Source organism: Telopea speciosissima, chromosome 6, assembly GCF_018873765.1.
Source record: "Telopea speciosissima isolate NSW1024214 ecotype Mountain lineage chromosome 6, Tspe_v1, whole genome shotgun sequence".
In the NCBI taxonomy this organism is placed as follows: domain Eukaryota; kingdom Viridiplantae; phylum Streptophyta; class Magnoliopsida; order Proteales; family Proteaceae; genus Telopea; species Telopea speciosissima.
Genome location: NC_057921.1, coordinates 59374398 through 59518174, shown reverse-complemented (window position 1 = coordinate 59518174; position 143777 = coordinate 59374398). Strand labels below are relative to the sequence as shown.

At 38.8% G+C, this 143777-nt stretch overlaps 8 protein-coding genes and 2 long non-coding RNA genes across 16 annotated transcripts in view; 3 read left to right on the top strand and 7 right to left on the bottom strand.

Annotated features, from left to right (window-relative positions):
- Positions 1-2194, bottom strand: part of LOC122666001 — a 4879-nt gene extending 2685 nt beyond the window's left edge. Inside the window, exons 1-3 of the mRNA XM_043862117.1 lie at positions 2007-2194; positions 1789-1875; positions 1476-1679 (exon numbers count right to left, since the gene is read on the bottom strand). Coding sequence (XP_043718052.1) covers positions 1476-1679; positions 1789-1875; positions 2007-2174 — 459 coding nt within the window. The 5' untranslated portion in view covers positions 2175-2194. The remainder of the gene's footprint in view (positions 1-1475; positions 1680-1788; positions 1876-2006) is intronic.
- A 6079-nt stretch (positions 2195-8273) lies between these two features.
- Positions 8274-8742, bottom strand: LOC122665230. Its single transcript, XR_006333458.1, has 3 exons — positions 8704-8742; positions 8447-8533; positions 8274-8336 (listed from the first exon to the last, which is right to left on the bottom strand). It is a non-coding gene; the product is annotated as an uncharacterized LOC122665230 (long non-coding RNA).
- A 19268-nt stretch (positions 8743-28010) lies between these two features.
- On the top strand, positions 28011-56599 carry LOC122664589 (NAD-dependent malic enzyme 59 kDa isoform, mitochondrial-like). The gene is made up of 19 exons (XM_043860468.1): positions 28011-28203; positions 29907-30003; positions 30658-30776; positions 30869-31036; positions 32316-32444; positions 45217-45277; positions 46512-46615; positions 46701-46784; positions 46927-47033; positions 47177-47276; positions 47849-47962; positions 48140-48205; positions 51748-51820; positions 51931-52017; positions 52243-52297; positions 52585-52656; positions 54709-54771; positions 56033-56147; positions 56402-56599. Exons 1-19 carry the CDS (start codon positions 28075-28077, stop codon positions 56471-56473), a joined length of 1815 nt encoding a protein of 604 aa, XP_043716403.1. The 5' UTR covers positions 28011-28074; the 3' UTR covers positions 56474-56599.
- A 9204-nt stretch (positions 56600-65803) lies between these two features.
- LOC122663650 lies at positions 65804-66532 on the bottom strand. Its single transcript, XM_043859258.1, has 2 exons — positions 66229-66532; positions 65804-66083 (listed from the first exon to the last, which is right to left on the bottom strand). The coding sequence occupies exons 1-2, from the start codon at positions 66475-66477 to the stop codon at positions 65994-65996; spliced, it is 339 nt and encodes a 112-aa protein (XP_043715193.1). The 5' UTR covers positions 66478-66532; the 3' UTR covers positions 65804-65993.
- A 6070-nt stretch (positions 66533-72602) lies between these two features.
- On the top strand, positions 72603-74547 carry LOC122663649 ((+)-neomenthol dehydrogenase-like). 2 transcript variants are annotated; one of them, XM_043859257.1, is made up of 5 exons: positions 72603-72709; positions 72807-72978; positions 73233-73307; positions 73847-74026; positions 74145-74547. In XM_043859257.1, exons 1-5 carry the CDS (start codon positions 72675-72677, stop codon positions 74523-74525), a joined length of 843 nt encoding a protein of 280 aa, XP_043715192.1. In that variant the 5' UTR covers positions 72603-72674; the 3' UTR covers positions 74526-74547. The 2 variants fall into 2 exon arrangements, with proteins under 2 accessions (XP_043715192.1, XP_043715191.1); XM_043859256.1 differs by having other exon boundaries at positions 72807-73050.
- Positions 74548-84640: 10093 nt separating this feature from the next.
- LOC122665083 lies at positions 84641-84839 on the bottom strand. The gene is made up of 2 exons (XR_006333428.1): positions 84749-84839; positions 84641-84707 (listed from the first exon to the last, which is right to left on the bottom strand). It is a non-coding gene; the product is annotated as an uncharacterized LOC122665083 (long non-coding RNA).
- Positions 84840-85048: 209 nt separating this feature from the next.
- LOC122663663 (phosphomannomutase) lies at positions 85049-91164 on the top strand. Its single transcript, XM_043859280.1, has 11 exons — positions 85049-85188; positions 85656-85700; positions 85849-85915; positions 87037-87113; positions 88106-88141; positions 88636-88691; positions 88783-88882; positions 89298-89393; positions 89485-89574; positions 89837-89888; positions 91066-91164. Exons 1-11 carry the CDS (start codon positions 85117-85119, stop codon positions 91134-91136), a joined length of 762 nt encoding a protein of 253 aa, XP_043715215.1. The 5' UTR covers positions 85049-85116; the 3' UTR covers positions 91137-91164.
- A 4251-nt stretch (positions 91165-95415) lies between these two features.
- Positions 95416-104842, bottom strand: LOC122663584 (splicing factor-like protein 1). 2 transcript variants are annotated; one of them, XM_043859173.1, is made up of 4 exons: positions 104786-104842; positions 97549-97759; positions 96903-97464; positions 95416-96854 (listed from the first exon to the last, which is right to left on the bottom strand). In XM_043859173.1, the coding sequence occupies exons 2-4, from the start codon at positions 97696-97698 to the stop codon at positions 95635-95637; spliced, it is 1932 nt and encodes a 643-aa protein (XP_043715108.1). In that variant the 5' UTR covers positions 97699-97759; positions 104786-104842; the 3' UTR covers positions 95416-95634. The 2 variants fall into 2 exon arrangements, with proteins under 2 accessions (XP_043715108.1, XP_043715109.1); XM_043859174.1 differs by lacking the exon at positions 104786-104842 and having other exon boundaries at positions 96903-97467; positions 97552-97868.
- Positions 104843-106626: 1784 nt separating this feature from the next.
- Positions 106627-118011, bottom strand: LOC122664682. 4 transcript variants are annotated; one of them, XM_043860619.1, is made up of 14 exons: positions 117743-118011; positions 117010-117639; positions 116797-116903; positions 116591-116711; positions 116263-116361; positions 115875-116171; positions 115676-115783; positions 114228-114299; positions 114050-114136; positions 113646-113717; positions 113462-113551; positions 109558-109665; positions 107710-107778; positions 106627-106824 (listed from the first exon to the last, which is right to left on the bottom strand). In XM_043860619.1, exons 1-14 carry the CDS (start codon positions 117962-117964, stop codon positions 106750-106752), a joined length of 2157 nt encoding a protein of 718 aa, XP_043716554.1. In that variant the 5' UTR covers positions 117965-118011; the 3' UTR covers positions 106627-106749. The 4 variants fall into 4 exon arrangements, with proteins under 4 accessions (XP_043716554.1, XP_043716552.1, XP_043716555.1 ...); XM_043860617.1 differs by having other exon boundaries at positions 116797-116908; positions 117015-117639; XM_043860620.1 differs by having other exon boundaries at positions 116263-116358; positions 116797-116908; positions 117015-117639.
- Positions 118012-120356: 2345 nt separating this feature from the next.
- LOC122664201 (K(+) efflux antiporter 2, chloroplastic-like) lies at positions 120357-139922 on the bottom strand. 2 transcript variants are annotated; one of them, XM_043859920.1, is made up of 21 exons: positions 139877-139922; positions 137855-139593; positions 137019-137190; positions 136756-136846; positions 134681-134817; positions 134506-134565; positions 134288-134407; positions 133556-133624; positions 132323-132388; positions 130781-130870; positions 128987-129091; positions 128786-128914; positions 127246-127455; positions 125850-125999; positions 124152-124205; positions 123943-124001; positions 123641-123707; positions 123056-123232; positions 122819-122875; positions 120822-120896; positions 120357-120654 (listed from the first exon to the last, which is right to left on the bottom strand). In XM_043859920.1, the coding sequence occupies exons 2-21, from the start codon at positions 139537-139539 to the stop codon at positions 120532-120534; spliced, it is 3696 nt and encodes a 1231-aa protein (XP_043715855.1). In that variant the 5' UTR covers positions 139540-139593; positions 139877-139922; the 3' UTR covers positions 120357-120531. The 2 variants fall into 2 exon arrangements, with proteins under 2 accessions (XP_043715855.1, XP_043715854.1); XM_043859919.1 differs by lacking the exon at positions 139877-139922 and having other exon boundaries at positions 137855-139640.
- Between the last annotated feature and the right edge of the window lie 3855 nt (positions 139923-143777).

The window sequence follows — 143777 nt, the reverse complement described above, 5'->3', positions numbered from 1 at the left end:
TTTGGGGTCTAAATCAAGGGGTGATTTGAGTTTTTTTGAAAATCAGGGGGCGATCTATAATTTACCCTATTTATTATTATTTGGGTTAATTTCATGGACACCCCCTGTAAGTATACAATATATCACGGACATCCCAAACTTTGGAAAAATATCATAAACTACCTTACTTTATGTTTTTATTTCAACTTAGTTCACTCCATTAGGTCTGTGCAATTAAGTTGCCTTTAATTCTTTTATAATGGCGAAATTACCCTTACCACAGGTGAACTTCCCATAATACCCTTAATGTATTAAACAATGGGTTCTCTTGTCAAACCAACACGGACTGGTTCGATCAAACCAAAAGGACTGAACCGATCTTGAATCCCAACACATCGTCTTCTTCCTCTCAGATCTCTCCTTTGCTCTACTTCCATCTCTCGTCTCCTTGAAAGGCCGTTGTTGCAACCAAACCCTAAATCAAGATATGTAGATGAGTAGATCTTCGATCGTAGATGGCGATCTGAAGGCGAGAACGGTGTTTGTAGATCGCACGAGGCTTCATTCGATAACGAATGATATTAGGGTTTTAAGAAGATTTGAGGGTGGGAAATTTAGGGGAAAACGAAGCACTTTTTCTGGCCATAAGACTTGCAAACCTCTCACACTGCATTTGTAAAACTGTTAGCCAGCGTTGTGCCCCAAATGCCATTCAACTAGTTACATATTGATTGAAAACTGGATGAATTGGTTTATTCTCTATCTCTACATGTTCTACCCATTTAGCCTGTGTTGAAATGGTTCCATTAAATCATCAACTTGAAACTAAGAAGAAATGCCATTTAAAAAACCAATTAAATTAAGCACATTTCAATCCATACCCTCGAATATCCATTAGACATATCTTCAATGATGCAACCAGATGGCCTTCTTTTGTATATGGGGAATGAAAATTAGTGATTGTCATGTAAGATATCAATTGGTAAATCAACAATTGTCCAAGTTCCTTCTTCTTCAATGATGCAACAAAGTTTTTTTTCGTTGCAGAGGAGTGAAGATTAAGAGGAAGAAGAGTTCAGGAGTTCCAAACAGTAAAACAAGTCTGAAATTTCAGGGTTTGAAATTCTTCATTCAATGACTCTGTTTTAGTCAACCAAAACATCGGTGGTGGTGGAAGTGGTGGTGGTTTGAGTTTGGAGTAGGATTAACTTTAATAAGGCACCTCAAACGTCAATTTTCAAAGTTAAGATACCTCAAATGTTACTTGTCCAAACTTAAGTCACCTTAGATGTAATTTATCTATTTTTTACTTAAATAACTAAGGGGGTAAAATGGACATTTAAACTTTGAGTGCTAACTGGGCTTAACGTCAAGGGGAAGGTTGATATTTTGACAAGGTTTGGCATGTTCGTGATATATTGTATTCTTACAGGGGATGTCTGTGAAATTTTCCTTATTATTTTTGTGGGTCGAGGGAGAGGTTAGGGGAGACTTACTTTGTAACCAGGGGCCATATTTAAGAATTGATGAAAATTTCCGGAAGGTTTTGAGTAGGATTTCCACCTTATTAGATCTTCTTTTGTCGTCCTCCTAATTGGAACTGTTCCTAATGGGCAACCCCCTCCATCGAGTCGGAGATCAGGCTGTTCTGCTCCAGAAAAAACTTCTTTAGGAGTCTCTCTTTGAACCGAAGAACTCATCTGCAATTTGGATCCAATCATATCAAGTTAAGTCCTCTCATCAAGTATATGATTGAAAAACAAAAAGGACACATAAGTTGAATGTGATCATGACACAGATCAAGAATACCTCGGGTATGTGGTTCTTGAGTAATGGGTTGTCGAAGGCTGGTTGTTTGTAGAAATCAACACAATCATATGTTTCGCCATTATCCGTCTGTATAAATTAACAAATCATCTTCCATTGATCATTCAATGTATGTTTTCAATAATAATAGGAATAATGAAACATTTCATCATCTATAAATCAAGAGAAGGAATAGTTGTGAGTGATCTATATATACATACCTTGATACTCTTGACTGCAGGCTTGTTCATACGTTTGAGTTGTCTCTCCAACTCAACATCTTCTTCTTCCATGGTGAGGGTAGTTCTTCCTCCGTAAACTCCATTGTAACTTAGAATGATTGAAGAAGTTGCTAACAAAGCTACAAGCGTGACCACCCTTAACGCCATTATAATAAGCAAATGATCTGAAATCTATATGATTTCCTTGGTAGCATGTAAATGGTCTCTACTATATATATATTGGCTATCTATCATCAGATCTTGAACTGTCTCTCTTTAAGAACATACCATATCTGTTGCATTGGACAATAAATATTTGGTTGTCTCCCAAAATTTAAGGCATATTTCAATTACTCAATCTTAATTACCAATTAAGTTCAGTTTTCTCAGTCCTTGGAACTTCTAAACAAATGGGTATCATGCCATGACCATGGCTCATTCTAAAGAACGTTACTTTGGTTGGTTACTGGTGCATTTTTCATGCAGGTGGTAACCACCAGTAACGACATTATAAGTTACTATTAGGAGATTCGGCTCTTCCACAGCCTGGCTTTGACCGGCCAACCTGCTGTGTAGAGCCCACCACGTGGCATAATGGCAATTCAATGCTAGTTTTAACATTAAATTCAAATTTGAATTTTAAAAGCGGTTAAGGGAGAGAACCAAATTGAATCACACCCATCCAACCGGTTTGACTAACTAAGGGCCTTTTTGGTATAATTTTCTGACAATTTTTTATTTTTTTCATGTGTTTGGTATCATTTTTGAAACTTTATTTTATTTTAAATAAATGAAAAAAACCCCCAAAATCATAATAGACTTTTGAGTCTATTATGGATTATGGCCAAAAAAATATTTTCCTTCATTTTTTCGCTGGTTTAATGAGCACGTTGTCACCGACTTAGACGTCTCTAAGCAACCACATCAACACTTAGCACTCACGCTAGCACTAAGTCAGCCTTTCCACAACTCTAGCAAGGGACTTGGGAAGAGAACTTAGAGAATACAAGAAAGAGTTTCAGAGAATGAACTTGTATTACTCAAAAGCATTGATTACAATACTTGATAGCTGACTTACTTGGTTGGGAGTTTGGTTGGTTGGTTGGGTGGTTCCTTGGCCAAATGAGGCCACCTCTATTTATAGGCAACCAAGAACCCAAAGAATACCTGAGATATTTACAAGTATCTTCCATCCAATGGTGGAGAACGTTCTAGTCTAAGAGGCTAAAACCTTCCCACCTCCTTTGTGGAGAATTCTAACTACTTGAAGAACTCTAGAAGTCTCCTCCTTCCTTAGCTATTTACAAGGTTTTTCTAGAAGCTTCTCTAGAAACTTCCTTGACCATCCCTGCTTCTAGAGGTTCTAGAACATATCTAGAGTCCCTTCAAGTATAGAGAGTTCTAGGTCATGGACTTGGTCTTAACCCAATGTTCAAGTCCATGGACTTGCAAGTTAGGCCCATGGGCCTTTGTTGGGCGGGCAGTGACAACGTGCTCTTAAGCCCTCAAACATCATCTCTCTCTCATCTTTGTTGTTCTCCATCTCCTCTCCTACTTTCCTGAATGGGGGCATGTGTTAAACTTGAAAGAATCCCAAGGGGGCACGCAAAATTTCCTAAAATTAAGAGGAGTTTTTGTAATTAGGTAATACCTTAGGGAAGGTACCTGAAAATTTCCCTTTAATATTTTCCAAAAGATCCTTTCGGATTCCAAGTGCACGTTTATGAATGGGGCAGCAGGAACGTGGCCGCAACCGAGTCAGCAACCAAGTTTTGTCCGTATTTTCCTCTCTAAAAAAATATAGGATATGTATTCTGTATTTAAATAGAAATCATGAGAGAGAGAGAGAGAAAGAGTAAATACAGAAAGGACTATGAAAGAGAGTTTAATTACTCGGTAATTAAACTTAATTAGAAGTTGAAAATTGTGCTTAACATGGATATGTCCAATTACAATAGTATTAATGATGAAACATTAACAATCTGGACCGCCATAGAAGAAAGTATGCCTAAAAAAGTCATCAATGTAAGGAAAATCATGCACAATGTAGCAATTGATACCATCTCTGACGACTTGAAGACTCTTATCATTAGGACCTCTTCTAATGTAATCCTCTCCGCTAACTCGGACTGCTCTGAAATACGCTGTAGTTCTGTGATCTGGATAACGCTAAATGGACCTTTAAATCTATACCGTCCAGTCCCCATTGGGGGAGTTTTTTTCACCTTTGGGAGCATAAACCTCCGCTCTCCAACCAACCACAGGAGCGGATTCTGTTATAGTATTGAATAATTCTCTCGGCCAATACCCAACATTACTCATATTTTCTCCAATTGATACCCACCAATTTCCAATTTTATCATCCTATTTAAGAAAATGCAACAAAGAAATATAAAGTTAATCACCGACCGATAATTCATTCACCAATTAGAGCAAATTTAATAACCATTCATAATAATAATAATAATAATAATAAACGAACTTTCTCTCACCTGGAAAAGAAAGGTTGGCAAGTCAACTAGTCCACCATCATAAGTAGAAAATATGGAAAAAGCTAGACCAAGTGGTATTTTTCTGTTAACTTGGATAAAACCATTGCATATAGCATTGAAGCAGCCAGTCTTTTGAGAGTCATCTGCCTGTTTCATTGAAATATATACATATATATTAAGTAATAATATTAAATATATATATTCTATAACTCTACTCCCCCCCCCCCCCCCCACCCCTCCCCCAAAAAAAAAAAAAAAAAAAAACAAAAAATAAATTTAGAATGAATGCTGAGGCAAACTGGCAATAGAACATCTCTTGACTTACAGTCCAATATCCAAAAAAATGGGTCTTGTAGTCACCATATAACTTAGGATTCACCTGATGATGGCAAAATTTATTTTCGCCAGTTTAGATGCTAGAGATTGCCAAATAATTAGAACTCAAATAAAAATGTTTGAGATCATTTATTTATTATCTGAAGAATGTAGAAACAAAAGATAAACAAACAAGGGTATAGAGATAGAACTGACATGCCATCCAACTTGTACTTGGTTTTGTCCACCTTGAACCCACATCAAAGCTCCACTGTATTGATTAGCGGAGACTGGGGGATTGTGTATACTCATGCACGTTGAACCTCCATGGTACTTCAAGTTTTCATTTTTCAGTGCAAAACCAACATACTGAATAAAGTGTGTTAATACCAATTTTTATAATCTTTCATGTATGCAATTTTGCTTGTGAAATCATCCATACATGGATAGTGTGTGAATCTTTACCCCTATTGTTATTTATTAAGTTAAATTTCAGATCCCCCTGGTTTTCAATCCAAACTCAGATCACCCCCTGGTTTTTAAAAAAACTCAAATCAGCCCCTCTACAGTAATGGTGTTAGTTTACTATTAGTTATTGGTGTGAAAGGAATATTTTATCCTTGTACTAAAACATTAGAATTAAATTTACAATACTACCCTTCCTTCATCTTCAACCTAAATGGACAGCTTCTTTTGGGTTAAAATCAAAGCTTTCCGCCATCTGTAATGGTAGTTCTTTAAAATCAAATAAAAAATTTCTGTAAGATGCAAGTTTAAAACGTGATGGAATGGACGGAGAAGGGACGAAGTGATTTGTGAAACCCTAAGATGTAGCAAGAAGGTTGGGGTTAGTGGGAATTCCACATAACTTTTGCAGAAGATAAGATTTTTAATAGTTGGATCCGTGGAGGAAATTAGAAACAAAAACAGGAAATAAAACATAGAGAAATTTAAAGCATAAATAGAAAAAATTGAAGTGGGAAAAAAAGGTAAGGAAAGAGACCTCCGGCGACTCCCTAAAATATGCAAGCACAAGCACAAATCATGGGAGGAGAAGGAAGTAATAGAGATGTTCACGCTGTGAGTTTATTCTTAAGAACGATGAACTACATTTACAGGCCTCAACCACCCCCTCGCCCCCCGCAGAGTGAGAGTGTTGATGGATAGGTATAGATATACCGAATGCATAATCTAAGATAACTGAAAACAACTGATGAGGCAGAAGAACGTACAAAAAATAGGTTTTGACTCTTGAGTGTTTACTCCAACAAGGAAAAGAAAAATTAAATCAGACACAGTCCCTGGGAATTGAGCAGTAACATGAGATCAGACACAATCTCCCCATTATTGGCCGAGAACAATGACATTTTTTTTTTAAACCCCTATAACGCGCAAGGGTTTTCAGATTACAGCGATAGCGGTTATTTTTTCCGGTATCCTTCACCAGCATACTAGTCGCCGTATGAGTTTTTCTCTTCGTCGGGAGTTGTAGAGCAGGTGGGCACTCCGATAACCGCGATTTGTAGGTTTCTACCTACAATTTTGAAACCCTATATCGATTCTTATTTTTTGCACCTGGGCATGGAGTTTTTGAGGGCGGAGATGGTGGTGGAGTTGGAGGAAGAAGCACATCCTTGTAATTTCTTCTCTTTCTTCTCTATCTGGTGAAAGCTTGAGATTGAGTTGCAAGTATGAGGAAGAGGATGGAATTTGGGGGTTTTAGCTTTAAGGGTAAATTTGTAAATCAACACTGATCAAAGGTAGTCTATGGATTTAAATTTATTTAACTGGCTGACATCATCACTTAACAACATAAAACTAACGGTAGGGACTAATTTATCAATTTGGGTCTAAACTAGGGGGTGATTTGAGTTTTTTCAAAAATCAGGGGGTGATCTATAATTTACCCTATTTATTATTATTTGGGTTAATTTCACGGACACCCCCTGTTAGTATACAATATATCACGAACATCCCAAACTTTGGAAAAATATCATAGACTACCTTTACTTTATGTTTTTATTTCAACTTAGTCCACTCTGTTAGGTCTGTACAGTTAAGTTGCTGCTAATTCTTTTATAATGGCAAAGTTACCCTTACCACAGGTGAACTTCCCATAATACCTTTAATGTATTAAACAATGGATTCTCCTATCAATCCAACACGAACCGGTTCGATCAGACCAAAAGGACTGAACCGATCTTGAATCCCAACACATCGTCTTCTTCCTCTCAGATCTCCCCTTTGCTCTGCTTCCATCTCTCGTCTCCGTGAAAGGCCGTTGCTGCAACCAAACCCTAAATCGAGATATGTAGATGAGTAGATCTTCGATCATAGATGGCGATCCGAAGGCGGGAACGATGTCTGTAGATCTCACGAGGCTTGATTCGATACTGAATGAAATTAGGGTTTTGAGAAGATCTGAGGGTGGGAAATTTAGGGAAAAATGAAGCTCTTTTTCTGGTCATAACACTTGTAAACCTCTCACACTGCATTTGTAAAACTGTTAGCCAGCGTTGTGCCCCAAATGCCATTCCACTAGTTACATATTGATTGAAAACCTGATGAACTGGTTTATTCTCTATCTCTACATGTTCTACCCATTTAACCTGTGTTGAAATGGTTCCATTAAATCATCAACTTGAAACTAAGAAGAAATGCCATTTAAAAAGCCAAATAAATTAAATACATTTCAATCCATACCCTCGAATATCCATTAGGCATATCTTCAATGATGCAACCAGATGGCCTTCTTCTGTATATAGGGAATGAAAATTGGTGATTGTCATGTAAGATATCAATTGGTAAATCAACAATTGTCCAAGTTCCTTCTTCTTCAATGATGCAATGAAGCTTTTTTTCGTTGCAGAGGAGTGAAGATTAAGAGGAAGAAGAGCTCAGGAGTTCCAAACAGTAAAACAAGTTTGAAATTTCAGGGTTTCAAATCCTTCGTTCAATGACTCTGTTTGAGAAAACCAAAACGGCGGTGGTGGTGGAAGTGGTGGTGGTTTGAGTTTGGAGTAGGACTAACCTTAATAAGGCACCTCAAACGTCAATTTTCAAAGTTAGGATAACTCAAATGTTACTTTTCCAAACTTCAGGCACCTTAGATTTAATTTATCTATTTTTTATTTAAATAACTAAGGGGGTAAAATACACATTTAAACTTTGAGTGGTAACTGTGCTTAACGTCAGGGGGAAGGTTGATATTTTGACAAGGTTTGGCATGTCCGTGATATATTGTATACTTACAGGAGCTGTACGTGAAATTTTCCCTAATTATTTTTGTGGGTCGAGGGAGAGGTTAGGGGAGACTTACTTTGGTACCGGGGGCCATATTTAAGAATTGATGAAAATTTCCGAAAGGTTTTGAGTAGGATTTCCACCTTATTAAATCTTCTTTTGTTGTCCTCCTAATTGGAACAGTTCCTAATGAGCAACGCCCTCCCTCGAGTTGGAGATCCAGCTGTTCTGCTCCAGAAAAAGCTTCTTTAGGAGTCTCTCTTTGAATCGAAGAACTCATCTGCAATTTTGATCCAATCATATCATGTTAAGTCCTCTCGTCAAGTATATGATTGGAAAAAGACAAAGGACACATAAGTTGAATGTAATTATGACACAGATCAAGAATACCTCGGGTATGTGGTTCTTGAGTAATGGGTTGTCGAAGGCTGGTTGTTTGTAGAAATCAACACAATCATATGTTTCGCCATTATCCATCTGTATAAATTAACAAATCAACTTCTATTGATCATTCAATGTATGTTTTCAATAATAATAGGAATAATGAAACATTTCATCATCTATAAATCAGGAGAAGGAATAGTAGTGAGTGATCTATATATACATACCTCATTACCAAAAAAAAAAAAAATTCTATATATACATACCTTGATACTCTTGACTATGGGCTTGTTCATACGTTTGAGTTGTCTCTCCAACTCAACATCTTCTTCTTCCATGGTGAGGGTAGTTCCTCCTCTGTAAACTCCATTGTAACTTAGAATGATTGAAGAAGTTGCTAACAAAGCTACAAGCATGACCATCATTACCGCCATTATAATAAGCAAAGGATCTGAAATCTCTATGATTTCCTTGGTAGCATGTAAATGGTCTCTCTTATATATTGGCTATCTATCATCAGATCTTGAGTTGTCTCCCTTTAAGAATGTACCATATCTGTTGCATTGGACAATAAATATTTGGTTGTCTCCCAAAATTTAAGGCATATTTCAATTACTCAATCTTAATGACCAATTAAGTTCAGTTTTCTCAATCCTTGGAACTTCTAAACAAATGGGTATAACGCCATGACCACAGCTCATTCTAAAGAAAGTTACTTTGGTTGCTTATTGGTGCATTTTTCATGTAGGTAGTAACCACCAGTAACGCCATTATAAGTTACTATTAGGATTCAGCTCGTCCACATCCTAGCTTTGACTGGCCAACCTGTTGTGCAGAACCCACCACGTGGCATAATGGCAATTCAATGGTAGTTTTAACATTAAATTCAAATTTGAATTTTAAAACCAGTTAAGGGAGAGAACCAAAATTGAATCACACCCATCCAACCGGTTTGACTAACTAAGGGTCTTTTTGGTATCATTTTCTGATAATTTTTTATTTTTTCCATGTGTTTGGTATCATTTTTGAAACTTGTTTTTATTTTAAATAAATGAAAACACCCCCAAAATGATAATAGACTTTTGAGTCTATTATGGATTATGGCCAAAAAAAAAATTTCCTTCATTTTTTCGCTGGTTTAATGAGCACGTTGTCATGGACTTAGACCTCTCTAAGCAACCAAGCCGGCCCTTAGCACTCACGCTAGCACTAAGTCAACCTTTCCACAACTCTAGCAAGGGACTTGGGAAGAAAACTTAGAGAATACAAGAAAGAGTTTGAAAGAATGAACTTGTATTACTCAAAAGCTTTGATTACAATACTTGATAGCTCACTTGCTTGGTTGGGTGGTTCCTTGGCCAAATGAGGCCACCTATATGTATAGGCAACTAAGAACCTAAACAATACCTAAGATATTTACAAGTGTCCTCCATCTAATGGTAGAGAACTTTCTAGTCTAAGAGGTTAGAACCTTCCCACCTCCTTTGTGGAGGATTCTAAGTACTTAGAACTCTAGAAGTCTCCTCCTTCCATAGCAATTTACAAGGCTTTTTTAGAAGCTTCTCTAGAAACTTCCTTGACCATCCTTACTTCTAGAGGTTCTAGAGCATATCTAGAGTCCCTTCAAGTGTAGAGAGTTCTAGGTCATGGACTTAGTCTTAGCCCAATGTTCAAGTCCATGGACTTGCAAGTTAGGCCCATGGGCCTTTGTTGGGCGAGCCGTGACAACAAGCTCTTAAGCCCTTAAAGTCGAAGGTAAAAACATCATTTGTTTTATTATTAGAAAAGAATGCTTCCATCCCTCTTTTCTTCTTTTTCTACATGCAAAGCCCTATGACCTCCCTCTCTCATCTTTGTTGTTCTCCATCTCCTCTCCTACTTTCCTGAGCGGCCGGTCCCCATCTGCAAAACATATCCCTCTATCCCATTTTATTTTCTCCCTGAAAATCATAGTCTATTGCCGCTTCATCAATCCTCCATTTTCACCGTCATTTCCTATTTCTTTTTGATTTGAAATGTTTATTTAATGTAGTTATCAGCAAGTAAATGTTTGTATCCATTTGATTTGGTTTTGAACTTCCTGTTCATGACTTTGTATTAGCAAGCATATTTGGCTGGGGAGAAATTTATAATTCTATGGTTAGGTTTTATTTTTATCATTAGATTTTGGGTTTGGCGATGTACATGTTTGATATTAGCTATCAGATAAGCTTAATTAAAAGAGCTCCTAGTGAAATTCTATATTGATTGTGGTTTCTCTATGCTTCTGTAAACACCGGATCAAACTGTGAGGGTGGGGGTGAATCAGTTCCCTTACTTTTTGATATTTTTTGTAGACAACATGGTCGCTTATAGTCTCACCTTGCACCACCAGAATGTGGTCAGGTCTACCAAGACTGTGAACCCACTCTTCAAAATAGTGATTAGTCTCCAACAAATAACAATAAGCAACGAGACACGATATACATGGTTCACCTCATAGTATGTGAAGGCTACGTCCACGGAGCAATACCCCTTGGGGTTTTGTATATGCCCATGTTGCAGAGCTGATGGTGACAGGCTTTATATCTATTATTCTTGCTACTACCCAAAAGTTGATTTCAACTATTTGTATACGAAGAAGATTCTATGGTAGCCAGATCTATCCTTGCTTACCTGAGGAGTCAACACATGGTTGTCATTTGGTTAGTTACTGTTTCCCTTACATCTGGTTCCATTTCTAAGGACATTGGGATTTGCATATAAATATATCAGCCAATCTCATTTCTTAATACTATCATTTTATCAATCTTTCCCAAACCAAAAACCTTATCCTATTAATGGATATATTAAGTTTGTGGAATGCTTATATGAAACTTTATCTGTCATGTAGGATCATGTGCCATTTGTCTCGTATGAAGGTTTGGAGCATCTGCATCGCCTCATCTTCATGATGGCCATAACTCACGTTGCGTACGGCTGCTCAGCACTGCTTCTAGCAATTGTAAAGCAGTAAAGGTTAGTGGTAGTTGCATACTTGCAATCATGGTTTTAAATTTCCCAAACATTCCTTTCTTTATCCTTCCTAGTTTTTCCATTCATTCATCTCAACATCCTCAAATCTCTTATAAAAATATGAAAATCCATGCTTCATTTTCCCCTGTTTTTGAAATATCCGCAATACTTGAATGTTTTTGTTTTACCACCAGCATTGATTTTCTTGTTCAGATATTGATTTCATGGTTTTATTGTAATGAGACAAATTTGGTGGTGTTTCTATGAAAACTCTCTAAGAAATTTAGAATGAATAAGTGAAAAGCTTTGTTATTCTCAAATCTCAGTTCTTTGTGGATTGATTTGTTACGCTTAGATTGTTCTAACTTCTCAGTAAATGACTCAATACATGAAAACTAAGGGTGCAATTTGGGCAATTTGGTTTTCTTTTCCCAATTAAATGGTTTATGTGTTTCTTGACTGCCTGATCAATTATGATAGTGAAGGAACAAGCAGATAGTGTCTGGGTTAGAGAGAAGTTGATAGAATAAATAAGGGAAGAAAAAGATTACAGCAATGATGGTAAGAAATAAAGAAGAATACTATGAAGAAGAGAAGTAGTAGAGTGATATAAAGATTTTGAGAAGGAAAAGAGAGAAATCCCTAGACCTCCTCAACAGTTTCACACAGCTATGGCTACAAACTTGTCAACTCAATTTATTCAGTGTTGAAGGCATAAAAATATCAAGCCCTACATTAGGCTGTAACGATTCACTTAAAGCAACATGCTTATAGAGTTGGGTTTTAGGTTAGAGATGTAAGTAAGAGAAGGAGAAGTTGAAGGAGAAAGAGGTGAGGAAGAGAGGAAGAAGAGAATGGAGAGAGATATTTCGGTTTCGGCTGTGAATGACTTGAGTTGAAGAGACTTCTCCACTCAGCTATATTACTTCATTACTAATGATAAATGTATTAAATCAACCTCCTAGGGGGAGGTAAAAGGTAAAAAATGGGAAAAGGAAGAAAATACATAATAGTACAATTGGAACTAAACCAGTTTCTAAAATACCCTTAGACCAAAATATCTAATAACTCTAACATATAGTTCCAAGTTTGACTCATACTTTACTGGCTGAATATTTACATTAGAGGTGTTGAGGGCATACTCTGGATCAATCGGAGTTGGGAAATGGGAATTCCATTGGAGCTGAAATGCTATCTTTGAGGATGGGTTGGAGCTGGCACTGAGGGAAGGTTTCCTCAAATAGGTAGTGGAAGGTTATTCTGCTAGGTGATTACTTTGCCCATTCTTGAGACACATCAAGTGTTTGGCTTCTTGGATGAACTGCTCTGCTCATTCAAACAACTAGAAACCAAGATCAGCAAATGGTATGGCTGGCCAATTGGCCCAAGGAGTGACAGAAATGGATGACTGTTGGGAGCTCTTTTCCTTTTTTGAGCATGGAGATGATCGTGGAGTATAATTCCTTGTATCTTTACCTATATTGTTTTGGTCTATGCAAATGTATCTCTGTACCTCTTTGTTCTGCTTATTGTATATTAATAAAAGTCACATTGCTCCTTGTAAAAAAATATATAAAAACAAAACATAAAATGAAATCAGTAATCAAATCATCTGATCCTTGATAACTTCTTTCACTCATTATAGGATTCAATACAATTCTAAAATACAGCAATCACGGAGACCTATTGGGTGGGGTCAGCAAGGGGCAAAAGAATGGCTGATGCCTGATGGTGGACGCCTAATTATGATATCTCCTTAATGCAGAAATAAAAAAAGCCTAACCCTAATATTAGGAATTAACAGAAACAGATTGGAGGTAACAAGGAAAACAGTTGCAGAAACTTAGAAAAAAACTGAGAACTGGCACTTACGGTTTTAGGAGATCTGGAACTTTAAAATCCAATTTCTGTTGGACCAGAAAATCAGGTCAAGTGGTCTTATGGGGCCCCTTAACCTTTTTTTTTTTTTAACCCGAACTTTACCTAGGACCCGGGGCAGCCCCTGAGATTTTATTAAAGCCAACTGCTAAAGCAGAAGTACAAAGGGGGGGAGGGGAGGGGAGGGGGGGGGGGGAGGGGACATAACCCGCCTTACCCTTGCCCAGGACAACCTCGCACTCTCATCTCCCTCTTAGAAGTAAATCCCTCCCAAGAACAAATTAAAACACATTACAATCGAAACACAGGGAGACCTGCTTTATCTTCCCTAATAATCCTACGAAGGTCGTGTGGAATATCATCCCCATAGTGAAAAACAGTGTTCTCAGACCTTGTGCATGCTAGGTTTGCCAAAAAATCCGTTGTTCGATTACTTTCCCTATATGAGAAACAAATATTAATTCCAAGAGAACCAGCCTTAACCAGGACTTTTTGGAATAAGAACCAACAGCTCCACAAATTACATGATTTGTGAGTGACAAATTGCACAGTGGTTGCCGAGTCAGAGCTAACGTGACATTCATAGAAACCCATTTCTACGCATAACCTAAGGCCATCACGAAGCGCCCTCATCTCAGCCACTGCATTAGAGCAGGAACCATAAAAGTTCGAGTATGCAATCAACAGGTTCCCTTCAAAATCCCGAATGATTCCCCCCCCCCCCTCCACTCACCCCTGGGTTTCCCTTACTTGCACCATCAGTATTTAATTTCACCCTATTAAAAGGGGGACACCAGTACACTGGAAGGGGCACTCTGACTTTGCAGGTGGGGGGAGCAATCAATAGGTTCCCTAAATACCTGTTTCGGCATAACCAGTCATCAAAAACCCCCTGCTGCAACCAAACCTTCCCCCTAGCTCCTCTAACACTTGACCAAAAGCCCTACTCCAATCTCCAACGACAAACCCTAAATTCAACCTATTTTCTAAAACCTAAAACCCGAAACCCAAACCCTAAAATTTCAGAATTTTAAATTCTTTTTTTGAACCTATTCAAAACCTATCTCATTAGCTTCCTTTTGACCTGCACACCATTACTAAATAAAACCCTAGCTCAACTCCCTAATCCTAATCCTAATTCTGCCCATTCAAACCAGCAGCCCCCATTGAGATCTTATTGCTTGGCTTCTAATAGAATCCTTCTCCTATTTAGAGCTACATTAGGTTGGGAAGGGTTGATGGGAAAGAAGGGGATTGTGATTGTGAAGCTATTCTTGCCATTGCCAAGTGTGGAGAAAGAGAACAATGGATGTAAATGATTGTGCTAATCAAAACGAACTAATATGGAATTGCAGTGCTTTTGTGTTTCTTAATATCAATAAACAATACGGGCTGATTACATCCTCTTGAGTTGTACGATCGTGATACCATGGCCGAACATGGTTTGATGAATGGTATCGGATCGTATCACCATTATCGCTTCTTGACCAATCCTGGATCGATGGATCGGTACGGACCAAAGGTAAAAAAGAAAAAAAAATCTGATTTTTGAAGAAAAAATAAATAAGGATAGATCATTCTAATTCAGACCATTACGGGCTAATCTTGCTCCAAATCAGAGCAATATCAAAAAAAACTTCAATAATTATTTTATTGGAAAGTACTAGGAGGGAAATTGCTGCCAATCTACGGCCTACGTGGCCCCTATATCATCACGGAGCCAACGACAATACATGCAGGGCATCCAAAATGGATGGGATTTTTCATTTCATGAGAGTGAGTCAATTATTTCACCCTTCCTGTGTGGAGCTCCACAGGCGGATTGAATCATGTAGTTCTTAAACTTTGCTTTGCTCTTTACCGTAGTTCGAAGAAGTACGAAACATCCTTTAGCAAGAGTAGTTGGAATAAGTTTGACATATCATTAAAGTTGAGAAATAGTTGTTGGTGGAATAGATCATTCTCTTCCTCTTGGACGGTAGAATCAAACTCTTCTTCTTTTTCCTTAAAATAAGTAAATAAAAAACCTTAGTAGAAATGAAAGGTATTATATTCTTTCACCAAAACAAAAAAGAAGGGCATCATATACGACATTGTGGGTTGCAAGGAAATAGATTAGCCCATGGTTTGAGGTATCGGATTGAATCGGCCTATATTGGTCGGATTTGATAGGTATCGGTTGAGGCCGATCCTGAGATTTGACTAATACAACAAAATTTGACTAGATCGTTGATTGTATCACCCAACTCGGTTGGATTGGACGACCCGATTTGATCCTTGACTGATCCAACTAAATATTTTTTTATTTTTTCAAAGTTTTAAAGTTTTTTTTTTTTGTTTTTTATATTATCTTGACCGATACCAACCAATACTGACCGATACCAACCGATTTTGATTGATCCGATCCAGATAAAATCGACCGATCCGATCCCGAGATCACAACACCCACCAACTCTGACCGATACATGACCCGATCCATAAAAAACGATTTTGATGGATTTTTTGACCGATCCGATCCAGAACCAGAAAGGTTTCGGCTATGACCCATCCCGAGTCCGATACCTGGATTTTGATACCTGGATTTTGAACCTTGGATTAGCCTTAATGGCAATATTAAATGAAACATACTCTTTCTCCTATTCCCAGTAATAGTTTAGTAGTAGTAGTAGTAGTAATAGGTTGTCTTTCCTTCTACAGAGTTCAGATTATGACGTACATTTAATTCCCGTGACTTTAAGAGTTAATGGTAGTTTTTGTGAGGGATTTTTGAATTGATTGAGAATTCATTTCAGAAATCATGGTTGGGCAGTTGAAAGTCCATTCCTGAGCTCCATTAACAGCAAGATGATGCATTGAAGTGCTTTTATGTGAAGAAATAATACAAGAGGAAGAAGAAGAAAAGAAAAACCCCTTCCCACCCCCAACCCCCTTCTTGTGTGCATCAAGACCATCGCCAAGCTCATTCTTGCTTCGTTGGGTTCCATTGAAGTTGCCAAAATGTAGAGAATGCATAGTGGTCGAAACCCACTTGTTTGGGCGTTCGCCCAGCCTTGTCTCCCTGCTTCTGCAAGGTAAGGCTCAGGAACTTCTCCAAAATGGAAAGATGTCACACAATATAGTCACATTATCAATTTTGTTAACCATAGTCCTCCAAAATTTGTTTCATCCATAGGATTTGGAAAAAAAAAACCCTGATGTTACAAGTTTTGAGCATTGCTGTAATTTCTGCAGCCTTTTCTTGCAGTTCACTTGATTGTACATGAAATTCTGCAGCTTAATTCACTTGATTGTACATGAAATTGCTTGAGGAAATTATGTTTAAACTTGATCAGATCTCCTGCTGTAATATTGCTATTTTTCATTCAAGTTGAGAGATAATTCTACAGCTTAATTCACTTGGTTGTACATTAAATTCTTGTGGAAATTATGCTTAAACTTGACTCTATCTGCTGCTGTAATTCTGCTGTTGTATTCTCTTTATGTAGTTTCTTTGTCCATTCTCTTGTTTGTTTATTTTTTTTGTTCCCAACTTTAGCATCTACTGTGCTAAGTTGCAAGAGAAAGTGAATGTCAAATGTTGGAAGTTACAAAAAGCTTAGATGATTTGAGCTCTACTGGGAAAAGCCCATACACAGACTAATTAATTTTATCTTAACAAAATCTTGTCTCAGCTTCTAATTGGGGGTTTGTGTTGTTGGGGGGGGGGGGGGGGAATATACTACCATCCAACATTGATTTCTCATATGGCAAATATGGAATCAAGGGAGGGTCTACAGGAAAGAAGTGTGTTGAAACAAATATAAGCTGAAACAGAGATGAAAACCAATGACTTAATTCACTTGATTTCTATAATCAAGTAGGCACATGTCTACAAAGGCCTAACTGTAGAACATCTAAGAACACTAGATTCTTGGATTTAGTGCCAGATTCCAGAGTTGAAAAAAAAACAAACTTCATATAGATGCTGATAAATTAAAGTAGATATTTTTTAAGGTAATATAACCATTGGATAACTAATGAAAGCTCCAGTATTCTATCCTCAACTTGATGGGTTGTCTGTGAGGACCACAAATCTGTACAGTATGGAGAATAATCCATCCAACATTGACCATAGGTTGCTTTCCTTTGTCACAAAGCCAAAAAGGCTATAGTGAGCTATATTAGTTATGTTGGACAAGTGTGAGTCCATCAAACCCGATTCGGTTCGGTTCAACCCGGTTCACCTTTGTATTGAACATTTATACATTTTAGTTTAATATTGTCACATGCGATATAAACTTTTTGAGCATTATGTGTCCGTAAGTTATACTTAAAATGGTAGTCACGACTAGGGTTTGGGCTGGGCACCCTTATCATATGGTCTTCGCATTGTGTATGCCTAGACATGTGATGTCAGGGTATGAATGCGAGTGCTCACATGTTTGATGTGTGCATTGACGAAGAATCTACTTTGTTGATTCCCTCATGTATTCGCGGATGTAGGAAGGGATAGACATGTGTCACCGACACTCGCACTGAGGGAACCCTCCACGCAAAGTGTGATCGCATTCTTTGGTTCATCAATGACCGAGACTCAAGCGAGTCAAAGCCGTGTTCGGGAATGCGTGAACACTTTGTGAGTGAAGGAGTTATCCAACACGGTCACCACGCCCGATTGGGGAACACCAAGATAGAGACTGCTCAGTGCATGGTCGGATCGAATGGATCCGATCGCTTTTGGAAATGGTTTTGCAAAATTTATTTTACATAAAATGATACATTATTTATAGTTATTTCAAATAAAGTGTTTTATCGAGTTTTGCGGGACCCGATCGGATGCACAGATGCTCTTATATGGACATGTACTATGGATTGGGGTTTGACAGTACATGTGTACATGCCCTGGATTCTATAATGATGGTGTTGATTAGTGGGGGGGGGTTGTATATGATAAATTGTTATCATATAGGGAGTTATTTGGAATTTGCTAATTTAATTGGCTCTTTATTTAATTAATGGATTTGGTGCTAATTGTAATTATCCATTAATAATTAAATAAAGAATCTAATTAATACTTTCCCTATTAGATTCTCGCTTCTTCACGTGTAGCACTTTGAGTTTAAACAGAATCGCCAGATCGAGAGAGAGAGAGTCGACTCTCACTAAGGCTCTATTAAATCTATTTAGGATTTAATTAAACCCTATTATTATAAATAGAGGATCAAAAAACGCAGAAGAATGATCTCTCCACGTTTTTGGAGCAGACACTCTCTCTCCTGCATTTTTGGTTTCTCTCTCTCCCTCTTGTGATCTCCCTTCTTCTTCTTGCTTCTCTCACCTGTGTTTGAGAGTTAGGGTTTGTGAAACCCTAGATCTGTGCTGAGGAGTTTGAGGGCATCTGGGACTGGCGTGTAGAACCTTGGTAACACCATTGGAGGTTCAGATCTGTTTGCTTGGAGCGCTTGCTGGAGGAAGAACCACTGTCTATTGGAGGAGCAACACTTGAGGCTCACCAGGTTAGCAGTTCTTCATTAATTCCTTCAGTTTATTAATTATTAATATTTATGGGATGCGAAAGAAACTCGAATCGACCTTTTCCGCTGCGCATTCGAGTTAGGGATGGATCCCCCTTGCCATGTGATGGACTAGGGATGAGTTTCTTCGTTCCTACTGTGATAATAAATTTTATGGGACACATGAGGGAAGGAGAAACCCTAACAGGGATGCACCAGGGTTCCCATGGACGACCATGGGAAGCCCTAAAAATTAAAATGGGGCACCCATGGGACACCATGGGCTAACCCAGGGCGTGCAAAACCCTAAGAATAAATATCTTGGTTTCCCTAGAGAACCATGGTTTAATCCCTGAACCGTTGTTTGGCCAACAAGTTAAAATTGCATAATTTGCTGCCTTTAGTTCAAATTCCATCTTCATTGAAATGACTTCAACTTTGGCAATCAGACAGATAAATTCCTGTCATTACAGTTGATTAAATCTACTTCAGAGAAGCTTAATAATCAGAACTTGACCATTGTTAACAACAGAAAAGTAGTTGCAGGCTACGGACAAGGGCTCTCTCCTCTCCGGCTAAATTTCTGTCAGTCTCCTTAGGTACGGTAAATGCAAGCCTTCCCAACGCGCCATCGTTGCTAATCGATTTCCTTTCTTCCTTCACCACAACTCAAACAACCCAAACCCAACAACCCTTTGTTCTCACATTGTGGAAATACTACCACTTCAACTCCAAGATACCCTCTTCTTTTTCACTCCATCTGGATAAGAACTACTCCTTGGGAAAATCTCTCACCAGCAAGCAACTCCTTCAGCTCGCAGCCAGAGTTGACCACAGGAACGTCGGCCATTAACATCGTCTCTCTCTCCTCTCCACCCCTATCAGAGAACTCTCTCCAAAGATTGCTTCCAATAGACAACTCAACATGCTCCTTTTTTTTAATGGAAAACTCAACATCCCCTTGGTTTAAAAAAAAGGACAAACATCCTAGTGCACAAGCTCCCGCCACTACAAGGTCTGGGGAGGGTCATAATGTATACAGCCTTACCCTGCTTTCGCAGCTGAACTGACCCTTAGTAATTGTATAAATATTATTATTATTATTTATTTATTATGTGTGTATCTATATAACACTTTTATACTCAATCATTTCTAATCCTTTTTATTCTTTTCTTGCATTTCTTGATTGTGGTTTTATATATATATTAGCCCCTTTTCTTAGAGAATTTATCATCCAACTAATTTTTTTGACAATATCCATTTTTCAAATACATGTTGGAGCTTATGAGAGAATCAAGGCTTTTCTGGATTAATATTTAATTTCCTTGGAATGGGTAGTCTCGGAAATTTGGTAAGCACATACAATTTAATTACACATTTGATATTATCTGCACGTAGTTTTATTATATTTCTCGACATCTTTATTGTTTTAGATACCATAATTAGATGAGCATGGAAAAAGACACATTTGCAAGACAACCTAAAGGAAAACATTATGTTGGGTAATTGTATTACAATTCCTTACAAATAATTGAAACAACATGAATTGTAATACAATAGATTAAGCAGCAGAAATTAGGCTTGACCTTTGGCTGAAATGAGAAGACCAAAGCTTGGATTTGATATAGAACCACACCCGCAACAACTTGAACAAGCTTGAGGTTGAGTCACACTTGTGGTGCTGCTTTTAAGGTAATTGATGCCTCCTACTGCCAAGGAGTGTTCTGCACCATTACCCCAAGATAAAACAACCTCCAACTAGAAGATGAAGCAGTCATTCTAGTCCCTTGAAGGAGCCAAGAGTTTCAACACAGCAACCCTCTAACACACTTAGAAGAAAAGAGAGAGAGAGAGAGAGACAATAATACTCTTAGTGATTGCTAAGTATGGGCATGAACATGTATCCAAAGAAGTCTCTTACAAAGCAATTGGTTGGGTTTATATAGGTCCAAGACCAATCCTTGCACTCCCTTGGAATTCCCAAGAATAATCATCCACTTATGACCAAATTGAAGAATAAGATTTATGGACATGAATATGGACATGAATTGGAGGTTAATTCCAAATTCATGGTCATTCCCCACTAAGGGTCATGAATGGCCTTAAAATTCATTCATTCTCCACTAAGACCATAAATGCCTTAAAACCCCATAAAGGGTCATTCTCCACTAAGGACCATAAATGCATTAATACCCCATAAAGGGAGAGACACCACCTATGGCCATGAATTGAGAAATTAATCTCATTCAATATCCTTGACCCACCTTCCCACTCATGATAGTGATCATGAATAGACTTTAGGGTACCCATAGAATGTTACAATCTTTGAAATTACTTTTTTGATCACATGGGTCCCACACCATAATAAAACAATCAAAATATTTTGAAACTTAAAATAAAATAAAATATATATTAAATATATTTTAAATCTAGCACATTAATGCTAAGGGAACAATCATTTAATTTTGTAGACAAAAAAACCAATAGGATTTTTTGATGGATTAAGAAAACATAAATGTTTTGGATGAGTGTACCAAATAAAGCTTTTGGATGTAATCATGAACAAGACCATGGACCACAGTTTCAATTTCATTTTCACCTGAAACGATTGAAGACTTGAACCACAAGGAAAAGAAGGAAATGGTACCAAACGATTGATTCAAGCTTTTATTTTATTCTTGTATCCTGACTCTTGTTTCCATTGTGTAGGAACGGTGGATGCCTCATTTAGGCGCACTTCTGCTGCATCTACCACTATCACTACCTCGGCTATGCCTATGGCTGGAGGGATTGGTGCTCAGAGCGTACCATCTGGGTCGGACTGCTTTACCTTAGTAATTCACTTCTAGGATTCCCTAGTAGGGTATTTTGGGATGATTGAAAATAGGGTTGTTCCTGACCCTCGTGGTTCTCTCATCGGAGTTCCTACTCCTTTGGCTTATGTAAGTAACCATTTCTTCCTTTTGTCTCGATTTTTCTATTCTAAAATGAACCTCTTTATTTATTAAAATATGCTCATGCATTTGCAGATTCCTGGACATCGTTCGACCATAGGTCGATCCTCGATGGGTATGAGCAGATGTTGAGAGATGAGCTGGTAAGTCTTTTAAAACCATGTGGTCCTCTACGGTTAATTAAGGTGTATACTAATGCCTAGTCTATGCATTCAACATAGTTGGATTCCCTATGGGCTTCTCCAAGCCAAGACATCGTGGGCTTTAAGATGACCATTGAGACGTTGAGGGGCCTTCTAGATGAGATGGTAGGCTTGGATGTTGCTACCCTAGCAGTTGAGGGCTTAGTGGATGGTGATGCAGCTGAAGGCAATAGTGGTGATTGGCGGCGGCAGTGGGTCTTCTTTTGGCTATGATGGGGATTACGAGGAGGACAATGATGATGGGAGTTCCTCGGGTGATGGTGGAGCCGAGCGTAGGACCAAGGCAATTGATCACCTACAACCTTAGATTCTAGGTTTTTCATTTGTCTGATGTACATACGACCTTTGGTTGTTCTGAGGATGGAAAAGGATCCTGTCTAGCCGTAGCAGCAGCTGAACGGTCCAATCCCGTTAAACGATAGAAAAAATAGGGGTGGGGTGGTCATTTCACATGTGAGACCTAAGTGAGACCCACATGTAAAATGACCACTCTACACCTCTTTTCCCTGTCATTTAGTGGCACTAGACCGTCCAGCTCCCGCCGCGGCTGGATAGGAGCCAGGTCCTTCTCAGGACCTCAGATTTTTCTTATTAAAATTACAGTCTCTCAACACCCTATCCTCTCTCTCTCTCTCTCTCTCTCTCTCTCTCTCTCTCTCAAGTTCCTTAAGGATGTCCTTGTTAGCAGTTCTGTGTTGGTCTCTTTTTTTTTTTTTCTTCTCTTTAAACAGCCTAATCCCAAATCTATGACTGTCTCTTTTCTTTTGTTTTAATATGATTTTTATCTTTTAGTGAGATATTTGTCCATGAAATTTTATATTATAGCACCCATAATTTGAAGCGATCGTGTAAATTTGTAGATTCTCACATATAGCTGACTATGTACAATCATGAAAACATAGTCACAACTACGTATCAAATCTAATTACACACTCAATTCGGTACTAATCAGTATTGATCTTTGTATCTTCACTTCCTGTGCTGCTTTTTTTATTTTTTATTTTTTTTTAATCTTTCTATGTACTTTGATATCGAGTGTATCAGCACTTTGACTAGAAAGCTTTCTATGTGCCTGAAAATCACATGTAAACTGCACTTCCATTATGTGGGACTTTTTTAAAGTTTTTATGGCATGCTTGGAAACTTAATTATCAGAGTATATACGTTAATTGCTCTATGTGATTGCAATAAGTTCTTGACTTCACTTTTTGAATGTTTTAGAAGTTGATTTTGGAACTAATCAGTTGGCATTCAACTTTCTCTGCCAATTTAATTAGTATTGTTGTATTGAGCAGCCCCTGAACGTATCTTTATAAGTCATGCACACTGAACTTTCAAGAGATTGTATTTTTTGGTGTTACATCAATATGTTAATTAGAGTTTTTGTTTCAATTCAGTTTGGCAGGATCAGCTACTCTGGTGGTTGGTTTCTATATTGTGCTTTGGAGTAAAACTAATTAAAGATATCATGGTTTTAGTGCATGGCATCCCACCTTGGGTGAACCACGTAAAGTTGTGTGTGTGTGTGTGTATGTGTGATTTTCTGATGTTCTACTACATTTATAATTCCTAACAAGGAGGAGGTGGGGAAAAAAAAAAGATTTTGAAAATTTGATTTTATTTTCCTTAGGTTGTATCAGTCATGGTTTGAGATATCGATATCGTATCGCCCATATCAGGCAATTTGTATTGGTTTGAGGGTGACAAGTCGTAATAAAGTGCCAATACCGTATCAATGAAATGGTACAGACGAGGTAAAATAGTAAAAACAACTCATTTTTTAGGGAAACTCAAGAACAAACTTTTCCGATACAATCGATCCATGCCAATACCGTATTAGTATTGTATCGATTTTAAAGGTGACCGAAACTCATTCCGATACAGTGCACTAAAACCATGATACCAGTATGATATCCTAGAAGTCATTGGGGGTGGGTCTCCAAGGGCTTGCAGCTATTTCTTGTGGGTGGGAAAAAAAAGTACGGATTGTCCTATAATGTTTAATAGGTTGGGTTTGCCATAATTGATGGACAACAGCATCCATGCAATAAATATAGCTTCTAAGGGTGGCCACTCATCTCTGTTTTCTGCATCAGTTTTGCTATATACCACCGCAAGGCGCAAGGGAATACATTTCACGCTTTTTCGTTTGTGTGTAATATAATAAAAGTAAGAAGTTATTCTCAATAAATAATGTAGCTTAAGAATAGAATTAGTTTCCATTTGAAACTGGAAAGTGGAATTCCTACTTGACTGTCGTCGTCTCTTATTAAAAGCAGTCGTTTTCCTTTGCCTATAATTTTCTCCATCAGTTGATGTAGGGAACCATATTTAATGTCCATTAGCCCCTACTAGTTTATCTTTATCCGGATAAAGTGGTTTTTAACTTCAATGATCCTTGTTCTTCCACCCATTGTTTTGCAAAACCAGAATTGAAATGGTCCATGGTGGACCGGTCGTAGACAGGGGTGGGGGATGTTTGGAAGCAACATTTTAAAAGAAGGAATCAGGGACCAAATTGGTCCCAAGACCCCTAGAATTGGCTTTAAGATTTGAAAACTCAATGATTCTAGAGTTTCTTGACATGGATCAGCCATATCGGAATAGACGGAATCGGGATTGGTCATGGCCAATTCCAATCTGATATCTAATTACTGAAAAAACTTAAGATGGTTTCACTTGAAAGGTTCAAGTGGGACCTAAAATTTGTGAACAAATACATCCCAAAATCCCATAATCACTTATTAAGTTTCATCTCAAACAGATTTTGTCAAGCATGCATGGACATACATATGAATGCATGCCAATACATGGTGGTTTTTTATTGAATTTGAAAAATCCTTAATCTGGATTATCTTCTTAGTGTCATCTATCTGCATGGCATAACGAGAGAGGGCCAGAACGGGTTCAACCTACGACCTTAACCTTGGTCCAGCCCGACCCTAACTCATGACCAGAGATTTCCACCTCTGACCCGTCCTCAAGGCCAGAGTAAGCAATCACGGGTATGTCTGAAAAGAGAATGAAACCAGAACTAATGGAACTCCACTCCCTTTTGAATATGTAGAAATTTGAAGGTGGAAATTTATGATGGATTTTCTTTAAAAATATATATATTTTTTTATTTTTCAGTTGAAGAATTTTTAATAATGTACGAGTGTCAAGAACATAGTGTTAGGTGAGAGAAGCCATAAATTGGTGTGCAACAGTGCAAGACCATAATCCATTGGTTTCCTTGGGAAATCCTTTAAAATGGATAAATGGGAGAACGCCACCCGGATGTGGAACATATGCTGGCCCTGCGCCCAAACACAAAGGTGTACAAAATGACCGCCGCATCCCTTGTCATTTCTATCTTTTCAAGGGGTGCGATGATCATTACGTGTGTTCCTGTGTCTGGGCACAGGGTCAGCATGCGCTGCACGACCATGTGGCGTTCTTTCTCCCTAAATACATGTTATTTTGATGTTTTCTATAAAAATGTCTTGTTCCTAGTTCCTACATGTTTTACTATAGTAAAACCAGATATTAGTAAAGGGGAAAAGAATGTGCTACCTGGTCACGTGTGACGCACGGTTAAGGGTGTCAAAATCAAACTGAAAATTGTTTACCAAAATCATGAAACCGTTTAATAGATGGTTTGATTTTGTTTTCAAATTGAGACCGTTAATTAAACGGTTTAAACCAAATCGAACCGTTTAACACCCTTCGATGCACATATTGGTGCCGAAATCGAACCTATTAAACCAAAGCCGTGAAAGATGTTTAATAAATGGTTTAGTTATGGTTTTAAAATTGAGACAGTTTAATTAAACGGTTTAACCGAAACTGAACCATTTAACACCTTACGTGCAGTTCCTACGTGTAGACATAGGGCTGTGCAAAATGACCGTTGCGCCCCCATGGAAAGGCATAAATCCTTGAGGACACGATGATCATTTCATACGGCCCTATATTTAGGCACAGGAGCCGCGCGCTACACGCAACCAGATAATATTCTCTTACCCATAAGTAAATTTATCTGAGGTTTACCATTTTTTAAGCTTTTTCTATGGTGTTCATTTTAATTACAAATTTTACATTTATAATATTTTTTTTAGGGAAAAGGTTTACTGAGCTACTAGAAATGGGTACACTAGTACCTCTATGTCTCTCTCTCCTCTTCGCATGAAATGACTTCATTTCCTTAATGTATGGTACCATTTTGTTGCACTTTATTAGTGTTCAAAGAACACTTACCATTTTTTAAGTGAAAAATCAATACAAATAATTTAGGGAGAATGTTCTCTATGCAAGCTGCGCCTAGGCACATGGGCCTCCCACTCAGGAGGGCAGGATGATCATTGCACCCACCCCTATGTGCCTGGGCGCAGCCTATGCTGCGGCACAAAGAACAACACCCCAATAATTTATTAAGTATATATGCTTTTTAAAAGTTTTTTTTTTTTTTTGTTTTTGATAGAAAGTTCTTAAAAATTAAAAGTTAAAACGAGTGGTAAACAGCACATTCCCAACAAAACCATAGCTTAATGCGTGCACGATCAAATTAACAAGGAGGATCGTTGGGTGGCATTCATATCATCACATGGAAATGGTTAGAAAATTGCAAATGGCAACAAACCACGGTTGGATACTTGGATCGCATCTCTTACGAGTCTAGGACCCATTTCTGCCGTGGAACTGGGACTCATTGGGGTGCAAGTTTAGCCCTCTCGGCCCAAACCCGCCCTAAGCCCGAACAGGTCTTGGGCAGAGATACCTAGCCCTGAGGGCAGTTCAGGGCTAAAATTTTTCGACTCTGAGTTAGGGTCGGGTCGGGTTGGGTTAAGATTGACGCCTCAGGCTGAGCCTGGCCCAGCCCAGCCCGACCTGTTTTAATTTATACTATAAATATATAGTGATATACTATATATATTATAAACTTTAAATGTCACACATATTTTGTTATATAATATATTATATATGAAAATAATAAGTGATATTATATTTTATTGTAATATTATTTTATGTAAAATTGATAATTTTCTCTTCGGCCTAGCCCAACTCAGTTCAATCCATGCATCTCTCTCTTCCCCCACTCCATGATCAGGACCAATCAAGGTCAGCCCTGCCCGACCTTGAGGACATGTCTGGTTTGGATTTTCCACATCCTGAGTCAAGATCGGGCCGGGCCGGGCCTAAGCCCAGCTAAGGACTCAGGGTTGGGTTGGGGTTTTAAAAAGCCCAACTCAACACCCTTTGGTTCATTGAGAAGAGTAGGTAAGCATTTGATTCTAATTCGTGTCGAATTGAAATCAGGCGGATTTACCCAGAATCAGATTGAAGATCCGTAACCATTGTGTCTAGAAACTGCATCAGATCGAATAATCAGATGAAATCGGATCGATTCTGTCCATCCGATCCGATTTTTTAATCAATTGGGAGAATGGGTTAAGGCCTTAACGAGTTAAGGGGTTAAATGTCCATTTGAGAACGTCAAAGACATTCTTCGATAGAAATGCCCGCTGGATTGAACACAATATTTATTCCAATCTAACGATTTTGTCAAAGTCGCTCTCAAGTTGAAAGCGACAAAACTGATCAAAGAAGTTTTTTTTTTGGTTTTTTGAACAGAAAAGTCTCCAGGCCAATGGGAGCTTCAGCTTCCCCAAATCTGACCCAGTCCCACCTGTTCAGACTTGAAAACGCTATTCAATTTGTATCTCTGTAATGTCAAGACTCAAGACTGCCCGTTCAAACTTGGGCAGCTTAATCATCTCGTCAGCGACAGCCATCCATCAAGCATTTCGTACGTTTTACAGCTCTTTTTTAGTTTTGGTACTCTCTCTAGGTACTCCAATCTCCATTAACTTCAGCTCTAGAAACCTGCCCGTGATTTCCATTGGGCAGTACGAATCTGTTTCCGGCTTCTACTGTCTGCGCAGACACAAAGAGGGTGGGGAGACGATGGACCAAAGATGACTATAAATTTGACTAAACACAAATGAAGAGCATCAGTGAATTTTTCACTTTTCTCTCTCAAATTTGATGATAAATGCCGAGTACATAAAAGACGTCATTGATCTTGAGTTCGTTGTTTCGTTCATCTGGGAACTGGATTTATAGCGCATAAGAAGATGTGGAAACTAGCTAGATCTGCAACGTCAAATCTCCGCCAGACACGGCGGTTCTCGGCAGCGATTCCGGATCCTTGCATCGTCCATAAGCGCGGGACCGATATTCTTCATGATCCATGGTTTAATAAGGTTAAGCTTGTAATCTCTATTAATTGATTTTAATTTTTTTTTTGTTATGTATGATAAATCATTTGTTAATCTATTTGGATCGAGGCACGGATTTTCTGTGTATCCTGCTGCAGAAAATTTGGTGCTTTATGAGTCAAGATATTACGTGCCTTCTAAGCACAGACCTGCTTGCTGGTCCCTAAAATAAAACAGAACGGAGGAATATGGACAGTAAATTTGAGTTAAAGAATCAGTAAACCTGCAAAATAGTCCAATTTTTATAATGAATTTTAACCTTAAATATGGTAAATGGTTCCCTAGCTTCAGTGAGAAACATAATCCGCAACACTCAACCTTGTAGCAGTCCGCATCAACACTTGACGCAAATGGAAGCTAGCATAAGCATTTGATTAGAAGGCAATCACTTATTACTATTATTATTTGGATTGGTACTGAGAACGCATAAGAAAAAAATTCATGATTTAAAAAAAAAAGAAAAAAAAAAGAACTCTAATTTCACCATCACTAGTAAGCAAAGCATATTAAACCAAAAACGATTTATTTATTCATTTAAAAAATTTACGTAGGTACTTACATGAACTTTCTGCTAAGGACACTCTTGATGTTTTATGATCTCTCTCTGGAGCTACTAACTCTCCTGTGTCTAAATCTCCTTTTATGAAATTGGTCACGAGTCAACAGAGAGATTAACTGGATTAAATTCATGTAAAAGCTCATAATTTATTTGCGAAATGGACTTAGAGTGAAATGGGGTCAATACACCACTTTATGAAATCATGTCTTTCCTTAGATTTATATACTTTAGTATGTGCCTGTTAACTAACATATTATTGACACCAACATATATGTGGCTGTTTACATTCACTTTTTCATTAGGATGTTTGATGATTTATGATATCCATCCGTTTTTCAATTGAACTTTCAAGTTTACGTGAAACAAGTTAATGAATGTCTTCAGGAATTAATGAGAACTGCAAAACCAAAGATTTACTTCCACATTTATGTCTGTCATAAGAAATTGTGCAGTCTCCTTCTGATGGCTAAATAGGGTATGGACATTGCACTTTGCATACCTTTGTTATAATTGTTGCCATACTGGAGGGAAAATCCAGTTGGATGATTAATTTGAATTTATGCAACTTTTGTTTGAACGGTCAACATATTGTTGTACATATATAAGTAGACTAATCTATAATTTGATCAATTAAGTTTGTGGTTATCAATGTTCTGGATGTCTACTTTTAGTTTTTCAGTTACATGCATTGCACAAATTCCCCCCCCCCCCCTCTTCCAATTTGGGGGAAGAGTAGGGCAAGCAAATCGATGGTTAGTTGTTAGTTAGTGAAGATGGCTGTTGAGCTCTGATCTGTGCCTTGTGATATGAAACCCTACATATTTTCATTTAACAAGATTGCTGCTTATGTTTATCAGTATAAATTCATTCATGTAAGTGATGATGAAAAACAAATGTATCATACACATGTAATAGAACCTAGTAAGATTCTCACTGAATTATGATATATTTGGTATTCACAAGTCAAAAATTATTTGGAAAGGCTGGTGTGGTTATAATTCTTTCCACATTATTAGTTCTTGTTAATTTGAATAGTATCTTCTATAATGGTGACTCTGGAAAAAACATTAAGTGGCTTTTTAACTGGATTATGTGATTCTTCCTTATTTTTTGATTTTGTTGAGAGTAGGATACTGGTTTCCCTTTGACAGAAAGAGATAGACTTGGGCTCCGTGGTCTCCTTCCACCTCGTGTCATATCTTTTGAGCAGCAATATGAACGTTTCAGTGAGTGTGATGGACCTGAGCATCCTTTCAAATTTTATTAGTAGGCTTGTATTCATGATCATTCATGTTATTTTCATTCTTTTGATGATTAGTGTAATTTGACTCTGGATTGGATTTTGGAGCCATATATGTACTCAGTGATAGAGTATGCTAAATAACAACCCTGATCTACATAACCTACACTTGGTATTTCAGTAAGTTCTCATATCTCTCATAGACATGAAAGTGGAGATGATGAGAAGAAAATTTGTTATTTGAGAAATCCCTGAGCCTAAAAATTTTGTGGCACAATTTTTTTGGATTTATGTTCTAATTTATGTGCACATAGGGGGGGGGGACTGGGGAGAAAGAAATAAAAGTAAGGAGGAGAAAGGGGAAAATAGAAGAATGAGAGTAACTACACAGACCTTCAAAACATGTAGTTGTATGATGCAGCCTGCAATAAGCAAACTAACTTTCTAACTTGCTGGCTCAAGCTTTGTTTGAGGGGAAAGAGAAAGAAATGGAAAAGTAATATTTGTAAATAAGGTTCATCATCATATGACTATCTCTATGCAGTTCACTTATCCATATCTCATTTGTTCATGGTTGTTGGCATCTATTCACTGAAATATGGTAGAGTTGATTACATTATTTTGTTGTTTTTAATGTCAGTGGAGTCATATAGATCGCTGGAGAAAAATACCTGTGGTCAACCACCAGACACTGTATCTTTGGCTAAATGGAGGATCCTGAACAGACTGCATGACAGGAATGAGACACTATACTATAGAGTAAGTTTGATCAACAATATAAGCTTGCAATTATTTACAGGTTTTTAAGAATTATGTTAGTCTAAGTAATACTGTCACTGGCTCCTCTCCAGGTTCTAATTGATAATATTGAACATTTTGCTCCGATCATATACACTCCAACAGTGGGATTGGTTTGCCAAAGTTATTCAGGCTTGTTTAGACGTCCACGCGGGATGTATTTCAGTGCAAAAGATAAAGGAGAGATGATGTCCATGATTTATAATTGGCCAGCCGAACAGGTATCCTCTCAATATCTGAAAAATGGTAATAGATGAGTCATTCTATAACTTCGTGATGACATACCTGTTTCAGATTAGTTGAAACCTATATTTTGTGAGCAACATATGCTTGGTGAGCTTTGTTTGCATTGGAGGGTTTATTATACCTGGATACTTAATAGGATCTGTGCCCATGTTTGAGATGTGTGGACATGGTTTCCAACATCAACATGGCATTGACACGCCTACTACTACCACCACTTCTATGCTTGCAAGTGCACCCACCTCTATACTCATTGTAACGGAATATTCAAATCTTCAAAATTTGAAATCCAAACAGAATGGGTCAAGAGACGTTGAAACCGTTCCGTCAGATATGGATGGGGTTATCCCTACAAGATAGGAGAGTTTAAGCAAACTCAAACTCTATCACTTGTAACTGAATTATTGTAATGTTTCAAGTTATAACGCTCATGATAATTTTATTTCTTCTTGTACCAGCTAAAATCATTCCTAGACTAACCATAAGTTTATACCTTTTTATGGTAGCTGTGGAACTATTTACATGATCCAAGAATAATTCTAAACAAGCCTTAGACTACACATAATATGTTAAGGTAATACAAATGATGTAATTGCAGAAATATAGATAATTCATCAATTTATTTTGTTATATATGTAGTTGCTTTATATCTCCGAGTCCTTGACTCCTATTTTTAAATAGGAGCTTTCATCAATTGCTTCTTTTTTTTTCCTGGTTTTTTAAGTTTGTAAAGAATTTCATTTTCATCAAAGCATTTCTACACGACTGGTTATGTGTGCTTTTGATGATAGTTTTGGATTTGTTTTCATGCTTAAAATGTTTCAAGCTGCTCGGTTGTGTACTTTTCAACTTATCTTCTGTTGTGTTCACTGATACTAATAAGGTTTAGCATCTAGTTTAGATTTTGTAAATTCAATCAAAAACTGTATTTATCTGAAAACAAAAGAAGGCATAATCAGGAAGCAGCCAGGATGAAATCCAGGATGGTTCATATTTGGCTCAAGCAGTGTGCCTTCAAAGGGTGTTCTGATCCAAAATATGCAGGCCAATGATCCAAACTTTCATTATTCTCACATAGTTATCTGCCAACTTTAATTGGCCAACCTTGTGTTTGGAGTTTTATTTTATTTTAGATGAAGATGGCTATATTTTTTTATAGTACCTTTTAAACATACTTGGAGTGGCCAAATTTGTGTCTGGAGGTTATGTGCATCATTGGATTTGTTATATCATGGAGTTTCTATGTATTTTACACAGGTGGATATGATAGTGCTGACAGATGGCAGCCGTATTCTTGGCCTGGGGGATCTTGGAGTTCAGGGAATTGGAATAACCGTCGGGAAACTTGATATTTATGTTGCTGCTGCTGGTATCAACCCACGGAGAGTATGTACTGTGCCTTTTACTAATCTCTTTCTCTCCTTCCACTCCCTCCTAGTGAGGGGTGAGCTGGTGTGGATGTGTCTCTCTCTTGCACACACACAAACACGCAGGTTGATTTATTTATAAATTGAGTGATGCTGTGTACGTGGTGCATACCCATGCCTGTGAGCTGCAACAATGTTAATGCTTTAAACTTTAGTCCTCCTTCAGCATGTGGAGGATGTTTCTACCCTCATGTGATAAGAGAGTGTTAGATATGGGCCAGAATACCGTGGGGGGTATTCTGGACTTTTTTCCTCTTTTATTTTTTAGTTGTTTGTATGTGGTTTAGTCCCACATTTTTTTTTTTTTTTGGATGAATAAAAATTTAATTACGAAGAAAAAGAGGGAATATACAAGCCCAAGGGCAGCAAGCCGAAACTAGGGGCTAGTTAGGGCGCAAAATGGATGTAGTGAGGCCCCAGGAGACAACAATGAGCCTGTTCCTTGGGGAATCCTTCACATCACGGAGGGGGAGGGATCTAGCTTTAGATGAAACATAAAAAAAGATGGCCTTCCAAATCATGTCGAAAGAGCGGGAGTTGGATGTCCATCTTCTAAGGTTGCGCTCCATCCAAATGTGAGAGATAGTGGCACAAAAGGCAATCTTGCCAACCGAGTCGTAGATCAACTCCCCTCCGAATGTCATGTCAATCCAAATCCATTCCCTACTGAGAGGAAGCGGAGTGCGACGACCGGGCCAACAATGGCGGAGAACACGGGTCCAAATGGAGGCAGCAAAGGGGCAAGAGAAGAAAAGGTGATCGACATCTTCAGTCCCATTCCAACAGAGACAGCAGTTGGGAGGGACCTGAATATGTCGATAAATAAGGAAGGCTTGTGTAGGAAGGCAGGTAGTAAGGGCGCGCCAAGCAGTGAAGCTGTGACGAGGTATGTGACCACGGAACCAAACAACTCTATACCAAGGACAAGGGGTCCCTCTGTGTCTAATCAAATCCCAAGCGGAGTGAGAGCTGAATCTGTCCGATTGGGAGGGGAGCCATAAGATGGTGTCACCTCTACCTCGATGCCCTGGGGGGATGGGGGGAAGGGATCTCCAAAGGTCAGCGAGAGGGGGAGGGGAGGTGGGAGGGGACCAAGAGCCTTTGGAGATGATAGCAGCAACATGGGCAAATCTGTCCAATCCGGAGGAGTAGATATCTCTGGGGCTCACAATAGAAGAGAGTACACCAGAAGGGTGCCACTTGTCCAGCCAAAGAAAGGTGGACGTACCATCATCTATTGAGCACGAAATGGCGTCCCTGGCTAAATGTCTCATCTGCAGAATTTTGCGCCAAACCCAGGAGGAGTCAGCCCTTGGACTAACGGTCCAGATGGAATCTCTACGGAGGGGCCCAGCATACAACCAAGAAGTCTAGATGGAGGTTTTGTTGGTGAGGATCTTCCAAATAAGTTTGATGGACCCAACAATGTTGACATCTTTTATTCTCCTTAGCCCCAGGCCTCCTTCAGATTTGGGAACACAGAGGAGGCCCACTCAAAGGATGAAGGAATCGCGAGTCCACATCTTTCCCAAGGAAGGCACACATAATAGATTCAGCCGCCTTGATGGTAGCCTTTGGGAGGCCAAAAACTCCACTCCAATAAATGTAGCAAGACTGAAGCACCGATCTGATAAGCTCAAGGCGACTTGCATAAGATAAAAGCTTGGCTTTCCAAAGCTGCAACCTCTTGCGAAGAAGATCCAGGATGGGGGAGCAATGGTGGGCTGAAAGCCTGGCAGGGATGAGGGGGAGGCCTAGGTAGCGGACAGGGAGGGTGCCAATGGTAAAGCCGGTGAGGGAGGAGAGGGAGGCTTTGGTGGTGTCCGAGACTCCGGCCAAGAAAATCTGAGACTTTAAAAGGTTAATGCGGAGACCTGAGAGGCCCTGAAACAGGTTGAGGGAGGACATGATGGAAGCAATGGAGAGAGGGTCAGCCTTAGAGAAGATCATGAGATCATCAGCGAAGGCAAGGTGGGTCAGGTTGGTAGGCTTACACTTAGGGATAGGGGAGATGAGGTGGAGGTCAGTTTTGGACTGGATACTTCGAGAGAGAACCTCAAGGGACAGGCAAAAGAGGAAAGGAGAGAGGGGGCAACCTTGGCGAATACCAACTGAGGAGGGGAAAAAACCAGCAGGACTGCCATTCAGGAGAACAGAGAAGCGAGGAGTGGAGATGCAGGAGTGGATCCAGTTGACAAAAATGGGGGGGAAGGACATCCTGAGGAGGACTTGGGAGATGAAATCCCAACGGATGGAGTCAAAAGCCTTGTGGATGTCGATCTTTAAGAGAGCGGCAGGAGAGTGGGACTTGCGGTCAAAGCCTCGGACAATTTCTTGGCAGAGGATGATGTTGTCCGAGATGCTTCTCCCAGCAATGAAGGCAGATTGGTTGGGGCTGACAAGGGAATCAATGACAAGGCTTAGCTAGTTGGCAAGGATTTTAGCAATGAACTTGTAGAGGAGGTTACAAAGGGAGATGGGTCTGAAGTCAGACATGGAAGAAGCTTCAGAGGATTTGGGGATGAGACAGAGGAAGGTATGGTTGATATTTTGGATCTGCTGAGGGTTGAAGAAGAAGCTCTTAATGGCACTGATAAGCTCAACACCGATGATGTCCCAGCAAGTGGTAAAAAATCCCATGTTGAATCCATCGGGGCCAGGAGCTTTACTAGCTTTGTGGGAGCGAACAGCGGAGGTGATCTCAGAGTCGGAGGGGATGGAGCTGAGGGAGTTGAGGAGGTGGGGGGGGATGAATTTGTTGATAAGGTTTGCAGGGAGGGGGGTATGGGAGGTGGGGGTGCAAAAGATATCAGTGAAGTAGCTCACAGCTTCGGCTTTGATGGCATCCACAGAGGAGAGGACAGTGCCATTAGAGGAAGTAAGAGAGAGGATGGAGTTGGAGTTGGAGCGGGCTTTGAGAGAGCGGTGGAAGAAGGCGGTGTTAGAGTCGCCGAGGTCAAGCCATTTGATTCTGGATTTCTGTTTAAGGAAGCTTTCCTCAAGGGAGAGAGAAGAGGAAAGGTCAGAAGTAGCAAGGATCTCCTCCTCTGCAAGGGAGGAGTTGAGGGGGTCAGCCTGAAGCCGGAGCTAGATGGAGGAGAGGGTGTCTCGACAAGAGGAGACATGAGAAGAAATGTTGCCAAAAGTGGAGGAATTCCAGACTTTGAGAGCCACCTTGACATTCTTGAGCTTTTTGGAGAAGGCAAGAAGAGGGGAGGAGAAGGAATGCACAGGGATGTTCCAAGCCGTTTGGACAATGTCCAAAAAACCCGAGTGGGAGGACCACATGTCAAAGTACTTGAAAGGTTTGGGGCCAAAAGAAAGGTAAGGAAGGACAAAAAGGGAGATGGGGGAATGGTCGGAGAGGCCAGGAAGGTCAAAGAAGGCATAAGAGGAAGGGAGTAGAGCCAAGAATCATTTACAAGGACTCTGTCTAACTTGCAAGCAACTCTGTCAGAGCCAGAGCGCTTATTGTGCCAAGAGAGATCAGCACCCGACCATCTGAGGTCGTGTAGCCCAGAGTCCTCCAGACAAGAGTTAAAGGCTGCAACTGCTTGATGGTCGATAGGAGAACCACCCAATTTTTTATGACAAAAGCGAACGACATTGAAGTCACCTCCAATGCCCCAGGGGGAGGAACCAACAGAAGAAGAGATGGATCGGATATTCTCCCAGAGAGGGGTCCTATCGGGATGGCGGTTGAGGGCATAGACCATGGTGAAGAAGAAGAGATGGTTATGAAGGTGATCAGAAATGTTGAGATGGAGGAATTGGGAGGATGAAGAGGTGGCCGAGATATGGAATTTTGTGGGATCCCACAGAACCCAGATGCGGCCAAGAGGGGAGTGGTCATAATTGGAAAGGAAGGACCAAGAGGGGGCTAGAGAATTTGCAATGCGGGACGAGTTGTGCTCAAGCACTCTGGTTTCAAGGAGGCAGCAAAGGGGGGATTTGGAGGTCTTAAGGCGGACATGGATTTCAGCTTGTTTGGCCGGAGCATTAAGCCCACGGACGTTCCAGATGGTCCAAGGGATCATGGGAGGGGTGGTGGAGGGGGCAGCCAACCAGTGAATGGACTAACTCTAGACCCCGGAGGGACACTACGGGGCCGGAGACGGTAATCCCGTAAGGGGGGGAAGCAAACCAGGGGAGAGGAGGGACCCGTTGAACCGGTAAGGGGGGCTGGGACTGGTTCGGTTGGGTTCAAATTTGTTGGGTTGAAGGGGAGAAAAGGGGATAAAAGGGTTGGGGAGGTGGGTAATTAGGTCGGGTCAGCAGGATATGATTTTAATTGGAATGGGACAAGGGGAGGGCCACGTGGAAAGGTCAACTGGGTATTTTGGGGAGCAGGGTCCAACGTTGGAGGTTGGTAAGAGCTAAAAGTGGGGGGGGGGTTTAAAAGTGTATCAGTGGGGGGCTTCGGGGCTGTATTAGCGAAAGGGGTAAGGGAGCGAAGCAGGGGCGGAAGGTGTTTCTCAGAGGGGTTTGCAGAGGGAGGTTGCAGGTCTTCGTGTAGGATCTCTCTAGGCTCCTGAAGAACCGGAGAGATAGCGACGTCACATACGGCCTCAGGATCGAGGTCCATGAGCGCAGCGAACCTGTTGTGGCCAGTGTCAGGCGAGCAACTGGGTAGGTGAGCCTCGGGGTCTCGTCCAGCTGAGTCTTGTCTGTTCCCGGCTCCTCCGTGGCGGTTCCTTTTATTTTTCCGGCCACGAGAGGTGTCTCCAGAGTGCCAGCGTTGCGAAAAGCAATGGAATCGATCGACTTGGGGTTCATCGAGATGCCTTGAAGCGGTAGAACCAACAAGATCGAAGCAAGAATGGGGTCCATCAAGATGCCTTTAGAAGCGGCTGTAGATCCAACAACGACAAGAGAATCAGCAAGCAGCAATCGTAGCAGAGGACGTAGCAAGCTCATGAGCCAAAGACGGAGCAAATCTGTGTTCTTCTACGTAGGTCTCGGCCTCGACCTGATCCTCAGGAGCAAGTAGGGAAGTCGAGAGACTCTTGGAAGAAGGAGGACCTGATACACAGCTCTTGGAGGTGTGACCGAAGATCTTGCAGACAGAGCAGTGGTAGGGAAGGCCTTCATAGAGAACTCGCTGAGTGAAGGAGTGTCCATCTTCTTCCTGGATGGTGACGTAGTCCGGTGGAGGGTCTTCAGTAGAGAGTTCAACGCAAATACGAGCGAAGGAGAGTCGATCCATTCTCTTGGTGCGCTCGTCGGAGAAGAGGGGGTTGCCGATGGTCGATCCGACGATGCTAAGTCCAGAGGGGTACCAATAGTGGAAGGGGAGCCCAGGTAAGTTAATCCAAACTGGTATGAGCTTGAGGTCGATCCTGTTGAGTGAGGAACGATGATCCCACTGCCGGAGGTAGATCTGCTTCTTCCCAATCTGCCAGGGACCACCTTCCAGCGCACGAGCTTTGTCGGAATCGTCGGAGAACCTGAAGATGAACAGCCCACTTGAAAGCAAGTGAATGAAGACTGCACCCGCGGCTCTCCATTGTTTCAGGAGGGAGGACTTGACAACATGGTAAGGAGGTCTGCTACCCAGGAAATTCCCAACAAGGCAGCATTGCCATTTTGAGATTTCATCGTCAAGTAATCCTTTGGGGCAGAACCCAATCTTGGAGGCATCAAGGGAGGTAGGGGGGACGAAATGAAGAGGATGTCCAGCAGGTTTTGAAGAGGTGTTGCCGGAGAAAAGGGAGGACCAAGGTTGTTCAACAGGGTTAGATTGGTCTACAACAAGGGTGGATGGGTCAAGGTGGGAAGTAGAGGGGGGGGTCTGGAGGAGAAGCAGAGGAGCAGGCAGTGGTTGGGGCTGCCGGAGAAGGGGAGGTCATGGTGTTTCTCCTGAGACAGAAATTTGAGTCTTCCTTCAACCCAGATTTTTCGGTTTAGTCCCACATTGCTCATGTACATATGATTATTCTTTTATTACTCTTATAAATAAAGAGGTGCTTGGGGTGACTCTAATCATCCAAGCATTGAGTTCAATTCTGATCCTCTTAACATGGTATCAGAGCTGGTTATGAATTAGGACTCTCATTGCCATCCACGATCCCCTTCCCTCTCTAATTCTCGATCTCTCTTCCCTTCTTTTCTCTTCTCTTCTCTTCTTTTCTTTCCTTTGTTTTGTTTTGTTTTGTTCTTCTCTGTCCCATAGGGCAGCACTGATGAGGTGATCGATTGATCCAGCTGCTGCCCTCCTTTGTTACCTCATCCCATGATATGAAGATTTGATCGATAGGGTGCTTGGCCTCTTTGCTGCGAATATTGAAGACTTCAGCCTTCGTTGGACAGATCCACTCTAGACTACCATGGATTTGTTCACCATATTGGAGCTCCAGACCTGCAGCAGATTAGTATTCCAGCACCTGCATCAAGTTATATCAAGTTACAGCCTCTCAAGATCGATATCTCTTCACTTTCATGACAATAGTCGACCTTGGGGTTCCACTTATCAGTTGATTCTGACTTTTTGAGGAGTGCTTCTCCACTGTTCAAGACTAATTCGACTGCAATTTCAGCCTCATCCAGTCACTTTTCAGGCCTCAATTCATCTTATCGATTTCAACACTTTCAGGGTTTTTTTCAAAACCCTGAAAAAATCGATCTCAAGGTTCTCTCTGTCTGGTGTTGCTGATTTTTGGAGACATTTATTCCTTCATTATTAGAGGGCTTCCATCCTTGTTACAGCCCTTAACTTGGAGGTTTTCTTGGGTTTCTCTTCACAACAGCCCCCTTCTGCGATTTGGGATTCTTCACTATCTTCACGGGTGACTCTGTGGATTCGACTGCTACTTCTGTTGGTGATGGAAACAGCAAACCAGATTATCATACTTTTTCCCCAAATCCAATCATGTTGGATGGCACAAATTACTTGCTTTGGTCGAGGTCTGCCTCCTTTGCCATTGCTGGCCGTGGCCTTACTGGTCATATTAGGGGAACCACTGCTATGCCTACTGAGGTTGGAGCTGCTCAAGACAAGTGGCTTGCCAACAATGGAGTTCTTATGTCCTACCTGATCGGTTCTATGACTACAGATCTGCAGCACAATTTTCTTCTCCTTGACACAGCCTTGGAAATTTGGGATGCCCAGGTATATGAACTCAGGAAGAAGGTCCTTGACACTACTCAGGGAGAGATGACAGTCTCCAAATACTATGCTACCTTGCGCAGCCTTTGGCAGCAGCTGGACCATTTTTCTGACTTTCACCCAAGTACAACTGCCGATATTACTTCTTATAAGCAACATGTGGACAAGATCAGAGTTTATGATTTTTTGGCAGGCTTAAATGTGGAGTATGATCAGATTCGGGTTCAAGTGTTGGGTCACAAGCCTTTTCCCACACTTGAACAGTCCTATGCCCTGGTCTCCTCTGAAGAAAACCGTAGGGCTGCCATGTTGCACCCTCCTATTACTGATAGGTCAGCTCTCCAGGCCGCTGCCCCTGCCACTCCTGCACCTAGTGGCACTGCTTCTCTTGGTGATTCTACTACAGGGTCTGTTATTTGTGAGTACTGTTACAAACCTTACCACACCAAGGAGAAGTGTTGGAAACTTTATGGGAAACCGACTGACTTTGAAGCAAAACAGGCTGCCAAGACCAAGACAAAGACAAAGCCCAAGGCCCATCAGATTGAGACTGTTACTGCAGCCCCTGCTACTGACCCCGGTCTATCCCAGGATGATCTACAGGCACTCCTACGTATGCTCAGGTCTTCTGCTGCTGCTGCCTCTACTACATCAGCTACTGCCAATCATAGTTGTCATGGCGTCCTGGCGCTGGAGAAGGTTGCATGGCGACCTACGCCATGGCGTCCCTCTTTGATTTCTTCTTCGTGTCTCTCTTTCCCTCTTCGATTTCTTCTTCCCTCTTTGATTTCTTCTTTCCCTCTTCGATTTCTTCTTCCTGTCTTCTTTCCCTCTTCGATTTCTTTCGATTTCTTCCTTCCCTCTTCGATTTCTTCTTCGATTTTTGAATTTTCTTCTTAAAACTTGAGAAACAATAGAGAAAAAATAAAACATGGCTTGAGTATACATCTATTAAAACATTAAAAATAGAGAAAATAAAAAATAAAACATGGTCGAAATGCTCGTTGCCATGTCGATATATCGATGTGACACCCCTCAACCGACTTGGATCGCCGTGACGCCGTGACAACTATGCTGCCAATTCCCCTGCTCCTTTAGGTTCACACTTTGCCCGGTCGGGTATTGCATTTGGGGGTCATTGTGCTTCTATAGCTTCCCATCCTTGGATCATAGATTCTGGCGCTACAGATCATATGACCGGTTCCTCTAGTTTGTTTCATAGATACTCTCCCACTTCTGGGAAAGACAAGGTCAAGGTGGCTGATGGTTCTCTTTCTTCCATCTCTGGAAAAGGGATCATCAACTGCACTTCCTCTCTTCCCTTGTCTTTTGTTTTGCACATTCCTAACTTTACTACTAACCTTCTTTCCATTAGTAGTATTACTCGTGATCTTAACTGCAAAGTCACTTTCTTTCCTTCTCATTGTGTGTTTCAGGATCTGGAGTCTGGGAAGACGATTGGATTGGGTAAAGTGCACGGTGGGCTGTACCTGCTTGATGACGGTCGCTTCTCTCCACCACCATTACATTCTCCACCACACCAGAACTCCATGGTCTCTTCTGAACTTTACCAATGGCACTCTAGGTTAGGTCACCCCCCTTTAAGAATTTTAGCTCATTTATTTCCTAGTTTGGTTACCCTTCGTACTAAAGATGACTTTTTTTGTGAGGCTTGTGTTCTGGCCAAACAGACACGTTCAAACTATCCTATTTCAAATAAAAAGAGTTCTTTTTGTTTTAATTTGGTGCATTCTGATGTTTGGGGTCCTAGTCGTAAACCTTCTATTTCTGGCCATCGTTGGTTTGTCTCTTTCATTGATTGTCATTCTCGGCATACCTGGGTGTATCTTTTGCACACAAAAAATCAAGTCTTTTCATGTTTTCAGCATTTTCATAAAATGATACAAACTCAGTTTCAGGCTACTCTCAAGGTTTTGAGAAGTGATAATGGAACAGAGTATACAGAGTCACAATTTCAAAAATATTTGGCTGACCATGGCATACTTCATCAAACTAGTTGTGTTGATACCCCTGCCTAGAATGGTGTGGCAGAACGAAAGAATTGCCACTTGTTAGAGATGGCCAGGGCCTTGATGTTTACGAGGAATGTCCCATCTCAATATTGGGGGGATGCAGTACTCACTGCGGCCTATCTCATCAATAGGCTGCCTTCTAGGGTTCTTACCTCTCGCAGCCCCTCTGATGTTTTAATGGGAAATTCCTCCTTTATTGTGCCCCCTAAGGTGTTTGGTTGTGTGTGTTATGCTAGCGATACTAGATCTCCTGGCAAACTTGAACGTCGGGGACTTCGTTGTATTTTCTTGGGTTATTCTCTGACCCAGAAAGGTTAAGTGTTACCATCCCCCTTCTCGCCGTACCATGGTTAGTATGGATGTTATTTGCCTTGAGTCCCTTTCTTACTATTCTTCGCCACCTCTTCAGGGGGAGAGTTCTAGTGAAGATGTGCCTTTTGAGATTCCTATACCAGAGGTTCCTCAGGCTGCTGTCCAGCCTACTTTGGATGTCCAACTTCCTCTGGCTGTCCCTCCCTCATCTGATGGGAATCCTTTACAGGGGGAGACCATAGAAAATAGTGTTGTTAATGTTCCTATCCAGGGGGAGCTGAATCTAGTCCAGAGGACTATTGGTGAATTTCAGAAGAGAATCGACAACTCCAACATCATCACCTATACAAGGGGCAGATCCAACAGAGGGCAGTTGCAACCTACTGTAGCACCAATACCCATCCAATTGCTGGCTCCAGACCCGGATCCTTCATCTCCTAGTAATCCCTCTCCTTCCGACCTACCTATTGCTCATCGCAAGGGTACTAGGACTTGCACTTTACATACCATATCTCGCTTTGTTTCGTATAGTTCTCTTTCTCCTTCTTTCCGTGCTTTTGTATCCTCTCTTTCTTCTGTCTCTATTCCTAACAATTGGCAGGAAGCATATACAAATGGACAGTGGAAGGCTGCAATGTTGGAAGAAATGAGAGCACTGCACAAAAATAGCACGTGGGATCTTGTGGCTCTTCCTCCAGGGAAAAAACCGATGGGATGTAAATGGGTCTTCGTGGTCAAACAGAAGGCTGATGGTTCAGTGGATCGGTATAAGGCACGTCTGGTTGCAAAGGAGTTCACTCAGACTTATGGAGTTGACTACCAGGAGACCTTTGCACCAGTGGCAAAGCTCAACCCTATCAGGGTGTTATTATCTTGTGCTGCAAATCTTGGGTGGGATTTTCAGCAGTTAGATGTAAAGAATGCCTTCCTCCATGGGGAGCTTGAGGAGGAGGTATATATGGACATTCCACCAGGCTTCTCTGGTGACAGGACTAGAGGCAAAGTCTGTAAGTTGAAACGTACTCTCTATGGGTTGAAGCAGTCACCTAGGGCCTGGTTCAGCAGATTTCATAAGGCTATGATTTCAGCAGGTTATAAGCAGAGCAATGCTGATCACACCTTGTTCATCAGACGAGTGGATGACAAGGTTACTACTCATAGTCTATGTGGATGATATCGTGGTGACTGGTAATGATGATGCTGCTATCAGGGATTTGAAGCTTCTCCTTGGCCGTGAGTTTGAGGTCAAAGATCTAGGCTCTCTAAAATATTTTCTAAGGATAGAAGTTGCTTGCTTTTCACAGGGCATCTTTCTTTCTCAAAGAATATATGTCCTTGATCTATTGACTGAGACAGGGCTGCTAGGTTGTCATCCTTCAGATACTCCTATGGATGCTACTACAAAACTGAGGGAGAAAGAGGGTGAACCTGTTGACAAGGGTGGTTATCAGCGGTTAGTGGGCAAACTAATCTATCTTTCTCACACCAGACTTGACATAGCAGTTGCTGTAAGTATGGTGAGCCAATTCATGCACGATCCCTATTCCTCTCATATGGATGCAGTCCGTCGTATTTTGAGGTATTTGAAGTCTGCTCCAGGAAAGGGAATTCTCTTATCTCCCAATGGTCACCGCAAGGTTGAAGCTTATACTGATGCCGACTGGGCTGGTTCTTCCGACAGAAAATCTATGTCTAGCTATTGTTCCTTTGTGGGTGGGAACCATGGTACTAAATCTCGTTTCGTTTTGGTGTTTCGGTCTGACCGAAATTTTCGAGATACCAAAATTTCGTCGAAATCTCGGTCGAAATATGGTATTTTTCTGTGGGTGTAAAATGCCAAAAATGTCCGAGATTTCCGAAATTTCCGAAACGAGATGACCGAAATTTCCGAAGTATTGCATTTTTTCATTTCGGACTTGCGTTTCGTTTCGGACAAGTCGAGATACTCGAAATATTCGATATCTCGACCGAAATTTCGCGAGTTTTAGTACTATGGGGGGAACCTTGTCACATAGCATAGCAAAAAGTAGAATGTTGTGGCAAGGTCTAGAGCTGAAGCCGAGTTTCGTGCGATGGCCCAAGGCATTTGTGAACTTCTATGGCTTAAAGGATTATTACAGGATATTGGTGTTGCTGTCCATCTTCCCATGATGCTTTATTATGACAATAAAGTTGCCATCAACATTGCTCATAATCCTGTCCAGCATGATCGCACTAAGCATGTAGAGGTTGACCGACATTTCATCAAAGAAAAGCTTGAAGCCGGCCTCATTTGTGTTCCCTTTGTGAAGACTACTGATCAACTTGCTGATGTGTTCACTAAAGGACTGAGTAGCAAGCTGTTTCATCCTATCTTAGTCAAGTTGGGCATGCATGATATATATGCTCCAACTTGAGGGGGAGTGTTGGATATGGGCCAGAATACCGTGGGGGGTATTCTGGACTTTTTTCCTCTCTTATTTTTTAGTTGTTTGTATGCGGTTTAGTCCCACATTGCTCATGTACATATGATTATTCTTTTATTACTCTTATAAATAAAGAGGTGCTTGGGGTGACTCAAATCATCCAAGCATTGAGTTCTAATTCTGATCCTCTTAACAGAGAGATTTCAGGATCTTACCTCTACCATAACTGTCTCTTTCTTTTGGGTTTCAGGATCTGCTAATGAGGAAGTGGATATGCTTGACCAATCAATGTAGGGAGTTTAGATATTTATCCGGGGGAAATCTTTTCCCCTGTGATTGTCTAGTTGTTGACCTTGTGGTATGATGGTCCAATCCTTCAACCATTTAGAAGAAATGAAGAGTCACTGCAACAATTATGTAACTACACATCTATATATTTTTGTATATATACATAGGTTAATTTTTTTCTGACGGATAACTGAAAAATTTTATTCAAAAGTTGGGTAAAAGAGAGACACACCAACAATATAACACCATAATACTACCAGTAGAAAGAGAACAAGATGGTCCTAGCCATTTAAACAGGAAGAGACGGCTCAAGCTATAAGGACCCTTAAACAAAGTAGCTCTGCAAGCACACTAATACTTAGCTCAGCTTCTTGAGAAGCTGACTATCGCTTTGTGAGATTCTCAAAACTGACAACCTTCTTTTTGGCGAGATCTAATGTTTTGCTACTTCATTAACATTTGTGTTCTTTAATTTAAAATGTTGTCACTCATGGAGAAATTTTTTTCATACAGAGTGCTCCCCTGTGATCTAGTTGTTGTGTCTGATTAAACTTTTTTCTCAAAGATAACATCAAGTTTATCTTACAGATACTTCCAGTTATGCTTGATGTTGGTACCAACAATGAAAAGCTTCTTGAAGATAAACTTTGTGAGTTGAACCATATACTCTATTTCTGCTTTTACAATTGGTTGATGACATTCATCAGAAATTAAAACGAAATAGCTTCAGGACCCATACTTCCATTTTAATTTCAGGAACCCATATCATTATTTCTATTGTCTCTTACATGTGGTTAGGTGGACCTAGTGTATACTTACTTTGGTATTTGTTTGTTGACGGAACAATTTATATTGGTGTTCATTTGTTCCACCATGTGAATATAGAATTTTTGTATGCTCTTCCTATTCTATGTCGTGCAATATGATAAAAGATAACTTCTTATGGATGACCCAAATGTCAATCACTTCCCTACTTCTGTCACGTCTCAAAAGAGATAGAGGCTCTGCCAATCTTGACCTTTCACTATATTAGAACACTGTTTTTTAAAGCTAAGGTTAATAATGTCAATATTTTGAAGAAGATCTGAATGTGGAACAACAGAATACATGAAGTACCAAAGTGCTGGGTGAGCATGGTAATGGTGCCCCTGAAGCAGTTTCTTTGAAACCACATTTTGACGGCATATAATCTAACATTAATTGTATCATATCAAGATGATGATGAACCATTTCCAAGTTTCAACCACTGAATTTGTCTTTTAATAGGTTATTTGGCGAACTTTTCAAAAATAGTAGTTGTGAACAAAGTTCCTGTAACTTAAAAAAGAAAGGTGTGATACATCCATCCTTCATCTGCTCTATCTTGGTCCTTGCTGTTAGAGACAAGACCTTGCATTTCTGGAAGGACATTTGAGTGCAAGCATTGTAGGTTTAGTTGTGTTCCATGTTAGACTGTTTGATATCTACTGCATAAGAAAATGGTCCATGTGTTATATGTTTAAGGCATAGGTACTTATTTGGGCGGACTTCTTTCGTTTGTTTAACCTTTCTGTTCTTTACCCCTTATTTTTTACCTTCAGGAAAGTTTCTTGTGATTATTTGATCATTCAAAGTATCTCAATATTAGCTGTCTCTATGTCAAGGATAAATTTTCCTAAAAGGGACTAAGATTTAAAACTTCAATTCTATATAGTTGTGAGTTTACTTATCATATTTTGAACATTTATTTTCATTGATTAATTTATATTTCATTCACCATTGTATGAATTAATATAGCCCTTGATTTTCTTTTCAAATGACGTTGAGTGCATTAATTGAACATATGGTTTTTTATGGTAAACCTCTTCTTTTTTCTTGATATAATAAAACTCATTGTATTGCAGATCTAGGATTACGACAACCAAGGTTGGAAGGTGAAGAGTATCTAGCTATCATCGATGAATTCATGGAAGCAATTCACAGACGTTGGCCCAAGGCTATTGTACAGGTCCATTTCCTTCCAAAATAAGAATAATAATACCTACTTCAATGATTTTTATCCAAGCTATACGACGCTCTTGAAACTGTATCAGTTTGAAGATTTTCAAATGAAGTGGGCTTTTGAAACTCTGCGACGATATCGCCATAGATTCTGCATGTTCAATGATGACATACAGGTGAATGTCTCTTTGGGGTTTCCTGATCAATTAATTATATCTTTTCAATGGTTAATCTTTCACACCTATGCTTGCCAATGGGATAAGTTTTGAATGCTTGTTTAATACTTATATTTTTGTTGTCACAATTCGTGTCTAATAGGGAACTGCTGGTGTTGCACTGGCGGGACTACTAGGGGCTGTTAGAGCACAGGGTCGACCACTGAATGGTTTTGTGAAACAAAAAATAGTTGTAGTGGGAGCTGGAAGGTAACTAAGAAATTCCACATAAAGAATTGCTTCTTTGGTTCTCTATTTTATGGTTCTTGCTGGTCTGCTGGTTCTCACTTAGCTCCAAAGACTTGTTATTTGCTGCTTCACTTTGCATCATCTATTGCTTTACCTGGATTCAGTGCAGGAATAGGTGTTCTGAATGTGGCCAAGCAGGCTGTTTCAAGAATGATGGGAAACAGTGAGATGGAAAACTCTCAGTTCTGGCTACTGGATAAAGATGTATGCTTCTATTCTTGCTTCTTGTGTTCTCATCCTTAACCTCGTTAAAATGGGATAAATTATTTATGTATATGTGGTGTACTTTGAAAGCATTCTAGCAGGCCTCTCTCCCATGTACCATGTGCATGGAAACTAAATGAGTGCCAGTGTGGAATGGAATTTCCCTTGCCAAGCCAGTGGGAGCACATGAGGGGGCATTGCAGAGTTTATATACAGGGGGCCACATGTCTGGTAGAAGAGAGAGTGTGAGAGTGCGCATGATACCGGCAGCGTGGCCATCATTTTCCCTTAAATTATTATTTCCCATGATATAATGAATCAGTAATCTAAATATTATTTTTTCCTTCGTCTCCTTCTGGAGATTTGTAGAAGTGATTCGGGTTTCTTGCATTTGCTGGAAGCCTTTAATGTGAAATTTATTCAGAATCATGTGCAAAGCTAATTGAAAGATTTTCATAATGAAACTATGTTAGGGATCCCTACTATAGGAATTTTACACTAAATGATTCAGTTTGTGCTAATTATCCAGTTGACTTTTCTTTCATGCTTGAGAAGAATGGGTTTTGGTGCAGGGCCTTCTGACAAAAGAGAGAGAAAATATTGATCCAGCAGCTGCACCTTTTGCCAGAGGTTTTGGTCCTAATGAGATTGAAGGACTAAGGGAGGGGGCTAGTCTTCTTGAAGTGGTAATTCTTCTGGAATTGTCCTTGATGCCATTTTTCTAGTTTTTTAGATCTGCTTTCAGTTTGACAATCTGTTGTCTGAAAAAGCAACTTCAGTTTTCTTTCATTGCTACTTAAAAAAAAAATATATATATGAATCTGCTCCAGTTTTCATTGAACAATATTTTTACTTTTTATCAGGTAAAAAAGGTCAAGCCCCATGTGCTTCTAGGTTTGTCTGGAGTTGGTGGTGTTTTCAGTGAGGAGGTGCGTGAAACTGGATGACCTTGTTTTGTCTCCTATTGTCCTATATACTGTTGTATATATCATAGGATAAACCTGTGAAGATTGGATCTTGTTCTAATTAAATCCAGAATGAAAATAAATTTATGTCTTGAAATAAAAATGGGCACACCAACAATAAATTTATGTGTTTGTTTATTTAGTCTACTAAGGTCCTCCGTTGATTTTTATTTGTACTGACATCTTCTCTTGTGTGGTATTTCTTTTTCTTGGTGGGCATTATTAAGTGAGTGGGTTGGTGGTTAGGTGAGGATGGTTTCTTTTTCCTTGATATGAAAGTAACTTTATTCAAAAGAATGAAAAAAATTTAAAGACTGCAATTGACTTATTGTACTTGACAAGGTCTCTGGTATCAAGCTATGTGAAGGAGCAGCTACCAAAATATAATGGTACCCAAAAAGGCTGAACCTTTTTGACTTGATGGTAGTGATTCTAGTCCCTTTAAATTCCTTACAATTTGACACCAAAAAGATAAATGTATCCTTTGCCTTTGATGCCACCATGTGGGCAGGTTCTGGGTGATTATTGAAGTTTTCACTAGTCCTTTCTAGCCATATAAATCCCAAATAATGACTGCTGGAATTGATCTCCATTCTCCCTTCATCCCTGGCAGCGGTGCTCCAACCATTCATTAGCTCCTCAGGTGTACCCAGCTCACCTCGTATTCCTAGAAAAAGCAGAACCAGGTCTCTTTGTACAAATGAGAATGCTTCACAAGAGGCTATGAACATATTCAATATTTCTCATTTGCACTAGGCATTGTTAGGACAAAGATAATTGATGTTCTATTATTGGAAAGGTATATCATAACAATAGTATGATTAAATTTCCAACCTCCATGCATGATAGATGTGTGTTAAGAAAAATTGGGTATCTGTTTGACTAGTTTAATTAGAAGGGAGTTTGCACCAAGGTTCTAAAACTCGGATCTTGGTACCAACTCGGTTCTGGGAAAAACTGAGTCGAGTCGAGATCTCGCCGAGTTGGTGCATTTTTTTTTTTTCCAACTCGAAGCCTCATCTCGGTGGGTTTTAGACCTAGTTTGGGTCTGAAACTTGATATTCAGCCTATTTTAGGCCATTTAAACACAATGGCACTATCAGATTTTGTAAAAACAAAGTCCAAATATGAGTTTCACTTCGGACTATAGGTGTTGGTAGGCGTCAAGGGTGGCGACATACTAAAATACCCTACTCTACACATAGTTTAGTAATAGAAAGCAATCAAAACATTCAATTAATGTAAAACAACTTAAATAAGCATTAGAAATGTTGAAGTGTACAATATTTCAATCCTTAAACAAATGTTACATAAAATGTGATATGTTAATGTATTCAACCCCAACCATATCCACATAGAATTTCCATGTCATAGTGTTGATGTAATTTTGCACATAGTTTGCCACAACACTCATATAAGTGTTGTCATCAACATATTCCAACTCCCCTATCCTAGGGTATAGAAGAGGCGGAGGCGGTTGGTTTGAGGCGTGAGATCCACTATTACTGTCATATTGAGGCATGTATGGGTATGACTGGTTTGGGACTGGGAATATGGGCTCAAAACCAGACGCAGTACTTTGATTGTCAAACTCATGTGTTGACTGCCCAAACTGACCATAGCCACTATATTCAGAACCGGTGCTCTCCTGGTCATAATCATAGTCATGATGAGGTTGAGATGAATGCCACGACTGTCGCTCACTAGTAGTATCTATACTCGTGCTTCCGAAACTTGCAAGCATGGTGTTCATACTCATGTCATCATCTTGAGCCTATGATTGTTTGCGACCCTTCTTTCTCTTGTACGTAGCGTGGGCACCATGGTCTCAATCCTGTGTGCCATGCGTAAACTGAGACTTACCTGTGTAGATAGGCCATTAAAAGGATAGATGGGCATTAAAATGGTGGATGGGCCATTAAAAGGATAGATGGGCATTAAAATGGTAGATGGGCCATTAAAAGGGTAGATGGGCATTAAAAATGGATCAAACCGAGTTATCGACCCGAGATCTCGGCGAGATATGGACAAGATGGCTAATAAAAATGGTTCAAAACAAGATATCGAACCAAGATCCGAGATCTCGGCGAGATCTCACACTTTTGAAAATCGCCTTAAGTCTTGTCTCATTTTTTCAAAAAACCGAGAAAGTCGGCGAGATCTCGCGAGTTCTCGAACTATGGTTTGCACCTCCCAAAAAAACAAAGAGCTTTGAGATTCCAATTCCTTGTCTGCCATTTGTTGGTTATGGAAGCATGAAAATATATTCTTCCCATGGGTTATGATAGGACAACTCTAAACTGAGTCATTATGAGAATAATATTGTGAGTTGTGAGTTGTGACCTCCAATCCTTCAGAGGAACTGAATTGTAAGAGGCATATCTTCTACGCAATACATTAGTGAAACAGAAATTGGAGGGGCCAGTAATCTATAGAGCCTTGTAGTGGTACTTAACTGTGATGGTCCAAGCACCAAACTCTTCTGCTCCTCAGCACCTTTAGCATAGAGAGATTGCTAATCAATAAATGACATTCCTTCCATTCAATGCTTGCTTTCTAAGAGTTGGAGCCGAGCTGATGTTTTTTATTTCTACTCTCAAAAGTAGAATCAGAAACTTGTGCTTCAGTATCAGTTGTAATCCTATACATATCTAGAAAAGGCTCTTTAAGAGGCCTATATGAGCTCCATTTATATTCCATATATCTTTATGGAAGTAGATTCTGTTACAGTTGCCTATTTCATTCCTGATTCCTTAAGAAATGAAATGCTGAAGTTTCATGTTTCCCTTCCGGAGTCATCCATTGACAAAGTGATAGCAGAGAAGGGTCCAACTTGCTTAAATTTTAGTACTTAGCTTGGATGGATCTGCTCCATATAATATCCCTTTTTTTGTTTGACTCACCATAGCCATTTGGAAAGGAAGGAGGCTTACTCATCGTTTTGATTTTTCTGAGGTCCAAACTATGCAATGTTTATGCAGACAAACATAATCCTAATCAACTAGAATTATATTTAAAAAAAAAAAAAACCTTTTTAGTATTCTTTCCGTCCCTGATATATGTAAAAGAAATCCAAACATACCAGATCAGTGAACTCATAGTGATGACTCACCATTCCTCGAGAGATTGTTGAGCTGGACAACTATGTCAGCTCAACTGCAGCAAGGCATAAATTTGCTTGGCAATTTAGACATATGAACCGTTTTGTCTGAATGCATTACTACTTTTACATTGATACCAAAATATTTTCTGTATTAAAGTTTTTTTTTTTTTTTTAATAGTATATCTTCTAGCAGTAATAGTTGTTGAAACGTCATCTAGTTATATGGACAAGTCAAGTGCATTTTGGTTCTTTAACATCACTTCTGACACCTGGTGTTTACTTTTGGAGCTGCCAACATATTTCTACCTGGTGTTTGCATGTGCTATGAATATGTGCCTGTTTCTTAACAATTGATAAGGCTCGATGTTGTATTGGTTGACATCGTTTTGGAAGTCTATGACAGGTGCTAAAAGCTATGAAAGAGTCAGATTCCCCCAGGCCCGCAATATTTGCAATGTCAAATCCTACAACGAAGGGTTCGTCTTTCCAAGCACATTTATTCAAGCAGGGATGCCTTATATTTATTTTAGTTGTGACCTGTCTGTATTATTGAATATTCTCTTGTGTTTCTTGTTCTCTGAAACAGCTGAATGCACACCCACTGAAGCATTCAAGTATGCCGGAGAAAACATAATTTTTGCTAGTGGGAGCCCTTTTGAAAATGTTGATCTTGGTATTGTTTCCTTTCCGATTCAAATTTTATACCCTTTCTCTCCTTTTCATAACTTTATTCTAGAACTGTATGTTGATAATTTTCCCTGGCACTCCATTTTAGAGAAGGAAAGCATGGATTGCACCTTAAGGGGGCACATTTTTGGACTGGTGCAGCACTTCAGAATAGTTTTAGACATTTTCATTCAAATGTATATGATATTCATCAACATTTTCTTTTGTGCAGGGAATGGAAAGATAGGCCTTGTTAATCAGGCAAATAACATGTATTTGTTTCCAGGGTGTGTAATGATTATCCCATTTGCAAGTGTTTTGAGAACCTTTCATATTCTTTTTAGGGGAGGAGTTTTCTGTCCGGGAGCGTGGCCTACGCCAGCACTCGCTGTGTCTATCTCTCTCCTTCCCCACAGAGGGACAGAAACATCATTTCATAAGGGGGAGGAAAGAGACAGGCACAGAGGAGTGCTGGCGTAGGCCACGTCTGGGACAGAAAACATTTTCTCTTCTTTTTACTATAAGAAATATTAGCAGTATTTCCCTATCTAATGAAGCATTGTATTAAATTCAGGGTTGGTCTGGGAGCTCTTCTCTCAGGTGCTCGATTTATTTCAGATGGGATGCTGCAGGTAGCTGCTGAATGGTACGCCCAACTGCTTTGTAATCTTTTTCCAATTTTCTTACTTTTGTAGCCTAAATTGATTGGCTTCCTGATAGAACACTGAAGCAAATAGTCCCCTCCGTCCCATAATTACTACCTCTTCGAAAATTGCCACATGTTATGGATTAGTTAAAGCATTTACTTATTTTTCTATATTTTCCAGCAATTACTTTCTATGTAGAAGTTTGTATTTGCCTTCTTTTTCAAACATTGAGAGTTGAGATGATGTGGTAATCAATGATTAGGGTTAATATATTGAACTTCATTACAAATCCATCACCTGATTTGTACAATGAAGGAATTATTTAGGATAGACACAAAAGGAATATAAATGTTAAACTGATGATCAGTGTGAGGGTGTTAGCTTCACAGAATAATCAAATGCAGCTAGTTTATGCTTTTCTTGTTCTTTTGTTTTTTTTCCCTTCGCTACTGTACGCGCTCTTCTTCAACACAACACTCGTCCCATCTGACCCTGGAAATCAACAGTGGCATCCACCAAGGGGGGGGGGAGGCCAAAAATTTTTAACATATCTAGAAAGCTCCATGAATCACTGTGAGCTCAACCTGATTTGATAAATACTGAGCAAATGAGCAATCGATTCAAGATCTGACTGGAGTAGAAAAAATAATGATTGAGAGAGAGAGAGGGAGTCTACAACTGTTTGTAGGTCTTGCAACCCTATTGTTGAGAACCCTTGCATTTGCAGTTCGGCCAGAGAAAGTCGACCAGCATTTGCAGATCTGATAATTCTAAAGCATTGTGATCCCCTATTATGCAGATTGACAATGTATTGGCATGATTTCCAAGATGAGTCCAAACTTCAAGAAATTTCAAAAGAAGAAAATCATTAACAAGAGATCATCAATGTTTTTTTTTGGGTGAAAAATGGCCTCAATATTCAATATGATAATTTCGATGATCCAAAATGCACATGGTTCGAAACTTTGGACGTTACCATCAAAGGATTGAAAAATGCAGACCATATTGCATATTTCCACCTGAAACCTTGGACGTTACCATCAAAGGATGGAAAAATGCAGACCATATTGCATATTTCCATTCGACACTCTGCATTTTGGTTGTTGAAACTATCATATTGAATATTGGGGTAATTTTTCCCAATTTTGTTTAACAATTTGACTGCCGGAACCTTGGTTGGAGGATGGAGGAAATGCAAAAACTGTTTAGAGTTCACAGTCCTTGCCAATCTCTTATGGCTCCAGTTGGCACATGGTTTCACATTGGAGATTGGATGAATAAAACAGATGAGAGAAAGTCGGGCTCTTCTCCAGGTTGGTTTTGTACTCTTCATTCCATTTTTTAAAAATTGGGAAGAGAGGGACAGTAACTAACAGAGTCACCATTCCTGCAGTCACATGAGAGATCATCACATTGAATGAATGTCCAGTTAATGCTTCTGGGCTCTGTTTCCCATTGCTACCAATCAAGCCAGCATGTTACCATTGGTTTGTGAGGACATCTGTTTACAGAATTAGTTAGGGTAGCAAGACTCAAATGATAAAGAGGACAGTAATTGTTGGTTGAAGTATCAATCAAGATGCCGAAGTATCACTGATAGTCTTAGGTTGGGGAGCTAAAAGAGAAGTATTCCAATTGACTCCTGATTTCTGAAATGTTTACACCCCTACATATTTGCACTAGTAGAAACCCAACATACAATGTTGTTTCCTATTAGACCAGTTCTGCACTGCACCACATGAGTTGAGACACATAACTCTTGAAGACCCTTTCGTTTCTTGCTTGTCAAATCCTCCATATTTCTGCCCTTGGCATAGTTTTCAAGGCGTCGCCTAAGCGTCCAGGCGCCTTGGACGTTTTGTTGGTGTTTCCTTGCATTTGGACCCTCTCCAACGCCTTGGGTTGCCTAGACGCCATGGCAACTATGCCCCCTGGAATTAGCATCAATGGCTCCTTTGAAGTACATTACCTGGAGTATGTGTTTTATATTGTATTAATTTGATTTACTTAAAATATAAATTTCTGAAGTGAATTGGTGCTTTTTTTTACAGCCTTGCATCATATATCACCGATGAAGATATCCGGAAAGGCATCCTATACCCTTCTATTTCAAGGTATATCCTGAACTCTGTGACTCGAAGACCACCTTTCATTGTCTGGTTTATTTCGACGATTTAGTGATTGGACTTAGACATTGGATCAGCCACTGCCAATCTCAAGCTAACTTGGCCGAGTTTCAGCTGGATCTATCCAAACTCAGGCACAGCGGTGCTGGGAACACCTATTTCAACCGAGTTTTGAGGTGGGATGATGGGGTTAACTGGGATCAATCCTGGTCGATCCTGAGTTAACCTGGAACTGATTCCAATCCCTAAATAACACTGTTGGGTTCTTCAGAGTACAGTTAATTTAAACATAATTATCATATTGGTTGATTAATTTAAACATAATTATCATATTGGTTGAATTGTGGGCGAGTCTTGGCACAATGGTTAAGTTGTGCTATTGCAACCTGCTGGTTGCAGGTTCAAAGCCTCTCCTGCGAAGCAGGGGGTAAGGCTGTGTACATTTGCCCCTCCCAGACCCTGCAGTAGCGGGAACCTTGTGCACTGGAACGCTCTATATTGGTTGAATTGAAATTGAAAATAAAAAAGTTTGGGGAATGAATTTTGGCATGGTAAGCATGAGTTTGTTTTTACAAATGTGCAAAATTATTTGGAGCACAAGGGACCTTTCTGGAGACCATGTAGATTCAAATCCTTCTCTCCCCCCCCCCCCCCACCCCACCCCACCACACCAAAAAAAAGGGAGCATTTGAAACATGCCAAAATGGAGTGGCATGAAATTCTATTCCAGAAATAAATTATCAATAGCAAAACCATTTAGGTTTAAGTGCCGTGACATCCTTTTTTCCATTGAACACTCGAGTGATGATTTCATTCTGGGTAATGAGCTTTGCATTCAAATACTAGAAAAGTAATGACTAAATGATCTGCTTTCAATAGGATTCTGAATGCCTCTCTAAAAAGTTTTTCTGGTATGATGTGTGACAGCCGATGTTAGTGGAGTGGCCTTGCAGATCAATGACTTCACCAACATGAGGTGGCCCACAAGTAACTGGGGTTTTTTTTTAATAAGAGGAAATAAAAATATAGTACAGAAAACTCACGTCATTGGTCTGTGAGGCTGCTGTGCTTGTCAGGCTACCATTTCTTATAATCATGCTATGCTTTGCAGCCTTCTTGGTATCTTGTTATTTTAAGATAAACCAAAATGGAGGTTATGATGTCATTATGCTTGATGTGGATGTGGGCTTCTAACTGGAATATGGTTTTAGCTTATGTAATGACATTAATATTATGCTGCACCTCGCAGTATTAGGCAAATTACAGCAGAGGTTGGAGCAGCTGTTATCCGAGCAGCTGTTGCTGAAGAACTTGCTGAAGGGCACTGTGGTGTGGGTCCCAGGGAGCTCATGCACATGTCAAAGGTATTAATAAGCCTTAACAAGTGTTATTAACTCATCCAGTTGAAAGCACAATGTAGGATTCTCTGTAAATGGCTAGTTGGGATCCAACCAGTGATTTGAATTTGTGGCATTCATGGCCTCATGAAATGCCACAAGTTCGGTCAAAATTCATACTCTCTCTCTCTCACACACACATACTTGCATGTATGCACATATCTATGTACAACTTTAAAATGCTAGGCATCATATTTATTTGTTTATTTGGTTGGATGCAGGAGAAGACTGTTGAATATGTCTCACAAAATATGTGGTTCCCTGTTTACAGCCCTCTTGTTCATGAGAAATAAGTCTCCTAGTTCTGTAATTCCTCTACAGGCTAGTTTCAGGCACCTAATATCTTGATATTTTACCTTTGGAATGATCTTCTTGATGGCTCATTTGCCTAAACTCATAATTCAAAATATTTAAGAGAATAGGGGAATCGTACTATCATGATCACTTCCATTTTGTTCCTCACCAATCATGTCTACAAACTTTGGTCGAAGACATTGTTAATTTCTTTTTGTATATATTTTCATATTCATCTCTTTGGAGTATTCCTAGATTCTCAAATATGATAAACCCTTTTTGATACACTTTTTTTTGGACACTGGCTTAAAAAACATGCCACCTCTTAAGAATCAATCCAAGTGTTTTCTTATATGACAATGATGACTTTGATGATTGTAATAGCTTATTGGCCTTTAATGTGTTTTGTTCAGCAAAAATTTTGAATGTAGATTATTTTTCTCAAACTTTTTTTTTAAAATTAAAAAATTGTGATCTTATTGATGATAAAACTGAAAACCCAAGGACACAAAATGTGGGTCTCTGGGGTAGGCAAGCCTGGGAGCTACGGATCAGGGATTTGTGAAACTTAGCGTCAACAATCCATTTTTAGCTTACTGGACAACCAAGATTGATTGCTGATGGAAAATTTTGAAGTTGCATCCAGGAAATAACTTGAAAGCTGTCTGATATCTGATGCAACTGATTAGATCTAAGATTGGGCAGACTTTAGTGATGGTGTTTATCAACTCCTGGGAATCGCTCTAAAAGGCCATATTCTATATGCTTTCATTTACCAATGGTCAACAAAACAGATTTTCAAAGCCATAGCTTCTGCCACTGACGATAGGTGCAGAGGCTCTGAAAATGGTAAACATAGGCTCATTAGGTTTACTTCCACTACTGAGGACTATATACAGAACTCGCCCAGTGGTTTGAGGATATCCACTTCAAGCACATCTTACGGGAAGTCAAATCAGTAGCGGACTGCTTTGCTTCTTTTGGGGTTTCTATTCAAGACAATTTTGTTTCGTTTCAAACCCCACCCCAATGTTTAAATCTTTTTTTGTACGATTCTTCAGGAACATTGTTCTAGAATTAATAAATTTTATTTACCAAAAAACAAACTATATACACAAATTGTGAATACAATTACGCATCTAAATGTCTGGCATCTATGGGTGTCAATTTGGGTTCCAACCGAATCATCTTATAATCAGCTTTGCGGTTCTGATACAAACCAGACGATACGTTCCAATCTGTACGTATATCCATGATGGTCGATACCCGATCCTATATGCCGAAACCTGATGCTAGACCCTGCACTAAATCCATGCCTTCTCTCCCTCTCTCTCTCCCTCTCCCAAACTCTCCCCTGTTTCTTCACTTTCCATGACTCTCTCCCCCTCTCCTCCCCGTATCCTCAATCCACTTTCCTCCTTTCCCAAACTCTCTCTCTCTCCGCTTTCCCTTGTAAACCTATTTTCACAATCTCCCCTCCTCCCCGTGTTACCCACTTTCTTTCTCTCTCCCTCTTTCCAGGATCTCCACTCTTCCCGGTATTGGTGAATGATACTCTAGGGAAGGATTTTTGTTCCACCATAGCACAGGGATCTGTCAAGGGAGATTTTTTAGCTCTGTTTTAATTTCTGTTCATGACAGAAAATCTTCAGCAACATAATATTATATCAGTTTTCCAAGTTAGAAGATTAGATTAGGAAAATTAAAACCAATTAGGTCCATTGCCAAGAAAGTAACATAACATTAACAATATAGTCACAACTCAGAAACTAAAAGGGTTTACCAACATAAACATAGAAGAAGAAAAAGAAGAAGACACAAGTCACTGTGTCGCGGTATGTCTTTGGTGAAGAACATGATGACGTGCTAGCGTACGCTATGCAGCCGCTTGGCAGCCCTATTTCTCCCATTATTTAAAAAGACATCCGTAAGAACTGACATTGACTGCAATGATGCCCTTAGCAAATCCAGAGAGACAGAGAGACTAAAGCAGTGTTATCAAACGGGGACTCTAAGTAAGGTAAGTACCTCATTCATGCCCAAATGAACGACCCTATCCTCCAAGTCTCCGACATCCTTAACATCATAGCTATTAAGAATGGCAAAACCAGAGATGATGGACATTGGCTTCACCTCCAAATCATCAGTAATCATGTAAGTAACCACCACCCCTTTCACATACCCGCCTTCACCAACATCACAACCACCAGGTCCAACACCACCACCACCATCATTTGCCGTTGTAGAAGAAGTGCTTTCTCCCTTGACGAAACTCAACTTAAAAGTCATACTCTGATGACAAGAAATACACTCAGTCCCCATCACATTGCTCAAGTACGGACAAAACTGTCTCCAACACCCATAATAATAGCTCGGCGTTGCCGGTTCACTATTCTGCGACTTGCCATTGCCTTTGACTTTGCAGTCACTCTGCTGCATAAACAGCATTTGCATTTGATTATCATCGCCAGAAGCAGAAACAATACCTGCCTGATTGCGGATCCTCTGCGTCCTCTTTTGAAGCGGTTTGCCACGTGGATTTGGGGTAATCTTAACTTCCCCTGTTTTTTTTTTTTTTTTTTCCCCCCCCCCTCTATTAAAGAAGTTAACTATTTCTCTGCAACTTTCTAAGGAAGTTAACTCTTTTAAGGAAGTTAATAGGGCACGTCTGGATTTTTCTTATATTGCAACTTTCACCTATTAATCAGAAGAACCACCCCTTTTCTCATTCTCTCTTAGACGAAACCTGCTGGGCATTGACTGCATCAATTGAACCCACACCACAATAATCCCTGTTCTGCATCGATGGCAACTAAGATAAGCTTAAAGCTTCTGGTAGACAAGAAGAGAAACAAAGTCATCTTCGCCGAAGCAGGAAAGGACTTTGTGGATTTCCTCTTCAGCCTCCTAACCTTACCTGTGGGCACCATAGTCAGACTCCTTACCCCAACTCAAACCACGGCTGGATCAATCGGCAATCTCTATTCCAGCGTAGATAAAATGGACAAACTTTACATGAAACCAAACGTGGATAAATCCCTGCTTTTGCAGTCCAAGATTGGTTCTGGCAATAATCAAATGCTGCAAACTCTGTTTATGCAGCAGAGTGACTGCAAAGGCAATATTGGCCATGGAAAATCGCAGAGTAGTGAACCGATGAAGACGCCGAGCTATTATGGGTGTTCCGCTACTTGGAACGCGGGTTGTCGGCTTAACGTAAGCAATGTGATGGGGACTAAGTGTATTTGTTGTCAACAGAGAATGACTTATCAGTTGTGTTTCGTCAAGGGAGAAAGCTCGTCTACAACTGCAAATGTTGATGGTGGTGGTGGTGGTGGTGGTGAAGGCGGGTATGTGAAAGAGGTGGTTACTTAATTGATTACTGATGATTTGGAGGTGAAGCCAATGTCTACCATCTCTGGTATTGCCATTCTTAATAGGTTTGATGTCAAGGATATCGGAGCCTTGGAGGATAGGGTCGTTCATTTGGGCATGAAAGAGGTACGTTCTTTTTAGATTCTTTCTCTCCCTCTCTCTCGATCACTCTCTCACACAAATACACAAACACAGAGACAGCATGACGTTTGTGGTTTATTATGTGAACAGGGTTTGGATTTGTTAAGGGCATCATTGAAGTCAAAGTCGGTTCTTACGGACGTTTTCCTTGGGAAGGCAATTAAGGTTGAAGCTTGAACCCACCCATGTTCTTCTTTCTTCACAAAACACTTGCCCATCACAGTGACTTGTGTCTTTAGGTTCATCAACATTTTCTTTCTCTTCTTCTTTGTTTTTCATGGTAATTAACCCTTTTAGTTTATGAGTTGTGGCTGTAATTAATTTTGTTGTTACTTAATTTCATTGCATTGGACCTTATTCGCTTTAATTATTCCTAGATAGTCTATTAATTTTCCTATTTGATAATCCATTTCTAATGGGAGATGGAGAATTGAATTAATATCATGTTACTGAATTGGAAACGAAATTGATCGATTCTGATAAATTATATGGCAATTAATTGACAATTATATATGGTATTTTTTTTTTTTTTAATGATCGATATTATACATTGTTCTTCTGGCCAAAGTATTTCACTTCGAATATAAGGAAATTGGAGCATGACTGAAGATTCTAAAATATCTTCCTAAAAATTTATTGTTATGTATATCTTGAATTCTTGTATCTGTTTCCTTATATTTCTAATGGCGATCTGAATGGATTTTTTTTCTGAAGTCTATGGTTATACGACCCGGCTGAAGGAGTATTTATGTTTCGTGTCTTGATGTATAAGAAAGGGAAAAAGGCGTGAAAAAGGAAATTTTCGAGCTAGGGTTTGAAGTGAGAGTTTTTGCTGTCGTTTATGATGTTCTTGCTTCGAGTTGGCGGAACGTACCGCCTTACCCCGTTCGGGCAAGGTGCTCGGGCAGGGGTAAGGCGATACATTCTGCCTTGCTTGTGTGTGGGGCCCACACGATAGTAGGGGCAGGCGGAAGTAGATGAGTCAAATTGCTCTCCCTACACTTTAAAGAAATGCTTCTCAATTTTTGCCAAACTATGTAGAACTACAACCACCTTAATTTTAGGAATGGTAGAAAACACCCTTCCGTTTGCCAAGGAAATATGTTTTTTGGGGGTGAAAGAACGAAGTCTGACTATGTCGCGGCCTGTAAAAGGATCGGATTCGGCTCAGATACGGATCGAATGTAATCGGATTCGGATATTTCATGGTCGAATACGGATACCTCTAAACAGATTCGGATGGATTCGGATGCAGGTCGAATTCGAATTTTCGGCCATCCGTTTACACCTCTGCCTTGTGTAACCCGAACCTTCCTCCCCCTAGTGGATACAATTCACTCTCAATCCATAGTTTTAGATCATGATTCTCTTTTCCTCATATTCTAGAACCTGTTGAATCTTCAAAAACCCCAAAGATCGTTATTTTCTTAATTTTTTATAATTAAGTATTCGGATTTGGATTTTTATAGAAGTATTCGGATTTTTGTCTGGATATCTCTAAACGAATACGGATGCCCCTAAACAGATACGGATGCGGATCGAATTCGGATTTTCGGTTACCCATTTACAGCCCTTAGTATGCGTCAAACAAAGGGAGGCGAAATGATCACCCCAGCCTCTGTTGAATGTCTGTGTGCATTCCCATTTGTCCCATGCTACCGCAACTCGGAATTGGTCAGAGAGGATTTCGATGCGAATCTGACCTGTAGCGGCTTGAATCGGTTGAGAAATCGGGAATCAGCTCATGAATCGGCCAATTCAAGATGGATTATAAAGAAAATAACGAAGAATCGGTCGATCTGATTCCGATTCAGGAAGCAACAAGTAGGATTGGTGGAAATCGGGATTGGTGTCTGCCGATTTGGATCCACTCTTCAGAACCCTCACCCTTTGTTTTTTCTTGAAAAATTTCTGTCACTGCCCTATACTTGTTCTCCATTTATTTCGGAGACTATCTTCTGAGCCAATTTAATGGGAAAGAGAAATCGGTTGAGTTATGAAAATAAAAGGGTAATTTGGGTATTCTATAAGTATCAGAGGAGAAAGAGAGGTAGAAGTTTATTGTTTTGGGAGAATCAGAAAAGAACCAATCCAGTCCCCGTATCTATACCTTCTTAAATTAAATTGGATTAGTTTCTAATATGTGAAGTGAGGGGTTTCTATAAATTTGAGAATCTGATGCAGTTGGGTTCAATGGGAATTTGCCTCTTCAAGAACCCATATCCTACTCCAATCCTCTCAGCACAGGTACTCCAAAGGGAAATCTGAATGTTTGGCAGCATTTTATTTTGAAATTCAAATGAGAGAGAGAGTTAAGAGTTTATCTAAACTACTCTGTACAGCTTTTGATGAGAGAAACAATTGGAGATTGAGAGTGAGTTTAACTTTAAAGTCTGTGAAGAAGATATATATGCCTTTTGGTGTCGGTCTTGTTGACTCCACATTTCCAAAGTGATCTTTTCACGTTCTCCTTCCTGGTAAAATTACAGAGATACCTATACATTAATTATAAAGAAAGACCATGGTCCATGGTTACGCTAAGGATTTGAATCTGGTCCAATATAGGTTATATGGGTTCCACTGTTTTAACCTTGGCCCAATCTGAAGCCCAAGCCCATGATCTAGAGTGCTTGACTTCGGTATCACTTTCAAGTCAATTAAAAGTAAGAGAAGGGTGTGTGGGTGGGAATACTAGTGGAAGGCACTTTCTACCCTATATCGGTGGTGTTTATTTCACAGGTCAAGGAAAACTTTCTTTTCATTGGTTAACATTAAAAAGGAAAAGGGTTTTGCCAGAGGTGGAGGAAGACTTTCCTTGACCTTAAAAGTTGAAGGAAATTTAACCAATAAAATAAATAAAGAAAGAAAACTTTATCCTCAAATTGTATGGTAATGTTTTTGTGTTTTTTAGTGTTTTTGGATCCGACATATTTTTATGTGTTTCTACGTTTTTTTAGCGTTTTTGGGTCTTGAAATGCTATATGGTAACCCAAAAAAAAATAAACGTTTCTGAAGTTTAGAAGAAACAAAAATCTATATGGGTAGCACTTAAGAAAATCGTTTTCATTATTTACCAAAAATTACGTGATTGCCAACTACATCATGACTTTTATACTAATGGTTTTTTTTTTCAGCAAAAGAGAAGGTATTTTACCCCTAACTTTCTCATTTCACGCTTTTCAAGGGAGTGATTTGCTAAGCCAATCAAATCACATAGCGGAAAAAGTATAAATCCTATGGCAACAAGGCTTCCCAAAAGGATAGGGGCAGTAAAAATTACAACAATAATATGGCTAAGAATCACTCTGTTCCAAGGAGGGAGAAGAAAATGCTTGTGGATGCATAGATAAGGGATATGGGAGAAGACATTCGTGTTTTTCACAATTAGAATTCTAATAGAAAATGCGAAATCAAAAAGAAATTATAAATTGCAGGACTTCACAAATTTAAAGAGAGACACTAAACTCTGATGATAGTTTGTGAAAAGTCATTGATGTAATACATTAGTTTCACTGTAGAATGGAGATCAAATAAATTTTCCATGAAGTAATGTTAAGCACTTCTTCATATTCATCATTGAAGAACAATGAAAGTTAAATACCTCTAAGCTACTACAAGCAGCATAAGCTTCTTTACTAGCACAATCTCTATGATTCATATCAGTGCTAAAACATGAGGATCCATATCTGTTCGAAGGAATTCTTACAAGAAGTACCCAACCATATATAATAATCCACCAATTCAATTCCAAAGAAACTATTATTTAAAAACCAAAATTTCCGATAACCCAGATTTTTTTCCCCTTTTTTTGGGGGTTGGGTTAAGAAGAAAAGGAGAAAAGAGGAGATTCAACCAAGAGTACAGGGAAATTTGGAAGCTCTGAACCACTGCTGGGTCCAATTTTGGGTGCAATTTTGGAAGCTCTGAACCATCCTAGTTTCTTTCGAATACCCAAAAACTGAGAAGTAAACTTGGAGAAAGAAGATCCACAAGAAGAAGAAGTATTAACCATTACAGGAAGGATAAGTTGAATAGTACAGGGAATGGCCCCCATTAAAGTTTTCAGAAGAAACAGTTCTAAGCCTTTTCTATCCACATAAATAAAATCCTCTCAATCACCAATGCAACCTCTGTGGCTCTAGGGTGGAAATGAGGCACGTTGATGCCACCCACATCAAGGTATGCTCGCACAAACCCTCAGGTTTTTCCGCCTCTCTCGTGAATCCTCTTCGCACTAGAGGTTGAGTGCGACGGAGATTTGCAGAGGTGGAGCACGAAGAGAGCACCAGCGGAGAGTTGCAGAGGTCATGGGCGAAGAGAACAACTAATTTCTTCTCGGATTTGCAGAGAAGAAGCAAGAAGGAAGTCTTGCGAGTGAAAGAACACTATTTTTCTTTTCGGATTGCGAAGTGTTAGGGTAAAAAACCCTTATTTGTTATGTTTAGTTGGTACTTTACCATTTTTCCCTCGTTAACTTAAGCGAAGTTCTTGTTTCTTTGAAAATTTGAAGAAGTGCTTCTCTCATGTGAGAAACACTAATTTGGTGTTTTACAAATATGTGTTAAAAGTGTACCAAATATACGGTTCGTTTCTAAAAAACAAAAAATCGAATCGGACATACCATTTAGATTTTAGCATGTTTCTGTTTCAAAAAAGCGAAAAAACACCAGAAACACTAAAAAAGAACGTTACCATACAGAGCCTAAATTAGATGAGCCTCGACTTCTCATTAGGGATGTCAACGAGTTGGATTCGGCTCGGATAGTGTTATATCTGCATTAGCATCTGATTAGTTTTCGGACGGATTCGAATAGTACTAAACGGATACGGATCAGATATTTTATCCATTTTTATGTAAATATAGCTTTTTGGATAGCTAGAGCCTATCCGTATCCGGATCCGCTTTAACTTTCGGACGAATTCGGATAGTGCTAAATGGATATAGATCGAATGTTTTATCCGCTTATATGTAAATATAGCTTTTCAAATAGCTATAACTTATCCGTATCTGCATCCATTTAACTTTCGAACAGATTCAGATAATGCTAAACGGATACAGAAATGGATTTCAATTATTCATTTACACCCACTTCTCATGGCTTTAATAATGATATAATTTATAATCATCAAAATAGATGGATGAATTTAGTTGTCCCGATCCTCTCATAAGAGGTGAAAATGACGACCTAACCCCCTTGCCCGGATGGGGTCCACCCTCCTCTTACCGGGCAGAGAACCTGAGAGGAAAAAAGTTCTCTTCCTATCTTGATCTCTTATTTTAAGACATTGCAGACAAAGGAGTGGTGTGTCATCTTCCTTTGTTTGGACTGGATGGATGAAACTAGGGACTACTCAGTACATTTCAAATTGGAAGTTTCCACGGAATGAGAAACACTAGTGGGATGTGCTGTTCAGCTCTGGTTCTACTATTTCTGCTTAGGAATTGATGATATTATTATTTTTATGTTACGAATTTTGTTTTTAAGCTCTGGTAAATATGTTAAGAATTAAGAAATATATATATTTTAGGAAGAGATATTTTAGAATATTGAACACTGTAATAGCCCAAACCGTTTTAAGGAACCGACACAGGAAGAAGGAAATAAAAAACTATGTACCGAAACAGGAAGAAGAAAAAAAAAAACTATGTATAATTTTCTGTTGATCGCCATATATTTTATCAGAATCGATCAATTCCGTTTCCAATTCAGTAGCATAATGTTAATTTAGTTCTCCATCTCCTGTTAGAAATGGATTATCAAATAGGCCGGAAAATTAGACTATTTAAGCAGAATTAAAGCGTATTAGGTCGATTGCCATGAAAGTAACACTAAAATTAATTACAGCCACAACTCATAAACTAAAAGGGTTATTACCATCACAAACAAAGAAGAAGAAGATGATGACTACTGGAAATGATGTCGATGATGAAGCCATCCTGAAGACACAAGCCCTCGCTGTGTTGGGCAAGTCTTTTGTGAAGAAGTAGAAGAAGAACATAGTTCAAACTTCTAACTTAACCCCTTTCTTCGCAAGGAAAACATCCGTAAGAACCGACTTTGACTGCAATGATGCCCTTAACAAATCCAAACCCTGTTCACACAATAAACCACAACATTATTGGCCAAAAGCTCAATTGAGAAGGGAAAAAGATGCAAACTTGCAGAGAGTAAAACCTGCCATTCCCAATTATATATAGAGAGAGAGAGAGAGAGAGAATCTAAATTCTAAAAAGTACCTCTTTCATGCCCAAATGAACGACCCTATCCTCCAAGGCTGCGATATCCTTAACATCATACCTATTAAGAAAGGTAATACCAGAGATGGTAGACACTGGCTTCACTTCCAAATCATCAGTAATCATGTAAGTCACCACCTCCTTCACATACCCGTCTCCACCCCTTTCTCCTCCAACACCGGAACCACCACCAGCATTCGCCACTGTCGTCGAGCTTTTTCCCTCAACAAAATGCATCGCAGCCGTCATCTTTCCTCCACAGCAACCACACGAAGCCCCCTGAATATTGCTCACATAATTCCTACAATAAATACTCTTAATGGTACTTGACGAGCTACTGTTCCTACCAAACGTAACTACAGCAAGCCCACAATTGCTACAATCATGCCGATCACGCCGATCACACCGATAATACATCGGTTGACTGCTCTGTGACTTGCTATTGCCTTCGCAGTCACTCTGCATAAGCAGTATTTGCATTTGATTACCGCTGCTAGAACCAATCTTTGGCTGCAAAAGCAGAGATTTATCCACGTTTGGTTGCATGTAAAGCTTGTCCAGATTATCGACGCTGGAATAGAGATTGCCGATGGATCCAGCCGTGGTTTGAGTTGGAGTGATGAGTCTCACTATGGTGCCCACAGGCAAGGTCAAGAGGTTGAAGAGGAAATCCACGAAGTCCTTTCCTGCTTCGGCGAAGAGGACCTTGTTTCTCTTCTTGTCTACCAGAAGCTTTAAGCTCATTTCAGTTGCCATCTATGGGCGATTTCTTTGCAGAAACAGGGATTATTGTGAGGGGACAGAAGTGTTGTAAAGAGATCGAGTTGAAATCAGGGAGGGATCTTTTAGCTCAAGGCCTTAGCAACCCCTTGATATTATTGCACCGACTCTCAAGAATTGGGATGATAGCCAAGTGATCTAAAAAGATAGCCTTAAATGGATGTTATCTGTCTCCGATTGGGTTTCATCCAAAGTCTAACCAGAACTCCGGAGGAGTCAACAGGGGTCAAGGCCGCTTTTCTTGGAAAGCAAGCATCAGATAGGGGCATATTTGCCAAGCAAGTGCCGATACACAGTTTTTTTTTTGCCTGTGAAGGAGATGAAGTTTCTATATACTACTTCTCCTTTTTACCAAAAAACAAATGGGAGAATGTTCTCTGTGCAGCAGCACAGCCTGCACCCAGACACATGGGCAGCCTATGCACGGGCAGGATGGTCATTGCACCCACCCCATGTGCCTGAGCAAAGACTGCACCGTGGCATAGAGAACAATGCCCCTATATATAGAGAGCAAATTACATGCACTCCTGGTGTTTGAAACAATAACAAAACACCCCCTAATTTCACATTTTACGTGACCCCCTGGATGATGATTGAGAGGCTTACAAATAAGTCCTAACCGTTAAACCATTAGCTGTAGTTAAAATTTTAAAATTAGCTATATTACCCTTCTATTTTTGCCATGGACAATAGAACATAAGCATAGGATTCAAACCCATCTCCCCCTTTCGTTTTCTTCTGCCGGGAACTGCGAAGCATCTTTATCATCGCCAGTGACACAGTGTTGTTGCTGCTGCTGCTATAAACCATCGTCAGTGCTGCTGCTGCTGCTGCTATTGAAGATGTGAAAATTTGAATTGATTATTCAAAATCCAATGATTTCCATGTATAGATGGAAGGTGTATATATACAAAGATAATGGAGATAATCTCTCCTTTGACTAAGTTATTTGGTAAAGGGATTGTCTCCCTTGTCTATGCTAATTGGGGATATGATTCCCTTAGCCTAAGCTAATCATATCCTACCTAACATGTACAATATGAACAAATCATATCGTACCTACCATATATAATATGAGATGTATAGGTGGATGGTGGATGAAGAGATAAGATGTCCAGGTGGAGGGTAGAACCCATAATACTCCCCCTCAAGTTGGAGAGTGGAGATCACAAACCAACTTGCCAATTAGAAAGTGGAAAGCTTCCTTTCCTAATGCTTTGGTGAGGACATCTGCAACTTGTTGCTTGGAGGGAACATATGTTGTGATGAGGCTACCTGATTGAAGTTTTTCTCGAGTGAGGTGTCAATCAATCTCAATATGCTTCGTCCGCTCGTGAAACACGGGGTTAGAAGCTATATGAAGGATTGCTTGATTGTCACAGTATAAGGTAGCTGTAGAACATGGTACTTTGAGGTCTTGAAGTAGTGCCTGGAGCCAAGTCATTTCACAGGATGCAGATGCCATGGCTCTATATTCTGCTTCAGCGGAAGAGTGAGACACTGAGTGCTGCTTTTTTTATTTCCAAGATATAGGACTATCACCAATGAAGGTGCAGTAACCAGTGATAGATCGTCTGGTGGTAGAGCAAGAGGCCCAATCAGAGTCACAGTAAGCTCGTAATTGGAGCTTGCTATTGGAAGGGAATAAAATTCCAGTGCCGGGATGTGCCTTGAGATAACGAACGACCCGAACCGATAATAGAAGAGTTGTACTTGAAGTTGCTGCTGTTGCTATAAATCCCAAACCGAGCACTACAAGGGAGCAGATCCATCTTCTCTCCGATGATCTGCAAATAGCTTTGTGCCCTTTTCTTTTTCCGAGAGTGGGAGGGGGTGAACCGGGAACGAAGTAGAAACTTTCAGTAGAAATTGAACCCCGAATCTATTTCATATCTTATCCTCAAAGAGAAAAAATTAGAAAGATACTAGATTTCTAACCAAATTAAAACTACAAAAAGTATACATAGACAAGGCCATCGCTTCACACACTCCAAATCAGCCCAAACCAACCCCCCCCCCGCCCCAAAAAAAAAAGAATATACCCAAACATGAGATTAGAAGAAATAGAGAGAAACACAACTACAAATTAGGGATGTAAACGGATCGAATTCGGTCGGATAGTGGCATTATCATATTCGTATCCGATTATATTCGGACGGATTCGGATAATTTTCGGATAATGATTTTTTGAATATAGGTTCTCCTAAATGGATATGAATACGGATCGAATACGATTTTTCAACTATCCGTTGACATATTTACTGTTTTTATGATGAGGGTTAAGGTTGAAACTTGAGAGTTCAGTAACTACCATTTCTTCTACTCTTCTTAGTCTTTTATTCTCTTTCGATTTTTACTTTTGATTTTTTAATAGATATGTAATTACATGTATCACATTGCATAAAACAATATATATAAATCAATAGCAAATCTAGAAAAAAAATCACTTGTAAATATATAAAAATAAGATAACAAAATCCAATAAGATAACTTAAACGGATAGACAAACATATAGTTATATTTCAGATATTTTATTTTCTTCGGACTGCTAAACGAATCAGATAATAATCGATCAAATAGGGAGATTATCATATTCGTATTCGATTAGTTTCTGATGGATTTGGATTCTCCTAAACGAATACGAATATGGATTTACGAATATCCATTTACATCCCTACTACAAATGAGGAAGACTAACAAATACAACTACCTCTTTACCAAAACAAATACAGTCTGTAAAAATTCCGTAAATCCATCGAATCTTTTCAGTTTAGAACTCCCCTGAATCCCTCCTCCTCCTGCTTAGTACTCCCAAGCCCAGATGTGGAGATGAGAATCTCTCGCTTCACATCAGAAATGCAAATCGAAGTTGTCCTAAATCCTAAACCCAATCTTTAGTTACAGACAAGATTCGTACTTTTTTTCCATTTCCACTTTTTTCCTTATAATAATCTCTCTCTGGTTAGATTGTGATCAGTAATTCGTTATTTAATTATTGGATAATTAATAAGATTACCGGCTGCTGCTGGAACTACCAAACGCGACCGTACAACTTCAGTTGAAAACGGCGGAGAAATTGATAGTGATGGACTGATAGGAAAGCCTTCCGGCAACAGTGAATTGCAATATGTTCTTAGATACTCGATTTAGGGTTTTCACATTTGGAGGAGAAGAAGAGGAATAAGGGTGAAATGGTACTTATAATAAGTCCATTTTACTAAAACGGTAGAATTATCTTTTTAACTTTCACAACTAATAGCTCACTAACACCATAACACCATGAGTCATCAAGGGGTTATACGTAAAATATAAAACTAGGAAGGTATTCTGTTATTGTTTCAAACACCAGGGGTGCATGTAATTTTCTAAAAATGCATATATATTACTGTTTTTTTATTTATTTATTTGATTTTCACCCCCACCCCCATAGGAAAATCATCTGCTCCATTTCCTGCCTTGTACAGTTCCCCAAAACCCTCTAATAGGGGAGAGGTGGACCCTACCTGGACAGTGTGTTCTTACAGGGGTAGGGTTGACATTTCCACCCCCTATTAGAAGGACTTGGGGAAATGGAATAGATAATGACATTTCCTTCTTTTCACAGGAAAAAAGAAAAAAGAAAAAACATGCAATTTTTTCTTTAAAGAATAATAAGAAGTTAAATCAATTTTATTATATGGTATGTATCTATAATTTTAAGGGAGCAGGATCAGGGATATTGTTTTTTGGGAGGTCTTAATTTATCTCACTGGTTTATAAATTAAAATAACCTAAGGCCTTATCAACCCACAACGAATCCTTTTTCTAACTAATGTGAGATCAACCATTAAATGACCGATTTACATTATTAAAGTATTGAGAAAAAACCGCTAACTGGTCACTTGGAAATCTCATTCACTTAAATGTTGCTGCACATATTTTTATTGGCGCCTGCACTGGTGCAAGTGCTACACGATTGATTAGCGTAAAGTATTTTAAGAATGATCGATGATATTAATTAAGAGATAAACAAAACTCAACAGCTGAGTTTGAGCTAGGTTATGAAGTTGAGGAGAGAGAAATGAAATGAAATACTGATCGAATAAGCATAAGAAAAATGGACAATGGAAGAAAGAAACCAAATGGATATAGAATCTCAGAAATTAAAGAACCACACCTGCAATTACAATAAATTGTCATGTTATGCGTGCTAGAGGCATTGCTTAAAGAAACTTCGCGGAAACTACCATAGATGATGAATCCATGATTCATAAATCACTACTTACAAGATGCAATATAATTAAGATGGTCTCCTAAAAGTCGGTTAATTTTTTGGGATTGGTGTGTGGTTTGTGTGATTACACTTCCGTAAAAGAAAAATAATTAAGATGGTCGGCCAATAATCTACTTCAAATCCCAACATTTGTCCACTGCGTTCATTTGGAGGTTCTATTCCGGCTTAATTTTGAGATCAAATTTTGAATGTGACACATGTGGCCATGACCCATCTATCACCAAAATTTCAACCCTATCGGACTTGCTATGTGACAGACCAAAGATTCATTTCCAATTGACCCAACAAAAAAACCTGCTCCATTTTTTGTTGGAAAGAAAAAAATATTCTTCATCAATGGTAGTGGTGGTGCTGGTACTTTTGGGTTGACAGGGATGATTAAGGTTTAACCTCCAAATTAAAGTTGGGATTGGTGATTAACAACTGAACCAAGCTTAATTTCCACAAACTTGGACTGGGCCTAGGTCCAAGCCTTTATGGTTTGAGGATCGTATACAACAACAACAATAAGTAACTCAACCTTATCTCAATTTAATGGGGTCTCGACTACGTAGATCCAAACAAAACCCAGTATGGATGGAAAATAAGATGACAAATGACAAAAGGAAAATTGACAAATGAAAGATGAAAAATGAAGAAGTTTGAAAGATAACAGTAAGATAAAAGAGACACAGCTCAATTAAATGGGGGTCTACGACATGGATCCTTACCCTTCAATAGACTCTGTTTTCCATAATTTTTTCTTGGTAACGGTGTTAGGCAGGGTTTTAAAGAGCAGAATCGAAACTCAATCAATTTTGGCTGATTTCGATCCAAATGAATTGATCCGGGATTAGCCAGAATGCCTTATCTGATTCCCAACCAATCACCGATCAGTGTTGAAATTGTGTAGTATATATGTTTTTCTGACGCATTGATGTTATGGGGACCGCGCCCTTCCTTCCTTGCGAATCTCCACAGAACCGACCCGTACGTGGTCATACGAATACCACTTGTTTGGGGTGCATCACGTACTAAATCATGAATCAGAATCAGAATCAGAAATGACGTGGATGAATTTTTAACATCAGAACGCAACAACCAATTGAGCAGGGTTATGGTTTAGACTGATTCACATCCACATCAACGTTTATTGATATAAAGAGGAAATATTCTCTGTGGGGGGTTCAATGAATTTAGATAGTCCCCCACATCCACACATGTGCTCTCATTGGCTGTCATATACACGTAACCACTGCGCTCCTCCACAGAGAACTGCTCCCCCCTAAGTAAATGTTCTTATCTCTCAAACAATCTGGATAGCTCTGCAACTTTATCCCTCTTACGTGGGTAGTTTGGGTAGAGCCAGCACTGAACCCAGCAAAACTAAACTCCACACAATTGCTCATCCAAAATGGATTCTGCCATCACCGGTTCTACTAAGAAAAGGTATGATTTTTTATTATTTTTTTGGTTCTCTCATGTTTGTCTTCAATACCCACCCAAGTGTGGAATTGAATGTTCTGAGTTTCCTCTTGTGATGCAGAATAGCAGTTGTTACAGGAGCTAATAAAGGGATAGGATTGGAGACATGTCGACAGTTAGCTTCTAATGGAGTTCTGGTGGTTTTAACAGCTAGAGATAAGAAGAGGGGTATTAAAGCTGTTGAAAGTCTAAAAGGGTCTGGACTTTCTAATGTGATTTTTCATCAGCTTGATGTAACGGACCTTGCCAGTGTTGCTTCTCTGGCGGTTTTCATCAAAACCCAATTTGGAAAACTTGATATTTTGGTACATTTTGAAAGTCTCACACTGTAGATAGTTTTCCATTTCTCCTCTTGTTGCTTCTATCATTCAAATTCATCAGAATCCAGTTCCAGAGAAGTCCTGAAATGTTGATTAATTAAAGCAAACATACTCTTCCTTCTTGTATCCTTTATAGACTTTTGATGGAAAATATATTATTTTTGCAGGTGAATAACGCAGGAGTTGTTGGAGTCTTAATAGACTGTGATGCTTTGAGGGCGGTGAGGTCAAGGGATGGTGATGTAAGTCTCTGCTATGCAATTATCATGTAGCCATCACTTCGTCAGTGTTAGGTACTTGACTGATATGCCAAAAGCTCTCCTACACTAGATCGAGTCCTATTTCATACTAAGATACCCCAATCTAGAATTCATGCACTCAAATCGAATCTCATTAAGCATATCATAGGCCATCATGCTTCCATAGCCATCGTCTTTAGTGGTTTTCACTCCGGCGAAAAAACTCCACTTTACTCCAGAGTTTTTTGTCTAACGGCAAGTAGAACTTTCTTGATGGTTTTCAACACCAAATGTTGGTATTTTACCGATAAGTCAAAAGTTCTAGACATATGGAACACATTAAATCAAACCCTTTAACCTATCACATACTAGACTGACCCAATCTAGCGGCACATAACATTCAGTCTCTCACTAAGTGTTTTAACACAAAAACCCCCAATTCTTTTCTATAATAAATGGATCACTGGAGAGTGTGTGGATTTATGGTAGTTTAACAGTGTTAGATACTAAAATTGGCTGAACTGCACCATTTATTGATGCAGCCAGAAGCCAAGTTGGCCAAATGGAAGGAAGTAACGACACAGACTTATGAGTTGACGGAAGAATGTGTGAAAGCAAACTACTATGGCGTCAAACAAGTGACTGAAGCACTTCTTCCCTTCCTTCAGATTTCTGATTTGCCAAGAATTGTTAACGTTTCTTCTATATTTGGGAAATTAAAGGTAGATAGTAGAAGAAGCCCAACTCTTGAATGATCGACTCAGTAAATATATGCATCAAACTCAGGAATTTGCCTCGGATACTTGTATATATATAATTGTTTTATTGTTTTTGATGCAGAATATCTCAAATAACTGGGCTAAAGGGGTGCTAAGTAATGGAGATTGCCTCACAGAAGAGAGAGTGGATGAGGTGTTGAACCAGTTTCTAAAGGATTTCAAAGAGGGTTCGGTAGAAGCTAAGGGTTGGCCTCATATTTTATCTGCCAACATAGTTTCTAAGGCAGCCCTGAATGCTTATACAAGGATCTTAGCAAAGAAGTTCCCTAGGTTTCATATAAATTGTGTATGTCCAGGCAATGTCAAAACTGACATTAATTGCAATACTGGGGTGTTGACTGTTGAAGAAGGTGCAGAAAGTGTTGTGAGATTGGCTCTGCTGCCTGATGATGGTCCTTCTGGTCTTTTCTTTATTAGGTCTCAAGTATCCCTCTTTGATTAAAAATGATTCAAGGTCATACTCCATGTGGAGAATAATACTTGAAATTCCAGATCTATCTCTCTCTCTCTTTGTGTGTGTTTGTGGGTTAATGGTAGGTTGATATACTTGGTTGTTCCCTAATATTAGCAACTCAAGTATATTAAAAATATGAGCTCGCCCTAAGATTGTCTTAATATTGCTGTGTTGATGAAGAAAACCAGATGGATGTTGTAATAGATATGAAGTACACATTTTTTATCGATATGTATATATATCAATCATTAACAATATTGATATGTATCGATCAATACGATACCAATACCTAAATCCATGTACTTAGATAAAACACTTACATAAGGTAAATCTTTTTTTTTTTAGAAAGGGGGGGGGGGGTGGATTGACTCCTACAAGAATTTGATTGGGACATATTGTGTAAGATAAGCCATAGCGGTCACATGGTGAAGATAGCCGAGATTTGGGACTAAGGGTGTCAATTGGGGCATGCAGGTCTGTATCTGTATTAGTACCAAAGGTGTCAATCCCTGGCTCATTTAGTTAACAGGATGGAACGGTTTTGGTTCCTAAACGGTTCTAGCTAGGCCTGATAAAAAAAAAGAGAAGAACTTTCTTTAATGGTTTCATTATTAGAAAGCAACTTAGAATACAAAACCAAGATAAATTTCATAGTTTTACTTCTTCAAACTTCCTAAGATCATATGTAAAATTTTCAAATGATATTTAAGAATTAATGAGAACGAAATAAAAAGGTCCATATATGGTTTAGTGCCATAATAAAACAAGTTTATAGAAATAGAACTACATGTCCATTAGTTGAAACGTCTATAAGAGAAAATACCATTAATATACATCAAACTACAGCCATAAACTTCAACACAAGAACATGAAAAATACTCTTCGAAAGGATACTAATAGTTTCAGTACCTAATCGGTATTTCGGTACTAGTGTCATTGGGAATTCCGTTTCAAAACCATCTCGTCCCATTTATTATTCGGCACCATAATTAGATCCCAGTATCGTCTTGTTTATTAATGGGACTATTTGATACCGGGTTTTAGCAGGACAGTTCGGTGACGATTCCCGATTCTAGTCCCAAATTGACACCTTTAATTGGACATATTTTGGACTGCTTTGATAATTGAATCATCTTCCAATACCAACTTGTGTTGTCACTAACTTTAGACAGTGACATGAAAAGAAAAAAAAACCTTTTCTCAAAAAAGAAAGTTTTCCTTTTAAGGGTTTGATCCACCAGCCTAAGGATTCTAAAACATCCCTCTATTGGAGAATTCGATAATACCCTCCTCTTGTTGCACGATACCTTCTCCCACCTATCTGAAAACATGACCCTTCACCTTGGCTTAAGGGGTCCTTTATGGACCGAATTTCCCTCCACCCATGGTGAATGGGATCTCATTCACCATGGGGCGGGAGAAGAAGATAAAGGGTATCGAGAGGGTATTTAGGAACATTCCAAGACCCTAGGATAAGGATAATATTACCGTTTCACTTAGCTGTACAAACTTACCCTTCCACCTGTACATCCTTATCTTGTATTATGTACAGCTATATCCTTCTATCTTTACATTCATATCTTGTATATCCAGTTACCTTATATAAAGGGATCAATTACCTTAGATTAGGGAGAAAATTTCTCCATCTATACGTGTATATATACCTTCCACTGATAATGAAAATATACAGCGTGTATTCACCACAATATTCTCCTACTTACAAATAATGGGTGCACCGTCCTCTATGGGAAGGGACCTTTATCGCCCCCAGTACTACTGTGGATGCTATGCGCATCGTGCGGTGCAGCACCGCCCATGTGTGCACGGTGGGGCCCATTGTGCACACATGGGCGGTGCTACCCCCCCACGATGCGCACAGCACCCCCAGTAGTACTGGGGGCGATAATTTTTCCTATGGGAAGAGGAAAACTTAATCCTCATCTTTAATTATGAACAAATTACTCGGACTGACCTTTCTGATAATTCAGGAAATCTTCCCTGCCCTTCCGACTACTACTCAGAATCCCATTTTTCAAACTTGATTTCATTTAATCCCAATCGGTTAAAACGGTTAATAAAATATATAGAGCAAATTACTCAGACCTTCCCTAATCTTTCTGACAATTCAAGAAATGTTCCCTATCCTTCTTACAACTACTCAGACATCCCTTACTTTTCAAACTTGATTTCACTTAATCCCAATAAATTTGTCTTTCTTTCGATCCACACCCTACGATCTCTCTCTAGGGTTTTAGATATGGAGTTCACATACATCTCTCCAGATTGAAAGTGCAAAGGAATTACAAGGGAGAAATCTGCACCAGCAACGATCGAAAATTTTCAGGCAATAAAGGAAGCGGCGAAATCCGGCGCTTTCGGGTGTGTATAAGAGGGGAAGATTTGGATAAGGTATGAAGAGTCTTGCGGTTTCTAGAGCATTAAATCTATTCATTTAACCTCTTCCTTCTACCATCTAAAAACTTTTAAGCTTTCCTATCGAAGATCTCCCAAATATAACCTGTCACTCTCTGCAAATTCTTGTAGATCTTGCTGTAATACCTATCCCAAATCCGTACCTTATATTCTGCTAACAGTTTTTTCACCCGATCTCTTAACACATCACACATATTCTTGATTGATTTTCTGTTTTTTTAGTTTCATTTAAAATTAAAAAAGAAGGAAGAAGGAGAATCTGATAAAGTATGTTTGTTGCTTGATCTCTCTCCAGGGAAACCAAAAACATGTCATCAAACATTAACAACGATGAATCTGTTATCGAACCTGGAAATATCAATACATATCAATCCGTCCTTTTCATCTTTTCAGAAGTCTTCTTTTTTTTTTTTTTTCCTTTCCATGATTCAAAGTTTCCATAAAATCCTACCAATTTAACTTCAATCTCCGGATCAACTCGAAAGCATGACTCGATAGATCGTGCTCCGCAGCCAATCTCTACTGGTGAACAAGAATTTCACAATAAACCAGAAGACGACATTCGCCGAGGTCGCCGAAGGGATAACAGCAAAGTTTGCCACCGTATGTATGTTGTTGCTTCCCTTGTCTCTAGGCCGTCGATTAGAGTTGCAGGTTAGGGTTTTTTCTTAACATGGAAAGTACAGAGAAAAAGAAGAAATGGAAAACGTTTGAGGTTTTCAATAGGGTAATTTTTAAATTATAACGGAAAAGGTATAATCGTTGGTCCGTTTTATTAAGTTTTTCAAATTTATCCGTTAATTGGCGTTAAATTAGTAACGGAGTTGAGTTAAGTGAAATCAAGTTTGAAAAATAGGGGTTGTCTGAATAATTATCATAAGGGCAGAAAAGATTCTCTGAATTATCAGAAAGATCAGGGGAAATTTAAGTAATTTGCTCTTAATTATGTCATTTGGTTGGCTGTATGAAGTGATAGAGTTCCATCCAATCGAAAGGGAATATCTTCACGTGGCTGAAGATAAATTCGCTCCTAAGTACTCTAGAGAAGTCTGATTCTCTTTCACTGCTGTAATAACTCCAATCCTAGAAAGGAAAGGTAAGGTGAGTGTTACACTGTTAGTTATGGGAGAAGGAACATCACGATGCATTTTTGTGCATGTTACTGAGATTGTTACAATCTATAATTTTTGGTATAATGTCACTATCCTATTGGATGTACGTACTATTGATCCGGATTGGACGATAGAAACCGATACAATGTTTGATTCCTATCACCATGTCTCGGACAGAAAACTTTTTCTCTTTATTTGTATGGGAAGATATTTTTTAGAGATTTTGGATTGTGTAGCGAACCATTAAGGAATGGGTAACGGTACACGTACCCCCTAAATGCACCTAATATTTCTCGTACCCCCGTAAACAGCTTAATATTCTACATACCACCCCTCAATATTCCACGTACCACTTCTGTTTTATACCCCAAATGTCATTTAAGTCCACATAGGTATTAAATGCTATAAAATGATCAAACTACCATTTCTTCTATCTTCTCTAAAATTTGAAAAGACCTAATTGCCTTGGACATATTTGCTAAAATTTGAAAAGATTAAAATGCCCTCATTTTTCCCAAATCATCATCTTCTTTTGCATACCCACCACCACCACCACTCCCACCCCCCACCATTAACACTGTCACCATCCCACCGTGAAGCCCCACCTCCAGCACCACCGCCACCCACCACCATTAATACCACCAACCACCGTAAGACCCAAGTTACATTGAAGTTCACAATGGGAACATTTGCATCTCCCATGGTCTCTGCACTGGCATAAACCCAATTTGGCGCGGTTTCAGGTGTGACAGACATAGGATATGTTATGGTTGATAGGTTAACTGATACGTTCACAGCAGAGCTGTTCACATGGAGGTACTTCCTGTCATTCTCCCAAATTCTGCCAAGGGTGTCATTCTGTGGTGTGAGCAAAGGACCTCCCATGTTCAATCGGAAAACAGTCTCAAGAGCAAGATCAGAGACTCTTTATACATCTATCCTCCGGTTACCAGTGAGCAATCAGCACGCCCTACTTCTGCCCCCTTGAACAAACTATGAGAATTTAACAAACTGCAAATTGAAAGAAACCACCAAGAAACAAACAATGAGAGGCCAAGCCTTCATTAAAAGTACAAGGAAGACATGAATCAGATACCGAAAATCCAAAACTAATCTATCTACATTCTACACAAAAGATCGAATAGAATCGGAAAAGAAACGGGTATTAAAAAATGAAACAAATTAGCCAAAGGAGGAATAAAGAGAATTGCAACTTTAATCAGATTCGCAATAAAATTCTAAAACCACAAATAAATCAGCTAAGACACGAATTTAGGTTCCAAGAACATTTTAAAAACAAAACAGAATTCGAAACAGGAAAAAAAAACCATGTAAATCAGAAACAGAAAGCATACTGCAGATGTTAAAGTGATCGTTAATAGAAGATGTATCTATTGAGAATGAAAAAGAGGGGATCAAACACGCACCTGCACAGAGGAATTAGAGAGCAAAGGTCGGCCGAAAGCCCTAAGCAAGAAACTCAAAATAACCCCATAGATTATCGATGAATGAATGATCCAAAAAATTCGAATTACCTCTCTGATATATGAAAACCCTTTTAATTGTGGAAGAGAAAGAGAAACACACAACGAGAGAAGGTGATGTCTGGGCCTTGGGATTCCGTAGAAAGCACGAGACCTTCAATTTCCTCTATTTATAGTCGACGAAGCAGGATTTGGGGACGAGTTTAGCGAGTTTGGTTCTTAACCCGATTGCAGAAATAAGGAGAAAACTTAGCCCTTCGATGAAAACTGCCTCTAAAGCGGATCTATAAGAGACGTTGCCGGAGCCGTGGAATCCGGCGACGGAGTAGGCGAAGAAACTGCTCTCAAGAGGAGGCGGTGGTGGGTAGCAAGCATGAGCAGTTTCTGGAGTTTGCCGGCGATTGTTGATTTGAGAGCGGATTCTTCGGACGATTTTAATTTTGGTGGTGACGGTGGTGGCCGGTGGTGGTGGGGTATTTAAAAGAAGATGATGATTTGGGGAAGATGAGGGCATTTTGGTCTTTTCAAATTTTAGTAAATAGGTCCAAGTAATTAGGTCTTTTCAAATTTTAGAAAAGATAGAAGAAAGGGTAGTTTGGTCATTTTACAACATTTAATACCTGGTGTGAACTTAAATGGCATTTGGGGTGTAAAGCAAGGGTGGTACGTGGAATATTGAGGGGTGATACGTGGAATATTGAGTCGCTTAGAGAGGTATGAGGAATATTGGGTGCATTCTAGGGGGTTACGTGTACTTTACCCCTTATGGAATTGAAAGGTAACAGTCAAGGATTGAGATATCGGTATTGGTATTGGTCTTTGTCAATATCGATCTGGGTTGGGCAATGTTGATTTGGATTGGTCAATTTTACCTCTATTTTTCATTAAAAGATAAATATTTTTTTGACAATTTTACCCTTGATCCGATACCCGATCTAGGATCATCCAAATATCGAGATCAGTCACAACCGATATCAATACAATCCAAATGATCCGACCGATCTGATATAGATACCCTAATCCATGGTGGCAGGCCCTCTCCTTTGCTAAATTGGTGATTTCTTTTGCCACATATGTTGAGGTAAGAAAGAAAGAATTTTTAATCAAAGGAGGGCATCACCACCCCTTGGGGCCACCACATGAAGTTTCATAGTCATCCTGGATTAAAATCCTCTCCAATTCCTTAAAAGTGCAATGCAGTGTAGTTAGGGGTTGAGAGTTCGACATCTGGAAGATATTAAATCCAATACTACTGCTGTGCCGAGCTGGATTGACCTAAATTTTTTTTTCCGAGCTCGACATCATTGGATTTAACATCTTCCATGTGTCAAACTCTCAGCCTGAACTACACTTTTAGGGATTTGAAGAGAATTTTTTTCCGTCTTTATGAGCCTCGGTTTTGGTTGGTTCATGGAGGTTGCAAGGTCTTTATTTACATGGGCCCGGGGTTACCAGATCTACCAATAAAATTAAGGTGGGCCACGGAACCCATTACGCGATTGAAGCGTCCATCAGGGAACTAAGATCCACAGTTGTAGTGGAACCCATTGTTCCGATTTGGGCACTGTGGTTTTGCGAGATCCCAGCCGTTTGTATCCGTCATTTCTAGCACTTCCCATTCGGAAGTTGGAACAGTTGAGTCTGAAAGATTGGATAACTTACAAGCAAAGAAACTCACTCGTGTCAAATCATTATCTCGTCACGTGCACAGAGAAGACCTGGCGGAAAGCCGGAATCTTCTTCTTCCAACGCTCCTAAGGTGAGGTCTTGCTCCTGTGCTTCTACCCTCTTCTACATTCTATACATACGAGCAATAATCCGTTTTTGTATAAAATATCATTGACTAAGATTCAGTCAGCAGACTCAAGATCATTGAAAGGCCACGTGGACGGTACCTGATCGACTAGGCACTCGAACTACAGTGGAACATAGAAGCATCAACTCATAGATTCTCAATCTATAAAATGGCGGGGGAATATTTTGCTGCTTGCAGAGTTTTAGATACCATTTCTGGATCTGGGCTCTGTCATAAGTTCATAAATTGCTTTGCTCTCTCCACAACAATCTGCAGTTCTACGCGGAAGTCTCTCTTTCTCTCAATTTGTTTGCAGAAGAAGATCCTGCCGCGCTTTCTGTAATTTTAGTTACTAACAGGTGATTTGCTTTTGCATTTGTTATCTTTTTCTATTATCTGTTTAAATTCTCTAGCTCTCGTTTAAAAAGATAAATTTAAATTCCTTAGCTCTTAATAGAGTTCAAGAAGAATTAGAATTTAGCATTGTCTTTTCACACCATCGGAGCAATTCTCGTACTTGCATTTGTGCGTTATCCTTTGTTATTTCCTTCTCCTTTCAGCATTGTTTCCGGAGATGGTTCTTTCGAAGCCAGGAGCTTCTCTGTTGTTATTGCTGATCTAATCAGCTGAGTTAATCACAGCATTGGACAAGCTGAATTTGACTAGAATCCTTCGTGTTCCTCACTCTGTATTTGTGTTTATCTCTGCAATCATGCAAGCTCGTTGATCGATTCTCAACTTCACTGAGACTGACTTCTCTGGCTACAGAGTCCAGAATCAGATCTCATAACAAATCAGCCTGACTTGTCTCTCGTTTTGAGGGTTAGGGATTTAGGGTTTTTCGATTGTTTTGCTTTCAGTGGGGTTAGGGCTTTTCGTGTGTGTTTGTGCCTAACCGAATGGCACATGGAATCAGATCCACCGGAGTTGTGAAGTGGTTCAGTGACCAGAAGGGTTTCGGATTCATTACAACGGACGATGGCGAAGATCTCTTTGTCCATTTTTCTTCCATCAAGTCTGATGGTTTCCAGAGCCTTGCCAATGGAGAACACGTAGAATTCGTGATCCAGAAGGGATGCAAAGGCTGCATGACAGCCGTCGATGTGACTGGCAAAAACTGGGCGATGCTGCAGGGAAGCAACGTGAAAAATAAACACAAGGTAAATGATTGATCGTGAATTGACTGGTGGATTGATGACATTCATTTCTCATTATGCCTGGTTTATTAAATGAGTTTCAAAATATCTTTTCTTACTTTTGGAATTTGATCTTCCCTCCCACAAAACTTGCACTTTTGATTTCATAGGATTTGCTTTTGGATAATGCAATTTTTTGTGGGATGTTTAGTCCCATATTAGAAGTGGATGAGAAGGAGAGATGTATATACATTGTTATGCGAATTATAAGGGACAGGAGTTCTAAGCGGGAAGTATCCCTCCTCGGTGTCCTTACATAATGGACATCTATGTAATGAGACATATCTATTTTCGAAGATACTACGCTAGCACTCAGATTGGGATTGCATTTGTGGTCTAACCCGGCATAGTTGAAGGGGCATAATAGATGAGTGCATCTTTGCTGCTGGAAGTGTCAGCATTCAAGACTTTATTGAGACCCAAGAATGGAAAGTACCATCATGCTTGGAATACAAAACCTCTCGGTCTTCTCAGAAACTGACAATGTTGAGTCATATAATGGCTCAAATTATTAGAGGTGGAAACAGAAGATACTCTTTTTATTAAGCCAATTGGCTATTTCCTTTGCTTTTACCACTTTCATACCTGATGAGAATGATGATCCAACCCTGAAGAAAAAGAGAGAAGCATGGGTTTCGGCACATTATCAATGCAAGAATCGTATTCTCAACTCCCTCTCTAATGAGCTCTATGGATTTTATGCTTCCTATGATTATGCTTCAACTATTTGGAATGCATTAAACAAAAAATTACGCATTAGAGGATGTGGGGAACAAGAAATACATTGTGGCAAACTTTCTTGAATTTGCAATAAGGGATGACAATGCTAGAATGTCCACCCACAGAAAGGGTATACTAAAGGGTCGAGTGGTAGGACATGCTTAGTAGGTTGGTTGGCTACATCAATGAGAAAAATTTCAAGAAATCTGATTTCACCGATACTTTGTAGCGTGGCTTATCAGACCTAGTGCATATTTAAAGTCCGAAAGACATCTATAAGGATGTGTCTTGTCATTCTAATGTGCTCAGACTATCATTTGCTTTATCAACATTTTGAAACTTGTGGGGGAATTGTTGTCTTAAATAGTTTTAATAAATGAGTTTAAAATATCTTTCTTACTTTTGAGATTTGGTTTTCCCTCCCACAAAACTTGCACTTTTGATTTCATGAGATTTGCTTTTGGGCAATTCAATTTTTGTGTGGGATGTTTAGTCCCACATTGGAAGTGTATTTTTAAAGGAGAGGTATATACATAGTTATGGGAAGTATATGGGACCAGAGTTTTTGAAGGGAAATATCCCTCCTCCCATGTGTTGGGGTGCGGGTCGTGGCGCGGCGCGGTGGCCCATATATATACTTTTTGGTTCACTGTTGGGTCGGTTTTGGTCTTGGTCATGTTAAATCCTTTTAGGCTTAAGTGACTACGTTTGGGCTTGGACTCGGGCCCATTTGGCAAGGAGTTAGTATAGACATTTCTCTATAAAGAGACATACTAATATGTGTATAAAGACACACCCATTCATATATACAAGGTGTCCTTACATAATGGACATGTCTTTGTAAAGAAACATCCATTTTCAAAGGTGCTATCCTAGCACTCGGATTGGGATCTTTTAATCTCGTCCATAGGGACCAATGGACACACCCATTCTATGGGGTACCTTGAAGGGGGTGTATACTCTATAAATAGACGAAGTGCGAACCTTCAAATACACACTGAAATAGAATTCATTCTCTCCCTCTTTCCCTTTACACACCAAAATTCTTCCACACTGTTTTCACAAACCAAAATATGTTTTGTTGATTGTACTATCGTTGCGTTGCATTTGTTGTCTAAGCACAACTCCAATGTACTCGAAGGACCACAACAGACGAGTGCATGTTTGCTCTCGGAAGCTCACCTTTCTTACAATTCTGTGTAGTGAGGCACATATCCATGACCACTAATCTATGTTGTATAGTTAAGCTATTTCCTGGTATAACCTTACAGTCCTTACATAACAATCTATCGGACCTTCTAGTTAGGAATAAATCTATTTGGCTACTTTGATGCCCACTTTTGAAGGTAACTAAATACTCCTCTCTTTTCAAAGTATGTGTTTACAATGGATAGATCATAAGCCACAGCAAAATCTAAAACTAAGATCTCCTCCTCATTCCTCTCTTCAAAACCATATCCTCCCTGTACACCTTCATAACCTCTACGATCTTTCCCAACATGTCCATTCAGATCATCCCCTATAATAATCGTTTCTACTTCACTAAAACCTTGCACTAATCCATCCATGTGTTCCCAAATTACAATAACCTATATTACAGCTAACATACCAAAGGTTTGTGTTCACCAAATAACAGGTTAAGAATAAATCAGATCTTTGTAATCTTGTAAAATATAATGCTGACCAACGTATTTATTACAGGATGTAAATTTGAGTTAATAAATTTATTTTACCTATTAAAAAAAAACTGAGCATCTAGACAATGAAATCACAATTGCTTCAAGATACAATATAGAAAGCTTTATAATTTTGCGGATTTTGTGGCAGAATTTCTTAACTATGACACCTGGAAGAAAGCCAGGTCTGATTGCCTTATTTGATGTGGATGGAACACTTACGGCTTCAAGGAAGGTATGAACTTTCCAAATTTTCCCCTTTGATCTGCTCATTGTTTCCCATTTAACACATTTAGTTTTTTAGTTTCCAAAATGCATTGTTTGGTCTACTTGTTTTGTGGTTTTTCTGAGGGACAGAAAATTTGTATGGTTTCTATGGGATGTGTTTAGAAACACCTTCAACTTTGACTGTTTTCTAGCATTCAACAGCTCATGCAAGCTGCCGCCGATGGAAAACATTCCAAGTTTTTATAGGTCAAGATGAAAAAAGTATATTTGTTTCACTCATTTCGCTTGCTGATACACCATGGCAGTATGTCTTGAAAATGATCAATTACTAAAATTTTAAAAATTTCAAGACAACCAAGTCTTTGCCACCTTGTACTTGGGTTCAATCCACTGTGAGTTCAATATTCTGAGTTGCATGTAAACATAATATTGGTTATTAGTAGCTTGACCTTATTCCCTTGTCCCGAATGCCAGGTAGTGACTCCAAAGATGTTGGAATTTATGCAGAGACTTCGAGAGGTACTTTATTAATGGTTCATATCCTTCAAAAAAGAATACTTTGATCGCAAGATTCGGTAGTACATATTTGGATTTGTTTTTAAGGTTATAACTTATAAGACCTAACTACATTCCTTTTTCAAATGCAAACTGATTTTTCTTATTGCAGGTTGTTACAGTTGGAGTAGTGGGAGGATCTGATCTTGCTAAGATATCAGAGCAGCTTGGCAAAACAGGTTTGCTTTATGCAACCTCTTAACTCTGCATGTGTAATGGCAAGTAATGCATAGAACATGCATAGCTATTCTCCTTGCCAGAAGGTTATGAAGATTTTCTTCATTTTGACATTGAAGCTAATCCCCGCTTAGTAGTTTATGTTTTCTCATTCATGTTCTTCTTGTTTGAAAAACCACTGTAATGGAAGTATAAAATATTTCGCTTTCACAAATTCTTATAATAAAAAAGGAAGTGGAAACTACTTTCTTATCATTATCCAAAGCCAGTAATATTACCTATTCTCAAGACTGGTCTTCATTTATTTATTTCTCTCTCTCTCTCTCTTTGGGGGGGGGGGGGGGAAGTGTTGGAAGTGTGTGCCATGAAAATGTTCTTTACTGTTAGCTTATTTTGGGGAGCGGTTTCTTTTATTTGCTTTGATATAGATCAGTCCCAAATAGCTTGAAATATTTCAGGACCAAGAGGAATGTTTGATCAATAGCCTGTGTATAAGATCCAAATTATGTTATTTCACACGAAGGCTTGGAGGCTAGACTCTTTTTAGGTTTGGTCCAATTGTGTGAGAATTTATTTCAGGTCATTTCTGACTACATTTGCCTCTTTTTCTTCAAGGAGGAAACTTGAATCGGCTATAGGTGTCTTGTCATTAAGAGTTTGATGGTGAATAACATAGAGAAAACCAACAAGTGGTTCCTGAGAGCCATTGGTTTAAATGTATTTGAGAATGTCCTAGAATTTCTTCTTAGTTTTGAAATTATGGCTAATCAAAACCAGTTTTACGCTTTGTCTGTAAATTGGGCGATAGTATGTTTGTTTCAAATTCCAGTGTCCAATTTCATTTGGTTGTAATATTCTCTAGATCCCCAAATGTGTTAGAATGGACAGCAGACAGCATTTGAAAACCTCAAAATGTTTGAAAGAACCCAATTTTGAAATTTCTGATCGACCTAAGCTCAACCAGAGAAAATTGACTTTGATATTGTTACCTGGCATGGATCAGTGCATGCCACTGTTTGTTATTATAGTAATTTTCTTTTTTAAAGACAGAACAGAAACTGAACTTGGAATCGGTTTATTCTGGATTCAACTCCAACTCATGAACAATATTTTGTATGTGCAGTTATTGATGACTATGATTATGTATTTTCTGAAAATGGTCTTGTGGCTCACAAAGATGGGAAGCTTATTGGCAGTCAGGTATTGTTTCCAAGTGACATCTAGAAATTTTGCAGCCTAGTTATACAGCTAGTTGATAAGTTTATTGAACAGATTTACTGAAGAATCTACTTGATGGGAAGTTTGAAAATTGAAACTAAACAAAGGACTTGCAGGGGAAAATACCCCACATTTCTCATGATCATATTTCAAAGCCTTGGCCTCTAGCATAAATTACCCCCTGCTTATGGGTGGTATTGCCAGCAAACCTCAAAATTAAGAATCCTAGCCATGAACTACACTTTGCAGGGACACATTGTGTAACAAGTTGATGAACTCCAGGTCATGTGGGCAGCACATATTACCATTTGAGACACCTAGAATATTTATATTGAGAAGTGATACACGTAGTGAGGTTCCAGCAATTTGATTTTCCAACTGTTGCTTTAGTTTTGTTCTAGCTATACTTCAAAATTTATCTGTTGCCAGAACCCCGAGTGATTAGAATAAGCCTTGGTCAATTTGAGCTGACATTTAATTGTTTATGTATTCAAGATATTTTAGATGGTTGTGTACCAATGCCATGTCTCTACAAGTTTTCATTCTGAACACTTGTGTATGCTTGTACAGTTAGTAGTTAGTACGCATGCCACATATTAAGGTAACACCGTGAATGGGACAAGGGAACCACTTTTGTTGACAAATAGATGGTTGTGTACCAATGCCATGACTCTACAAGTTTTCATTCTGAACACCTGTGTATGCTTGTACAGTTAGTAGTTAGTACACATGCCACATATTTAGGTAACACTGTGAATGGAACAAGGGAACCACTTTTGTTGGTTTTGTGGTGGCTTGGAATGCTTCTCTGAAGCAGCTTTATTTCTACTTCCATTTTTTTTGGATCTGATTAAAAATATTTAATTTCTCTAGTGCTTCAAGTTTTGAGCAATGCATGAGTTCAATTGTTAACGAAATGCGTTCAATTTTCTGTTCAGAGTTATCCTTTTAATTAGATTCTTTTTGTGTCACAGAGCTTGAAGTCATTCTTGGGAGAAGAAAAACTCAAGGTGAAAACCTTCTCCTGCTACCTTCAATAACCCTATTTGTTTCTGTCAGGTAAACCCTAAATGTGGTCTAAAAACTGCATGTTAGTACACATGCAATGGTTGAGACTCACAATTAAACAGGTTGTACTTGCAACAGATATCATGCCCCATCCCCCCAAAATAAAAGTAATAAAGCAGAAAATACAGAAGAATCAAATGATCCTAACTACCCAACCAATCTTGGTTTTAAGCAAATTCCTGCAAATACATGTCACAAAGATGGCATAGTCATCCAGTTGGGTCAAAATTTCACATCAAAGATCTCTAAGATGGGATCTATTGGATGGTTCCTACCTGTTACATGAACACCGAATTTACTGATATTCCTTATGTGGGGACTTTTAGGTTGTGCATGGAAGGTACCAAGGTGTTCTCTTGTATCCTTCAGGTTGGCATGGTATTTTTACTTCTGCAGGAATTTATTATGTATTTATTCCTCGTTTTGTTGAATGCAGGAATTTATTAATTTCACACTTCATTATATTGCTGACTTGGACATACCGTTAAAAAGGTTGGTGAAAGTTGAAAAAAGCTTTCATTTTGCAAGTTAAGTGAAGCTTAAAGTGGATTGTTTATTTATTTATTTTTAAATCATATTTTAGGGGAACATTCATTGAGTTCCGAAGTGGGATGCTTAATGTATCACCAATTGGAAGAAATTGCAGTCAGGAAGAGAGGGATGAGTTTGAAAAGTATGATAAGGTATGTATTTTTTGCCAAATGAATGAATAATTGCTTTGGTCAACTTGCCTCTTGGCAAGCAATTGATCAATATTTGGGTGGATCCATGTTATAAAGAGCTCTTCACCGTTCTTGGTCAAATTTCAATAGAAAATGAGCATGCCACATGAATTAAAAGTGTCTCCAAAGTTTTAAAAAATTACAAGTATGCCACTAACCTCCATTATTACATATTAGATGTCTATGGCATTATTGTAATTTTTCATAACATTGAACCATTATTTTGACCCACATTATATATTGTCCATGAGGACCCACCCATGTCCATCATTTCTTGCTACGTGGCAACTGGTGAACTCTACAAAGTTCATCTACCTTGGTAACATTAACATTTCCCATATTTTTATATCCTAAAAGAACTTAACATAATATTCAGGTTCACAACGTACGGTCAAAAATGGTCTCTGTGCTTCGAGAGAAGTTTGATCACCTTAACTTGACATTTTCAATTGGAGGACAGATAAGCTTTGATGTGAGTTATCTTGCTCTGTGGAATGGTTGCTCTTGAACTGTTAAAAGAAACGTAGAAAATCTAGATGGTTTAACCAAAGAAATCGTTACAGGTATTCCCCAATGGTTGGGACAAGACCTTTTGCTTAAGATACCTTGAGGAATTTCCTGAAATCCACTTCTTTGGGGACAAAACTTTTAAGGTAACATTTGCAGACTTTTTGTTACCCTGCATGCCGTGCCAATTATGGTTGTTTTGTGATTCCTTTTTGCACAAGCAATATTTTCAGTGTACACTGTCTCTAGCAACTGTAAAAACTATGTGAGTATAACTGCAATATGTTTCTGCCTTTGCATTATGTTTAAGTGTAGTTCTTTTTGACTCTTTTCCTCCTTTCTACTGTCATGTTAATTTCGTTTCTGGTATATATATTATTGGCGTAAAGATTTTTTTTTTCAAAACAGGGAGGAAATGACTACGAAATTTATGAATCAGAGAGAACAGTGGGTCACACAGGTTGGTTCTAATCTTGTATTATTTTAATCAATAATATTTTTCCATTTGTGGTATTCCACATAAGTTGTGTGGTGCACAACTTTGCTGATTCTGAAAAGGTTGAATGCAAAATTCTTACTTTCTAGAAAAGGTGTGATGGGTACTTTCTTCCTATGCCAAAGTCATAGAAGAGAGAAATCTCTGGTTGGCGTGGGAGATCTGAATCTTAAAATAGAATTTGTTAGTCATAACATGAGACTAGTTAAACTCAATCTGATTTGCATTAAGTATGCTTGATTCTAAACAAGCAAAAGAACCACCAATAATTTTCTAGCATTAATAAAAAAAAAAAAATGGAAAACCCACAAAAATCACCATAGCTTCTCATGTTGAACTGCATCTCTTGATCCGGAATCCAGATAGATAATTCCGTTGCACCAAGGCCTGCCCTAGAATCCAGATAAATAATACAATAGATGAACAAAGAGTTAATTTGGAGTGAATTATACAAAATCAATATTCATATGGGATGATGTATAAGTATGTTTCCTTGGAATCCAACAATAATTTCAAAGGTAAGGATAGGATAGCAGTTAACACAATACACTTATTAACACTACTAACCCAACTCATTGTGTCATGCATTATTACTTATTCCTATTCTCTAGAACATCGGCACCTTGATGATCACAAACTGAATATTTAGATTTCAAATAATGACCAATAGATCTTTCCTTCTGATGTCACCTTAAATGTGTCGTCGTTAGAGATGAAATTTAAATCTTAACCAGAGTTTTTATATAAATGTTTTACTAAGGCTATGTTTGGTTGCCAAGAAAAGAAAAGAAAAGAAAAGAAAAAATAATGAGACAAAAATCATGATGATGCAATGATTGATTTGTGTCTATCTCTCTCCCCAAATTCAAATTTTGAATTTTTTTTCTTTTCTTGGTGTCCTTACAGCCTAAATGAATTGTTGGCAAAGGGCCAAAATTCAGTATCAGGAAATCATAATGGTGATTAGTGTGGAGCACATAATGCTTACTGAAACGAACAGCCAAAAGTGAGTGACCAACACTAATCAATTGATGGTTTTGTAATCTAGAAACGTGTGTATCAATAAAAATGAAACTGGATACAAGACGATGTCATTTTACTGAGCAGCACTGATTGATATGTTTTCTTTCTATGTTTGCAGTCACCAGCCCTGATGATTCGGCGGAACAATGCTCAGCTCTCTTCCTTGGCAAGGAAGCCAGAGTTCTCTAAGCCTATGGCAACTCAATAATGTCATCTAGTATTGTTCTGATTTATATTCTATTTTTTTAGGTTTTCAGTTTACAATGCTCAAGACATTTTATTTTTTGGAATTGGGAGCTTTAAATATATATTTTTCTACGGAGGGGGGGGGGGGGGGGGGGATCGAACCGGGGAGAGGGGAAGGTACCTGCCAGGAGATTCAAACTTGAGACCTCCTAGAGAGCATGGGCATGAAGTGCACCACGGCTCACCAACTGTGCTAGGTAGATGTTGGTCCAATGCTTAAGACATTTCTTCCCCTTAACTCTAAAAGATTATCTGCTCGTTAGAGTTCTTCAGTATGTTTAGGGTCTGGGTCTGACTTCTCGTTCTGAGCCGTTAACCCCAAGTTGAGTCTACATTGGTTGGAATCAACCAAATGGATGTAGAGTTTAACTGAATACTTTTAGACTTTTAGTTAAGCCTTGGAATTGACCTGAGAAGACAGAAATACCCTTTTATACTAACCCGATATATGGGGAGTTTTATCATCTTCTTCTTCCTTCACGGTCGGCCTCCACCCTAATCACCTAGACTACTCCATGGATTGTAACATATCAGCCGTAGGCCACCGTTGCGGCTCTTGACTGTTCAGACAAAACAGGGAGGTGGCCTGTAGTCCTCTAGCGGACCCCAGACCGCTCCTCCCCTCTGCATTTTCTTACTAGTCCTCTCCAATTACTGGAGAGTATCTTTATGCATGGCACACTGGTGCAATGGTTAGATTGCTCCTTTGTGACCAAGTATCATGGGTTGAGTCTTTGGAAACAGTCTCTCTACAAAGCAGGAGTAAGTTTGCGTACATTATGATCCTTCTTAGACCCTGTTGTGTTGTGGCGGTAGCCTTGTGCATTGGGTATGCCCTTATGCATCTCTACAAATCTTATGCCCAACGTCAAATGGTTATTACATTTCTCATCGCAGGTTTAAAACACCATTTTACTTGGACATGTCATAATCTTAATTATGATTGAGGGGTAATAAATAACGGGAAAAATTACGCTTCAGATGGTAATAACATTTCTCACCGCAGGGTTTAAAACACCATTTTACCTGGACATGGCATAATTTTAATTACAATTGAGGGGGTAATAAATAACGGGAAAAATAACGTTATGCCATGTGAAGTGGACTTAGCAGTGGGAAAATCATCTCTAGTTCCCAGTCTAGAATCCATCTCTGAAATCCATTTCAGCAGCTTTTACCAGTCAAGAATCTTTTGAGAGTCGCTTACCTTTAAAACCATTGACTTGTCGAAAAAAGTTGCCGTCCCTGCATCTAAACGTGTGACTCGGCTTTGATAACTCAAAGAGACCAGACTCACTTTTGAGTTTTCTTGCATTACCCTGGAGAAAAGTAGGGTTGTAAACAAATTGGATTCGGTTTGGATAGTGTTATATCCGCATTCACATCCGATTAGTTTTCGTATGGATTCGGATGGTGCTAAACAGATACAGACACAGATACAAAATAGATATTTTATTCGTTTGCATGTAAATATATCTTTTCGGATAACTATAGCCTATCCGTATCCGTACCACATCCATTTAGCTTTTGAACGAATTCGAATAACGCTAAACAGATACAAATACAGATACGGAAACAGATTTTGGCTATTCATTTACATCCATAGAGAAAAGGACGATTCAAGGATGCTTGGTAGTTCAAATTTTGCTAGCAAAGGGTCTAATTAAGAAGGATTTAGGTGTGACATTGGCTGCAGGTGAGGGCTTATTAAAAATGTTTGTAACTAAGGCCTGATTTGGTATGATTCCTATTTCAATTTTGGATTGATTTCTTGAAATAGTCAACAGATAGATTTTTGGTCAAAAAATTGAAACTTGATTGTATCAATATGAAATATTTCAGGAATAAAAAAATCCATTTGATAATTCAAATTCTGAGAATAGATTCTCTATATTTCTTTGGGAAGGATGGTGGTGGTGACGGCGGGGTAGTGGCAGTGGTGGTGGTGGTGGCAATGGCAATGGTGGTGGCGATGGAGGTGGAGGGGGTGGCGGTGGTGGTAGTAGTGGTGGCGGTGGTGGTGATGGCAGGGTGGTGGTGGTGGTGGTAACGGGGTAGTACTGGTGGTGGTGGCAGTGGCAATGGTGGGAATGGGGTGGCGGTAGTGAGACCATTAAGAGAAGAAGTGTGGTGTTTTATTTTTACCATGAAATTACTACTTTACCCATGAAATTAACCATGTGCTCATTCAAGAGCAAGAGTGTTAAATCATATGAAATAGAAATTCTGAAAGAGCTCCTCAGCTATTTCAGAATTTCTATTCCACTTGATTTCTATTTCACTGAGATAACGTGCAAAAATCAAACCAAACAATTTCAGAAATAGAAATCACCCCTTGAAATTGAAATAGAAATCATACCAAAACAGGCCTAAGTATCAGGGGTTAAGTTCCTCAACTATTGAAGGTATTTAAATGTTCAACAACATTAATGAACAGAAGAAAGGAGTTCTTTATCAAAAACACAGAAGAAAGGAGTTGGACTGCGCACTTCCCCCTTTCACAATTTACATCTCCTCCTTGATTGCTATAAGGCATCTCTTCGTCATCGCTGATCCTTACAGTGGTGGGTGCCAAGGGTCTATTCTGGTCCTCCACCATGGTCTATCGGTTGCTCGGGATTTGTAAAATAGTCTCGCCCGTTACATTGATCGATTCTTCAAGAAGGGCAGTAGAGATGAGTTTCATTGCAGCAGTTTGAAACACACTGGTTTGGGGTTAGGGATGGGTGCAAGGAAATTTCCCACTCGGAAATTAAAGATGAATGTGAGATGAGGATGGACCACATATGAAATTAAGTTATTAGACCCCTCCATCAGAGTGCTTATTTTTTGGGTACAAAGTAGGAATTTATTAGAACATGCAACAACTCAAGGTGTCAAGAGCGAACATAACTCTCGCAACCAAGGATTGGAAAGAGGCCAAACTGTCGTGCATGTAATCGACAAGGCCATCCAGGCTAGGGAGTCAGCCACAGTGTTAATCTCCCTTGGAATACAACTGAAATTACAAACAGTAAACAAGGATGACAAATGCAAAATATCATCAACAATCGAGCGAATCAGCAATGACGAAGCTTGTGTGCTATCAATAAGGAATCTAATTAGATTGGAGTAATCAGATTCAATCACAATCCTCATATGCCCAGAAACATGTAGATCCACCAAGCTTTGACGTATCACCAACGCCTCACCCACCAAAATATCATTGGAAGAAATCGGTGATGATACAGTGCTTATGGGGGACAAATAAAGTAAGGTTACAAATTCCTTCTAGGTTAGACAAATCCTTAATATAAATATGGAAGATCGATCTTGTTGTAACTTGTAACCAAGCTTCGTTTCAACAAGACTGTAACAAAAATAACAAAAAAAAAAAAAAAAAATCCATTAAAAAACTTTCAATTTTTTGAAAAAAAATATATGGCAAGACATCGCTGCCTAGTCACGTGGCCCCTGGCACTAGTGCAGGGGCCAATGACAACGAGTGCAGGGGCGCATCAACATGGAAGATATTTTTTTTATTTAACGAGGGTAGGGCAGTAATTTTGCATGCTACTATATCCGGACACAGGAGTCATACGACCAGGCAACATTCTTTTTCCCATATTTTATTTATGGGAAGTAGTTTTCTGTCCGGGAGTGTGGCCTACGCCAGCACTCCCATGAGTCTCTCTCTCCTCCCCAAAACAAGGGGCCAGAGGTGTCTTTTCATATGGAGAGGAGAGAGATAGACTCATGGGAGTGCTGGCTTAGGCCACACTCCCGAACAGAGAACTTTCTCCCTTTATTTATTTATTTTGAATGCTCATGGACTAGAAGTTCAAACTTCAAATCACAGCCTAGAAGTTTAAAACTTGGGAGACCTGAAAATATCCCCGGCCAATAACCTTAAAACATCCATCACTGCAATCCTATTTGGAATAGTAGTATACCATTACAGGAACGAATCAGAGAATATTCTAAGCGAATATAATGTGCTGCCACAGCCAGAACAAAGCATACTTGCATATAATCAGAGCATACCTGGAGATCTGTCTGCAGCAGTTTAAGGATGTCCACGAGCCATTGCATGTGCAGGCTGGCCTGATGGAAGTGTCAAAGTGTCCCTATTAACTGCAGCTGCCATGGATTGCCACTTGGAAAGAAGTATTTTCATTTTCCACAAGCAAGCACGGCTCGGGTGAACTACTTAATGATGAATAAAGTCAATAAACAGAAGTTATGAATCTTTGAAATCTCTGGAGCTTCTGATTCATCATTGCTTAATCTCAATGTAAATAAGATGATCCAGGATAGTCAGACTTGCCAGGGAATTTTGCAAAGAAATCCAATGACAAGACAAATTCAAGTCTGGTAATCCATAAAATGAAGCCAATTGATTGCTGAAGGAATCTGTGGGTAGAAAGTGATTGGCCGAGGTACAGAAACCTGCACCATGACACTAAGGAAAGGTGTCCTGAAATTCGGGTAGCATTGAGCCCGGTGGGCCTGGCCAAGCTGTTGGACGACGACTACCTTGAGACACTGGTGAAGGTCCCGTGAATTTTGGAAGAAGGCTAATTCCCATGGATCCCACATTTGCAGGGCGCCTCCCAACTCTTACCACCAATGGTTTCCCATCAATCCTTTGACCCTGCATGTGTGCCACAGCAGCTGATGCATCTGTGGGGTTCTCATAAGTAACAAAACCATAGCCTTTACTGAATCCAGTACTTCTGTCCTTGATCACTTTTGCATCAGTTATCTTGCCGAAAGAAAAAAATAGCTTTCTTAATTGATTGTCATCCATAGTTTGAGGAAGATTGCCAACATATAGATTCCCATCGTTGGCTTCTTTACTGCATTTGCCTTCTGTGTTTGGACTTGCGCTGACACCAGGGTGAGAAAAATGACCACAGGATGGTGAAGTAAACAACCCACAGTTGCTACATCCCTGTGGCATGCTTCGTGAGACTGTTGAGTTACCAAAAGAGAGACTTCCACTTCCAATATGAGCAACACTATGACATTGACTTCTAATGTTGCTAACAGGAGTTGATGCTGTCAAGGGGCAGTTGGAAGTTGGATGGCTGCTGCCTCCACATATATCACATGAATCAATTTCAAAAGTTGACTTTCGATTAGGGCAAGCATATTGCTTGTGTCCCCGCCCACCACATTCTTTACACAAGCTCTCATCTCTAACCATGCCCTTCAGCACAGCAAGCTCCTTTAACTGGGCATGTTTGTGCCTGTTTGTTCTTTCATCCACTGGATTTAGTAGCTCTTCAACCATTCTGACAGCTTCATCAAGTGATCTCTGATTGTCTGCCTCTACCAACACATGCAAATCATCACTAAATGAGGCATCACTCTTCTGACGTGTCCGCTTTGATTTAGATGAGCCTTTACCTCTTATTTTAATCGTAGCCCCAGTTTCCTTCTCCATTCTCTTCTGCGTGTTCCCACGGGGACCAATTATAAGACCAATCAAATTATGCCCAGGATATTCTTTCACAGGTATGTAAACTTTCTTGCAGAGGTTTGAGGGCTTGAAATCAGAGGGAGGTTTGAAAACAGGGCTCTTCTGAATCAATTTTGAAATGATAGTATGCCGATCCTGAACAAGTTTTTCCCGGTACCTGACATCCCTTGAGTTCATCTTGATTCCAAGTTTATCATAAACAGGAGGAGGAGAATGAGATCTTTCTTCCTCTGGCCTCTCATCATGAATCTCTGATCCTTGCAGCTTCCTGTTTATCTCAAGAAGCTTCATTTCCAACTCCTGAATTTCAGGATCAGAATCAGCTCCAGCAACAATGTCTTTTATGAAATTAGGCAGCTGAATTGGTCCCAGCAATTTTGACTGGGAATCTTCATCGGCCCACCTGGTTTTCCTCCTTTTACTTGTCCTATCACCTTCACCTTCTTCCCTATCAACTTTAGGCTGCAGATCCCATCTACTACGTCTTCGTTTTCCTGAACTTCCTGTACAACTTTGTTGTTCAGAAGCATTTTCAGCATTAACAAATGCTTTGGGGCTTCCAGACTCCTTGTGGAGATCTTTAAGAGCAGAACCAGTATCTGGTTCTGGTTTTAAGCACTCCTCTTGCTTGCACTTCTTTTGTGTAGGATGAACTTGCAATGAACCTGAGTCACCTGCTGTTACATCCAATGACCACTTCTTTTCCTTTGAACTATTTGATACAGATTCTGAGTGGCATTTGTTATCATCAGTCTCAGTTTCTGAAACTGGTTGAGACAGAGAATCCTCTGACGGATTGTCATCTGGTTCTTCCCTTGACTGTTCAGTTAAACAATTTTCAATGTCTGAGGAAGATTGAGAAACAGGCTTTTCTGATTCATCTTCGGTTAGTTCCTCTTCAAGTTCCTCACTTGGATGTTCAATTTCTTCATTTTCACTCTCAGAAGACTGCTGGGAAAAAGATTCGTATGAAGGCTCCTCAGATAGTTCCTCTGGTTCATTACATATATCCTCAGGTGATTCTTCCTCGGATTTCCTCATTTTTGTTTTGGATGCAAGATATCAGGCCACAGATAACATGGAATCTCAACCAAGACGTTTGCTGCATTGAAGATACCAAAATGCATTAGCAAATATATGGAATGAGACTGCCAGGTACTCCCAAAAATGTATTAACATGTCCTACATGGCAAGTAATAATAATAATAATAACAACAGGATTTATGACTAGTGGCCCACATAACCAAGCCTTGATTAGGTGCTGATGTCTGCCATGTGACTGATTGGATTGGGCTCAAATTTTGTGGACAGGTAGATCCCAAGTTCCCCTGCTCACATGTCAAGTTTCAGTCTGATGGAATTCACCATGTGGTAAAACAAAGCATTGAAAAATAAGAAGAAATCCAATCATGATTGGAGTACCAGTAGATGTATACATAGTGCAGGGACATACACGGGAATGCATGCCAATACAGGGGAGGGTAAATGATTGAATTTAGGTCTAAAGTTTGACATGTGGTGGTGAAGGGTTGAAAGAACAACCTTCCGGACAAGTTCCAAGACAACCCAACTCAGACAGATAACTCAAAATTTGACTACTCAGATTCTCAGAATAACACGAAACTCTACCAAAAAATGGTTAACAAGAAGGATAAGAACCCTCAAAAGATGGGAATGATCCAATGAGCGGTTTGGGAATAATTTAGGAAACTGTGATCTCACGGGCAGGTAACCCAGAAACAGTGAAACCGAAATTAAACCCAATCTGGCCAACGGATTAGTCTGAAATTTGGATCAGACATCTATTTCAACAGTCCAATTCAAAGCCTCAAAGTATTATAAAGATCAGATGATTGAATGAAATGTAATTTCGAAAACAAAAATTCAGGAATTGAGAAAACCCAGAAAACAATGAATTTTCAATAACCTCAGAACCAAGGCTCAGAACAGCCCAATACCTAGGTGGAGTTCAAGTTCTGGGACCTCCTTTAAATCCCCAAAAGTATGGCTAGATGTGATTAACAGATTAACCAGAAATTATAAATCTTTATATACTGAAATGTGAACAGAAACAGGGGATCCGCAGGTCACAAGAAAGCTGTTTAAAAAAGTTAATTGATTAGATTTCTTATGATCAAACACAACCACAGATCTGAGAATAAGAATGGATCAAAACAGAGATTAAAGTTTGAAAAACAGAAGTAAAATCGAATCAATACCTTAACTAATAACAGAGCATGAAATAAGAAGAATGAAGAAAACTTTGGCTTCCTGCCACCAAACCCGAATCCCTCAGTCAGGCTTCACACCATTACCCACTGAGTCACACAGCTAAAATTGGAACAAACCAATCTTTAAAATTCAATCTATTGTGATGTAGATCAAAGCATAAAGAGAAGGACCAAAATAAAATTCCGGAAAAAGTTACTGTTCACACATTACAATTCACGTGAACAATACCCGAGTTACTGTTCACGTGAACAGTGTTGTGGGTCCATCAGCCTTGAATGAAGAAGGAAGTCCAAGCAAATATTTGAGATTCTGTGGGCCCCCACTGAAGATAGCAAGACAAGCCATATTTTACTGCTGATTTAGTTGGTTACTATTTACTTAAGTTTCTTTTGTTTACTTTCCAATTTTATTTCAGTTAAGTCTCAGATTACTTGTTGTACAAGCCTCAATATTCTCTTGTAGGAGGCTTCTGGAAGTTTCATTTTTCATTACTTTCTAATTTTGTATTTCAGCAACTCTATAAAATTATATGAGCCATAGAGCTCTCCCAACAATTAATGATATGACTAAAGTTATGCTGCTGTTTGCAATGCATTGTCCTGAGAGAGGCCGAGAAGGGTGAGATGCCCAGGCTGAGATAGCCAACTCCTCCAATCCCTATCCCCTATCTATCCTTCCCCTTCTTCTTCCCCTACAATCCTTTGTTACTATTTTTATTGTTCTACAACAATCATGTTTCTAAGGAGATCCGAAGTACTGTTCTATACTGCTGAAGCTAGTGGTTGAACCATTAAAGGTATTCCATCAAGTTCAGACTGCAAATTCAAAACACAACCTGGCGGTTCTTCTAGGTGGTGCCCAATTGCAGCAATCTTCAAGCCCCCTGGATTCCCAGATCTGTCCATCAACCTGAGTCCAAATTTTGACAGTATAATAAATTTTGTATAGCCTTCCTATGATGGTAATTTCATGTTCATCCAATGGTCAGATGCTGCTACAATTGTGAGTTACTATTTTTGGAGTTTACTTTCTATTTCTGGGAGATCTTCACATATCAAAATCTAGCCAGTAACTTTGGCTGAGATTTTGAAGGCTGCTTCAATCCCATACTACCTACCCTCGACCCAAATATTGTCCCCATCTGAGAACTTGAGTTACAAATTTGGTGACTTAATTTTCTTCCTTATATAGTCAGTATTTGTTGCTGGAATCGCTGCTATAACCTAATGAAATGGTTACATAACGATCCTACTGTAGAGTGGTTCTTAGTTGAATTGACTTCTACATTAAATAGAAATAAATAAAACCTATTCCTAATCTGATTAAGAGAGAACAAATCCTATTAGAACTATGAAATAGTCCCAGATCTAATTACAACTATAGATTAAAGAAAACATAGTCAAACTAGGAATCTAAATAGCAGCTTAACTAAACAACTAATAAGCCCCAGATGGGCCTAGACCAAACCTAGCCGAAGATAGGTCTATGCAAGGGTAGGTTGTGCTCCAAACAGCTTTCCAATCAGGCAGAGGGTTGCTGAGATCTGAGCCTCCAAAGTTGTAGCAGAATCTGGGCAGAAACTGGGATCGCAGGTGAGCAGCAGCCTTCTGATGGTGATGTGTAACAGCAGCAGTCCTTGAAGGTGATTAAGAGTTGGTTCAGGTCTTTAAAAAGTGTCTTCACAGCAGTTTGTTGCAATCACAAGATAGCAGCAGCAGTGGAGATCGAATGGAAGAAGAAGATAAAAGAGATGCTCTCTCAGCCTCTCAGTGTGGGTATTCTTGGGGTTAGGTTAACTATCCCACTCTCTCAGCCTCTCATTAATGTAGATCGAAATATGAAGAAAAAAAGTTCAAAACACTGTTCACGTGAACAGTATCACAACCCATATTTGCCTTGTGTGGGAATGTTTTTTAGAAGATCTTGTGTGCCCATAAGTGGAGAAAGATTCTATCTTAATGCTAGCATAGTTTAGTTTCTATTTTCAGAGTTAGAAAGTATATTTTTCATTGCAATAGAATCTTAGGTAGCTTCTAATTTCAGTTTGTTACTATTTTATTTTGTTCTCTAAAGTAGAAGTTTCTACTTTGATGTATGGCAGTTAGATTTTATAGGAAGTTTCTATTTTATAGGTCTTATGAATACTCCTTTTCTAGATTTATTTAGTTTCTTAATTAGATTGGAACTGGGTTGCTTTGTAATTGGATTATTATAAATAAGAGTATGAGGCTGAGCAGAGAAGGACAGAGATTGAAGAAAAAGAGTTACGGTTGAAGCTGTGAGACACAGAAACGGTGAGAGACCCTGGGTGAGAGGATGATGGGCAGAGAGAGCTGATCCTATCCCCCCTTCTATATCCCTTTATTCTTCTTCTTATCCTTTTATGCTTCTTCTTTCATATGTAAACAGAAAAAAATCAATAAAGTTTCAGTTATATTCAATTAGTTCTTCCTTATTGTGTTGATCCTGGCTGCAATCGATCTCCCGCTGGTTCGAGGTCGACTTCTGCATTAGTCATCCTATCACCAAGACATAAAGTTGCTCAAAAGCAATTTCTCATTCATCAAATAAATTGCGCGGAGGCCTTTTAGCAGGGTACAATATATAGGCTCAAGTGTTGAGCTCAAAATAGAAACAAATAAATTGGAAAGTTTCTTATAAAGTTGAGACTTGAGTTACAAGAAATTAGAAAGTGTCTAGAATAGAAATTTCTAACTCAACTAGGCTTCTAAAATAGAAATTCTTAACTTAAAAACAAATAATCACCAAAATAGAAACTAGATTTATTCCAAAAAAGGAAACTAATTAGAATCCTCAATCTTCTAGGGTCTTCAAGTGCTGCAGCCGATCCTTAAAGTTGTGTCCCCACTCTTTTAAGAGTCTCCATCGTCCCAGCTGAAGTGACAAGAGGATTGGACAAAATTGCCCCCCACGATTTTGGGTTTGAGAGACCCAAAGAACTCCCAGCCCATGTGGGCTGGCCTAGCCTAAAGCTGGTTGATCCTATGGCCCTGTGGGCTGGTCCATCGATTGATGTAATGGACCAGACCTGTGGTTCTTGTGGCTGGAGTATTGCTTGCCAAAGAACCTGTCTACAACAAGGTTACTTAGGTTTCCCAGGTATCTAATAAATTTCTCAGGTTTGACATGCATGGAAGTTTACTTTGGTAACATCAACGATTTGAAGATATGGCAGGCTGCTAGTTCCATGTTCTCTTTGTAAGGGAGGGGAGATAAGCCTCAAGGAGTGGTTGTGGCACTACCAGCACGAAATGATGGCAGGATTCCATCCCAGGTGTAGGAGCTGCCCACAGACTGTACCCACAGTATCAGCAAAGCATGCTGGCACCTTCAGAAACATCAGTCAAACCATCAAGCTACAAAATTTATTAATCTTAAATAACATAGCTCTCATGAATCAAGCTAATCTCAAGCCATTTAGATCAATGTAATTTATGTAGGACCCTTTACCGCCAGAATAACACGCTTAATATGTGGGGTGTTAGTCGTCCATTGAGGAGTCTTATTTTGGAGTTTGGATTGCATATAAGTTAAGAAAGTCCAATTTTAAAGTAGTAATTTATCAGTTCTACAGAAAGTATGCGTGGTTATTCCTTCATTTTGTTAAAAAGCCTTTAAGGCCTATTGTCAAGCCCTAGTTTCTGCCTGCAAGTTGCCATGAGAAGGGAATTTTTGAGACAATACATACTTTTTGAGAGGAAGGACCGTTGAGCTATAACATGGTAATTCTTCATCAATCCTCTCTTCTTCTTTCTTTCCTCATTCTCTAGAATTTTCTGCTATTATTCTCCGAGATGAATCATTAAAATTCTTCAAACTAACGCACAAAACCAGGTCTTGTTACCCTACTTACTCTGCAGGTTTCTGAAACATGCCAGATTTGCATCGGTCGAATAGTGACCTTACTTAAAACATCATCTTGGTCTATCTGACCTTAGACTACCTCCTTCATCCTCTATACACTACCAAAAACTCTCCATTCCTAAACCACAAAATTTCAACCCTTTTCCAGCAGCTTTGGGATTGTCCAATATCAAAATCATAGAACCTTAAAGTCAGCCATTTTGATTGGGTTTGCTGATGAAGTAAATGAAGCTATATTTCAGTCTATGTACTCACTGAGGGTTCCAATGCCATCTTTATGAAGTATAAGATCTCATCAGTTCTACTACTATTGTTTTCTTACTTACACCGTTCAATAATTTCTTCTTATTTTCTTTTTTCTTTTTTTTTGGGCGCGGGGGGGGGGGGGGGGTGGTATTTGCATGGAGAAGGGGTGGTATGGCATGATTTTGAGCCAATGGGCTCATCCCAGATTTTTGCAGGTTTCAGGTTCTGCAATATGTGAAATAAAAATAACATAATATACTGAGATTCAGGGTACTTTTAGCTCCCTATACTTTTGAGCAATACTTCTAGCTCAAAGGTGGGCATCATCTTCAAAAATTATTGTACAAACAACATCCTTCTGCACCTCTAATAACTAGCCACCTAAATAGCTTTCTTTGACAACCCTAACCCCCTCAAACAGAAGAAAGAAAAAAAAAACATGGTTTTCTTCGAATTAGACAGGTAGTAACATAAAGAACAGCCCAACTAGGAAATACACGATGTTACCGAAAAAAAATAGGAAATACATGAGCAATTCTTCAGGAAACAAGCATCCAAATGGAGGAAAAAGAAAAAGAGACTACAATCACATTTTCTGAGTTTAAAGAGAAACCAATACAGTATGTCAGCAAAGACGCATTCAACTAATGTCACAACACTGTCATATTTGTATATGGGAAGTGTTTCCTGTTTAGGAAGGAAATAGTATGCTAGTGGAAGCATAAATTGCCAGTCTTTTCAGCTTCATCATGCTTTAACCGCAGATTCCAATTTCTGCATTGTGCCATTGTAATATTGAATACAAGAAATGAAATCTCGCAGATGAACAGTACATGATCTGATTTTCCCTTTCTTTAAAAAAATGTTTTGGTCCTGCTTCGTTTTCTTTACAACAACAACAACAACTCAGCCTTATTCCAACTAAATGGAGTTGGCTACATGGATCCTTGCCCTCCAATTAGCTCTAATCAAGGTCATACTTGATAAAAGATCTAAGCTATGCATGTCTTTCCTCACCACTTCTCCTAAGGTCATTTTAGGTCTGCCCCTGGCTCTTTTAGTTCCTTTAATCGGAACCAAATCACTCCTCCTTACTGGAGCATCCAAATGCCTCTGTTGAACATGGCCATGCCACCTCAAACAACTTTCTTATAGCATATCATGTATCGGAGTTACTCCCAAATCACCTCTAATAGGATCATTCTTCACTTTATCCTACCTAGTTTTTCCACTCATCCATGTAAACATCTTTATCTCCGCTATACTGAGTTTATCAATATGATGTTTTTTAACTGCCCAACATTCCACACCATACACTTTCCCTTAAGTTTTAAAGGAATCCACCGATCACACAACATTCCGGACTCACCTTTTCAGGTGTTGTGCAATATGAACGCTTAAAGCTTTTCAGATGATATTCAACTGACCAGTCTTTACGACTTCAGATCTTTCTATAGAAAATAAACTTACTGATTAAACCGCAAAGCATTCTAGCCTCCCATTCCCCTCGAAACGTAAGAAGCAAGATACAACAGAAAAAAAAACCTAAAATTAACAATCATGGAATTTCATAAATTGGAGGGGAAAAAATTAAAGATGCTCATCAAACAAAAAATATCAAGAAGAGCTGAAATCAACACTGATTTCATACCCTTATTGAATTCAAATAGTTAAGGAGCATTGAAACAAGAAAAAACCGCCACGCGTTCTCGATCAAATTATGTAGATATATCAGAAAACGAATCGAACTTCGATGAGAACGAACCTGAACGAATCTGCAAATGTCGAAATAGTTTCCTAAACGTTTAGGGGAGATCGTTCGGAATTCAAATGACAATCGTAAACCTTGGCAAGAAGCTCACAGCATCAGTGATTCAGTATGTGCCTCCCGCCCCCGGTTGGCTCAGTTGGACGAGTTTTAGACAAATAATGACAGAATGACAAACGTCACAAATTTAAAGGGGATTTTTTTCCTGTGACAGATATCCTACACTGTTCAAAACCTTCCATAATGACAAATGTGGCTGATTTACTACGTGATAGATTTTTTAAGGACGCTGTTCTCTATACCACAGCGTAGGCTGCGCCCAGCGTAGGTGCTCGGCCACTGGATAGTTCCCAATATAGCCAACATTAATACTTCAAAATTCTTGAAGATACTTCTAATTATAGCCAACATTTATGTATTGATTCTATCTTTTCTCCCATGGATCTGTGAAAAAAAATTCTCTCAGCTTCACTTACCCCATTCTCCATTGAAGACAAACTTTTATGCCCTTTATCTAGGCCTGGCATCTTAGCAACCAAGACTGCCCTTTATCACTTCTCTACACCAGCTACTATCCAGAACTTACCATGGCAGAAACTTTAGTTTGAAATCTAAACTGTGTATTGGAATGTCTTAATAAATATTAGGCATGTGATATACCTTCACATAGGAAAGCAACGCAATCTCATTGAGTCATGGGTCCTTCCTTGCCCACCAACTGGACTCTTCTGGCGTTCACCAGCAAGTCCCATAGACTCCTGAGATTGCGTTGTTTTTCTTATGTGAAGGTATTTCATTTGCCTAATGTTTATTAGGAATTTTTAATATACAGTTTTGATTTCGAATCAAAGATTTCTGCCAATTTAAATTTTCTGTTATTTTTTAAAATGTTTATGCAAATATAGTTTAAAATGACACATGCATTGAAGGAAATAATTTTAAACCTAAAATTAGCCCGTGAAGTTGATTTAGAATTAACCATAGAGGTAGACTTTATAAAGTTTAAACTCATCATAAAAAGGTTCGTTTTTAGAAAAACATCTCATCGCAATACATATAAAGAAATGTTCTTTGTATGGACATGTACTGTCATGATTCATGCAATAAAGTTTTCATTTCGAACGATTAATACTCATTAAAGGGTTATGTTCAGTATGGCCGTACATTTAGCCTAAAACTTACCTTGTTTACTTCACACATGACAATATAAGCCAAGTGAGAATCTAAACTGATATGGCCGGCATTGCTACATCAACAGTAGCTGCCAATGTCAGTTGTAAATGGCAGTGGGTAACCACTGCATAACCACCTTGATGGAAGGTGATTATTGTAGTTGGCATTAAGTCTCTAGGAGATGGTCCCTCATTTTGATTCATATGCTATAAACATATCATCAGTGTGGTAGCTTCGCCCGAGTAGAATTGAGAAACTAGAAGCCTCGTCCCTGTTTCAAGTTGTCGTCGCGAGAGAACAAGGAACATGTTGGACAACAAAAGGATAAGTTCCGCTACCCTCCTTCAGTATATTTCATTACACTAGATACCCTTGAACCATCTCAAATGTCCTTGGTTGAACTGATAGAATGAATTGATTTTGTTGCAAAGGAACAAACCTTGAAACTCTAGTCGAAAAGGAACAGTTTATGGAGCTGCTCATGTTTAATTCACAAGCCCTCTTTTCTCTAGTAAATGACCAAAAGTCTGTTCATGTTACACACCTAATGAACTATTATTACATTTTTTAGTAGGATTTTCATTCCATGATGTTCTTTCCCATGAACTGAAAATTTTCTAAGCTGCCAAAAAGAATATAGAAAAATTACAGACTTCGCAGGGGATTTTTCATTTTTCTCTTCTTAACTTTTCTATGTAGATATTGTGGGATTAAATTGGCTATCTTGGTCAAACACAGGGTGATGGGGATTTACAACAAATCAATAAACCTAGTAAAATGGGATCTGTTTACTCCACTCTATTTGTACATGTCAATATTGCAGCTTTCATCTCTTCTTTATCCAAGGATGATTGCACTATCACCTGCCCAAAGATGCACTCCATCCATAATTAGTCCGTCGATAAATAAAGAATAGCGAGATATAGAATGAATATTAACCAGCATAAACTTAGAATAACACCACACAATATGAAGCTGCAGAATCTCAAGTGATTTGCTATAGTATCCTACCCTGGAATAGAATAAATAAGTAAAGAAATGCATAATTAGCTTTTGAAGGCCATGTGAAACTCTCAATAATTCGCTGACTGCATTTCTAAATGAGCTGTTGTTGTAAGCTCACAATTTAACGAGGCTTATCAGTTAAAGATCTCAATCAACCAGTGGTGTGTGTCAATGAAGGGATGGACTCATGTACCAACAGAAACCCCTTGATTAGGTTATGAGTTATGACCTCAATATAACCACAATCATCCAAATATTTGCATTTCTTTCAAACGGTTAATGGACTTACATCTGTAAAAACTGTGATTCATCACAGTTGATTCCAAAGGCAAGGATCAGATGAGTTTAAATTGAAGAGAAAATCCAACATTCAGACAACGGCTGGGAATATCTTTGCAGTTCACTGTAAAAGTCAACAAAGCCTCCTATGCAACTAGAGCTATGAATACACAAGCCAACAAGGCTAGTTCTCTCTGAAGATTGTCTCCACTAAGATTAGCTTATTACTTTCAGAAAATAATACTGGGAAAAAGTGAATCATTCATTGGTAGGTCTTGTTCAGTTGATCATTTCTCAAGAAAAATTTCTCATGGGAAAGCTCTCATGGTAGAACTGCCTCATATACAGTTTTGATGGGTTTGTGTGCATGGATGAGCCCCCAACACCAGTACCAATGAGAGAACTAATCATTTCTCAGTGAGCCACCAGAAAAAAAGAAAAAAAAGGAATTTCATATTTCACACCTCTTGTACTTTATTTCCAGATCGAGCAAGTAACTTGTATTGTTTTTCAAACATGGATGCCATGTATACCTGCACCAAAGGAAAGACAGGCAGCAGAAGGCAACAGATTAAGAGTCCAACACAAGAGCTTAACATACACTATAATAGCTCAACAGAAGTTGGGGGAGGTACATGATGCCCAGACATTATAAGCTATGTTGTTTTACACCTTCTTATCATTGGATCGTTTACCACACCATGAAAATTTCACCAATTCCCAAGCTAACAAAGACTAACAAAAAATGTGGCATTCTGAGATTAAACATGGAAAACAATCATTTCAAGGTGAGCTGCTTAGTATTGTTCAATTGTCAAAAACTCAAAAGTAGGCAGAAGACAGGGCAGTGGTAGCTCACTGGTGGGTGAGCTAGCTAGCTCAACCAATCAAATCACTAAGTATTCAAGGCATTTCTGTAAATACACAGGAATGAAAAATGTAATTATTATGATTCCCTATATACTTTTTCTGTTCACGAAAGTGATTGGGTAGATCACCAGAGGCTGAGACAATTAGTTTCTAGAAAAGGAAGAAGAAACATGGATCAGAAATAAAATTTCTTTGAATCCATAGAAAATTACTTTTATTGGTTCACCTATGAATGTTCTTCAACCCAGGTAGGCAACTGGATCTAAATCTGGAGGCCATGAGTCTAAATGATTTCATCCACCGAAATTGACAACTGTGGCTTTCCTTCCCTGCAAAAGCCAACTTGCCTTCAAAGGGTTGAGGATCCCGACTCCATGGAAATGAGGAAGACTGGATGATCATATAGTCAACTTGATTTCTAGGGGATCTCCTCAGTTGGAAAGACCACATGGGATCCACTAGTCATCATTACTTGTCCACAGGTAGGGCCTACTAGAGATGCATTTAATCCCATTTGGTTCTGGCATCAGTCTCTCTTAACTTGTTGAAATGTCTTAAAAATGTTGTCAAGATTCTCAAAATCTTTGCAACTGATATTTTGTGAGATCATGAAATGTCAAAAGTTTGGAAGCACCTAGTATTAGGGTGACAGTCGGGCAGGTAAACCTGAGAGCTGCCCTGCCCCACTCCTATTGGTTAATGTTTTGTGTGACATTTGTATGGTAGGGTGGGGTTTGGTATGCAAAAAAACTTGGGGCCCCACCCATTTCTTGCCTGGCAAGATCCCAGCCCAGCTACCTTAAGATTGTCTCTGCATGATTCAGGTGTGCAGGTTACAGTTGGTCAATGGCTAATAGGGTCAGGTTCAGTATTGGTGAACCCACTCTGAACCTGACCTGTTGACATCCCTTACCAGGATCAAACCAAAACTGCAACTGATTTAAAACCTTACAAAATATGTTCAACTACGTAAGTAGAATATATCATTTTAAAAACGGACCACATGAAGACCAGTCTGCCCTATGGTCGATGGTCCAACAGGCTGGGGGTGAATGCGGTAGATTTTTAAGAAAAAAAAAACTTATTGCACAATTGTAAAAGTCTACACACAACAGCTAGCTTGATATGACAATTATTTTGCTAACTTTCAATCTAGAGTTCAAATCCCACCATATGCATCCTCATTCTGATTTTTATTTAAAATAATAAGATAAATAATCAAGGCACACAGCCTAACCATCTGATCTGAAAATCTGAATGGTCTGAACAGCAATTTCACTGTTTGGACTTTGGACTGGAAAATCTGGTAGACTAGTCAACAGTTTTTCCATGAGCTCCAATCCTGATCCTGGTACAGATTTATCCGGCTTGGCCATTGGGGGTTAGGGGGAGGGAGGGGATTAAGAAAATTAAAACAAATCCAGCCATTTAGTTGCACAAACCTGAAATGCTGGAGCCAAACCAGGGCTCAAGAAAAAACGACCTTTGGAGACAGATTCAATGCTTTCAATCTGCTCAAGTTCTTTGATAAGTGAGTCCACATCAGCCCACTGTCAAACAAATTGAATTTTTGACCCATGAGAATAATTAAGTGTAGAAAAGGAGGAGTTAATGAAGTGGCAACATGGATTATTGCAGAAATCTTAAGGAACAAGACCCTTCTTTGGACATAGACCAGCCATCCAACTTATTAGATTTGTGTTCACAAAGCCAATATGGCTTTGCCCTAAATTGCAGCTGTCACTTGGGTAAAATCAAACAGAATTAAAACTGGTTACCTAATTAAACATCACCATTTTAAAGAAATTAATATTATTGTCAATGTAAGAAAACAGCATATCCTCCAAAATAATAGTGTCGAATTGTTCAAAAAATTCAGACAAGTTCACATATTACTAAAGTGATGAGGATCCGAAGGGGCAAAGGAAAATAAGATCTGATTCCTTAAAACAGAGATTGTATGAGGTCATTTTGGATTTAGGTTCATGGTCCCCGCAAGAAATGGCCTTTAGGGTTGGACATTTATGTGATTTGATAGAAATAGGCCTGTTTACACAAATAGCTGTCAATTTCTCTTCAATTATCCCTGGCCAATCACTTGAAGGAAAGAAAGAGGCAAAAGGAGGGAGCAGGGTGGAAATTTTCTTCAGTGAGAATTTCTCTGAAGAAGGGAACTCAGCAAAATAGAATTTTAAGTAAGTGCAAAGTGCAGAAGTATTTTCAATGTGATTGCATGGGCTTTATGGAAATGAGATGGAAGGAGCAAGTCCACACATTGAAAGTAGTACTGCGGTCAAAGAAGTCAAAGATGGATGATCAGGGAAGACGTTGTCCCTTGCGACAGAGAACAGTAGTCAATAGTGAAGAGAGGTTGAGAACCTGAGCAAAAGACTCATTAGAGAATAAAAACAAAACAGCCTATTCTATGCAGTTCTTCTAAAACTGAACCAGAATTGGTTCAGGGTTTGGTTCAAGTTATATTTAAACTTAAGTCCCAATTGGGTTATATGGGTCATGGGCTAAGTATTTTGGGATTTTTGGTTGTAGTGGCCCATTCTATAAGCCCAAATATGGGGCTTGTGAGGTCTATTGTTAGTTTCTATTTTGGGTGTTACCTTAATAGTGCTTCTAGAAGAGCTGGACAGGTGTCCTACATTCCACCCATATTTTCTATTTTGTAGAGACTTAAGTTGTAAGGGATTTTTCCAACTATACATAGGGGTTTCCTATTTTTGTGATTATTATGGAAGTTATAAATAAAGGAGAGGGACCATAAACCTCGCCTACCATTTTGAGTTGTGAAGAAACTTGGCTATTGCCTCTTTGGGACACTGGTGATGCTGTTCCTTGGAATATGGTGATGTAGCTCACCAGCTCCAGCCCTGTTGTGGTGAATCAACAGATTGAGTTGACCGGGATGCCCTTCCCTCAGGTCTAGTGGTGATTCTAGGTCATATCCTCTTCCCTTCTTTTCCAAGGTCAGTTTCTGTTCATTCATTCTATCTTACAACAATAGCTATTCTGTTTTGGTTTTCAAAGTACTTTTCTGTCCTCTAATTCTGTTCTGATTTCTTCTCAAGTTTTAGAACAGGTTTTGCTGCTGATATAGAGTCCAGCCACCCCCATTGACCACACAAATTGCTGGCAGTACATTGCCATCTTCTAGTGACCTGCGGCAACATCATATGTTGCTGGGTAGCTAATTTTCTAGCTAGTTTCAAATTCCCATCTTAGTCACTATTTTGTCTTCCTTGGTTGCTATTTTCCATTCTACTAGCTATTCCTGTTCTATTTAGTTATTAATTTCTTTGTTTCTATTTTCTTGAATCTCACTTGCTACTCTTAGTGATTTAATTGCTAATCTCTTGGTTTCTAGTTCTGAGTTTCTGTTTCCAGCAACAATATACTTTCATTACCTTCTAAATCTGTGAATCTTCAAGTTTTCAATTTCTGACCTATGCTGTTACTTTGGATCCGACCATTGGATTTGCTTGGGACTGTGGGATTATTTCCTGCAGGATACAAGCTCTCTTCAACCAGCTTTGGGTGATGATCTGAGTTCTTGATCATTAGTTGCTCGAGTCCTCCAAATTTTAGGTTTCACTTTGTAATGTAGAAGGGGTTCAGCTAAGAACCACTCTACAGTAGGATTGATAAACCCACAAAATCCAAAATAGAAACGAGAGGCAGAATTAGAAAGTATATGAAATCAACCAAACCAGCCAAAGGAAGTCTCCCAGCTTTGGATCGAATGATGCTTGTACAGGGTAGAAACATTGCTGAACTGGAAGATATGACAGCAACTCCCAAAATAGAAACTAATTCTCTGCAGGCCAATCCAGCCATGTGATGGTGATCAGACTTGGATCGAGTGTAGGATCCATGGAGAGAGGGCTCTACTGCAAGTTTGATGAAGTTCTAATGGGTAGAACTGAAGTTATGGGGGTGGAATGAAAATAGAAGGTTAGTGGAATTTGGGAGTTTCATGCTGTGGAATGAGGTGGGAGTGACAATCCAGTAGGGAATGGAAGAGGGAAAACAGTGTTTCAAAACCCAGCAAGGTTGGTGGAGAATTGGAGGTGTTATGGAATTAGAAGGTTGCAGACAAGAGAGTTGCAGAGATGCAGCAACAGCCCCAATCGAAGGTACACTCAGTGGCAGCAATCACAATGAAGAAAGGATGTCTCCAGCAACAGCAGCAGCAGTAACACCCGATTGGTTTTCTGGGCAGAGGAAGGACCACAGCAACCTTGGCTCGATGGAGATGACAGGGATTGGAGAAAGGTGATAATGGAGGGGTTGGGATAGATGGATTTAGCTCTCCCAGCAAGGCTCCTTCAGCCCTTAGGTTTCGGCTCTCTCAGCCAGGCCCTCTGCCCTTCAAGCTTCACAATCAAACTTGAGAATAACCATGCTTGCAGCAGGAAACCTCGTGGGGAGGCTTCTACAGCCTCTACATAATATGTAGAGGGCTATGCTGCACCTCAAGTTAGAAGAAAAAATAGAAACCACTAAACTGAAAATTAGAAACTAAACTTGAAAATAGAAATTAAGAAAATGGTAACTAGGATTGAGTATATTGACTCAAAAATAGAAACTAGATATAATCTTCTTTGTCTTCAAAAGAATCTTCTAAATCTTCTTAAGCCTTCAAATCTCCTTGTAGGATCCACTTGGATGACTTAATTGTTGCAGCCGAAATCTCCTGCCTATGGTCCCCATTAGTTCAACTTATTAGCTTTAGACGAATGACAAAATTGCCCTTCACTTAAGGACTTGAATAACTAATACTTAAAAGACTATTCTGCCCCCACAATCTTCTAGTAATATTCACACTAAGGGGCTGTAACACTGTTCACGTGAACAGTAACGTGAACAGTGTTTTGGCCTCTTCTTCTTCAAGTTTTGATCTTCTTTACTGCGATTATGTCCTGCAGATTTGTCTTCTAAAATCTGACTTCCAGATTGTAGAACACATCAGGCCTCCATTTTTATTTGGAGATAAAATAACTTTAGGCTTGTCATCCAGGAACTTGTTCAGAAATATCGTAATGAAAGGAACATAGGAGTTTGTTGCTAGGTATTTGACCAAATATGATCGTCCAGTTCCTATAGAACCTATTATTAAAACACCCCTAGAGGGGGATAGGGCTAAGCAGAGCGATAAGGGTTTTTCCCATGAGATGGGAAATGAAAACTATTAGCCCCACATGAGGTTTGTGAATAAGAGATTGTCTGATAATGAGCATGGAATATCCGTCTTTCTGCTAAACAGGATCTATTGAACTCATACATTGAGGACACTGAGAGAAAAAATAAATGATCCAAGTATAAGGAGTCAAGAACCTTAACATTCGGTTGTGTTGCTTCAAATCTCCCATCCAATAAATTATGATCACCTACTACAGACTCTAAGGCTTCTATTAGTGGGTCTGGCTGCAATGCAAAAATAAACATGACAATTAACATTTTGTATGAGAACTCCCTAAATCAACAAGCGACCAAGATAAAGTGATGTGTTCAAGTATACCGTAATTTCCTTCAATGATAAAGTGATGCGTTCAAGTACAAAATCCAATTGGTGAACTTTTGCCTCCACGATCTGAAAACACAACAATTTTCTAAGGAATTCATAAAGAATTTGAGTAGAGAGTATAATAAGTCAGACGTAGATCCAATAAAGCAGGAATGGTAATCGATAACCATAAGCAAAAAGCTAGATGTTATATTATTCAGCTCAGCTAACGGCATACAAAGCAAGAAGCCCCAAAAGAGAGAAATATGATAGCGTGATATAATAAAAAACATGAAATATTAGACAGAAATAGGACTCCTGTTAGGTTTAGCTCATCAATGTCCCTTGCTCATTTGACTTATCGAAATTTCTTAAAGAGGAAAATTGTCATATATCGTTCAGAGAATACACTTTAATACCTGACCAATTTTGAAAAATGACGAGGGGTCCAAAGTGGCATCCCATGACACTTCTGACTGGTGAATCAGTGCAGGTACTCCATCAACCTTCATGAATTTCACTTAAAATTTTATAGGGGAAATAGACTGAGAAAAAGTATTCACATGGAAAGCATAAGCAGCAGAGTCTTTGATTTACCTCAACAAATATGCCAAAATAAGTGATTTTTGTTATGCAACATTTGACAACATCCCCAACATTGAGTTGAGCCTGCAGATAAAACATAAATGACAATAAAAAAAATATCGGAAAAGCTCTATGATATAATATTTAAAGGAAAAAATTTTCCTTCACCATGCAGTGAAGGTTCAGCCACCATCCTAAGGTTCTAGTATGTTCCCCAAAATACCCTTTGATACCCTCCTGCGCGAATCTGCAGCCCTGCAGTGAATGGATTCCCATTCACCATGGTTTAAGGACAACTCGGTCCATATTTAAAAGACAGTAACCACTTAGAACACTTGGAAAATAATTCCCAAATGCAACCGACAAATTTTTTTTCCCTTTTTGCAATAGAATATAAAGGGCTTACCCAGTGCACAAGGTTCCCACCACTGCGGGGTTTGGGGAGGGTCACAATGTACGCAGCCTTACCCCTGCTTTCGCAGAGAGGCTGTTTCCAGACTCGAACCCTTGACCAAGTGAGCAACCTTTACTGTTGCACCAAGGCCCAACCTCCTTTTTGCAACAGAATATAAAGGCCACAAATATCTCTTCTGAAATAATAAGACTTCAATTCTTGAAAAAATGCATTACAAGCCCATGCTATTTTAGCTCTAGAGATTCTAGTTTTTTAGTAAATATTACATAAAGAGTTTTTAATGTCATGTTGCAAGTTAATACTTGCATATTTTTGTGCTAGCCGATCTCATTATTGAACACTAACAATAAAGCATTTAGATTACTAACTAGCTTTCTTACTTAGAAATTATATACTATTGATATGTAAGGCTCGAACTTGTAGGGAAGGGCAACGTAAATGTATACATTAACAGTATCCATGTACCTAGGCCCAGTTGGTGAATCATATTAACCTAAGTCCCTGTATCCTAACATACAGAACCACACCCGACACCAATGCCCAAACCCATGAACAAAGGCAATAACACAAATAGATGACAAGATGAGGGAAAGTCAATGATATCGTCAGCCATTTGGAACAAAGACCAATAATGAGCCAGCTAAGAGTGATGGTACAAACAGATGTCTGGAGTTAGAAAGACACCAGTGCTTATGATTTAATAGAAGACATGGCCTAAAGTAGAGGAGAATGATGGAACAGGGATCCTGCTACTGATACCACGTAATCAGGAAAAGCTTAGTTTAGTTTGGGTCCTCTGGGATTGAGCTGAGTTGAATTATCTTTCCATGAAAATAAAGAACAAGAGCAAATTTATAGCTTTTTTTTTTTTTTTTTTTTTGGGGGGGGGGGGGTGGGGAGGAGAGCTGTTGATGAAACAGTGCGTCAGTGCTTTTGCATTCCTCAAATGCAAAATATCTTCATATTGTTCAAGGGGGAGAATGTAAATAAGACAGGTTTAAAACAAAGAGCAACCCAGATAATAAAAGTCCATATAGCAACCCACCATGAGACTTCTTTTCTTCTCAACCAATTCTTCTCTTTCTTTTGGTTTCCCTGAGAATATTAGCCTTCTTGACTTTCTGTCAGCCAGTACCACACTTACTTTGATTCTCTACAAAACAGGAAAAGCTAATATGTAATCAATGTTCCACAAGTCAATGATCAAAAGTATGATATCAGAGGTAAAATTGAGTAATTCAAACCTGACCAACAAATAATGACAAATATTTGAGTTTCTCTTGGTCATATATCTCAATAAGATCTTCAAATTTCATATGTGGTGACAATACTTCATTTTTCTGACCCTTTTCCAGATTCAGGTTTTCATCCAGAGAATACTTCTTGTTTCGAAATTCACCATTTCCAATAATGCCTAATTTTTTCTTGTAGACGGATGGATCAAGGCTATTCTTTCTCAACCATGATTCAAAAGCTAAGAATTTCCACTTGGTACCAAGATTTCGGTATGGCAAAAAGCCGATCAAAGACCCAAAAGATGCCTGAGGATAACACAGAAGAGAGCATTTAGTAAAAGAGTGAGCTGAAAGTGCAGATATAAGGTATATTTAGCTGCTGTAGAAGGTTACATACAACAAAACCTCGGGTGCTGCAGCTGATCAGTTCCACTTCTTCCCGTCTTCCTGTCTTCTGCATATCTTCGGCCTTTGCCCAATCAGTATCTTCACGCTCCTAACATTTCAAGTATGCTCAGAATTCATATGGACCACTGCCAGTTGAAATGTTAAAAAAGACAACTCGGATTTTTTTTTTTTTTTTTTGCACATTTGACTTAATGACAAAAGATAAGCCATATAGCTTAATATTTTTCAAAGTTCTGATCCCAGCATTTGCATTTTAAGATATACAGTGTTAACCATCAGGGGCATACAAGAGAACCAAGCACTAGGAAAGTCCTCACCCCTAGAGATGTTGATGCTAGAAAATGCTCGACTTCAGCAGCATCATTAAAGACCTTAGCACTTTCACGAACTGTCTCCACTTTAGCAGGTTGAGATGTTTCTCTTGTTGATGTGTTTAACCTACAACATAAAATTCTATTTAAAAACAATCTAGCAGTTAACGACCAGAACACGGGCAAGCAAGACAAGAGGTGGGCTAAAATACATCAGAGGTTTTCCTTGCAACGTAGCCTCCGGGGAAATTTCATTCAAAGAATGAGGAACGGCAGCTTCCTTCCCAACAGAACCCAAATCACTCTGCTCAAGCGGCTGTAGTCCTTGAAAAAATCAAGCACAATATTTTTTTTTGGGTGAATGTCAAGCAAAATATTAATTTAACTAATTCTACCCATTACCAGTTTAAGAGCAATTCTTGTGCATTACCTCCACTGTTCAAAGTATCCTCCTCAAGTTCATCAGCAACCTTTGCTTTACTAATTGTTTCCAACTCACCGGACGATTCTAAGCTGCATTCTTGAGCTTCACCAGAACCTGAGTCAACAGAATCCCCAGAAGACGCAGTGTTTTGGTCGGTAATGGTGTCGGTAGCGATTCTCATTGGTTCAGGTTTCTTTAACAGTGTTATATCGGTAAAGTTCTCCATGGGTTGTTCCTTCCTCATTTTCAATAACAAATTGGGTTTAATTTTCAACCTCGACGAAGACTTGCCCACCTCAATATCATCCTCTTGAAAGTTAGTCGGCTTTCGCAAGATAACGTTAGGAACGCTACTCTTAGTAACATTAACCACCTTCCCTACTGATTGGCTTGGCTTTCTTATCTCCGAGACAGTTGGTTTATCTTGGGCTTCGAATTTGATCCCTTTCTTAGGAACAGGCCTGACCAAATTCAAGTTGTTCAATGAACTAGACGACTGGCCTTCTCCAGTGATTCCATCAAATGGAATCTCATCGAAATCATCATCATCACTCAATTTTCCTTTCTTTGTCCGAAAGGATTTTTCGATATCGAGAAAAGAGACATCTGGGTTGGATTTTCTTCCAATTATCTGAAAACAAGCAATCCAAACGTGAGAGTTTTAACATAAATAAGAAAGACAATTTCAAAGGGAGAATTCTGAAGAAGAGAGTTCAGTCATTGAGAGAAGGAACCTTAGCGAGGGTTAATTTAGGGTCTTCGCCAATCATTCGCCCGAACTTGAGTTCCATTTGGTCCCAATGGTTGAGTTGAGGTTCGTCTTTAGAAGCGAAAACCAGTGATGAGGGTCGACGGGAGAAAGAGAAAAAGAGGCAGCTTCTTCCTCGTGAAGAAAAAGAGACGGATGGAAGAAAACAGCCATTGAAGTAGCTTGAGGCGAGAGTAAGACGGTCCATCCGATCTGCTAAGTATGATCTGTCTCTGAAATCGAAAAACAGCGATGGATTTAGGGAAAGGATTGGCGGTCTTAAAGCTCCAAACCTAGGACTCTAGGAGCCACTCCCCATCTCTGTAGGAGCAAGTTTGAGCGGAAAGAGATTTTGCGGGAAAGGGAGATAAGTTAGTATCAACGGACCAGGAGGAAGATGACATGTTACGTGGCATTTATTCGTAGGAGCTGGGAGAAGAAGTCTAATATTGGATCCAAACACGCTATTCCAATCTAAGGGTTTCAATTCTTAACTTCTCGTGAAATTGGCTCTATTGAATCGTGTGTATTTGGACTAGCATCCACAGTTGGGAGTTGGGACTATGAGCAGTGGATCTGATTGAATAGAAACAACTCTATTGGAAATTGGAATCTATATTGGGTTTAACTAAATTGAATAAGGCTCTAAAGAACAAATGATTCCAATCCAACAATTTTCATAGGGTTTTATAATGGAAAAATGTTTCCATCATGCCTCACCTTAAAATCATTTCCATTCTTCTATCTCCAGCACTAACATGCATGGATCGAGATTAACTATTGAATAGATTTGGAATCTCTCTCATTGATCATCTGTCAAATTTAATGACTTATTTAAATTTCAATTATATTACTATCACGTTGAGCTTTTTTTCAGTTAACAATTTTTATTAATTTCACTTGTTAGAATATTTTTAAAAAAAAAAATTTTAATTTGTAATAGCACATGGAGGATTTTGGATTGAATGAATAATCAATCACTGATTAATTAATGATGTAGAAAATATATGCCCGCTCAATTTGGCCCCCAAACACAGTTGCTACATGACAATTACTTAGGTTGTAATAGAGGGAGTTCCTTCTGGATTAAAATCCTCTACAATGCCTTGTAATTTGGGTTTGAGAGCTTGACATGTGGAAGATGATTCATCCAATGGTGCGAGCTTGATTGATCTAATTTTTTATTTATTTATTTTTTATCTTTTTTTCTCAAACTCACACTGTTGGATGAAGCATCTTCCACGTGTCGAACTCTCAAGCTCAAACTGCAAGGCACTGCAGAGGATTTTTATCCGTTCCTTTTGTACTCATAACAAATTTGATGACTTATTTCAATTCTCAAATGTATTACTCATTAATTGGAATGCATTAGATAGATGACAATATCGGTTCTATTAATGGTCTCTTGTTTATTTCTATCCATGTGGTTCTTTTTTCTTTTTTTTTTGTCTTCTTTTGTTATTTGTTGTCTCTATTGAGGCTATACCAAAAGTGGTGGGGGGTACTATCGATGTTGTACTATAGGGGCACAACATTTATAACCCTTGATGGGTATACTTTTTCGTCATTATTATCTGATGTTGAAATTGTTTTTATAAAGAATGATATGAATGTTTATCATGATTCAAGTGTATTGGAGACTGATAACAAGTCTTAGCGGAGACCGTCAACAACCGAGCTACTCACCAACCTTCTATTGGGGTGACCAGCATTAACCATGACATGCAATATCTCTTCACTGTCCTAAGTTCTTATTCGATTCACCATATCCCCAAGGAGATTAACAGTGTGTCGGACAACTTGGCCTAATTCTATTCCTTGATTATTTGATCTTTGTAATTCAGATTCCTCGAGTTATTAACACTCCAATCAATAGATTTTTTTTCACCCAAAATATATATATATATATATATATATATATATATATATCACGATTATGCATAGATTGTCTAATAAAGCTAGAACTAACAAATTTAAGCATACCTATACAGTAGATGTAGATACAACCTCTTTATTTACTTAATGGAAAAGAACGCTACCGACATCAACCCCTACACTCTCTCACATGAACAGTGAAATGACCACCCCCCTTCCCTTGGATACCCATGCACTGGCAACAAGGGTCTCGTAACCTAACAGTAAGGGGCATGCAGCCTGACAGCAAACCCCTTCTCCTCAATATAGTATACTTTTGTTGCCATAGAAAACTTTTTTAATAACCTTTGTCAATGATGATACGGATAAATATGCCTCACTGAATTTGAACCCCAAACACAATTACCACATGGCAGTCACTCAGGTTGCCAACCTGAATGGTATAGGCCTCTTTGTTTTTCAAACCCATCACCCCTTGCCATGGGTCCTTTCATTACAAGATTTTTTTTTTGACAAGAAAGACATTGCTGCATATTTTTGTTTTGAACCATAGCAGTATATCCCAGCACCCATCCTTACAGGCCCTTTAATCACTAACACAAATTATATTCGTGTCTGAATTTTGGAATTTGGAGTGAAGTTGCTTGGTATTGCAACCAAGCAATTTTGCCTTTCAAGCTTTGAAAATACAACTCCAATTTATAGAATAAAGAAGAAGAAAATTCCCCAGGGAAAGAATGATCAAAACTGATAGCAAGATGCCACTAATGAGCAGATGATGGATTCACTTCAATTACCTATATTTTCCATTTACAACTTATACCAATGGGAAATTACCCGCTATACAATTTATGAGGATTCTGATTTTCTCTGCGTAGTGGTTTCTATGGGAGTATTTATTCATATTGCCAATGTTCCTTCAGCTACTTCATTCTGATCCAAGGAATCTGAACCCTGAGACTTGGGTTTACTCATGATCCGTGAAAATCCATAACCAAGAGAACTTCCACGAGCTTCACAAAACTGCACACAAAGACAATAAATTAACCTATCTGCACAGGACTCCATCCAGAAATGCACATGTAAAACTATTGGAAGTAGAAGTGGAAGCATATTTGGTCCTTAACTCTTGTTAAGGGTTAATGAAAGATAATAAAAACAAACTGGTTTTAACATCATTGGCTGAATACCTCCGTAAGCTCGGAGAGATGACGGGTCCTGAACTCATTGATCGTTGCTGCAATTTCTGACATAGGCAGCTTAGCCTGTACCCAAAAAAGAAAAAAGGTTTAAAACATATCAGAAAAGAATGACAAGCTACGCTATGATCAGAGAAATGCCCAATAAATCCCACATTATAGATGGACCATAAAATTTTCAAATCAAAAGGTTCACCTTCATGATCAGGGGCTAAGAAACCAACCAAAGTCAAATATTACTAAAACTATTCAACCAGGAATCACTCATCACATGGACTCCAAAGTTCATTTTAACATTAAAATGCTTAACACACATAAGTAACGATCTACCAGTACATTTCAGTGCAAATTATCAATAACAGACTATAGTGGAATTATCATGACCAACAGGAGGATGAAAATTTCATCCCTATTGTGTCCAACAGCAACACATGGGGCAGGCAAGATATGAAAAACTTGATAACTTTGTGGCATGAGCCTCGAACATTAGAATCAGGCTGTGGGGGTTTATGTGGCATTTTACTTGTATGAATCAAAAGGATGGTAGAAAGATGAAGCAGATGTTCAACAGCCTACAGCTGCCAAGAATGGGTCATTTATAACAGAAGTTCTGGAGGGAGGCTTTACATGCAAGCATCATTGAGAGAAAGTAAAGAGCAAAAGGAGCAGAGAAAACCTATAAATCTGTCCCGAAAGCAACAGGCAATCCATTACTAGTGACACATTTTATTCCTGTTTGCATCGTGCTCATTGCAATTTGAATAGAATGCCAGACCACAGACGGTCTGAAGAGTGACAAAGCCTGATACCAAAGACTGACCCTCCAAGGACTCAGGATAAATAAATGTCCTGAAGACAGCATTGCCTCGGTTATAAATTATAATCCGCCGATCGTTCTTCATAGAAAAAGCACAACTGCAGTTACGGAGATCAAATAGGCCTAAAAGCTACTTCCAGAAACAGGAAGAAGAGAGAATCCGACTCTACATAAATAAATCATTAATGACATGATCACAAGTAATCTCCAACATTAAAAGTGAATGCTATCTTCTGGGCAACTTCCTAAATCTATTTTTTAGCCCGTTGAGTCAGAACATCTGACACATGTTGGATTTGGACTCCTGTCTTCATATCCACACATAACTGATTGGTGGAATATGGGCATCTAATATCATAAGTTTTACTGTCATGCTGCGAATACAGTACAAAGGCGGCAGAAGTAAGAGCCTTCCACATAAACCCAATTAAAATTGAACATCGACAAGGAAACTACACTTTACAGAGTTTAAATTTCATTCTATCCTCCGGTAACAAATTCTGTGAGCTATTCCAAGGACCATATGGTTTCTGCTGCTCAGACATTGCTCTGTTGTATACTTGTATTACACTATTACTAGCAAAACAGGAAAAGATTGTAACCATTTAGCTGGGAAAAAAAACTTAATTTCCTTATATAGTAACAAATCGAAATGGAGCAGATAAAATCAACATTGCCATTGCTTGGTGAAGCTGCAAAAACAACATATTCACTACAATTAAGACTCAGGTTGGTTAGCAGTGAAAAGTGAAATAAAAAATTTTCATTGGCAAAGTGAAGTGAAATGAAAAGGAAAATTTTGAATGGGGGGTTTTTGGTGTTGCAAATTGATGTACAGTGATATGAAAAACATGTGGGATAAGGCTAACAACTGGAAAAAGATTGAGTTAAAAAATTTACATTTGTATTTCTGCAGAAAATGAAAAAAAAAAGGGCCCTTCTGGTAAAATATTAACCAACAAGAAGAGAACATGTAGGGCATACAAAAATTTGCATTACATTCAAACACAAGGAAATTAATTTTCATTTATGTTGATTGTAATTCTTTGGCTATTTTCACTCACCAACTCAGTTTCATTCACTTCTATTCGTTTTACTTTAAGAATGAAAATTACATCTCACTGCATGCCTAATTTAACCAAACAGAGCCTAGGTGACTCATTCTGCTTACCTGTGCGAGAACAGCAGCTGCTAACTGTAAGCTTGGTTCCAAGGTCTCTGGTACAACCTGTTTGTTTTATTCAGATTTGTTAGACTAGAAGAAAAGAAGAAACCAAAATTCAATTATCATTATTCATAACTGTTCATTATGTTTATAAGGCCAGAAAATACTGAGCTTGCAGAACAAATTAACCCCAAAATGATAGAAAAGGAAAAGAGAATTAATGACAAAGCATCAAATAAATACCGCTGTTGCTCCCGCCTTCTCCAAATTGAGACCGTGATCAACATCATGGGCACGGACAAATGTCTTCACATTTGGAAAATACTTGCTCAGAGCCCAAACAGTTCTATAATTTGCACCTGGAGTATCTAAAGTTATTGCAGCTGCACATGCTCTTTCAGCACCAACCTTATGGAGGACCTAGGCATGAGCATACAAAGAAGCATGTCAAAAAGAACACATAACACAGTTGTCACAGCGACTAGGTGACCCAAGGCGTGGGATGGGCAAGGCACCTGCCTAGGCGCCCTAGGCTTGCAGTATATGATGATAATTTTATATAATTACGCTTATATGCAACATAGAAGTCATATCAATGCAATATGATATAGTTATGCTAGAAATGACCTAAATGAGAGAAGCAACATATCGTATACAAAGCATAGTATATAATATAACATATTCATCAAAAAACAAAATAATAAACATAAATCAACATAAACTCGTGAAGTGTCACAACATGTGCTGCCGCCTTGGACCCAAGAAAGAGTCTGGACGCAACTATGCAAATGATGTATGAAAATTTTACTTTTTACTTGTTTTCATTACCTCTTTGCTCCCTGCATCTCCAAAATATACAGGAAGATCAAGTGCACGCCCAACTGCCACTCTGTCACTGAAATCGCGGAAGAAAATAACTAAGTTAAATATGTGGAACTAGAGTTGAATATGCAGGACCTACTTTAAAGTTCCACTCCGTTGGCACCATTGCTTAAACATGATTCAAAATCAAATGAATAGATGAACTCTCATCCTACAAGGATATTGTGTAGAATAATTCCAATAGCTATCCTTGAATACCTGCTGTGATAAGAAGCAATTCAAGAAAAGAAAAGAAAAATATTTCTTACCTTCTGACATCAAGAGCAACAAATGGAATTAGACGTTCAGAGAGAAGTTGCGCAATGATCTGAGAAAAAAAAGAAGAAATACTACTATCACATTCAGGAACAAACAAGGATGATCTCATAGTTAATACATTAATTAATTTGACCCTCCAAACACTCTTAAACAACAAGTCTGCTGAAGCCTGAAAGAGGAATACAGATATGGGAAATACCTGACCAACACGTCCATACCCACATAATATAATATGATCTTGCAAATCATCTGTCTGGAAACAGAATCACAGCAAATGAAAGCAAGATTAAAACTAATGGTGAATATCAGGATGCAGGATCCCTAATTTAATTGAAACCAGATCATTACACGGAAAATATAACTACTGTTGATCAGTAAATAAAACATCAATCTTAGATATTGATCCAAAAGAACCTCTCACAAAAAGAACATCAGTTTTAATTATTAACACTGGGACAAGTAGAATTGAACAAAGTATCAATCCTAATAGAAAGGATTACATCAATGATGTTAAACATAGGCAAGCAATGGGCATGACTGTACGTGACATGCTGAATAAGAGCATACTTGTGCCAACATTTGAGATGCAGAACAATTTATGTAATGACAATGACCAATAACATGCATAACATATAAATATTATTACACAGCATGAAACTTGCAGAGTCATTGCAAATTTGTAGGTCAAGCATTTTAAAACAAGCAAATAAAGCTGGAACTATGAAAATTAAAATTTTTCCATCATGATACAAAACTGAAGTGATGGCAGTATTACATCAGTCCTTCCAGCTTCCAACAAACCCATTCAGGTCCGAGTAAATATAAAACTAAACCCAACCGTTTCAAGAGCAAAATAATTTTAAGGTACTGATTTATGAGAGAGTGGGATTTATGGATCGGTACCTAGTTCTGCCACATGGCAGATCGTATGGTACTGAAATTTTGTGGACATGTACATAGTTGTCATGTGTCACCTACACGTCCAGGTGCCTTGGTCGCCTAGGTCCTAGGCAAGCGCCTTGCATCTAGGCCCCCTCTAACGCCTCAGGTTGCCTAGACACCATGACAACTATAGACATGTAGAGCGTAGACCCTAAGGTCCCCTGGTCACATATCAAGTTTCAGCCCAAATAGTGTTGGCCAAATGGCAAAACAAAGCATTAGAAGGTCCAGGACCATGGACTGATGTGCGCAGACTGCTAAGAGGGTGCATGGACATAACGGGAGTGTATATATTTGAATATGAACCTGAAATTTGATGCATGACCAATACAAACCATTTCCTAGATATCCAACGGTCAGATATGAGTGAGCTCACTCATAAAACCATTTGCGGCTTTGCCCCTGATTTATTTTAATAAGAAAACTGGTGCAATGGACTCATTGATAAGAAAAAAACCAAATGTAACCTTGATATTCCATAAGCCATTCATCAGCCATTTTTCAGTAATCACAACCTCAACGACATTAGGATTGTCGAAATAGCCAACTCTCAGCTATTTACCAACAAAATTTCTAACAAAAGAATCAAACAGAGACCAAAAATAAATCTCAGAATTACAAAATAACCTCCCACAAGGTTGAAAATGTCAACACATAACATTCCAGGAGATGAGGAAAGACACATTCAACTCATAAAACTAGGAAGGGAATACAGATTTGAAGGCCTTGCAGAATACAATTAAGAGTACATTTGCAAAATTTTAAAATTTTACGATTACAATATGTTTAAAAAAAAATAATCTTTTTCATCTTTCTGAGCACCAGCTATGTCAAGGGCATCAAGAGAAAATCTCTATGCTTGGATTGTCTCAGATGTAACTCACTGGTCAGTGCCAGAAAATGAAACATAAACATTGGAAACTGAGAGCAATAAGTACTTATTAAGAAGTCATACCTCACTCTCTACTGGCAATAAACTTCGCACATCATTCTGCTCAAACCGAGATGCAATTAATTGGCCTCCAGCAGCTAGCCATGGTGTGAGCGCCATCGAGATCCCCACTACCAGGAATAGTAGAGATGAGAGTTGAGAAGACATTATACCCTGCATTCAAATGCCATGGATCAAAGTGACTTAACTGATAAATGAGCCACAGGTATGCTTGACACCAGAGAAAGACATGACATGGCACCATACTGACCATAAATCAAAAAGTTTTAACACTGAACGCTTACTTGTGTATGATTTCAGAAGAGCAAGGGGCAGTAATATGGAACAGAGAAAAAGGTTCTATTTTAAAGCCTATGGTAGCTCACTAGCTTGTGCTGGGATAGAATCCCTTCTTAATCCACTGCAAATATAAATTCCTGAAGTTGATTTGTAAACAAGTAAAAACCCACGTATCACAAAAAAACACATATGCCCAACTACATAACTGACACAAACACATCTGGCTATATCAAACACGAAAAGAGTACCACCAACCCCCAAAACATACACACCCTCACACCCACACCAAAAAAGAAAATAAATAAAACATGAAAACAGAGTTTCTCACATGCTGAAACTTTATTTGGCATGCCACCACATCCACGAATTCAACCGATGTCATCAAGGATTATATGTTAACAAAGAGTTCTAGTTTTGTATCTAACACAAACACAGTTCATGGTTATACCTAGATTACTTAAAATACTTTCCAGCTACAAAAATGTCAAAAATAGCATTTTTGTTCCATACACACAAGAGGGAGAGAGGACTACGTAAATGACACCGTAAGGATAGTGTAGCAAGAGGAATCAAAAGGAAAATCAAAAAATTCCTTTGAGTTTGTGAAGAAAATCCACAAACACACCCATTTCTCAACCTATTTGATGGGGGGAGGAAACAAGAGAGAAAAAACACTGCAATTCTTTGAGAGTCATTTTATGGTTACTGCTGAGTTGCTCAAGCAACAAATACAGATCTTTTTTTTTTTTTTTTTTTTTGTGGGGGTGGGCTTCTTGTATTTAGAGCTTGGGAGTCATGCCTAGCCCCCTCCCTTAGGTAGTGATATTTTCTTTGCATATACTTAGGTATTGATCTTTTCTTTGCATCTACAAAATTTTAGGGCATGCACAGGTGGAAAGGCCAGAGAAATTGTGTGTTAAAAAAAATTATGGTTAGTTAAATAAAAGGAAAGACCATCCAAAAACCAAATGAAAATATATAGGGGCAAAGCCTTTCTGGAAAACATTTGACCATACATAAATACAGGAAAACTCCTGGCAGATAAAGTAAATGCATATTCATTTGAAAATAATAGGTGATAGTGATCGAAATCAATATACTAGTTTGTAGGAAGGCAAACCTGATTAACAGCCTCCCCAAAAGCCACAAATGCAAACTCTCCACCAGGTGCAAGAAGAAGGCCAACTCTTATTGCAGCTATGGTTGAAACGCCAAAAAGTCTACCAACTAAAGTTACCAACATAGCCTTGCCACCAATTAGAAGTCCTAATGCCCCCAAAATAATGGGAAAGTTTGAAAGAAGAAGGTTTGGATCAATTGACATTCCAACCTGAAAACTCGCAACAAATGAAGTTTGTAAATTTCACATATTCAATCAAGAATCCTACTTGTAAATTAGCAATTTCACATCCATTAAGTTCATTTTGAAAAGTTAAAGAAGGGGAAAAAGTGATGAAAAAGCTATAAAAAAAACGACTACACTGCCATATTTACTGCAAGCACAAAAAGAGCAGCTGAAAGGAGGTGGACTAAATAGTTAGAAGACGTGAACTCGTGAAGAGAGCAAGAAAATAGAATCGGAGGATTGTGTTTAAACCATGGAACAAAAACTCGCCCGAAACCTGTCGAATCCATCGAGTTAACTCGGTTTCCTAGGTTTCCGAGACGAGTTGAAGGGGGATTTTATAAAATCCCTGGATTCGACCGGGTTTCGATGGTTTCGACTAGTTTCGACCATATTTCGGTGGTTTCGACACATATGCCCATCGAAACTTGGGGAAACTTGGCTCGAAACTTGGACAGACAGGTATTTATGCTAGAAACTGCCAGAAACCAGGATAGACACTTAGTTATGTCTAATTATTCATAAATAAGCAAATACCCCCTATTTGAATCCAATAAAAATAGTTAAAAAATCAAATTCCAAAAGAAAAAAAAAGTCAACCCCCCAGTTCAAGAACAAAAACTGGATTTTCGACGGTAAGTGCAATTTTCAACTTTCTAATGCTGGAGTTTTTCTCAAATCTAAAAATTCCATAAATGTCAATATGGCAAAACATTGCTAAAAACCAAAAAATGCAATAAAATATTCGTTTGTTTTGATGTTCAAAAAAATATTTTCATTCAGAGTGATTTTGACAACATTCACGCATTTTTAAGCAATCTTGGACTTATTGGAAAGCTATCAAAACAAAACTTTCTAACAAATCCAAGATTGCTTAAATCTCATTTATATTGAAGGAGTTATGTTCCGGTCAAACCTTATTTGATACCATGTCCAAGAACAATATACAGTATCAAACTTGGATCAAAACCACAAGTAATATTTTTAGTGTTCTCCATGTGAAACTAATGCATGGATTGAGTTTAAAATGTCAAAAATAGGCAGCACAACAAGAATCAGGGCAAAACACCAACTTCTAGGCCTCGAAACCAAGGTACGAGTTAGCCTGGAGAAAGTCTTAAGTTTCGACCGAGATATGGTTGAAACTGAGACGAACTCGTTTTCTGGCTAGTCGAAACCCGAGTTTTAGAACCTTGGTTTAAACATGTTTGGTCAGTTAGGGGCTTTCCCATCGAAAAACAATGCAATAACCTATTCCATATATAAAAACAATTTATGAACATGTCAAGTAGGGATGGCAATAAAGAGTACGTACCGTCATGAAAAACAGACCTAATAAAAGGCCCCGATATGGAGCAATATCTGATTCAACTTGTAAGGAAAATTCAGTTTCTGCAAGAAGCAAACCAGCCAAAAACGCTCCCAATGCCATAGAAAGGCCAGCCTGTTCCAGTAAAGACAATCAATTTACCGTTGAAAGAAAATTCATGAAAATGAATAGCAGGAATGAGCATACCCTAGCAGTAAGAAGACTAGTTCCGAGAATAACAAGAAGAGTATTAGCCGAAAATATCTCAGCATTCTGATTCTCTGCAATTTGCCTATAAATTGGCCGAAGCAACTGCAACACAAAGGAAGTTAAGTAATCTGAAATACAAGATCTAACTCCTAAGCAATCAGAAAATACTGAATCTGCTTGTTGCAACCAAAACTTCTTTTTGGTGGGAAACAGTCTACAGGATAAAGCTTATGCTGAAAGTTTTCCTATATCTCCAACTGCAGACAACCAGCTTCTTCCCTCCAATGTTGATCCTAGATGTGCAGGATTCATGTTCATGATGAAGCATTTTGAAGTGGCCTTATTTTAATCATGGTTTGTAAATCAGAATGATATTAGTTCACCGTTATGATTTCTTTACCACCACTGTGAAGTTGCCTTACAGGTTAATGTATGAACTAATCCTAATTAGTTGTGGATTGTCCTCTGCTCCAGCATCCAAAACAACAACTAATCAACCCTTTTTCTTTTTCTTTTTCCTTTTTTTTTTTGAAAAGGTAATTATAGGACAACAATTATTATGTGAAAGCCAATCACACAGAGGCCAATGAAAGCCTTGTGGCATGGGGGCACTGTCTATAGGCCACAGGAAAGGCCCCGCTACATTCTAGTTGGTTAGGAGTTAGGACTGGCACAGTGGTCCAAAACACCCAAACTACCTCTCTCGTTTAAGGAGAGAATAGGAATCTCACTCCCTAAGAAAAATACTGTTTAGAATTGCATAAGCATATCAAAGAAGATCAACCTAACAGAGAAAAGGGGGGGGGGGGGGCTCATCAGAACAAATTCTTCAAAGTCACAAGGTGCAGGAGGCCCTGTTCAAAATAAATGAGATTTTCCTTCCTCAGAAAATAACCTGCTTTGCAAGTTTACAGGTACACATCCACATACCGATTTGAACAATAAACACATATATGCACATTAAAATGATATGACCATGAACAAAGCTCCAAACAATGCCGACCATTGGTACCAAGGTCTTCCTTCCAAATGCCCTCAAATTCATTGAATGACTCCTCCTTTTACACATATGGACCTTAGTTGTACTTTCCTGTCCATAACTGACTCAATTAATCATAGGTTCACAATTCATAAAGCTCACTAGCATTATCCCAAGTCCAACTGCCTGCAGTCAGCTACAGAAATCCTGCTCAACCATTCTATTGTATTTGAGGCCATATCTGCTGATAATCATAAGTTCCCGGACCCAGAAAATTATTCTCTTCGTAAGTTTATAAGAGCCTGTTTTTGGGCCTCAACCCATCTTTTTCAGCTTAGGATAAATATTGTAGTTGGTACATAAATTTTAGTAAGATTTGTTTCATTTTCTACACTTCCACAAAAGATTTGAAGTAAACTATCTCTACTCTGCAGCGCAAACCATATTGGGAAACTGCACTCCAATGCAAAAGCTAAGGTTAATCCAGAAGATAGGTGGCCACAAATCTTGCAAAAGTAAAGCTGTTGAATACCCTTAAGAATTGTTTAATGTCCCTCTAGGTGGTACATTGCAATTCAGACTGAAATATTTTTAGCTTTATGGCCATTTTTCAACTGGCTGTTCAAAATGTGCAGCAATTCCTCACTCCCAAAAGACAAACGTACAAATGCATGACAAATGGCTCATTCATAGATTCAGACCAGGCGACGTAAGTGGGAAATCAACAATCATACAGAAATAGCACATATCAATCAATGACATTTTTCAGTCACAGTGAATGCAAAAACATGATGTCTATAAGCAAACATTACCAAGCGTCCACCAGCAATAATGGCAGTAATAGCAACCACCGCCTTAACAGCTGCAAGTCCTAGAGCTTCAGCTATGGCTTGAAAACCAACCTGAAAATAGCAGATAATATTATCCCACAGGAATGATAAAAGTTGTCTAAATCCAACACCATACAGGGAGTAACATATTCTTGATTCATATAAACAAAAGTAAGAAACTTTTGTAACATTTGAAAAAGAATTTAAAATAGTGACTTTGCATAACACAAAAAAACATGGGAATGCTTGATGTCAAGCAAGGTAGCTATTAAAGCATTGAGAAGGGTAAAAATAGTAGAAAGAAAAGAAAACACATCACTGCAACTTTTCAGAATGTGGGGAAAAAGACAAAATATATCATTCATCTGAAACTCATAAAAAATTATCTGAATTTCTTAATTTCAAGCAGAATATGATCGGGACAGTCTTCATTAAGTTTTATTCAATAAAATTTGAAAACTTGCAGCCACTTTAGTTGTTGAACCCCATAAATGGAAATATCTAGTTAATTAAGAAGCAAAATATTGGCGTATGGCACCAAAATTCGGGCGACATAATGATAGTGCACATGAGCCAATAAAAGGGTTCAGCCAACAATCTAACAAGTTTCTACCACAATAAGTTCTACAGGTCCAGAAATGGTTATTTATCAACTAGTTTTAGTTCCTAATGAATTTAATATACTTTGGAAGTACAAACAATGAGCTGTTATTGATAAAGAAATGCTCCCCAGGACCACGGAGGATCCCATGTGTTCAGAATTTGATCAACACTTCCTCCAGGGGATGCCATTTAAGGCTTGAAAAATCAGAACTGATTACTAACATTAAATTTAGAATTCGGTGTTCATGTGGAGACAGCAAATCAAGGCTGGTCCCAAGACCAGCAGACCACTAATAAATAGCGGTAAGGGAAAAGTTTCGAACAAGCCACATGTAGGAAGCCTCTATTTAAGAGGCCACCCTGCTCTCTTCACTTTCAGCCACTTGGGAGGATCTCATAATCTAGAACATCCATCTGTAGAGCGATCTTCCGGACCAAAAAAACCCAATGTGCCCAAGTATATGAAAATCATATACTATCTGGTATTGAGTTCCTCTATGCAAAGTAACCCAAAGTAACCCTTGAAGTTTGAGTTTCTAAAATAAACAGATGGCAAGAAAAGAGGTATCATTTTGTTACATGGAGGCGACCTATGGAGCTGAACAATATAAACGGTAGGCATAGTTGTCAAGGCGTCCAGGCACTTTTCTCTCACTTTGTTTGCTGATGTCACCCTGCTTTATACCCCCTCGATCGCTTTGGTTCGCCTAGACGCCATGACAACTATGACGGTAGCTGAGGTAGTGAAAATGCTGGTTTCATTAGGGTTCCCACCAGCGTGCCATATATAGGATACTGAGTGTCAAATTCCAAAACTTGAACGATATACTGAAACCATTCTGAGTGATGATAACCTAATACTTAGAAAGTAATTAAGACATCCAAGAATAACATAAGTGAAGGGATTTCAATAAAACTTACCCCTCCTTTGGAAGAATTTGGTGAAATAAGAGGTATCAGTATTAGTAAAACAACAACCGCCAAGTCCTGGAAAGGTAAAAAGAAAAAAAAACAAAAGGAATACAATTAGTTGAAACAGTTGCTATCGGGTTCAATAATCAAAATGCAGATAAAAAATAAGGCGAGGTTTGACAACTCAAGGTGCAATACATAAAACAGAAACAACAGAACAGCAAAAAGAAAGCAGCATAACTAGAAGTCATAATAACAATAATGAGACAAAACTTTAAAAATAAAAAACACAAACAACAAAGTTGCAATACTCAAAAGTATCAGACATGTATAGTAGCCAGAAATACCATGCTAAGGATGCTCATCATGAGTATGTAATAGAAAATTAATGATTCGGAACTGCACCAGAGGGTACAGCAGTACAAAAGCCACAGGATGCTCATTTCTCAGTCAAGATATGACAAGTGCATAAAAATTGTCATAAATTAAGCCACGGTTATCTGGTCATATGTTCACTTCTTTATTTAGCAACATCAAATCCAGTTCATTTGAGTAAGATTCATTTTAGAAGAATCAGATTTTGCAAATAGGAAGCTTCTATAGGTTGTACTTTAATCCATCAATGTTGGATGTTCATTCACATCATAATTTCAATTTCATCATAGTTCACTAGCATTTCTGGCTTTCAGCAATTAGCTGGTAACCACTGGAGCTTCACAGTATCTGATTTTGTTTGTTGTGCCAACCTGGTTTTTATGAGTTGGATGCACAACCAAGTATTAATCTAATCCAAGTAATAAAAAGTGTGGAAAGAAAAAATATTCCATATTACACCGAGGAAAACTGTATAAAGCATAGTGATGCAGATAACCACATAATATAGTAAAAGAATATCATTTTTAGAAAAAATCTTAATACCATTATCGTACTTTATGGAGCAATTCATAATCAAAAAAGCATTTGCAACTAGAATATGCAGTCAGAAAGAACTAGTGGAGAATGTAATTAATTTAATTTGACTATGGGCAGAGGATAGTTGGAAGAGATAAACAGAGAAAGGGTTCATCAACATTTATTATATGTAGAACCTATTCTCTCTCATTTCCTTATTTTTATTTTTCTTTGAAGGAGAGGACTGTGTGCAGAGGAACTTCCAAACAGGTTGCTAGAGATGAGTTCATGGTAGCAGATTTCATTGGCAAACCTAGGAAGCAAACATTCATCCCAGAGAAGTAGCACAACCTGAAAAAGTAGAACAGAAAAGGTAGCACGTCCATGGCGTGATGTGCTCTCACCTCGTTCCTGCAACACCTGAAGAAGAGTCCAGGGTTATCAATTTATTGCTTTATTAAGGTCACACTTGGGATATCAATACTCATTAGTGAACAAAAGAAGTTAGCACGCCCACGGCGTTATATGTTCTCACCTCATTCCTGCAACTCAATTGATAAAAAGCATCTAATATCCCTTAAAAAACATCTACATAAGGTTTTGAATTCACATTAAAATACTTCAAATTGCATAATCACAAGTCTGATGAATTCTCATATCCAGATATCCAGCTCTGAGATGCGTTGTTCAGAATTTATATGTTCCAATCAGTAGGGAAAAGTGCTCAACTAACCTACCATATGATGGTTACAATAAAAAACTGATAAAACAAGTCTATACTGTATACAAATATGAAAGGATTAAAACACAATACACCACAAGTGACCCTCCAAAAATTGCATGAGCTAAACCAATTACTCCATAATAATATCCCCACCCCCCAACATGACCAGAGAAGGTTGTGAAGATTAATGATTTCAACTTTGCATGTATAATGAGCACATATGCCAAGAATAAATAGTGAAGGCTACTTTGACCATTCCACCGACCCAAAACTCATAGAAGATTCTTCTCTTTTACTTCTAATAAGTACATTAATTATCCTTGGAAGAGAGAGAGAGAGAGAGAGCTAATGATTGTCACCTGAAGGACTACAGCAGTAGAAGATAATGCGAGGCCATTCCCAATGACAATTGCAGCAGGACCAGGCTGCCCAGAAACAAAATGAGCGACCAGACCAACTACCACTGCAGTAACTAAGACCTGCATTTCATTATGCATATTTCAAGCAATGAAAGCTTACATCAGGTACATGCAAAGAAAACCTTTCGAAGAAAACACAAATAAGTTTGCCTTATCACCTGGGCTGAACCTAATCCAAAAACATATTTCTTCATGGAACTTAGCCTTTCCACAGAGAGCTGCAAAATACCATGAGGTTCTAGTTCGTGATTCTTTGGTAAATAAAGCAATAGAATACACTGGAAAAAACAGCAGTCCATGTGGAAACTATGATCAAGAATTCAAGAACCCTACCTCGAGACCAATATTGAATAGCAAGAAGACAACACCAAATTCAGCAATTGCCTTGGTCCCATGTACATGACGAATGATAGAGAAACCATAAGGCCCAATCAAGATACCAGCAGCCAGGTATCCAAGTACAGGGCTACCTAAACATTGCACCAAATAGAAGACAAGCAATCAACAAAAATATAAGAATTGGACAAGCAAACACTATAGAAGACAATATTGATGCTTTGATATGTTCTGAAGCTATATGCAATGGTAATTTTATCTTTTGGGGATTTTGTACGTCTCAAATCATCTTTCTCTCAGTGAGGGCTTTATTATCCACATTATTCAAGGTAGATAGCAAATGAAGTGAAAGGAAAGCGGACAGAAGCTCTCACTTTTTTCCCTTAACTTCTTCTCCTCCATTTCTCTTCTTCTTTCTTGATCTACAAATCCAAAATCCATTCATCCTACATTCCAACTTGATATCAATGGGGAAATCACTGACCAGGAGTTCCAATGTCATCTGATGATAGACTGAACTGAGTGGCACAGGCAGATACCCCCAGGTGGGGATGTGAAGATATGGATTCATAGCTTCTGATTTAGGAGATTTCTGTAACACTATAAGATGTATTTAAAAAAATGATAGGATGAACCATTGATCTTGCTCCTCACATTCACCTTTTAGGTTTTGAACCTGTTTCTAGCAACATCCATAGTCTCCAACCTGGGTAGCAGCTCTTGGTCTAGGAGGATGTCTAGTAAATCACAGGACTAAAAATTTACCCATTTGGTAGTTGATGCCCTTTTCGGTTTCCACTAAATTTGAGAAGAGGCATTGAGATGTGTGTCACCCATCTATTGTTTATCTTCCTTGTCGCCATGGGCTCCAGTGTTGGTGTTTCTATTGGACTATAAAGTATAATGTAACTGAGAGTATCTCCCAAGTCCTGTCTCACAATCATTTTTTTTTCTGGAGAGAGAAATCACATTGTGTTTGGCAAGAATTGAAGTCCATATGAATTTTCTCCTCAACTGTCTAAAATTGGGACAATCAGATTACGGAAAATTTGCCCAATCAGTTTTTAGCTATTAAGTTTGGTAGATGTTTTAATTGTTTCTATCAGTCCAACTGAACAAGAAATTTTTTTTTTTCTCGCAATTCAATTTAGTTTGAGCTGTTGATACTCATCCTAATGAAGAATATTTCTGACCCCTTTATTGTTTGTATTGGTACAGGGAATGCATCTGGTTGATATGACACAGAGAAATAGATGTTGGCAAGTGCATTGTGATGAATATTGCATCTGTTTTTTGATTATCAGTAGTTGTTAGTAAATTTATAATTGGGCCATGAGGCATTTGGAGGTTTTTCAGTTATGAAGGCTCATGCTCTCTCCAGTGTCATCAAAGCATCTAAGCAATTCCTAGTCAGTTATAGGAAACACTCTCCTAGTGATGGACAACTAGGGAAGTGCATTGGAATCCGAATGTACTCTTTGGCACATTCAGGTTAAATGCTTTTTTGTAGTTTCCATCATAGACAAATGCAAGCTCTGAAGGACAAGCAAAGAACTTTTTCAGCAAAATAAAATAAAAAATAAAAAATACTTATAGCAGCAACAGCCACTACAGAATTTACAATTGAGACATGCATTTGGTGAAAAGAAGCAAGAAACCAAGCAGAACATTAACCCTAACAACTACAACAAATCCAGCTTATAAGATGGTCACAAAAAATCAGGCAGTTCAAAAACTCATTAGTTCAGCAACTGTTATGCAATGAGAGCTATCTGATTTCCTTCAGAAGAAAGATGCAATATAATTCTACATTGCCACAGCCAAGAAGTAGACATCAGTTGATTTCATCACAGTACCCCTGAAACTACAAGCTTGGGCCCTATTATTTGTTATCTAAAATCAATTACGATATTACATGAGTAAAATAAAATTATAGGGGAAAAAAATTGGCTCTTTTAAGAATCAATATCTGCAGACATAATTTGCAATAAAGAAGGAAATAGAACAGATGTCTATGGCATATTATGCAAAAATTTCAAATGTAAAAGACAAGAGTACAGGAGTCAACTTACCTCCAGGAATTTTTTGAAATAATGGCACAAAGATAACACTAGCAAGAAGTAACCACAGCATGTCAAAGAGGGAAGCTTCCTCCTCATTTATCTGGGAGATGGAAGAACAACAGAATTATAAGAAATTAAATTTTTTTAATAAGTCCAGAAAGTTCCTTCTCCTATTTTTTTTTCTTCCAATACTCAACAAGCTTAAAAAAAATCCACAAAGTTTATCAGGTCAAAATCAGAACTAAAATATCGAAAAGAAAAAGGGCATGCACCTCTTGATGAGGTAACATCTCAATTAATTTCTTCACTCTCTTAGGGAACCTCTGCATTTCTCGCATCAAAGGCTTTGCGTTTGGTGACACTTCTCCAATCCCAGTGGTAATGACATCTGGCAGTCGAAGCAGCTGAGTACTCCTCTCAGATCGATTAATTTGAAAGGAGACCCTGTGATAAGTTTCAGATTTTGTGATCGAGGAACGCAATGTTAGCACTCAACAAAGAGGAAAAGCATATACAATTGAAGGGGGGAGAAAGAAAAGTATTCAGTGAACCAAAAAATAGACCTCAAGAAGAAAAAGTAAAATACAAAGAAATGTCAAAGAATTTATCCTGAAGTTGTTACTCGTCAACTATCTTTCATTTGCCAAAAAATGAGGCTCTCAAGTAAAACTAATCATGTATGTTTCATTTCTTTGTGCATTTGGAATATTGTTCATTTAAAATATCCAGCAGCATAACATAATTTTCAAATCTCAACTCACATATCAAGCATTAATCAATCTTTGCTTTTGGATTTTGATTTTCTTATAATTATTCAAATCAGACTAACAAAACCATGTAGGTGTTAAGGTTGTAGTACAAAAGAATAAGAAGAACAGGGGAAGAGAGAGAGAGAAGATAAAGAAGGCAATAATAATCCTAACAAAAAGAGTTTTTCATTCATTTTTATCTGCAATGTTAGCCCCCCCCCCCCAAAAAAAAAAAACAAAAAAACAAAGAAGTAACAATCTGATAAGGCCTCTGACGACTGTGCTAGTGGGATGATAATAAGAAAAACAAGCAAAGAAGTAACAATCTGATGAAAAGCCAAGGTTGTAATAATGCATACCCAACCCCAAGAAGCAATACCCCAATGACCAGCTTGGGCGCTTGCTTCCTCACAAATGTAATGATCCCATGAAAAACTGAAGCCGGTGTGAACTCAGTACCATCTACTGAGAAAGAAAAGAATGACGCAGAGAAAAAGCGAGAAGATTTTTTCAACAATGCTTTGGGAGCACTGTCTTTAGTTAAATCCTTCTGAATTTCCTGCTTCTTTGTTGGACCAAAAGTCTTTGATTTTTCAGCTTCGGTTTCAGCTTCTTTATGAGAATCCACACCTAGTTTCCCATTCTGTTGATCATGCAGATCATCAGAGTAATTTAAATCTTCAACACTTTTCCCTGATGCATCAGATTGGCGGCCCAATGAAAATTGACCACCCAACAAAGCATCCTCAACTGACCCATCTCTGTCTCTTTCCAAACGAACATCACCACTAACTCTCTGATTCATCTCATCCTCCTGAGCAATAGACTCATCATTTCCATTTGACATCTGCCCTTGTGATGATGCTACCGGTGGAAGTGTAGTATCATCTGACATATCAACATTGGAATTGCAGAGAACTTTCTCAGCCCTTTGTAAAGCAATTTCTGCATCATTTACTCGCTGGGTAGCCTCAAGTTCAAAAGCGACAGCCTGCTCAGCAAGAAGCATTATATTTGCCACATCCTCCTCTGCTTTCAAAGCACCCATCTGCACTTTCTCTGCCACTTCACTCAATCTATCTACTTCCTTCTGTAGTTCCTCCTTTTTGATTTGTAAGCTTCTCGACTCAGCCTCACAATTTGCTACAGTAGCTCGGCAGTTGCTAATCTCATCCTGTGCCTCTATAATTGCCTCTTCCCCCTCCCTCAACGAACTCGATGCTTCCATAGCTGTTATGGTTTCTGCATCATTTCTTGTACAAGCCTCAGGTGACTCTCCGGTTCCTTTTGCAGCCTCCAAAGACTCTACAGCCAATTGAAGCCTCGCTTCAGCCATTGAGAGAGCCATGGTTGCTTTCTGAACAGCTTCCTTAGCAACAGCTTCTTCAGCAATAATCCCTTGAATTGTGTTCAGGGTGGTATTGACATCATTCCAAGCATCTGCAGCTTCATCTTTCAGGATGATTGCAGTTTCTGATATCCTGTGAGCCTTTTCCTCAAACATAGTACTGGTTAGGTGAGCAACTTCCAATTCTTTGAGAGCCTTCTGAAGCAATTCCCGCAAATCATCAGTACTAGGCGTTTCTTCTTCTTCTTTTTCCAAACTATACGTGTCTACATCAGAGACAGGCCCAGTTGCTAAGCTCTCTGTAGAAGAATTCTCCATTCCTTCCTTGGAACTTTCCATTAATTCAACATTTCGACCATTGCCATCAACATATGATAAAGAATCATCGCCTTGACACTGTAAACGCATAGCCTTCCTTGATACTTCCAGGATATTCCTCAGATTGCCGTCCAAAGATCCCCTAAAATGTGAAGTCTGGAACAAATTATCAAACTCTCCTCTGTAATGCTTACTTATTATTTTCTTCATACTCGGTGTACATGTTTTGGAAGCAACTCTTGGATAGCTAAAAAAATTATAACTAACATTTCTGTACCTATGCGTCAGACTAGAACTAGAACAACCCAACGTCCCAGAACTTGAACCTTCACTACCAAGAATTACATTTGGCAGCCGGAAATAACACGCAGAATCCATATCTCCCACCTTTTTCTAGCAGTCTTCTATGACGAGAATGCCGATATGAATAAACTGATGTCAGAAACCCTGTTTTACATCAAGAATCACGATCAAGAATCAAGATTACCAGCATTTCAGAGTAATCATATCAAAGTTCTCATTGATAAAATTAGAATAGATATAACAAATAAGAATCGAAACAGTGTTGAATCGAATCAGTAAACTTGTTTTGCTCGAAGTTGTGACATAAAAATTTGAGTTGATTATTACAGCTAAAAACCAGTATAACAGCTTGCAGCCCTAGAGAGAAGCGACCAAGAATCAAACCAAAAGAAAGAAGCGGAAGACTACTGACCGATCATGAAGAGTGCATTGGAAGCTCGAGTTGCATAAATCCATGGTGGTTTTTCAGAGAAATATTGCCCAAGATAGTGAAAAAAGAAAATGGAAGAAATGAACGAGTATAGTCACAAGTATAGTCAGAGACGACCAACGTTTGTTATTAGTTTCTTCCCACTTGTCCGAACAGGAAAAAAAAGATTTTTTTTTTTTTTCTGAATAAGTTGGAGAAAATAACCCATTGGCTGACAAATTGTTGTTTCAGCATCGCCGCCCTAAACTCTTTTTTCCGTCCCTACCAGTTTCATTTAGGTTGGTTTTTTGGTTTTATTTTTTAATCGCGAAAATTGCATGCTTACGTCATAGCCTCAAGGCAACCCACACTCTTGGGGAGGGGGTGAGGGGCCTGCACATAGGAAAAGGAAGAAGTAGGTGGGGGTGTCAATTCTAAGCTTGCATCGGTCCTATCGAGTTGTCCGGATCAGTGAAAGCCCCAAAATTAAACATGTCGGTCATGGTGCAAGAGATTGATTGATGGGTGTTCGATTGAGCCCAACACATTTAAAAGTTTGATGTGTGTTGAAGCTTGTTTATGAACCGTTTGTTTTATCTTAGTTATTCCATAAATTTTCTATTTTATCCTAAATGTACGATTTCTTAATTTCTTTGATTAATTTATTATTTTGCATTACAAAAACATAGAATTGAAAATTATATATTATTGCATTATGAAGTTGATGAGTCAAAAAAATAAATGGAGCACATAATCAAGATCATTTATATTGTTTGAAATGTCATCCTATCATCCTATGTATATCCATTGAGATTGAGATCCTCATAACTCCAAATAAATTTGAGATTTATTTATGGATGTCCATTAGCCCAGTGAGGAACATTCTCTCAAGTAAGTTCTTATTTTATCACAAAAAGTCGAATCTCATTAGGAATTTTATGGACCAAATTTGCAAAACTCAATTGTAACCAATTTGGTATGAATCCATTTATAGGCACATTTAGTATAAGTCTAATTATAAACTGGTACAACCAACCGTTTATAAATGAGACCATGCCTAGCCTATGAGGACCAATTACTTAAATGGGCCGATCATGGTGCAGGATCCTAATGTAGGAGGACCAATCAGGTCCGATCGAAACAGACCCAGACCCAACCGATTGAAACCCCTAGAAGTAGGGGTCTCAAAACTTTATCACATCAGCAGCCCAATCGATTAAAATCGAAATCAAAACTGACCATTTGATCCAGATTGTTAACTAATTGGCCAATCTCTGTTTTTACTCAAGATAGACGATTGGCCAACTGATAACCAACCAAAAGGTATGGGCAAAAAATTGCTGTCAGGCTGTGTAGCTCTCCACATGTCGAGGCCAATGAAAATGTACTCAGAGGCATCAATCGGGATTGAATTTTTGTTCATTTCAAAGGGTGGGGCGTCATGTTGCATGCCTCTCCCTCTCCACAAAGAGGGTGAAAAAGGATTGGAGTTGGATAACATTGGCTCAAGGGGAATACCCTACATGCATCTCATGCCGCATGCGATGCATGTCGCACGTTTATGAGTGGATAATATTTACCCGTACCAAGAGTCTTAGAGAGAGACTAACTAAGTTTTCTTTGGTCCATTAAGAAGGATGAATTTTTTTTCCACTAGTGATGTGATCATGTGATTTAAATTATTGTGTCATCCTAACTCCTATGCCCTGTTATGCAGGATTAAATTTACCTCTCCTCATGCCAACAATGGTCATGGTAAGAGGATCCCTCCTTCACCATGGGGGAAAGGATACTTGGAACAGCTTTGTTACTTAAATGAGGAAAATATGATTGGGGCTGTTAGGAAACATCCAACTTTTCAAAGATGACAAGTACCTCATGGAAATCAACACTTTAGTCCCTTCAGTAATTCCACAGCTCCACCAATCGAACAAGTCAGAATTACGATCATTGAAAATTTGGGACTGAAAAAGGAAAAGAGTTTTGCTAACGTCAAAAGAAAATTGCCACTGCCCTTCTATTATAAAGCCCTTTATATAACTTCACATAATAGACAATGAGATCCACACTGGCATTTCTCTTTCCTATTCAAACCATATGTCCCCCCAACTATAGATGATATCATTTTTTCAACATTTATATTTTAGATTATTGATGTCATATGCTCCTACATCAAGAGACTTGGGGTGACGGAGTTTTCGGGGAAAAAAAAGAAAAAGAAAAAGAAACTTCTTCACACCTTGCAAGACCATAACAACAATTGTCAATCGCGTACAAAAAATGAATTTGGTGAAATGGTTGCACTCTTTCAAACAGATTGATCCAAGATGTTAATTTATGGCAACTTGTTAATTATATTCCACCCGTTCGGCATCTCCGTACTTATATTGGTCATTAGGTCTAGATGTATGATTCCTCCGTTGGGTTCAAGAGATCGTTCAAGCAACTTCAGCCTCAAGGTCAATCAATTTTTTTTTCCTCGATAGGTACCTATTCTATATTTCTATGGGGGAGGGAGGAAAGACGAGAACCGCTTGAACCCAAGACCTCCTGATAGGGTGAGCTCTTGCGCTCTACACTTCTATCAAACGCACTAGGCACTTGTTCTCAAAAGTGTCATTTTCAATGGAATAAAGGAAACAAGGTCAATCATTTACTTCCATCTTAATGACATATTCTACTATGTATATCCATGCATCCCCTTGAAGTCCTCAATTTTGTTTTGCCATGTTGCAAATTCTGATTGAGCTGAAACCTAGCATGTGAATTGGAGACTTTGGATTTTACATCCACAAATTTTTAGCTGGCAGAATCAAGCAAACCATGACAATAAGATTATTCAGATCACAATCCTTGAAATATAAAAATGCTTACCATGAGTGATTGGATAGCGACTTCTTTAGATTAAATCACAACCACATTATCACAAGGCAAGTGTTAGAATCTAATTGTAACCAATACAGATATAGATATATATATATAGTGCATCCTATAAAAAAAAATAAAAAAAACTAATCAATGACCCAAATATAAAATGCTTACCATGAAGGATTGGATGATGGTATATTTAGGTTAAATCACAACCACTTACATGGAAGTAAATTTAGATTATGAATGGTAGATCTCAAAGTGCAATCATTAACCAGTGAGGAATACTAGCTCCATTAAAGGAGTACTTTCTTTTTCAGATAGTTTAGGGGGTGGGGATAAATGGTTCTCCTAATAACTCTAAGCCCCTACACATGGCACATGGGCCTTGGAAAGTGTTAAGACTTTAAAAAAAAAAAATACAGTCAATGTGTTCAAACACTGGGGTTCTTGATGTGCCATATTTCACCCAAAAAAAATTTTAATGTTCCATATTACATCTATGTAACCCAATAACATGGCAGGCAGTGCAGCACCCAATAAGCAACACTAGTAATTGGAAGAAAATATTACGGAGGCTCTTATTGATGCCACTCTTTTTTTAGGGGGTGGAGACTGGGGGTGGGGGTTCAACCACAGGCATCTACCTTTTATCAAAATACCGTAGCAGCATTTCATTTGAAAAAAAAACCATAGCAGTAGAGGGGAGGGGGGCGGGGGGCATAGGGTTATGAGAAAGAATTGTTAGATATCTTATCCTACAAGTTAAAACATTAATCATAGAGCATGATTATTGAGCCTGGGAAAACTAGGGCTATTCCTGACTGATGGGGGGGGGTCAATTGGCTATACGTAGGATGCTTGGATTATGTCAGCACTTACAAATAGGCTCTGCTATCCATAATAAAATCAATAACGTACCTCATTGACAACTGAAGTAGATACCATGACGGCATGACCTGAGCTTTTGTTGGGGGGGGATAAGGTCAAATTTACAGATGCAGCTCAAAGAACCACAAGTAGAATTTTCCCATAA

Coding starts and splice junctions, on each gene's coding strand:
- LOC122664589 (XM_043860468.1), top strand. CDS start 28,075: ATGTGGAAACTAGCTAGATCTGCAACGTCAAATCTCCGCCAGACACGG. Junction 51,821..51,930: donor GTCAAATCCTACAACGAAGG/GTTCGTCTTTCC, acceptor TCTCTGAAACAG/CTGAATGCACACCCACTGAA. Junction 52,018..52,242: donor TTTTGAAAATGTTGATCTTG/GTATTGTTTCCT, acceptor TCTTTTGTGCAG/GGAATGGAAAGATAGGCCTT.
- LOC122664201 (XM_043859920.1), bottom strand. CDS start 139,539: ATGGATTCTGCGTGTTATTTCCGGCTGCCAAATGTAATTCTTGGTAGT. Junction 129,092..130,780: donor TTATTGCTGGTGGACGCTTG/GTAATGTTTGCT, acceptor TTTGTGTTGCAG/TTGCTTCGGCCAATTTATAG. Junction 127,456..128,785: donor TAGGTCTGTTTTTCATGACG/GTACGTACTCTT, acceptor GCGAGTTTTCAG/GTTGGAATGTCAATTGATCC.
- LOC122664682 (XM_043860619.1), bottom strand. CDS start 117,964: ATGGACCGTCTTACTCTCGCCTCAAGCTACTTCAATGGCTGTTTTCTT. Junction 114,137..114,227: donor ATTTTGGCATATTTGTTGAG/GTAAATCAAAGA, acceptor AAATTCATGAAG/GTTGATGGAGTACCTGCACT. Junction 109,666..113,461: donor CAACACAACCGAATGTTAAG/GTTCTTGACTCC, acceptor TTTGTTTGACAG/TGGGCTGATGTGGACTCACT.
- LOC122663663 (XM_043859280.1), top strand. CDS start 85,117: ATGACACCTGGAAGAAAGCCAGGTCTGATTGCCTTATTTGATGTGGAT. Junction 88,883..89,297: donor AGTTTGAAAAGTATGATAAG/GTATGTATTTTT, acceptor CATAATATTCAG/GTTCACAACGTACGGTCAAA. Junction 89,575..89,836: donor TTGGGGACAAAACTTTTAAG/GTAACATTTGCA, acceptor TTTTCAAAACAG/GGAGGAAATGACTACGAAAT.
- LOC122663584 (XM_043859173.1), bottom strand. CDS start 97,698: ATGAGGAAATCCGAGGAAGAATCACCTGAGGATATATGTAATGAACCA. Junction 97,465..97,548: donor GTGAGGAACTTGAAGAGGAA/CTAACCGAAGAT, acceptor TCAAGGGAAGAA/CCAGATGACAATCCGTCAGA. Junction 96,855..96,902: donor GCTGCAAGGATCAGAGATTC/ATGATGAGAGGC, acceptor CTCCTCCTGTTT/ATGATAAACTTGGAATCAAG.
- LOC122663650 (XM_043859258.1), bottom strand. CDS start 66,477: ATGACGGCTGCGATGCATTTTGTTGAGGGAAAAAGCTCGACGACAGTG. Junction 66,084..66,228: donor TTCATTTGGGCATGAAAGAG/GTACTTTTTAGA, acceptor TTGTGTGAACAG/GGTTTGGATTTGTTAAGGGC.
- LOC122663649 (XM_043859256.1), top strand. CDS start 72,675: ATGGATTCTGCCATCACCGGTTCTACTAAGAAAAG. Junction 72,710..72,806: donor ACCGGTTCTACTAAGAAAAG/GTATGATTTTTT, acceptor CTTGTGATGCAG/AATAGCAGTTGTTACAGGAG. Junction 74,027..74,144: donor CTATATTTGGGAAATTAAAG/GTAGATAGTAGA, acceptor TTTTTGATGCAG/AATATCTCAAATAACTGGGC.